This window comes from Lepidochelys kempii, chromosome 2, assembly GCF_965140265.1.
Source record: "Lepidochelys kempii isolate rLepKem1 chromosome 2, rLepKem1.hap2, whole genome shotgun sequence".
Taxonomy (NCBI): domain Eukaryota; kingdom Metazoa; phylum Chordata; order Testudines; family Cheloniidae; genus Lepidochelys; species Lepidochelys kempii.
This window is the reverse complement of record NC_133257.1, coordinates 195,685,363-195,829,541: the sequence shown is the minus strand read 5'-3', so window position 1 is coordinate 195,829,541 and position 144,179 is coordinate 195,685,363. Positions and strand designations below refer to the sequence as shown.

Genomic DNA, 144,179 nt, shown 5'->3' with positions numbered 1-144,179 from the left:
TTCAGGGGGTCTGCCAAGCAGGGCTGACATTAGACCTGCTGGGGCCCAGGGCAGAAAGCCAAAGCCCCACCACCTGGGGCTGAAGCCCGGGGCTCCAAGTCTCGCCACCTGGGGCTGAAGCCAAAGCCTGAGTAATTTAGTTTCTCAGGGCCCCCTGTGACATGGGGCACCAGGCAATTGCCCTGCTTGCTACCCCCTAACACCGGCCCTGGCTTTTATATGCAGAAAAACAGTTGTTGTCATGGCACAGGTGGGCCGTGGAGTTTGTATAGCACAGGGGTCGGCAACCTTTCAGAAGTGGCGTGCCGAGTCTTCATTTATTCACTCTAATTTAAGGTTTTGCGTGCCATAATACATTTTAACGTTTTTAGACGGTCTCTTTCTATAAGTCTATAATATGTAACTAAACTATTGTCGTATGTAAAGTAAATACGGTTTGTAAAATGTTTAAGAAGCTTCATTTAAAATTAAATTAAAATGCAGAGCCCCTCGGACCAGGACCCAGCAGTGTGAGTGCCACTGAAAACCAGCTCGCGTGCCGCCTTTGGCAGGCCTGCCATAGGTTGCCTCCCCGGTCTAGCATGTTGGGGAGGCCTCAGAAAGAAAAAGGTGGAGAGCCCCTATATTAGTGCAGCACCTACCCCAAGGGGCCCTGCTCCTGTCTGAGGTCTCTAGGAGGTGGCGTTTGTTTCCCCTCTGACCCCCTCCATGAGAAAAGTAGCCCCGTACCTTTAACTCTGCAATTCATGCGGATTGTGGAGAGATCAGCTGGTGGCTATCTGATTATCTGATATTTGGTGCTACCCAAAGGGTCAGGCAGTCTTGTACTTGGGTGACTAGCCTAAGCCACCATCTGTGCTGCAGCATCTACGCCGCCGTTTTGAACGTGCTAGGCTCAAGTGGTGCTCGCGCGAATCGATCTATCCTGGCTGGAAGCACTCTGCTGCAGTGTAGACCTACCCAGGAGAAATCTGAACACTTCTCTCAGACCAAGTTCTGATCCCTCCAGGCCAGACGAAGTAGGAGGGGCAGTGGTGGAAACGCTTGCAGAATTCTACCTATTCTGTGAGAAAGGACTTCCCTCTATAGCGCTGTCAATCCAGTGCTATTTGTGAGCACTACATTCATTTAAATTTGCTTAAAGGAAAGTAAAAGCACAGATTTCATACAGTGTATAAGTATAAACAGAAAGGGAATAAAGAACAAAGAGCTTTATGAAAATTATCTGAAGCAGGTATTTAGCATGTACCCATAACTTAGTATATGGAAGAAATAAAAAATATTCCTAATACAGGGTTCCCAGAGTCAAACCCTCCAACACTGTATCCAGTGGCTGTAACTATTAGATGCCTGCTAACATTTGTTGCAAATGTTTGGAGCTGTTAAAAAAATAACAATAAAAGTAAATGGAGAAGGAATTCTTAAGGAGAAGAAATACACTTTCTGAGATCTAAGTGACCCAATATATTCATGCAACCCCTCAGAAGGCTTTCATAAATGACCTCTCTACTACAGAAGCAAAGGGACAGATCAGTTTTCCGAGTGAATGAAGCTGGGCAAATCACATGATCTATGGTAAGCGTTGGAATACTTTGCAAATGAAGTCATCCAGACAGCATTAAAAAGAGTTATGTCTCCATAGCTGACTCTTGTTTATGGAAAAATGGGTTTTGGGTATTGGCTTTGCTTAAGCACAGAGTGTTCTTTGCTACCTAGTCACATAAGGCTTGCCTCAATAAAGTGGTCCTGTCCTGGACAGCAAATGTTCCTGATTTTGTGGCCTAGAGGTGGAGCACTGGGGAGCTGGCCTATCTGCTTCCCTGATTTCCCATGGGTTTGGTAACCCCCTCAATATATAGCAGTAGATGATTTTTTTTGTAATGCAGTCCTGAGCTCTCTTAGATCCCTGTGTCTTGTCCAAATGAAGAAGCCAAGAAATACATAAAGTGTATGTTGGCTGCGATTAGAAAATAGTGGTAAGAAATAATGTCTGTGTCTGAAGGCATAAATATTCATATTCATCTAAAATGCATAAATGTGCATGCAGCAGCTGCAAGGTTTTTCTTTTACTTCAGCTTATGAAAAGGTCCAGGAGATTGGAAATTTAAGAGCACAAGAATGGTATATTTTTGTACCTATTTCTTCTGTCATTTCCCTATCTCCATTCCAAGCCTTGTCAAAAGAACCAATTCCCTTGAGCCATTTTCCACATTGATTAGTATCTGCATTAAAAGACACGATCATTTTAAAGACTCTGGTATTGTATACATTATACATGATGTTAATATGCTGCCTGTCAGAATATAGTATATAGTGGAAGTGCGAAAGATATGAAACCTATAAACAAACAATGGATTAAATCTCATGTTTGCACAGGGGATATATATATATTTCAAAGAGTGAAGTGTGAGACTATTACAGAAGCATCAGATTGCTAACTGGTATCTTCTCTGAGAGGGAAGATCAATTGCAATGAATGAAATGGTGATTACTACCACTCCTTGTGTTGGTTGCTAAAAATAACTGAATTACCACTTTTTAATTAGTCAAAATAACTTAGAAAGTTTCAGCAAACTGGGCACTTAAGTACATGCTTAGCTTTAAACATGTGAATAGTCAAAGTGAAGTCAGTGAAACTAACTCACATGCTAAAATGTAAGCATGTGTTTAAATTCTTTGCTCTACCAGGGTCTTAATCCACCCCTCCCCCCAAATATTCTGTGTACCTGATGGCATTACCTCAAGCTTTTTAAGGATTGCATTCCATTGTTTGCTTAGTTCATTATTACAATGGTAAAAGAATTTGGGTCTGATCTCTGCTCCATTATTCCACAGATATCAGTAGAACTGCACCAGTGTAATACTGGCATAAGGGAGCAGAGAATCAAGCCACCCCACTGCTGCCATGCTGAGCAGATCATCATACAGTTGATATCAATGTCCTCTGATCGGCCCTAACTACCCTGAAGAGCTCTGCATTGTCTTTTTTTTTTTTTTCAGTACCACCTCCCTTATACATGTTCACCCTTATGTACAGCTGTACTGGAAGTAAATGCAGTCATGCACAAAGAAATTCAACACAATTTTATTGGTAAAGCCCCAGCAACCTGCTTCACATTTCCTAACAGCTGGACTTATTACAGACTGACTCTATCTGTAGCATTGAGGCTGTCAAACTAAGTGAGCTTTTGTGAATTGGGGTCTGGGGCTGATAGGAGTATGCCTGATTTTCAGGGGCTTTGATTTACAGGTTAGTCCCAAATGAAATGCTTGGGTATGAGGTCTGGCTGCTGTTTGGAGGAATTGACTTATGGCAGGTCTACACTACAAAGTTAACTTGACTTAATTTAAGTCAACATCTAGCCGCCACAGTAATTAAGTTGGTTGGGCACTCCACCACGCTCATTGTCTCGGTAGATGCAGTTTCCTCCCTCCCTCCCATACTTTTACCCAGAGCAGTCCCTAGGGAATGGCGAACCAAAAAAGATGGATCTGAATCATACACTGTCTCCTAAATTGTCTCACTAGCAGTGCACCACGAATAGCTATCCCACAGTGCAACTAGCCGCAGGGGTTTGGGGGAAGGGCTTGCAATGCCTCATGGGACCAAAACATTGTCACAGGGGATGTGGAAACATGGTTTAACCTCCCATGATGCTTTGGGAGGACCTGTGGCAGCCGCCCTGAATTGCCATATCTTAGGGATGGCTCTGTGTGCATGTCATGTGGGGGGCACTGGGCCAGCCAAGGGAGGATGGGATTAGGGTGCGGGGGGGTTAGGAGGGTGCCTGGTGCCGGCAGCAGGGGTCGGACCCACACTCAGCGGCAGGAAGCAGCAGCAGCGACTTCAGCCAGCCCCGCTCTACCCCGCTAGCTCCGAGCGTCACTTGGGGAGGGGCCGGATGCTGGAAAGGGGAAGAGCAGGGGCAGCAGCTTGGGGGAAGGGATGGAGTGGGGGTAGGGCCTGGGTTGTCCTGGGCCCTGCACCCTCCTAGGGATGGCCCTGCTTTTACCTGCCTTTTTTCAAAAGCTTGGTTTAGCCGTGCATACGCCATAGCCTGAGAAGCATGGACCCCACTCACCTGTGCACTCTTGTTGTGAGTATTACAAACACCTCACACCTTATTCTGCAGTATTTCCAGGCCTGAGACAAGAGCTGTCATGTGCAACTTCATGATGTCCTTCAAGCAGTCCTGCTGCAAGCCATAGAATGAAACAATTCCCAGTTGCTGCTGGCAGTCTCACAGCAACTGAACGTGGTAGTGTGCTGTTTCTGACCTCAGGGAAAAAAAACTGACTGGTGGGATCACATCATTATGCAGTTATGTGATGATGAGCAGCGGCTCATTTTGAATGTGGAAGGCCACTTTCCAGGAACTTTGTGCAGAGCTTTCCACAGCCCTGAAGCACAGTAACACTAAAATGAGACCTGCTCTGACAGGGGAGAAGCAACTGGCAATTGCTCTGTGGGAGCTTGCAATGCCATATTGGTACCAGTCAGTGTGGAATCAATTTGGAGTTGTTAACCCACCATGGAAGCTGTTGTCATCCAAGTTTGCAGGGCCATTAATTGACTTCCACTAAGAAGGGTAGTGACTCTGGGAAATGTGCAGGACATAGTGGATGGTTTGCCACAGTAGGGTTCCCTAACTGTGGTGGGACAATAGATGGCATACATATTCCTATCTTAGCACCAGACCACATTGCCAAAGAGTACAGAAACCAAAAGGGATACTTTTCAATGGTGTTGCAAGCGCTGGTGGATCACGTGGGGAGTTTCATCGACATAAGTGTGGGATGGTCAGAAAAGGTGGATGACGCACGCATCTTTAGGAGTACAGGCCTGTTCAGAAAGCTTCAATCAGTGACTTTCTTTCCAGATCACAAAATAACCATTGATGACGTAGAAGTGCCAATAGTGATTCTGGGAGACCCAGCCTACCCCTTCCTCCCATGGCTCATGAAGCCGTAGATTGGCCACCTGTACAGCAGTAAAGAGCTGTTCAACAACAGGCTGAGCAAGTGCAGACTGATGGTGGAATGTGCCTTTGGATGTTTAAAGGGTCGCTGGCGCAGTTTGCTTACTAGGTTAGACCTCAATGAAAGCAATATCCCTATTGTTATCACTGCCTGCTGTCTGCTCCATATTATCTGTGAGGCAAAGGGAGACAAAAGTTTATGCAGGGGTGGGATGGGGAAGTGGATAGCCTGGAAGCTAATTTTGAGCAGCCAGATACCAGGGCCATAAAATGAGCCCAACAAGGAGTTCTGTATCTCTAGGAGGCTTTGAAACCCCATTTCAATAGTGAGCCAAAAGTAAAATGCACCACTTATCTGTGACGTGCCTTCCCATACCATCCCCTCCATCACATCACTTTCTCTGTACCTCCTTTCTCCCCTCAACCCTCATGCTGGGAATAAATAAAGTGTTTCATTCTCTAAACATTGACTTTTTTAGACAAGCATAAAGAAACTGAAAGACCAGGAAAATAATTCAACCTTGGGCAATGGTGTGATACATCTGGGAAGGGAGAATCTAAGTCAGACTGTCTGTGTAAGCACAGAAATCTTGCCCATCAAAAGTCTTTGATTGGTAGCCTTTTGTTCCTAGTACCCTCCCCCAGTGCCTCCTGGGATACTGCACTTTCCCTCTCCCCTGCACTTCCTGGAATGTATGGGGGAAGGGGATTGGGAATACGGAAACATTTGCAAACCGTTCTGCAGGGGCTGCAGAGGGAGTCTAGCCTCAAACTCTTTTTCTTGAAGATCAACCAGATACCTCAACATGTCTGATTGGTCCTTCATAATCCACAGCATCTCATCCTGCACGGCATGCTCATGCTCCAGGGATGCTCTCCTGCTATCCATGTCTGTATCCAGTTTTTCAGACAATGAAATCCTCCAGGATCTTAGCTCCATGTCAGCTGACAAGAGGCGTTCATTATGTCATTGAATGTGTCATCACACATTCTCTTTTTCCGTCTTCTAATCTGCGAAAGCCTCTGCACTGGTGTGAAGGCTGTGCTGAAGGCCAAGCTTTCCACTGCAAAGCACAAACCTTTGTCTATGCATACCCTTGGTCTAGCTCCACGTCAGAAGCACAGGTGGGCAGGCAGACAATGCCCCCTTCCCTTGGTGACATGGATGGTGCTTGGAGACCAGGAACCAGAGTTAAGCCTCCCAAACTGTGGTCTTCATCCACAGTGGCTCTGTGGGGTGGGGTTTGTGGCCTCGAGAGAACACAAAATCACCACCCCCAATGCTGCTGGTTGGCCTGCAGATTCTGAGGTCAATGCCGATCCCTGTCACCCAACCCCCTGGCATGTTAGGGAAACCATAGTTGAGGGACCCATAAATTACCATGGGTGGGGGATCACATGCTGTATTGTTTGCAGTACGAACCCTTGTAATGAAAATGTCCACCATCTCCCCTAGGTGATCCTATGATATCAGTCTCCTGAGGGTAACAGAGCCAGCAAGAGAGCAGATGCTGCAAGCATCTGGGTATAGACCTGGTCCTTATGCTGCTATGCTGTGTACCACAATGATGCCAGCAGAGTTAATACTGGAGTGGCATGAGAAAGTGTCCTGCTATGGAGGAAGAAATAAGGCAGCCCTTTCCAGAAACCTTCTGCAAAGGATTGCAGAGTACCTCCATAAAAGTTTTCTGGAGTTTGCCAGGGAGGATTCCCAGGCCACCCCTGTGCACATAAACACTCTTTTCCAGGGGACACCCTCTGAATAGCTGGAATGGACACTGTGAATCAGATACCCACCGCACCTCACTTTTTCTTCATATTGAACATGAAATGTAGGCATTTATAACCCCTACAGTTTGATTGGAATTGCATACTCACCAGAGGTGCCTTCCCTGGCACCGCGCTCGGCCACAATGCTATCCTGAAACCAGCTGGATTGCTCCGGGGTTAAAAATAGCTCCTGGCTCTCAAGGAGAATGAATCCCCTGCTTTCCTGTCTCCCATTCTCCTCTTCCTCCTCTTCCTCATTCACAATGTCCTCCTCATTGTGGCTTGAGGTGGCCCTGCACTCAGACTCCTGGGAGGCAACCACCCTGTGTTTAGGGGTAGAGGTGGGGTCGCTGCCGAGAATCGCATGCAGCTCAGTGTAGATCTGTGATGCAGAACCAGAATGACTGTTTGCCTCCCTTGTTTTCTGGTACGCCTGCCATAGTTGTTTAATTTTCATGTGGCATTGCTGAGTGTCCCTGGTGTAGCCCTTCTCTACCTTGCCCTGCATGATCTTTTCGTAGATGTCAACATTTCTGTGGCTGGATCAGAGCTGTGCCTGCACAGACGCTTCTCCCCACAGCCCAATAAAATCCACCACCTCCTGTGTACTCCAGGCTGGAGCGCATTTGGGGCATTGAGTCTCCATGACTAGCTGGGCTGCTGAGCTCTCCACGCTGATCGAACAGGAAATGGAGATTCAAAAGTTCCTGGGGCTTTAAGAGGGGAGGGGCAGTTTCTTGTGTACCTAGCTGCCATGCAGCGGAGTTGAAAACACTCTCCAGAGTGGTCACAGTGGAGCACTGTGGGACACCTCCTGGAAGCCAACTCAGTCGACTTACACAACACTGTGTCTACACTGCCTCTCTGTCAACCCATCAGCATCAAATTAAGCACTATGCCTCTCATGGAGGTGGAGTAATTAAGTCAACGTAACAGGCAAGTTAGGTGGGTAAAAGGGACCTGGGAGTGTAGACACGTGCCTTATTAGGTTGACATAAGGCAGCTTCCGTCTACCTACGTTTCTAGTGTACTCCAGGCCTTAAAGTTCTGGTAGCTCGGCCTGGACCACTGCGGCAGAAGAGAAGATGAAGCAGAAAAAACTGGGTGGATTGTGATGCAACAGACAGACTGAAGTGATGGAGACAGACCAAGAATAGCCATGAATGAACTTTCACAATCTTAAAGCTGGCTTTGCTGTGAGGTTCTATCTGTATGATGACGTTTAGCATCTTATGGATCCCAACTTAATATTCCCTGAAGTTCCATTCAGAGAATTTCAGGGTATTAGATCTTAGATCTAAGTTTTCATAACTACTTCTGCAAAAAGGATTGTTCATGCATTTATTACAGTTCTTGTGCAATGTTGCTCATGATGGAAAAAATGGTTGTATTTTTAAAAGAATGAAATTGACATTGCAGGCATAAGTAAGTGGTTAAATGCACATGCAAAATTTAAAACCTATTTGAGTTCCTAACTGGCACAATTTGATTGACTAACTTCAGCAGCTAGAGCACGAAATACTGTATACAGAACTCAAGAGCATTTGTTCAGATAAAACTTGTTAGCCTGTTTCCCTGATGATTTGCATACATAAAAAATACTGATAATGCATTCTAGACAAACATCTCAAGTTGGTTTTAGAGATTGCTTTCCCAATAAAAAAAAATCATATTCTAATATCAAACATTTTAGACTCAAAGGGTAATGCAAAGACTTCCAAATGTCAAATACAGAACAGTTCACCACAAAAATTACCTCATGGTATTAAAATATACCTCCTACCTTAATTAATTTTATTATTGAATCTCCTATACAAAAATACAGAAAACAAGTTCTGGGCAAAAGAGTTCACAGTATCTAAACAAGATTTCCTCCCATGGAGTCAGAGTTCTGAACTTTACGGAATATCACAGCACTGCATATGTATTCTGTGCACTAAACCAACTATTTTAAAATACCATAGAGGCTTTTTAAAATATCTTGTTAAAGCAATAATTCTGCTAAAAATATTATTGTGCAACACAGTTATGTGATGGGTTTCTATGTTGTTCAAAAGAAGAAAGAAAATCGGATGAAGTAGAAGCCAAAACTCCAGAAAATTTATAGCAACTTTCTCTAGATGTCATGCAAAGAGAAATAAAGCACAGAGCAGGACAATACTAAGCTACACTGTGTAGGGCTATCATCACAAACAGAGAGAATCATGTACGTCATTTGAAAACAGAGAAGATCCATTTAAAACTGGATCACTTCCCACTAAACAGCACACAGAGGGTACACAGTGGAGGCTGAGCTGCCTTACAAGCACCACCTCTGTAACCTACAGAGGGCACTCTGAATTTGCACAACTAGAATGAGAGTAAGGAGTGCACATTTTTGCAATTTAAAATTCCAGTTGCTTGTACAAAGAGCTTCCCATGGCCTCCTTCCACACATTTTGGTATTCTTGTAGATGCAAAGCGCCCCCCCTCAATGTACAATGTATGAAAGATTGATGTAAATTAATGGCCACAATTAAGCAAATGCCAATAGACTGCTCTCATGTCACGCACAGTACTCCACAGAATTCATACTGTTGTCACATACATACTTTGTGTGTATAATGTCAGGAGCGGATTAATCTTTTGTGGGCCTGGCACCCAGACCATTGCCCTGCCCACTACTTCTCCCTGAGGTCCCTCCCCCACTTAGCCTCTTCCTCCTGAGGCCCTGCCCACCACTCACATGGAGGGAGGGGTTGGAGAGGAGCAAGTGGTGGGTGGGGCCTCAGGGGGAAGAGGCTGAGCAGGGCAGAGTCTCGGGGCAGAGTACAGGCGGAATGTGGGGTGGGGCCACAGTCTGAGAACCACGGCCCTTCTGCATGTGGGCCCAGAACCATGGCACCATTGTAAATCCGGTACTGTATAATGTATATACTTATATGCACATTTTTGGTGGATATTAGGCATATATTCTTGTGGGCAATCTTTTCACAATCAACCCTAAATACCAGCTCTGACTATTTTAAAAGAGTTTAAAAATGTTAAAGAAGACACTACCCTGTTGTTTTATAGCAGAAGAAGGTACGAGATGGATTATATAAAAATGTTAGATTAGTGCTGAGGCATGGAATTGCTGTGGCTCAATCTTGTGAGCCTTTTGCCTCATGATTAATGATTTGTGATTGATCCAATGCCCACTGAATTCCATGAGAGTCTTTCCACTAACTTGAGTAGAAGTTGGATGAAGCTGTAAGAGCCCAGCCTTGCTCCCATCGCAGTCAATGGGCAAAGCTCCATTGACTTTCTTTGGACAGAAAAAGGCCTATAGAGATATAAATATTTCAAGATGAAATTATAATCCACAGGATTTCTTTATAGCCGCACATAAAGCACAGTTGAGCCTAGTCCTGTGCCGTAGCTGGTAACAACAGATTTTTAAAGCTCATGAAATATCAAATTACACGTGGCAGATGGATTCACAACTACGGTGAGACAGAGTGAAATATTCATCAGAAAATTAAAAACACTTGAATTGTGCCCTGTTCTGAGCTGGTGGATGCTCCATGAAAACATGACATTGGCTCCATCTGTGTGTCAGCAAAAAGGCTAGTCCAGCTCTTCCTGGTGCCTTTTTGGTCTTGAAGCTGGATTTGTTGAGCGTCTTGGCATGATGGAAGTCTTAGTATTTCTTCTGGAGCTGATTAGCTGAGCCTATGCCCTATGTTTAAAATATGGTTTTTATTGACCCTCTTCTTTTTTTTCTCAGGTTCATGGGAGAGAATCAATGTGCACCAAAAGACAGAAGTGGAGGAATGAGCCTGCCATTACCAAAGACACTGGATGGGGACAGAGGACAATCACTACCTCCTTGTCCCAGAAATCAATCCCCGGTGACTGTTCGGAGCAAGGGTTTGTCTCAAGCCAGTTGTGAGGACAGTCTCACTTTTCTTGGTGAAAAGATATCAGAGTGATAGGCCTGTTATATGAACCGGAACAGAATAGAACACTGAAATCTTCAAAGTCAGGTTAAGTAGGATTTACAGTGTACGTAGACCTTGTAGTCACATTCTACACTGGGGTTTATGTCACCTCTGGTTTGTTCACATTATTCTCACTCCTTTACATAGCCCAGTACCTCATCTAACCACTATCCCACACTCCCTGCACTTACTTTAACATAACAAGGCCCATTCCTCATCCAAGGATCCCCAATTCTTGTACTCTTTGTCCTCACGTCCTCCATGACAGCTGCATTCAAAGCCTGCTTTCCACTCTCTTCCACTCTGTTCACTGCTTTTCCCCAGCCATCCCCTTCTCTGTCAAAAATGGTTTGTGTATGTTTATACAATATATGTGTGTGTGACAGGGTGTACTCACCTCACAATGGACAGGGAAGGGTTAACCCTGCACTGTGAGCTGAGGAAGCCATGCCCCTCCATCCCTGCTGGGCATGCTCCAACTGGGCACCAGTATAAAAGGGAGCAACTCAGCTCAGTCAGGGCTGGCTGCTGAGCAGGGAGGATGCACGTTGCTACCTCCAGCCCGGGAGCTGCTGAAGCCCCAGATTACAGAGGCCAGACCTGCCGAGACCCAGGCTGATACCCAGCTGCCTGAGAACGCCCGAGGGAGAGCAGAGCCGCAGAGAGCTGTACAGGCCGAGGAACCCAGAGACCTCAAAGATGCCCAGACTGCCACATCAAGAGCCAGGGTAGGAAGTAGCCCAAGGGAGACTATACATTGATCCGATTGTAGATGTGAGCGATAAGTCAGCGTGTTTTGGTAGGATCTCCGCTGACACAGTCATGAGTACACTTGCCGCTGACAGGGCCTTGGCCTGGGACCTCAGTGGAGTAGGGAGGGCCTGGGCCCCCCTATTCCAGCCCCCCCACCATGTGATGGCCCATCCTCCCTGCAGCCATTAAACCGCACCAATATTGACTCTGGCCATTAGGCCACACAGCCCTGAGGGAGAGGGCATCAATATTGACTCCAGCTGCTCGGCCACACAACCCTGTGAGAGAGGGCAACCATATTGAGTCTGGCCATTACGCTGCATAGCCCTGCAAGGGAGGGCAGCCAGATTGATTCAGAACACTAAGCCAGACTGCTCTGAGGCCAACGGTGGGCGGGTGGACTTAGTTGCAGGGCTGTAACACCCTCGCCCTGCCCCAAGAGGGTGACAGTGTACTTGCCCTGTGATAGTGAGTATTTTGTAAATAATGCTTTTTTCTCACCCTGCCTCTCCCTTCCACTCAAAGGACACATTGCACAGATGGCCACCATCCTATTTCTGTTTCTGCACAAAATGTTCTGAGAACAACAATGTCATATGAAAGTGGCCTTGCATGATTTTTTCCCCCTGAATCCATGTAAAAAGTATCTATTGTCCTGAAGAGCTGCTTGTTTAGGGGCATGAAATCTCATGCGATAGAGTGGAGACCGTGTGTGTGTGTGCACGCATGCACAAAGTATCATGGGGAAAAACAGTATCCTTCCCTCCCTCACACAGCTCCATCTGAACCATTATCATGTATATACGCCTGTCAAGAGTCCAACCACTGCATACTGCTACAAACTGCAATGTCTCTGTGTTAGACTGACATGCTTTGAGCAGCTCTGAAAATTATAAACAGGAGTTTGAGCACATTCTGTGCCTCATCCCTATGGCTCAATTCCTGTCATCCATCAAGAATGTTTTAAAATAGTACACGTTTTTTGGTACTGCAAAGTCAACAGTGCTGGAAAGTTGGCAGGTATGCTTGTTTAAATAACGTTCCCAAGTAGTCTGTTGGCAGGTGTTTCCAGAAGACTTTAAGCACAATTCTTTGGATAGGATATGTGCCAATGTACATAGCAACAGGAAAAAAGTGTTTTCCTTTACCATAGTTGGGACACTGCAGGGTTTTAGATGCTAAACTGTATATTCATTTCAAGGGCTTATTTTGGCTTAAAGTCTGTCACCCTACAATGGTAAAATACAACATCTTCCTGCCTATATACCACGGGTGAGTTTCAGAATATGAGTAGGTTATCTTTTTGACAATGAGCCAGCAGCATGTTCAAGTTCATATGTTGTCATCTGTGAGTTTTAATTCTTTCAAGAGTAGTTCTCCCTTACCTGGGGTGTAAAGTTTTCTGAACTTCATGATAAAATGCTGTTTTTATATCTGGCCCAAAGATAAAAAAGATAGGGGGAGGTGAGCTGGGAGGCCCTGACTTCCTGGCTTTGATTTCTGTTATTGTTGAACCCAGTTTGCCTTAATTGAAACCTGTCCTGCAGATTTAAAAAAACCACATGACCGGTTTTATAATCCTTCTGGCATTCTGTCCACTGCTTTTCATTGCTGGATATGTGTTCTAGCCTTAAGATTCTCTCTGCATTATCTGGTATGGTTGGATGCATTCAGGCTCGCTCTCTGACCCCAAAATAGAAACGGTACCTGGAACAATAAACAAAGATCAAAGACTGAAGAAAACTGTAACTGAACGATATTCTATTTTAGTATTTGAAAATTAAATGTTTTTCTGTAATGTAGGCTATTTTGAGACCATGGGAGCAGCACATTTGCTTGTTAAACAAGCACTTAATAAATGAATATCAGGGCATCAAGTAGTCTGCAATTCTACAGGCATGGAATTTGCCACAGACTATGCCCCTTGCCACAGAACTGTGCTCCAGAATCTAAGCTTTCATTTAAAAATAATGTTACTAAGCCATGGTTATGAAGAAAAACACTTGAATCAAGTGTAGACCAATGCAAATGTAATTACTGAGTTTGCAGACAGGCTGAAACAATAGCTCTAAGAGGAGTGAACTGCTCCAATCCCCTCAGTGAAATCCTTATCCTGATCATCTTCTCCTTAGCCCATCAACTGGGGTCAGGTCATTGTGCAAGCATCTGCTATCTTCGTCTGTCCCAGGCAGTACTAAGGCCCACCTGCTTCTAATCTTTTTTGATGAAATCCAGCTCGGAATCTCAGATGACTATTGAAATAGTTAATGGTGTTGACATTTAATTTTAACAGAAATCAAGTTACTGTGTGTGTTGCACAAGCCCAGACTATGTTCCTCACCTTCTTAGGCCTGGTCTACATTAGGAAGTTTTACCAGCATAATTAAGTTAGTTCAGGGCATGAAAAAAATCACATCCCCAACTGGCATAGCTATGCTCGAAAAAACCCTAGTGTAGACAGTTATACTGGCAAAAAAATCCCTTGTGGTATAGCTTCCGTTCTGGGAACTGGTTTAAGCTGTATTGGGTGTGTCCACCAAGGAGTTTGCTGGTATAGCTCTACTTGTGCATCTGTACTTTTCAACCAGAGCCTTTTCAAGGCTCTCAGTTGCCAAAAGCCCCACATGCCCCTTAACCAGCTTGCAAAACTTTCAGCTTTCCCACTGGCAACTTGGCCACTTCTATGTTGCATTGCCAGTACAAAAACCTGAAAATATGGCCTAGCATAAAAAAATAGAGTTTAATATCATCGTATGATTGTACAAATCCTTTTCATATTTCATTCATTGAAAACCTACCTTTTTTCATTGAAATTAGCTGCCACATAATTTCCAGTCTGCTGCACTGGGATGTCACAGAATCCAGGAGGCATGGCTGCAGAGGATCCAGGGCCATGAAAAGCACCGTTCTCCCTATAGCCTGCCTGTGTAACTGACATCTAATGCATTGTGCTTGCTTGCCATCCTGAGGGGAACATCTGATTAGCAAAGGGACAGGGCTTCGTCAGTGCATGGGCATCCCTGAGAGTCTGCGGGAGACACTGTGGCTGATTTTCAGAACTAATTTCAAAACTGTTTTGGTCATTTTCTACGTGGCTATTTCACTTCCTCTTCTGCGCAGATTTTGTTTGGCCGGAAGGGAGGGGGCATTAGTTATTTGTCTTACCACAGCACCTAGGAGCCCGACTCTTGAAACAGGACCCCATTATGTTAAGTGCGATACAGAAATGGGGGGGATTTGGTCCCTACCCCCCAAAACTTACAATCTAAGTATAAGACAAGAGACAACAAATTTGTACAGAAAGAGGGGGTGCGCAATAATGAGACAGTATTGATCAGGATGGTAGGCAGTGATCTCGCCAGAGGTGACATGGTGGGGGGGGCATGTAAGGTGAAGTGTCCCATTCCTGCCCCCCACAGCTGCCCAGGCGGGGAGCAGAAGGGGTGGGTCCAGAGCCTCTGCCGGCTAATCTAGGATGCTGCCCGGTGCACTGCAACAGCTACTTGGGGGAGCACCTGGCTGCAGTGGCAGCGGGCTGCCTCCTGCCCAGGCTCGGCTTCCAGGGACCACAGCCGAGTGAGCCAGAGGGCCCATGCCCTCCGGCATGCTCAGAGTTCGCCCCTGTCCCCAGAAGCCGAGCCTGGGCAGGGAGCAGGTTGCCGTTGCCACCCCTCTCCAGCCAGACACTCTCCCAGGCAGCTGGCTACGCTGCACGAAGCAGCGACCCCCCTGCCCCGGCCTGGCTGCCCTGGAGATCAGCCGAACATGCTGCGAGGGAGGCGGCACAGCGGGAGGACAGAGCGCCCCGCCCAGAGGTAATGGGCAGTGGGGAGAATGCGGGGAGCGGGGGTAGGGCAGGGAGGAGACATGTGGGGAGTTGTCTATGATCTCAGCACACCTGTGGCCTAACTCTTGCCAAGCTTTTTGGAGGCATTGTGGTAAAGGAAGATACAGAGGTAGCTTTGTGAATGTTCTTGGTGAGCTCTCCCACCCATGCAGGATTCTTCATAGTTGGGGCATTTGGCCGGTCTGACGATATTTAACTTATATATTTGGAATTTCTCCCAGTACCCTGCTTATAGATGTGTTCCTAATACATATTCACTGTTATTGAACAATGTAACTCCCAACATAGAGTTTAACTGAATCATTATTATCCCCACTTTAAAGAAGGGGAACTGAGGCACAAAGAGATTAAGGGACATGCCCAGGGTCACACAGGAAATCAGTGGCAGACTCAGGAGTAGCAATCAGGTCTCTTAAATCGCAGGCCAGTGCTTTAACTACCAGACCAACCTTCTCATCTAACTTTCATGCTTGTAAGAGTCAATCGTTCCAATACTCACAGAGGGTGAAATTCACTGTTGTGTTGGCTCTCTGCACAGGGATGAAACTCACCCAATAAGCAAGTAAAAAGTGGAAGCAAATTCATGTGTGAATATCTGTGGAAATGTTTGTAAATTTGCACAGTTTGGACCATTTAGATCAATAATAGGGTGAAAAATACTAGAACTGTTTTTTTAAAAACTTAATTCATAAGCGTTCTCCTAGTGTGACCCATTTCCAGGGGTTGCATGTGTTCTACAGTGCTATGCATGAAAACCCCTCCTCCTTCCCCATTTTATTTTAAATATCCAAATGAATGTGAAAGATACCTTGAAACTGGTTATTTGTTTTGCCTCAGAACAGGTGCATTCCCGTTCTCGCACTTTTGCTTTCCAGATCAGCCCCACAACAGTACTTCATTCCTGAACTAAAGGATTCTTTCTTGTTCTTCATGTTGATGAAATCTTTGCCTGCAGTTAATGGATTAAGACCACCACCAACATTCATTACTCATAGACCCAATTCCCTCCATTCAAGTCACTGAGTTTTGCCACTGACTTTATATGGGATCAATTCTGCTCACACTAAAGACTACCAATCTGCCATCAGGTGGTGGTGACATCTTTCCCTCACTACCAGCACAGGCCATATTTAAGCTCATGAACGGGTGCTGAAAAGCTCAGAACTACTTTATTAGTCCCCTGAGCCATCTGGTCCCCCTGAGAAAACGTGTCCCACACCACCTCCTCCAATCCTGAGGATTGGTCAGGCTGGGGCAGAGCTACTGTTCCCAGGAATGAGTGGCTTTTGTTTCCCTGAGAATTTGGGCCAGACACACAATCTCACCTTTCCTTCTAGAGTTGTATGCAATCCGCTTCTATTGAGGATGAGGGGGCAAAGTTGATTCTTCCTACTAGTAAGTGGTGGTGATTTTTTTCTTTGTACTTTTTTCATGCAAATTAAAAAGCAAGTCAATTTAAGAAACTTCATGTAGTTGCTTCATCTTGGTTGGGTGTAGGAAGTGGAGCTTTGGAGGGAGCTGAGGATCTTTTGAGAGAAGGAATTTCTTGGGATTTTGAATTCTTAATGGGACACTGATGTTTTCTTACAGATACTTTTCTAAAAGGAGAAGTATTCCTGGAAAGAGTTTCTCCCCCTAAGCATCTGGATTTTAAGAAACACTGACTGCAGGAGGCAAGGGTTGCACCAAAAACTTTCTGTAAATATGGTAAAACAATGTTTGTTCTGAAGAATCTGACAGGTAAAATGAGTATGAATACATTGAGCAATAGGGTGTATTGCTAAGCTCTCTGTCCTGTGATGGGCCATGCACCCACCACCAGCCATGATGGGATTGATGAAGGCCTGAGAGGACAATCAGGTTATCTGGTGTCACTCAGGAATGGGAAGGCCAAGGTTAGTTAAGAGTGAAGACCAGCTGGTGCAGCATTATAAAGCCAGGAGGCTGAAAGCAGAATGAGGCTGCAGGGGAAGGAAGCTTCAGGCATTCCTTGGGATGAGAGAGGTGATCAGGGACAAGGGGGAAGTCCAGGGAAAAAGTATACCTGAGATCCTGCCCTAGAGTAAGGAGTCTAACAAGAGGCTTGGAGGGGATAAAGTAGCCACAGGGAGTAGAGTGGACTCCTGTGATAAACTCAGAAACAGGCAAGGGAAGAGAAAGAGGCTGCGTAGAAAGGAACCCAGGAAATAGCAAAGGAAACGGGGACTGAGCAAACCTGGATTGCTGGTTATAGAATCCCTGGGCTCGTTCCCCTACCAGCCACTGGTATAAGGGCACAGAGCCTCGAGCTGGGGCTGGAGCTGAACACTATTTGCAGAAGGCATTTGGACTGTGGACTAAATGGGGTCTTCACCACAGGGCAAGTTTCCAGAAGAGAGACTATCGTAGAGAGCAGGCGGGCACCTGATGCTCTGAGAGCTACTTTCCCAGGACTAGACACATGGAGGCCCACTAGCAGCGAGGTGAGAACCATGTTACATGGCCCTTGTGCTCATCTGTGCACAGTCAGCTTGAGAAATTTGTGGGTATTTGTGAGCAGCAGCAGTATTGCTAAGTCACCAGTGGGAACGCAGTGTTAATGATCCTTTCGACTAGAAAGGAATTATTAAATCTTCTCGTCTATTAGGAGTTTTATGAAAAAAATGCAATACAGTGCAATAGCATCCTTCAGAAAAAAGATCACAAAAAGCTCTTGAGAGAAGAACGTGTCAGTCCTGGTTGAGTTCCCTTATGGATGGGACTCCTGTGCTGGACCCAGGCCTTTGGATCCCATGTGTTTTTAAGCCTAATAGGTCTGAGTAGCCTCCAGGACTATCTCCAAGTCCAGCCTCTGTCACACTCCTGGGGTAGAGATACAGTACCCTGTTCATTGGATGTGGGACCTTAGGGTCCTCTTGCCCAAGCTCCTAAGACCAGTGCTCACCCTCCAAGTCTTCCCAATATCTTAAGCACATTCTCCCTAGAGAGCCACCCTAGTCAGTATTCTGAATTGCTGCTTCACCCTTCAGGGACCTGTTAAAGCAAGGAACACACAGAACTTGAAAAATTTGTAAAACCAATCACCCTTTACACATAGACAGAGCACAGGAGATATACACATCTATGAAAAATAACTAACACCTGCATGCAAGACCCTCCCTCAGTATCCTCATCCCACTGGAGGGCCCTTTGGATCTTAGTCAATGTCCTTCCAGGGAGTCCATGATCCTCCTGTACTCCTTCTCCTCCTTCCCAGTCTTGTCTTCAGGTCCTGGTATCTACTTGCTAGAGAGAGTCTCCTTTTAACAGCAGTTTCTAACACCTTATGTCTTTCATTCTCCAGTCCTCTCTGGGGTGTGGCTTCCAACCCTCTGTTTTCCTTACAACAGATAAGTGTCATTAGCAAATTAATTGTCTTTGTCTGGTAGTCTCCATTGTCCTGCCTGAACAAGGTTATTCAATTGTTGATGGTCCTTCCCCATCCACGGACAAACACCTAGGTGCCAAACCCTTTCCCCTCCTCATAGCACAAGAAGGATGACATAATTCAACCTGACTGTTACATTAGATAGGGAAAGACATCACCAAGTGTATAATTGTACAGAGAGTCATACAATCAAACTGGAATTCATAGACATATAACAGAGAAATAAACTTTAACAGGTGCAATGACTCATACAAGTGAAAAGGGAAAATAATCTTTAGGGAAGGATCAGAAGACAGGAGGAATCTTAGACTACTAGGGCTCAACACACTGTAGTTCTTGGGAGTATCTTGTGGTATGCACTCATCTGAGCTTAGCAGTGGATCTCTGTTTACAGAAGATGATGAAATAGTCCTGCCAAAAGGTCCTTGACAACATGTCATTGTGAGGAATTTGCTTCCCCGTGCCCAAATCTGGAGCTCTGTTCAATCTTGTGCATGTGAGCAAGAATCTGGGTTATATGTCCAATCCCATGTACACTCTGAGATACCAATGGGAGCCAAGTCATTGTTCATATTTTTCCTGAAGAAAAATTGGACACTTTAGAGCAAAGAAGATGCAAATCTTGCAAGTGTTTTTGTAAAACTTGTTGTTAGGGCTGAGTGAATCTCTCTGCTCCCTCCCAAATTTTGAAGGCGCTTCTACTGTGTTTGTGCCCTGTTCAGATTTGCATTTCAGAATATCCTAACAAATAAATTTACTATCCAGAACGTTCTCAGAACTGGTGAATTTTAAGTGAATATTTGCAGAAAGCAAATTTTGAACTCATAAGCAGTCATTAGTAACCTGTGTTTTAGAATTGTACCTATCCTATTAGGGAACAGGAAAATAATACCACATGTCCAATATGAGTCCAGTCAAAGCCACCCCACACTTCTTGAATTATGAATATTGAATGTTCTCACCCAGCTGCCTGCAAATGATCTATAGACTGAGAGTTATTTGCTGAATTTAATCATTCAATAATTTTGAAAAGTGTATACACATTTGAGAAAATCACAATCTCTTCACAGACAATTCATGAACGGAAAGAAAAAAAGTACACTTAATTGATTGAATGATTTTCTGCAAAGGATATACCTAGCTCTACTCTTTACAGTGAGGCAGGAAAAGGATGCTCATCATAACAGCTAAATGGAAAAGTAAGAGGGGCTTAGAGTCAGCTGTAGATTAAAATGCAAAGGAAAATTACATACAAAGAACAGGATTCAAATGATGCGGCTAGGTACAGAGTATAATAGCTTTAGGTCACAGAGAAAGTTACAGCAAAGGGCTCATCATAAGGGCAGTACACATTTCAAATCCTTCTTGCTCTTCGTTGCAAAGCCTCCCCTGTTGGTGAAAGCAGAATGGTTGTACCATCATGGCAGTGTTCATCCTCTATGAATCACAGCTGCCTTCCTCCTGGCAGGATTTGAGTATAGCCACTGAAGAAACAATCGTCTCATTCCTGGATGGCGTGCAAAGGAAGAAAGGAAACAGTTTATCAGCAATAATGCATAATGGAGAACCACTTCCTATTAATTAAAAAAATAAAAATACAAAACTGTAACGTGAGCATTTCTGAGCTGGCTGATTTGCTAATGTGGAACACTGGCTGGAAAAAGGATGATAATGTGGAACACGAGGGCATGACTGCTGATCTAATAGAGAAAACATGCGGAAAATACCATGCAAAACACTGACCAAATGACTTCATGTGACTGGCAGGTTTCTTTTTCTGCAGCAGGCAGATTGTTCCCAAAAAACATTGGGCGTATACCTTTCTAATGGGTGAGGCAAATGTATAGGGTATCTTAGACCAAAAACACATAGTTTGTTTCCCATACTATAGCTGTCTCAGAGATACATAAGGCATAAATCCATTCTGGATGTGGAAGGGGACAAGGGTAACCAGGGCTTGATCCTGCAGTTGGATCCATGAAAGTGAACCCCGAATCTATGTGAAGCCCCACTGTAGGATTCCGTAGGTTTCTGCACGGGCACAGCACTTCACTTATGTGGGTTTGATTGCAAGATTGAGGCTTACCTGAGACATTTATTGTTCACACATTGCTTAAGGTGCTTGCAGGAGCTCTGTTTTACTCAAGTCCTGTTCCTTCCAACTGTCTGTGCACAGCAGTAAGAGCTGCACAGCACCCTACCCAGATTCTCTCTCTTAGAAGCTCAGCCCTTAAAGGCACAGGTCCCTCTATGTCACGCTACCCAATACTTAAAATCCATTTTTTTCTTTATTTTTCCATCTACCTACACACTGAGGGTAGATGCAGCTTGCTTACTCTATGCCTTGGTACTTGCACAGAACTCCTTGTAACCTATCATCACTTACATAGCTTGATCTTTACATCTAGTCCAACCCCCTTCACTTTTCATCTAGTCCAACCCCCTGCTCAAAGCAGGACCAACCCCAACTAAATCATCCCAGCCAGGGCTTTGTCAAGCCGGGCCTTAAAAAGCTCTATGGATGGAGATTGCACTACTGCCCTAGATAACCTATTCCAGTGCTTCACCCCCCTCCTAGTGAAATAGTTATTCCTAATATCCAACCTAGACCTCCCCTACTGCAACTTGAGACCATTGTTCCTTGTTCTGTCATCTGCCACCACTGAGAACAGCCAAGCTCCATCCTCTTTGGAATCCCCCTTCAGGCAGTTGAAAGCTGCTATCAAATCCCCCCCTCACTCTTCTCTTCTGCAGACTAAATAACCCCAGTTCCTTCAGCCTCTCCTCATAAGTCATGTGCCCCTGCTCCCTAATTGTGTTCGTTGCCCTCCACTGGACTCTCTCCAATTTGTCCACATCCTTTCTGTAGTGGGAGGCCCAAAACTGGACGCAGTACTCCAGATGTAGCCATAGAGGGGAATAATCACTTCCCTTGATCTGCTGGCAATGGTCCTACAAATGCAGCCCAATATGCTGTTAGCCTTCTTGGCAATAAGGGCACACTGCTGACACATATCCAGCTTCTCGCTCACTGTAATCCCCAGGTCCTTTTCTGCAGAACTGCCGCTTAGCCAGTCGGTCCCCAGCTTGTAGCAGTGCATGGGGACTGCTCACCCCCTTACTCATCTCTTTTCTAAACCAAACAGTCCCAGTCTTCTTAATCTCTTCTTGTTCCATACCTTTAATCATTTTTGCTGCCCTTCTCTGTACTTTTTCCAGTTGTAATATATCTTTTTTGTGATGGGGTGACCAGAACTGCACTCAGTCTTCAAGGTATGGGCATACCATGGATTTATATAGTGGTATTCTGAAGAAAATCCTGATTGAACCAATTTGTTTAACTGAAGTATAACAAGCATATATACACTAGTGGCCTGTGCTAGCTGCGGCAACAATATTATTAAGTTAACCACTGGGTTGACTCAGAAATGTCTTGTGGTTTTAAGAGTTGTAAGGTGTCTAGATGCTATGACAGTGGGCGCAATCCAAGTGGGGGGGAGAGGGAGAGAGCACATAGGCAGACCTACATACTAGTCTGGCATTGTGAAATGAGACCTTCGTCGTTTCCGTGTGTTTCACTGGAGTATATGCTGGCATGCATTTGGTCAGGCATATTTGCTCAGTCAGTCATTTTCTTAACATATTTTTTCACCAAGGCAGCATTTCTGTATAACTTCCAGCCTAGGGGGAAAAAATATTTGGCTTTAACGAAGATATTAAGTATCTGACTGGCTCATGCTGCTGGTCTAGTCCCTCCTGCTTTTATCTTCAGTGAACCACAGAAAAGACAACATAAGAGGTAAAGAGTAGGTTGGATGTCTGTCTCTTTCTATCCTGCACATAAGAAACATACAGTACATATTAAAAATTATTCTGAATAATAGTACCACCAGGAATATTGGAGCTACAATAATATACAGTTCTTGGCAAAATATCATGCTGGATCCACAGTCCAGCTATAATTATCTTGCATCGTAAATTTCATTTTCCCATTAGGCCCTGTTTTTTCACTCTTCCATGCTGGAAATATGCCATGTACCTTAATATAGGGTTGAAATCTTAATCCTAGTTTTATTAGGTCTATGAAACCCATATGTATTGTGCTATATGGGAATTAATCCCAGGTGACTGTTGGCAAACTGGTGTCTGTAGTTGTCAAGTATTAGTGTCCTTAAAGTAAGCATGTGATTTAGGTGGTTTTTTTGTTTGTTTGTTTTTGTTTATACTGCACACTCTCTGTTACATTTTTATGAGATAAAGACAAATGGAATGCTTGGCCTTAATCAGTTCAAATGCTAGTATTTCCTAACCCACATCACCAAGATAGTCTCACAGCTGCTCAGGCTTGTTCCAATAAGCTTTAAAATAATAATGGAAAGGTTTATAAATGAGAGAGACAATGTAGGTGAGGTAATAACTGCATTGGACCATCTTCTGTTAGTGACAAGTACAAGCTTTCAAGCTTCACAGAGTTCTTCTTCAAGTCTGTCAGTTCTGTGAATCTCTGTGTACTAGAAAATGGTCTAGTAAAAGATATTACTTCACCAACCTTGTCTCTCTCATATCCTGGGACCAACATGGCTACAACACTGCAAACAAGATATAAGAATAGTGGAAACCAACATGAGATTAGAGGCAACAGGCCCCAGTGTGTCCTAAACTAAACCTGTTGTAACTCTAGTCTCTTCATGGGGGTAACTCATGTCAGAATTTGGCCTATTAAACTGTTTTGGAGAAAATAATGCTAAAATGCGGAGGTGGGAGTGACTCTGTCTTTGTTTGCTCTTAAAGGACCCATGTCATTTTAATTTCGGTCTTCGGGAATAGGGTTGTGTGGTGCAGACAAAAAAAGTTCATGGCTTCTGAAATCTCAGACAACTTTTAAAAAGGAGGACGACATTACTGTGACCTGGGTACTTTTTCATTTACACAAGTAGTGTCCACAAGGGGGAGTTACAGAACAGCAGGCTAATGCATGCTGCGATTCACACCCTTGCAGTCACACCATATAGATCATCTATTTCGCTCAAACTCAGTTACAGTTAAACTCTGTCTACAAGGGCAAAAGCAAATCCTGCTGCCCTTCTGCAGCAAAGAGAGGGAGATTTTGGATGACTTCACAGGATGTGCAGAATCCAGAATAGCACAGGTTCACAGGGAATCCCTACCTGCTTGTGCAAAGATGAGTGAGGTACAGAGGGCAAAAGAAGATCCTTCTGCCTCATGAGGTGGTAGGGCTGTGGAGGCTGCTCCAGACATTGGGCTGGACTGGCCACCGTAGAGTGAGGCTGCTGTTGCTTCATGGCTTGTAGGGGAAGATTCCTTCCCCCAACACCATGGAGTTCTCCAGTGCCTGGCTGAGAAGCTGGGAGAGAGTATTGCCTCAGTGGAGAGAAAGTAGAGAATTCTTTCAGTGGACTTTCACTCCTCTTCTTCATTGATCATAGCTTCCCCCCCTTCCCCCCCAGAATATAGCAATAATGGTGGGGAAAGAGAAGAGAAATCGCCTCTGTCTTGGAAGAGGAAGATCAAGCAGCAACCCTTGCATTGTGATTTTTGCTGTAGATTATCCAGCAGGGAAGATAGAGGTGTCAGGCCAGTCTTGCTACTCCTGTTTCACCTTCAAAGTGAAAGTAGGGCCTCCCAGAGGCTGTACCAGAGCTGCCAACTCCCTCTGCCACTACACTGAAGATGTGCCACTTCTCCTGAGGTGCGGGACAGGGATCTTTTACTTCATAGGCCCTCTACTACTACAGTGATATTCTGCTTGCAGGGTGAAATTCAGCCCTGTGAAAAGGCCATCTGCAAGGCTTAGGCCTGAGGCCCAAAATGGTGCATCGGACTTGTTCTGGCTCTCTGCATTGTACCTCCAGTGACAATTTTCATGAGGAGGGGAGGGAAAAAGGCATAAGAAGATTCCATTGTATATCGGTCTCCTTCACTATAATTATTACTCACCCCTCCCCTTCTCCAGCCTACCCTAATGAGACAAAGATGAACAGAATTTAGGATTTCGAATCTGCCAGGTTTGAGAGAGTTCACACTTCCCCAGGCGGATTCCTACAATCTCTTTTTCATTATGCCTCTGTGGCTGTGTTGTGTTGGGGAGCAGGTGGGCAGCTACAGCTTGTTTTATTTCGCAGACTACCTGGCTTTATTTCCAGATTTGATTTTCTAGGAGATAAAGAACCTTTAATATTTTGCTAGAAAAGCTGATTGAGTGAGCTTAACAGAAGAATCAGGAGTGTTAATCAGAGGCTGCTCTACCTACAGGCAAGCTAGGCAGCTGTCTAAAGAGGCAGATTTGGCCCACAGACTGGGCTAAACCTGAGTGGCATTGTGATCCGCTGTGCCATGTCACAACATTACTCACTCAAGTTCGGCCTCGCTGTCCATCCATCACAACAGAGGGGAGGCTGGGCCAAACTGAAGTGTTATGGGAGGCGGCCTATGGAAGTGTTGCCTACAGCAGCAGATTGCCTTGAGTGGCCTCTGGTATTAACGAGAATAAATGGGGTTCTTTTTTAAAGCTCCAGTCATGCCTGTGTTGGCAACAAAGTGTGCCAAGAGGAGCTGCTTGTGAGGGATAATAAGGATATAGTGTACCAGTATTATCCTGTTATTCCTGTCACAGGATTACTGTACTGTGACTGTTCATTCACTGAATCCCATCACAATTTGTAATACAGTGTCATATAGTGGAATGTGAATCTCACTCAGATTAAATACCTCTAAAGGCCATGCCGTTCAGATTCTGAGTTTTAATGGAGTACTGGTATTTTTTGAAATGGAGAGTATGTCTGGAAATAATAGTTTCCCCCTTAAAATAACAGATGCTTGGTGACCTTTCCCTATGGGAAGTAAAAATCTGACACCAATAAGAATTCCTGTAAATGTGGTGAACTGTGCTGTTTAAAGAAAGTGACAATTAAAATGGAAAGGAATTTATTAAGCAATAGTTTCTCTTGCCAAGTTTCCTGCCTCTTGTCAACATTGTTTTACAGTCAGCCTGGGAAATTTGTGGGTGTTTACTAGCAGCCTCAGAATTGCCAAATTTCAAATGGGTATCTACCCATTTTAGCCTAACCTTTTACCTTGGCCAATATTTGATGCTGCAAATAAAAGCAAAATCCTTCAGAATGCATTTAGCCAAATGTACATGTGTTGTGTGTGAGAGAGAATTCCTTCCTGATCCTTGCATTGATCAACTTACACCCTGAAGCATATGATTTGATATCTTAGTGTGCATAACTAAAGTTATTTGGTAATACAATTATCCAGCTCTATTCAAAATCTAGCCACAGTATTTAATGCAAAGACCTCCTGTGGAAATGAATGAATTTAACAGGCTGACAACATGCCTCAGTAAAACAGCATTTCGTGTTATTTGTTTCATTGTTTGACCTCTTGTTGAGGTATTATGAGACATTAGAAAGCAAAAGCTCTTCAGTGGAGACATGAAGTCAAGCTTCTTTTTTTGGGAGGGGTTAGGGGTGGGAAACGGTTTATCACTCTATCAGATATTTTAAAGGCCAGTAACATATATTTGGTTCAAGCTAGGTGCCATGCTCCTTATTCCTTGATATATATTGTCTTCTAGTGAAAGGCAAATATGAGGAGGTTGAAAGAATTTTCTTTGAACTGACTATAACAAATCACCATGGATCAGACAAAGACTGCTGAGGCTAGAAAACAATATTCTGATGAAAACTAAGAAACAGACAACAGTGGAAAAAAATCTTATTGTTGCTTTGATTCCAATAGAAAATTTTTGAAACCATCTTCTGAACTCTCAAATTTCCTTTATGGGATAAACTATAAACCAGCTTTCTCTCTTTTTTAGAATAAGTATCCCACCCACCTCAGTTCCATTGACAATGGTTAAGAATCGACTCCATCTCTTTATCTGCACCCGCTAAAGAGCTGGGTAATATCATGCAGTAAAGAAATCTCTGTGCCATTGTTGTCCATTAATTGAAAATATTTTAAACGTCAGGTCACAAAGTGGTTTGCAGCATTTCGCACAGCTGGAGGAGTCATAAAACAGAAAGGGCAGCAGCTGTACAATTTCAAAGAATTACTGAGAAAGGAATTTTGGAAATGTAATGCAAGTATTTTCAGCTCTCCATCATCTGTCCTTTCTCTCTCTTGTGCCTACGCATGTTGAAACATTAAAAAATTACAGAGACTGTGTATCTATGTACATTTCCTGGCATTTAGAAAATTATGGGTTTTTTCATCTTTATATGGTGGATTTCCCAGCTCTGCTTTTGGTGCTAAATTGACCATTAAGAACCCAAAAGACTTCAGGGGCTTGATTCAAAAGAGAATTTAGGGGCCTAAATCCAACATTTAGGCACCACTTGTGGGGCCAGATCTGGTAGATGTGCTCTGAGCTCACCTAACCTGCACAAAAGGCTGCTGAAGAGAGAGTTTTCCCCCAACAGCCCAGTGGATAGAGTGCAGGTTCAAATCCAGGTTCAAATCTCTACTTTGCCTGATTTGGAACAGGACCTGGAACCAAGGTCTTTCATCTCCCATGTGAGCATCCTAACCACTAGGCTACAGGCTATTCTGTGGTTGGACCTTTCTCAGTCTGCCCTGTGGAAGTTGTTCCGCTTTGTATAAATAATTCAATATTTGTTGGGCCAAAGAGAATGAGAGTGACTGTGTTGTGAGATTGGGCTGACCTGGTTTAGGCACCTAACTCCAGGAGAGGGTTCACAACTGTGAATCCCGAGTGGAGGCAGGCACCTCCCTCAGGCCCATAGTTAGGCTCCTACCTTGCTTTGAGGAGTGTGACCTAACCCCTGCATGTCTCCTCAGCAATTCCTATTAGCTAGCCTAAGCGGCTCTCCACTCAGCATGCTGGCTTCTGTGAATCCCTGTTTTAGGCACCTACTCTCCTCATGCATTGCATGGGGAGCCTAGGTGCCTAACTCAAGGTTGTGGATTCCACTAGCAACAGGTGTCTAAATCCCCTTGTGAATCCAGCCCCAGATGCAAGGTGGGTATACCTGTTAAATCCTATAGTTCAGTCCACGCTGGGTAACCAAGGAAAGGCACAATCCTGTAAGCACTCCACCTACAGAACACCTATTGACTAGATCTTGTTACTTGAGCACCTGCTTATCTTAAGCATGCACTTAAGTTCATTGAAGGCAATGGGATTTAAGCGTATGCTTAAAGTTATGCACATGCTTAAATGCTTTATTGAATGAGGACCTTGAATGGGAGTTTCTTGAGTGAAGAACTCAGAGGCTATTGTGATTAATGCTACATAAATATGAACAAGGAATAGCTAAATAGAGGATAAAACAAAAGATGTGCAAAAGAAAATGGAATGGAAGTTAAGGAGTTTGGTAGCAACTAGAATAGTGATTTAGAAGCACATGCGAATCTGTCTTTGCTAAAATATGGACCTGTTTGGCTGAGACTTGGGAACGGGTCTGTTTTTTGCTCAATGAAATCCACATATCCTTGCACTTTTTTTTTTTCACAAAAGTGGGCCCATTTTCAAGCTCAGAATAAAGTTCAAAGACAAAACCAAAAAAAAATCTGGTTTATTTAGTACATTTGTATTTTGCAACATATATTTCCCACACATCTACCCATTGCTGATGCTGCACAGAGGAGAACCAGCAACGGTATTATTTTTAAACTCTGCTTTTATTCATTATTCTGTTTGACAATTCTGCTAGCACTGCCAAGTGCTTAACTTCTGATCGTTTACAGGTACAACGTCTTTTGCAGTCTGTAGCAAAACTATTGACTTCAGTGGCAGCAGCAATGGATGCCAAGTATAATCAATCTAAGAGTATCAAACAAGTAGATAGACAACCGGGTTACTGCATAGGTGGCTGTGTTAGATTCACTATTAGTTTAAATTAGTTAAGCCACATTGCTGGGCAAGAATACACTTTAAACATGAATCAATATCATGTCAATTGCATGGGTAATATACTGGTGCAGTGGATAAAGGGATACCTTATGTTCTCTGACTCCCTTGCAAAAGCTCACAGGACAGGCCACAATCTGTCCCTTAATGAGTATATTATAAAGAAACTTAGGGTCAAATTTTCAGAAGGGCTCAGCACTCCCAACCAGGACCAGATTCTCAGAGGAGCTCAGCTGCTGTTCAGGCACTTAAATTAGTGACCTGATTTTCAAAAAAGTTTGACCAGATTTTCAAAAGTGCTCTGCACCCAGAGGCTCCTGTTGTTTTCAGTAGAAGCCGCTAGATGCTGAGGGGTTTTTTGTGATTTGTTTTTAAATTCTGGCCACTTAATTTAGGTTCCTAAATTGGAGGTGAGAGCTCTTGCAAATCTGGCCACAATTGTAGGTGCTGAACACTTCTGAAAATCTGGCACTCTCGGGGGAGGGAGGGGTGATTTTGCAAGGTGCTGAGCACCTCCTGTGAGGTGCTAACTGCCTGGGGTGAGTTGCTGAGCCTGGGGCCTGAGTGTGTCCAGCATTTCTATAGAATTTTATTAGCTTGTTTGTAAAACATATAAAGTGAAATCCTAGCCCTACTGAAGTCAGTGGGTGTTTTACCATTGGTTTATCAAATTTGGTAGGTTTCAGAGTTTAGACTAGTGCCTAGAGAACCTAATCAATTTTCTACAATTTTCATCTCTATTAAATTCCATAGACCTTTTCTGGAAGGGCACGAGGGACCAAGAGGGGAAAATATATTTTAAAGCAAAATGAACATGTTAGGCTTTCAGGTCTTTGATTTCTAAGCCTTCCCTTCTGTTGTGTCTCTGTTCTCTTTCCAAACACCTCCCTCAAATACATTTCTTTTCATCACAAAACTAATTTTGTGTTGTGATTAAACAAAATCTTGGCAACATGCCCAACATTTTCTTTCTGCAAACTTCATAGGACCAAAACTTACAAAAACACTGGTGAAAAGTGAAGAAAAATGGTTGTCAAAACAGTTGAAGCAAAACTGTGCATAGTAGTATGGAAATAATCAATGCCGCCTTCAGTGAAGTACACCTACCAAGCTCCTTAAAAATATTCAACGGTTCACCCAATCCTCGAGGTGCCCACACTTGACCCTGAAGAGCTCTCAAATTATCATTCTGTCTCCAACCACCTGTTCCTGAGACAAATAACTGAGAAAGTAGTAACTTCCAAGCTCCAAAGACATGTGACATCAGCCAACATCCTGCATGCCTCACAATCAGGGTTCAGACTAGAGCACAGCACAGATGGCTCTAGCTCTACAGGATGACCTCCTCCTGGCCATGGACATGCTTACACTGCCAGGCCCCCTGTAGCCTTTGACACAGTGGACCAGAAGGTACTGCTAACCTGCCTATATCACATAGCAGGAGTAGCTGGCCCAGCACAACAGTGGCTTCAATCAATTCTCTCCAGCTGAACTCAGAGACTGGTAATGGGTATCTGTTCCTCTTCCCTGAAGGCCCTCACCTGCAAGGTCTCTTCGTGATCCATACTATCAACACTTCTTTTCAATCTCATTGGGAGAGATAGTGACATTCCATGGACTTCGCTGCCAACAATATGCTGATGACACAACTGTATATCTCATCCTCAACTGATGCTGCCACCACCACTACTAAAATGTCAGAATGCCAACAGGAAATTAGCTCTTAGATAAAGAGCAGCTGACTCAGGCTGAATCGAGGCAAGACCGAAGTGCTGGTCAAAAAGAGGAAATGCTTCAAAGAGCTGGCCAAGATGTTGTCCCCATCCCCATTCGCCAATGTGGTGGGAAGCCTGAGGGTCCTGGTTGACTCTTCACTGAACTTGGATGATCAGATACCATCTGTTTCCAGAAATTCCTTCGGTCATCTCCAGCAGGCTACGAAACTTCATTGCTTCCTCCAAGACAAGGACCTGGTCACAGTGATCCATCCATTTGTCACCTCCAGGCAGGATTACTGTCACTGAAGCTGGATGTGAGGATGATGCACAGGCAACATGGTACAAAATGTGGCTACCTGTCTTCTCCGTGGCTTAGGCTGTGCTCAAGTCCTGTGCTCAAGTCCCTCCACTGGCTCCCAGTCAGCTTCCAATCCCAGTTTAAGGCATGGGTCCTAATTTTCAAACTAGCACTGCCTGCCGCTCAGCAGCTCCCCTGCTGGCCACCTGCTACATCTCAGGAGAGGAAGGAATCACTCTGGCAAGTTCCCTTGCCTGCATCTCTGCCATGCGATGGGAACCTGAGGAGAGCAGGATAAGAGTACAGCTGGCTCTGTCCAAGCCTAAGGAAGTAGTTGATGTATTGATTGTGACTAGAGCTGGTTAGAGAATGAGAACATTTTTTGCAAAAACTTTCATGAAAAATGTGTCCCTTTTTTCCGTAGTAAACTTGAAATATGAGATTTTTTGACCAGTTCTTTTCTTAATCTTTTTGCAATAATGTGTTCAGCTCTGAAGAGGCTGGAGGCCACTGTTTTAGGGCTCAGACAACTTGATCAAATGTAATTACAGTGCCCATTCTCTCACAGCCAACCTTCCTCAGAGCTATTTTTTCCCCCACGTCTGCTACCCACTGTGACCCATGACACTTTAACAGTGAGCAACACTATTGATAATCCAGAGGTTCTAGTCTCCTATAAATAGCTACATAATGGGTAAGGGAAATTGTTAGGCCTTTGTGATTCTCTTTTTGTGGTTTGAGGTTTCAATTGTCTGCATTCATTTTTCAACTCTCTCCAGCCTGCCTTCAATTGTATATATCTCAATCTTAAAGGAGGTGATGGAACTTTTTAAGAATGTTGATTTTAAAATGAAGAGATTGTAGAAGTTCTTTCACTGATGCCTCTTTCAGTGAAGTGTCTTGATGACAACGCTGAAGTATGTTAATTTTCCTTTATGAATGCTGCTGTAATTGTAATCCTGGCAATGATTTTCATGACTGCTAATTCTCAGTCAGTGCAGGGAGCTACAGATTTTCTTCCTATGGCTATTTGTGCTGGATCTCAAACAATATTAAATTGCTTGAACACAAACTTATTTTTCCCCTTAAATTTGCAATTATTATGGCATCTGTTATGTTATATTTTGGATGTGACAGCAAAATTTTGTTTGAATTGGTCAGGGAAAGGTAACTATTTTGATTTGAAAATATTAAAAATGAAAACATTGAAAGGCATCATGGAAGAGGGAGGGAATCATAGAAATGAAGGGCTGGAAGGGACCTTGAAAAATCAAGTCCAGTCCCCTGTGTTTAGGCAGGACCAAGTAAACGTAGACCTTCCTTACAGGTGTGTGTCCAACCTATTCTTAAAAACCTCCAACTATGTGGAGTCCACATTCTCCCTTGGAAGCCTATTCCTATACCTTTATGTTAGAAAGTTTTTCCTAGTATGTAACCTACATCTCCCTTGCTGTAGATTAAGGCTGTTTCTTCTAGTCCTGCCTTCAGTGGCCATGGAAGGCAATTGATCACAGTCCTTTTTATAACAGTCCACCAGTCATGTTTTCTCAAGACTAAATGTGCCAAAATTTTAAAAAAACCTTTCCTCCTAGATCAGGTTTTTTAAACCCTTTATCTAAAACCTTTATCATTTTTTTTTCTCTTCTGTGGACTCTCTCCAGTTTATCCACATCTTTCTTAAAGTGTGGCATCCAGAATTGGACACAGTGCTCCAGCTGAGGCCTCACCAGTGCCGAGTAGAGCAAGAGAATTACCTCCCGTCTCTTACATACATCACTCCTGTTAATATACCCCAGAATATTAAGCTATTTTGCAATTGCGTCACACTGTTGACAATTTGTGATCCACTTTAACCCAAGATCCTTGTCAGCAGTACTACGACCTAGCCAGTTACTTCTCATTTTGTAGTTGCGCATTTAATTTTTCCTTCCCAAGTGTAGTGCTTTGCACTTGTGTTTATTGAATTTCATCTTATTGATTTCAGACCAATTCTCCAATTTGTCAACGTCATTTTGAATTCTAATTCTGTAATTCAAAGTGCCTGCAAACCCTCCCAGCTTGATGTCATCTGCAGATTTTATAAGCATATTTTTCACTCCATTATCCAACTCATTAATGAAAATATTGAATGGTACTGGACCCATGACTGATCCCTATAGGACCCCACTTGATATGTCATCCCAATTTGACAGAGAACCATTGATAACTACTCTTCTGAGTATGGTCTTTCAACCAGTTGTGCACCTACCTTATAGTAATTTCATCTAGATCCTAATTTCCCTAGTTTTCTTATAAGAATGCCATGTGGAACTGTGTCAAAAGCCTTACTAAAAACAAGACGGATCATATCTACTGCTTCCCCCTATCCACTAGACCAGCAACCTTATCAAAGAAGGAAATTAGGTTGGTTTGGCTTTGTTCTGGAAAAATCTACACTGGTTCTTATCTGTAATCCTACTATTCTCTAGGTGCCTAAAAATGTATTGTTTAATAACTTGTTCCAGTATCTTTGCAGATATGAAAGTTAGGCTGATTGGCCTATAATTCCCAGAGCCCTCTTTGTTCTCCTTTTTAACAATAGGTACTATGTTTGCTCTTTTCCAGTCTTCTGGGACCTCACATGTCCTCCATGACGTCTCAAAGATAATTCTAATGGTTCCAAGATTGCTTCAGCTAGTTCTGTAAGTAACCTAGGATGACTTTTATCAGGCACTTCCAACTGAATACAGCTAACTTATCTAAATATTCTTTAACCTCTTCTTCCCCTATTTTGGCTTGTGTTCCTTCTCCATTGATGTTAATATTAATTATGGTGCATCTGGTCACCATTAACGTTTTTATTCAAGACTGATACAAAATAGTCATTAATTATCTCAATCTACTTGATGTCATAGTTACTAGCTCGCCTTCCTTGCTAAGAAGAGGACCTACACTTTCCTTCTTCTTTCTCTTGCTTCTAATATATTTAAAGTACCATACCTTTATGTCCCTTACTAATTGTAATTCATTTTGTGCCTTAGCCTTTCTGATTTTGTCTCCACATGCTTGTGCTAGCCTTTTGTACTCATCCTTAGCAATATGTCCACATTTCCAATTTTTGTAGGATTCACTTTTGATTTTCAAATCATTAAAGGGCTCATGGTGGAGCCATATTGGCCTCCTACTTGTCTTCCTATCTTTCCTTCCTATTGGGATAGTTTACAGTTGTGCCTCGAATATTGTCTCTTTGAGAAATTATTTTCTGAATTCCTTTATCGCTTGATTTTTTTTCCTGTGGGACCTTACCTACCACTTCTCTGAGTTTGTTAAAGTCTGCTATTTTGAAGTCCATTGTCCTTATTCTAATTGTCTCACTCCTTGCTTTCCTTCCAGCTTGCATTTTAAAATGTTGAAAGCTTAATAGTTAGGGTTATTTTGACAAGTAACTAAATCCAAAGAAGCATAGGTCAAACCACTGTAAAAAGGGAAGTATTCAAATGGTAGCAAAGAATGTGTCTAAAAACCTCTGACATACAGGAATATACCATCAAACATGCACATTATTCTTTGGAAAAATATATTATAAAGTGTGTGCAGTAGAATCCAGGGAGGCCAATGGGAAATGAGGATACTCAGACTCTCACTGCATTGGGCCCTACATCTCTGTGTCCTGTAAGAAGTAACCCAAGGAAAGGGCAGTTTTCAGTTCAGCAATATGACCAGCTGTTCACAGAGGTTACAGATAGGGAGAATGGTCAGATTGGGTACTGGGGTTTAAGTCAATGTAAAGGTTCAGAAAATTGTATAACTACAAAATCCTTTATACCCACCAAACTGAAATGATAGTAAACTACTGGATCTACCCAGTCCCTGCACTTCCTGAGTAAGTATTATTATTATTTACTATTTGTATTACTGTAGCATCTAGGAGCCGTAGTCATGGTCCAGGACCCTATTGTGTTAGGTGCTGTATAAACTAGAACAACGAGACAGTCCCCACCCAAGGGAGCTTACAATCTCAGAACTACAAGGCTGTAATCCTGTCCATTTCTCTTTACTTCAGCTGGAGGGAGAGAGCAAAATTTGTGAAAATGAGAGAGACAAGGAAGCACAGTGAAGGGGGGGAAGCGCTAAAAAAAGAGGGGAAATAAGCCAGGAGGAATGGCCAAAGGAACCTCTCCTTTCCAGCATGCATGAGCTAATGAGGGAAGAGCATTCCACCGCAAAACATCCACTAGATGCTGGATAATACTTATCCAGCATCTAGCACAATGTGGCCCTGGCCCATGACTAGGGCTCCTAGGCATTACGGTCATACAAATGCGTAATAGTAATAATAATGAAAGAAATAGGAGAGCCTTACATTTCAGCCATTTTATGACCATAATTGTCAGTTTCACTCTGCTGCTCCTCTCACTCACTTTAACAGAGTCATAGAGTTTAAGGACAGAAGGTAATCTAGTCTGACCTCGTGTCTATTACAAGCCATGAATTTCACCCGGTTACCACTGTTCTGAGCCCAATAGTTTGTGTTTGACTAAAACATACTTTGTGTTTGGTTAAAGCATAGCATACAAAACAGCATCCAGTCTTGATCTGAAGAGATCAAGATGGAGAATCTCCCACTTCTGTTGGTAGTTTGTTCCAATGGTCAATTACCCTCCCTGTTAAAAATTTGTGCCTAATTTCTAATCTGAATTTTCCTGGCTTCAGATTCTGGCCGTTGGTTCTTGTTATGTCTTTCTCTGCTAGATGAAAGAGCCTTTTAGTACCTTGTATTTTCTCCCCATGGTGTGCTTACATGTTGTATTTACTTACACATTGTAATCAGTTCATCTCTCAATCTGCTTTCTTCTGAGTCACATTCCTGTGGTGACTTGTTAGTTGGGCTTAAGCTTGGCATTCGCCTATTTAAGAGTGCCCACATAGGGGTTTGGATTGGTTTGGCTAAATCCAGTGGTGAGCTGGAGCCGGTTCAAACCAGTTCACGCGAACCAGTTGTTAAATTTTGAAGCCGGTTTAGAACTGGTTGTTAAAGGGGTGGGCAAACTCCAGCAGCCTGCGGGACCATCCTGTCCGTCCCGCCTGAGCTCTCAGCTGGGGAGGCCTCCCTGTGAATTTTTACTCACCCGGCGGCAATCCGAGCCTTCAGCAGCACTTTGGCGGCGGGTCCTTCACTCGCTCCGGGCCTTTGGCGGCAGGTCCTTCAGTGCTGCCGAAGACCCAGAGCGACTGAAGGATGTGCCGCCGAAGGCGCAGAGAGACTGAAGGAACCAGTTCTTTAGCTTCTGGTAGCTCATCACTGGCTAAATCAATTATAAAAGTGATTTTAATTAAACAGATCCAAGTTTTGTATGTTTGTCTAGAACACATAGGCCCTGCTTCTTGATTGGGGACCTCTAGGTGCTACTGCAATACAAACAATAAATAACACCTGATGTGTGACCATGGGCGAGTCACTCCTCTCACCACCTCTGTTTCCCCCTCACCCTTTACCCTGTCTTTTAGCCTGTAATCTTTTCAGGACAGGAACTGTCTTTCTGTATGTGTCTGTACAGCACCTACCACAATGGGTCAGATCTCAGTTTGGCTGTGTATGTTCCACTGTAATACAAGTAATAATAATTGGTAAAAAGTCTACACTGTAAACAAAGAAGAACAGCTACTGTTTGGTCTCAAAACATAGATCTTAAATGGATCAAATTGCTAATGACAGTGGGAAATAGACACAGCACTGGAGCTGGGATATCTCCCCAAATCCAATCAGCTAACCATGCCTTTTAAAATTGAATACCATTACTTTAACTGGATCTGCACAACATCAACAAGAAAAAAATGAACAAAGCAATTAAGTTAACCTGGCAAGAGGGTCTGTTATTTGCAACTATATGTAGCCCCACTTTATTCTTTGATTTAGTCTCCAACTTTAATTTCTATCACAACTACTTCTAACTGACAAGTCTTTTGAACTTTGCCACATACAAAAAAGGCACCATAATTCTTAAAGTTCCACACATTGCAAGTGCTACTAAGGCCTGATCTACACTTAAAATTAAGATTAACATAGCTACAGCGCTCAGGGGTGTGAAAAATCCATAGCTATGCTAACGTCTGGTGTAGATACAGCTAGGTCAATGGAAGACCTACCTACCATCACATAAAATCATTGAACCATGGGGAGATTGTGTTCCTAAAGCAACGGGGAAAAAAACCTTCCATCACTGTAGGCTGCATCTACATAACAGGGTTATGCAAATGTAGCTATACTGCTGTAATCGCTGAAGAGTAGGCATGGCCTGAGACTTACTAAGCCAAATAATTTAATGAAAGACTATAAAATTGTATTTTTGTTGAAAAAAAATCTCATTTTGAACATTTTAATGAGAATTTCTTTTTTTCAATTTTTTTCCCCAGGGAAATTTTTGTTTTTCTGGTTTTCCCTCTTTCCTTTCCCTCCCCACTCTCTCCATTTTTAGTAGCAAAATGGCAAAAGAAAAAAGGTGGGCTGGAGGAAAAGAGGAAGGGAATCAAAAAGTGAAAAACTGGAAATTATCTAGACTGAAATTTTCAAAAGGAAATTTTTAATGAAAAATTTGAGTAAATGAGACATTGTTCCCTATCAAAACAAGCAAAATGGAAATGATTCTGAAATTGTTCACAAAATTTTTTTACCAGTTTTCAACCTGCTCTAATTTAATAGATTAGGAGACTCCCTCAAGGAATACAAGACTAAACTGGTTAGCACAATAGATCCTAGCACACACTTTCCATGAAAAAGCACAGTTCTGTTGAAAGTCCAGTTAGATATAGTGATTTTGAATTTGGAAAATGGAGGGTAATTATCTAGGAAGATATTCATGAAGCAGTTAAACTTCAGTAGGGCAGTGGAGAAACCTCACATAGGTGAGCTAGCCACTGTCGCAGACACCCAAGACATGAAGGAAGCAACCAGTTGAGACCCTTACTAGAGCCTCATGTTTTCTGATGTTGTGAGTTAATTAGCTGATGGCCAGTTTTTCAGTGTATGCCCAATCTAGATATAAGCAGAAAAAACTGGACAAAGAGTTCATTGCTAACCACATGTAATGCCCCTCAAGGGAAACGAAAAGTCTCCACTCACTGTTTGGGATTCATTCAACCCAAAAAATTCTTCAAAAGGAAGGATGAGACCAAAGCATGGTTTTGTGAATGGCATATTAGTGTTAGGAGCTACTATGACAGAACCTAAAGAACTACACACTGCACTCCAAACTCTAGAAAACAGAGGCCAAGTTAAATCCAGAGCATGCATCATCTGAGCTGCTGAAATATTTGGAACATTCCTTTACCAAAGGAGGTCAAACTCAGCCCTGCAAAAGTATCAGCAATTACTGAAATCAGTGATCTGGAAATCAGTGATCTGGAAGAAAACATAAAATCATCATTGATAAACTTTGCAGATGACACAAAAATATGTGGAGTGGTAAATAAGGAAGAGGACATTGATACAGAGCAATCTGGATTGCTTGTGCCCAGTTTACCAAGCAAACAATATGCATTTCAATATGGCTACCTGTAAATGTATATCTCTAGAAACAAAGAATGGAGGCTATATTTACAGGATGGGGACTCTATCCTGGGAAGCAGTGATTCTGAAAAAGATTTGGGGTCATGGTGGATAGTCAGCTGAACATGAGCTCCCAGTGTGAGGCTGTGGCCAAAAGAGCTAATGAGGTCCTTGGATGCATAAACAGGGGAATCTTGAGTAGGAGTAGAAAGGTTATTTTTCCTCTATATTTGTCACAGGTGCAACTGCTGCTGGAATACTGTGCCCAGTTCTGGTGTCCATAACTCAAGAAGTACGTTGAAAAATTGGAGAGGGTTCAGAGAAGACCCACAAGAATGATAAAAGGATTAGAAAATCTGCCTTACTGTGATAGACTCCAAGAGCACAATCTACTTTAACAAAGAGAAGGTTAAGGGGTGACTTGATTACAATTTGTAAGTATCTACATGGGGAGCAAATATTTAGTTATAGGCTGTTCAATCTAGCAGAGAAAGGTATAACACAATCCAGTGGCTGGAAGTTGAAGCTAGACAAATTCTGACTAGAAATAAAGTGTAAATATTTAACCATGAGAGAAATTAACCATTGGGACAACTTACCAGGGGTCATGATGGATTTTCCATCATGTGCCATTTTTATATCAAGGTTGGATTTTTTTTCCTAAAAGATAAGCTCTGGGTATTATTTTGAAGAAGTTCTATGGCCTGTGTTATACAGTAGGTCAGACTACATGGTTACCATGATCCCTTCTGGCCTTGGAATCGTTCTCTAGAGTCCCAGTCTGGAGCTCTAGCTACTTGGCCACATTCACTCCCATGAGGGCACCAGGCTATCATGGTGAAGTGGAAAAGATATTGGGGAATGGTGATTTATCTTGCCAAATTTCTACCACACCTTGCAGAAATGTCACCACCACTAAGGAATCTACAGGAAGACCAGCAAAATGCAGCCTTCACCAATTATGAAGTGCTCAGTTGCTGGTGCAGATACATTGGTACAGTAGGACAGAAATAAAGAAGTAGCAATTCAGATGGATGCATCCAAATGAGGACTTGAGGCTCCGTAACTGAAGAAAGGGCAGCCAGTTCGTCATGCACCCAGGAGTCGCACACCATAGCAACAATCTGTCTGTGGATCAAAAAAGAGATGTGTGCAGTTGGATTTGGCTGTGAGCACTTTCAATATGTATTTAGGTATGTGGAAGGTTACAGGAGAGTCTGACCGATAACTTTTGGAGACAATTGTGGAAAAAAAACCCACCCCTTGCAGCCGCACCGCCAGCTTTACAAAGAATGAAATTGTGCCTGCAGAAATACAGTGTGGCTTAGCACAGATCAGGGAAAGATATTGCAGTCGCTGTTCCCCGAGTAGATATTTTCTGGCTGGCGTGGCAATGTTTGTCACCTGTGTCAGACAAGAAAATGACAGAACTAATGGTTGCAGCTAAGCAAGATTCCTGGTGACCCACAGTGCTGGCAAATATCATTGCTGGTTGGCCAAAAGAAAAAGTCTGAAAATGTTGTTTAAGCCTGTGATTCTCAACCAGAGGTACACGTACCCCCCGGGAGGAGGGGGGGGCACACAGAGATCTTCCAGGGGATACTCAACTAATTTAGATCAGTGATTCTCAACCTGGGGTTTGCAGTCCCTGGGAGGTCACGGGACAGGTTGAGGGGGATCTCAAGTGCAGGGTCAGCATTAGGGGGTGGCAAGCAGGGCAACTGCTCATGGCCCCACGCCACAGCGGGCCCTCACAAAACTAAGTTATATGCTTGAGCCTCGCTGCCTGGGGCTCACGCTTCAGACCAGGCTCACAAGTGAAAAACAGCTTCAAGTGTCACACTGAAATGTAAGTACAATATTTATATCCCAATCAATTTATTTTATAATTATATGGTAAAAATGAGAAAGGAAACATTTTTTCAGTAATAGGGTGCACTGACACTTTTTTGTATTTTTATGTCTGATTTTGTAAGCAAGTAACTTTTAAGTGAGGTGAAACTTGGGATGTGCAAGACAAATCAGACTCCTGAAAGGGGTACAGTAGTCTGGGAAGGCTGAGAACTACTGCTTTAAGCTATGAGTGAGAGAATTCATGATATTCTGTGAAGATTTAACAGTTATGGATTATTTGATTTTTGTAAAGGTGAAAGACTTGCTGTTCCAAGGTGACTAAGATCAGAAATTACAAGATTGTTCAGAACACCTGAGAGTGGAGCTGCGCAAATAATGGATTTTTCAGTTTGCCAGCAATTCTGAAAAAAACTTGTCTTGGCTCAAACCAAACACCAATTTTTCTAAAAAAAAATTCAGCAAATCAAAATGTAGAAATAAAATAATTTTGGTTTGAACAAAAAGTTTCATGTTGACAAAATAGAAATATTTTGTTTTGATTTTTACTGGTTTTAAGCTTTTGATTGATTTTTTAAATAAAGTTAAAGGGAATTTTCAAATGAAGAGTTACTTTGAACCAAAAAATCAAAATGTTTCATTTCAGAAATGTCAAAATGAAATGTTTTGATTTTTTGGAATATTTTTAGGATTTTTTTCCGAACAGAAACAATTTGCTGAAACCGACACACATTCACAAAATGGTTCAATGTTGCCAACCCTATATTTTTTGCTGAAGATTTGGCTGAAAAATTTCACCCTGCAGTACATGGAGTAGAAAAGTGCAAGTACAGGGCAAGAGATTTGCTGTTATATCTTGGTATTAAAGACACAATGAAGAACAGGCTCACTGGTCCAAATATTAGAAAAGGAACACTACAGCCTTAACTCTTCTCCAGAAAGTAAAGACTGTCTGTGCCTAAAATCTTGATGGTAAACTGCAGCTTGGCACTGGCAAAGCCATATTCAACTCATAAAAACGGCCATACTGGGTCAGACCAAAAGTCCATCTAGCCCAGTATCTTGTCTTCCAACAGTGGCCAATGCCAGTGTCCCAGAGGAAACGAACAGAACAGATAATCATCAAGTGATCCATCCCCTGTCACTCATTCCCAGCTTCTGGCAAAAACTCAGAGTTCCAATTTGTTGCAGTCAGGGAGTGCAGGAAAGGACATAAGATACAGGGTTTAAATCACACAAAATTAATCCAGTTGGTCTTTATTGTCCCTCAAGAAGTTCCATTTCTGACCAGATACCAGTTTTGTTCAACGAAAAGGACTCAAATACTTTTGAACATATTATACATTTTTGGCAGAGTCCACAGAAAATCCAAGACACATAGTATTTTATCTCTGCTGATCACCTGAGCAGTTGAAATGCTAATTGCACTAAAATATTCATAAATGTAAACAACGCATTTCTGAAATTTTGCTTTGAGCAAATCTTGAGTTTATGGTTACAGTAAACTTGATACATTTTCTTCTTCAGTAAGAAGGGTGTGTCAAAATATTGAGACTTGCCAGATGATGCAATTACAGACTTGCTTACTAGTTCTGTTGATCGGAATGTATAAGCTGTTCATGCTTGAAGACATGCTTATTGTCAGCTGTGGGGCATTTCTTTTTCGTTTATCACCAGTAAAAATTGTTTTCCCTGCTTTAATCTCTCTAAGCAACATATTTAGGTGTATCTGCTGCTCATAGGTTTTGCCCCTGCAATTAAACAAAATATTATATGGCGCCAAAATATTATATGGCGCCAAAACATTACACTATGAAATCTTATATTTAACTCTATAAAAAAATCTTTGCATGATGAAAGATTATTTTTCCAGTTACTTTGGAGGTCTCTTCAGCAATCCCTTCACTTATGAAAACAATTCTATTGTGTATTATTTTCTCTCAGTCACATTTTCTCAAGTAAATAATATGTACCAAGAGTTTCAAAGAACATTTGGACAATGGAAAGAAAATAGGTTAAATGTGAAAAGCAATGAAGTGTGGTTGGTGAGAGGAACATGATCTCCAAATATCAGATGGTTCCCAAGGTCTCTCAAGGCTCACAAAACTTTTAAACTATAAATGCATTTTGTTTAAAGTTCTAGTGGTTGAAAGAATATTCTTCCATTAATTGCCTTCATTAATTGAAACCCAACAAGGGGAGTTGGTCTCAATGCCTAGCCCTAGCAGGAATGTCTATTTTTAGCCCCGTAGTATGAGCCTGAGTCAGGTGACCTGGGCTCTGAGACTCACTGCCGGGGTCAAAAAATGTTTGCAGTGTAGACATACCCTAAGTGAGTTGCTTATGGTTACACAGGAAGTCTGTGACAGAACTGAAAACAGAACTAAGGTTTCCTGAGTCACAATCCAATGCCTTAACCAAAAGATCATCCTCCCTCCATTTACAGACAAAGATAAATCCAGTGGAAACTTAATTTCACTGGTGGATTGTGCTGCCACATCCATAAATATCTCCTGTGCATGGGTTCAGATCTCAAAGGTCAACGTTTTGCCTTTATGACTTTTTCATAACTTATAAAACCAGAAGTCAGTGGATACAGTGTTTTAGGGCATAGAAATTAAATTACAGCTGTACAAAGTTTTACCTCTCACAGCATATTGTAGAACATCTTATTCACTGAACAGAAACCCCTGGCATGTCCCAGCTCCTGGGTGCACAATTAGAGCAGTCTTGCCCCAAGCCTGAGCACTGGTTTGTACACATGCTTTATACAATTTAATCCTATCCTCACTGGCCAGCTAAAGCTTGCTAGTATCGGAACCTCATTTGACAAGTGGTTTTTTAAACTTTGTTGTAAGGCCAATATAGATGGGACTTTACAGTACTAGCTCAACTGCAGACTTCCTTCACACACAAGTGTTAGACACATTTTTGTGGCACTCATCTAACACGTGAGAGTTTAGGAGACACCAAACAAGACAGATATTGGTAAATTTCACCTTAACAGATGTCAGAACACAAAAAAATCAGAGATCGTTGTAGACTTGGTGCCAGTTGTACACACAATTAGAATTTAGTGCAAACATACTTCTGCATGTACAAATTGAGCATTAATGTACTTTTGCATGTGTAATTTGTGTGTGCAGAAATTATACTGCACAAAATTAAACCCATTTGTGATTAGCACTCAACAAATGGAAACCAGGTTGACACACATCAGGTCAACATCCAACGTGTTTGGTGAGAGTTCCAGGGTCCCTAATTCTCTCTGTTCTCAGGACATTGAACAAGGAGGCGTTTGAGAGGAGTGAACAGAGATGTGAACATGGCCTCTTAGGGCTTCAGGTAAGTGATACTTTCTGAACATTTTGAAAATATCTGTCTTCTTACAAATAACCTTTATCACATTCCTTACAAACACAGGAAGTTGCCCAAAGGGTGTCTGGGCCGGAACAAGTTTGGAGCAGATTGGTGCTTCCATGCCACTCAGCAGGGACAGCCTGTTCAATTTAATTCAGTCCAAAAAAGGTAATTAATATGTTTTTTCTAAAAAAAATTCTCTTGAAGGAAGCGTATTTCCCGAACCCATTCCAAGATAGAGCTACATCCAAGAGCCATCCTAAAATCCACTATGTGAGAATGGGGAGTCTCTGCAAGAAACTCTGCCTGTCTAGGCCATTTCCTAGCTCTTCAGTCTCTGGAATTAATGATCCTGTGAGGTGTTGAGTGCCTTTTACAAGGTGCAGAACACCTTCAGACTACACCTGGTAAGATCAGGCTCTGGCTTTGCAAAGTAAGAAGAACATAAGAATTGTCATACTGGAATGGACTAATGATCCAGTCTGGTATCTAGTCTCTGACTGTGACCAGTGTTGAATCTATCAGAGGAAGGTGCAAAACCCCTAGCGGGCACTGCCTAATTGTGCAGCACCATACTAAATGGGGACTTCTTTCTGAAGTGTTTAGGAAAGTTAATAGTTAATAATTGTAAACCAACGGACAGATTTTTAAAGGTATTTAGGTGCCTAAAGGTGTAGGAGGGCACCTACTAGTATTTTCAGAAGTGTCTTAAGTGCCTAACTTCCCAATGAGACCTAACTTCCCAAATCCCAGGAGACCCTTATCTGTAGGCACCTAAATAGCTTAGAAAATGTTACCCTAAAAACCAAGTCCTGCTCTTTATGAAGTCAATGGCAAGAAAATAAGTCTCCCATTGACTTCAATGGGAGAAGACTCTGGCCTGGAATTTTAAAGGCACAGTACTTTTGAAAAAGACAAGAGATGAGCCAGAACTGAAACCTTGGTTCCAAATCCTAAAATTATGGAAAGGTTTTGATTGGAGGAGTAGATTTGCTGCTGGCATTTGATCCAAATGCCAAACCTTGGACACAAACTCCTCTGAACTTTGGGGAAAAATTGCATTTGGATCCAGAGCCAAACTTTACAGCTTGGGGGCCCTCTCTAAAAAGACGTAGACAACAGCCGGAAAATACTGATTGTAAAAGCAGATATGGTATTAATGAATTCCCCAAACAGCTCTATGTACCATGCAAGTCAGGCCAGCAGTGCAGAACTCCTCAGACAGTGCCTGCTTCATTAGAGTTTCTATTTTAAAATCTTATGCTTGTTAAACTTTATTTCTATCAAACACTTGGAGCCCAAGTGAGAATCGTCCTTATACTGTGGTGTTGTGCAGCAGAAATAGGCATTACAATGGAGCCCGTGACTAGGAAGTGTCTGTGGTAAGCTGCCTCTTTTGCAAAAGCAGAAGGCACGACACATTCTTTATGGTGCCATAGCAGAGTGATATTCTGCAGCTACTGCAAAACCACCTATAACTCCTGTCTAGGGCTGAAAATGCAGTATCACCTCCTGAGCAGCTTCTGCAAAGTTAATTTTCAAAGCTGTACTCTCAGACTGACTCCTGCTTATCTAGTGTTTGCTACACACGCCGTTGGCTCTTGCCAGTTCTTTTCTGTTATCAGTCCTTTCACGCCTGACAGATTAAATTGCCAGTCTATAATTGGCATCTGTTGGCATGGACTTTGACTCCATGGGTGATCTGGGGCTCAAGCACCCATGGAAAAAAAATAGGGGGTGCTCAGCACCCACCAACCACACTGGTTCCAGAGCATGCTGTACAAGGACTGGTTCCTTCAAAGTAACCAAGTCAATCCAAAAATGTATGATTTAATGTATAGCAAATGCAATGTAATGTATATAAAGGAGGAGGTTGTCTGTGTAACTTTGCATGTGTGGTATGCCCTATACCCACTCCCTACCCTTGATTCTGATCAACTCAGCATAGCTTTGCTGTATGCCAAATAAAGGAACGTGAGTAACAAAATCCAGATTTGAACTGACTGTGTTTTGGATCCCAGAGAACAGGATGAAGTGTTCTCCCAGAACTGGACAAGGTGTTCTGGATAAGCTGAGTGGAAAAGGTCTTGGAAAGAATCCCAACAATTATGGGTTGCAATGCAGAGGGGAGATCAGACTCCATGGAGCCTGATCTTTGCCATGCAGTGGGGACAGAGTGGGCAGACAGGGGCGAGGTTTGAGTGGAGCCTTGACTTTGCCCCCTAAATGTACCAGCCAAACCAGCATGGACTGGGAAGTCCTGGCACATTCCCCTTGTATCATGGATGGAATCAGGAACTGAATTTTGACTCTTGGGCAATACTCTCCTGGGATACTCTAAATAGCTCTGACACACATTGAGTTCTGCTACCCAGTATGTTTACAATCCAGAGTTTAAAGACACGTGCATGCACTGCATCTACTCATGATGATAATTTTCCCCATATCCCAAAACGAGAGCCTTTTTTACTTTAACAACATTGTCGTTTTATTATACCACTTTTCTTTTCTTTTCTTTGTTTAAAGAGGGATAAACCTCTGGCTTGAAAGACTTCCTCTTGCATAGCATGGGGAAAGGTAAGGAAAAAACCTAATGCATTGCTTTTGTTGTCATAATTTATCACTGTGCTGGCCTTTTGCTTGAATGAATGCCATCTCCCTTGAAAGCAGTCTGTATTTGCAACAAATGGATGAGGGCAGAAGTTTGAACTCAGGGCAGAGCACAATGGGTTGCAGCAGGTTAGTTACATACAATAGGCCTGATTAATGACTGAAGATGTATCTGCACTACAATAAAAAGCCAGTGGCATCAAGTCTCAGAGCCCAGGTGAGTTGGCTTGGGCTCATGGAGCTTGGGCTGTGCAGCGAAAAATTGCAGTGTAGACATTCGGGTTTAGCCTGGAGCGCACACGTCTGTACTGCAATTTTTAGCCCCGCAGTCCAAGCCCTGTGAGCCTGAGCCAGCTGCCCAGGACAGCCACAGCTGTGCCACAGGCCCTTTATTGCAGTGTAGACATACCCGAAAAGACTGCTCTGACTCAGCACAGAAGGACTGGCCCTCGCACACAGCATCAGCAGGATGAGCGCAGTGCAAAGGTGAGCTTCAAAACCACCTTTGTGTGGCCTCAAACTTATGCTTTGGGTGTGCGGTTTGGCAAATGATCTGGCCCAATATTATGAGTTCTGGATGGGACCATAGTGTAAATCTCTGTAGATTACTCTCAGTGGGCTAAATTCATTGCTGATGTAACTCCATTAGAGTGCATGGAGTTGTGTAAGGGATGAATTAGGCCCAGTCTTAATTTGCCTCATACAAAACGCCTTTTTTAAATTTCAATAGTGTTGTGCTTTTATTTTTAAGAGAACAGAGAGGAGGAAATTATCTCATCACCACTCTAGATGCCAGTTCTTTCCCTTCCCTCTGGCTAGGTGATAACTGATAGCATTAAACTCAAATAAATCAAATTTATTAGGAAGTATTAATATATATTATTGGTTACATTTTAATAGACACTTGAGCCTTTCACCAGAGATCAGAGCCCCATCATGTGAGGCATTGTATAAACGTAGGCCTTGAGCCCACAGACCACATGACAGCAGACCCTCATGTCCCATTAATTTCAGTGAGACTCCATGCAGGTGTGATGCCTACTCATGAACATCTGAATGCAGGACTTGGGTCATTAGTGCTCCCAAGTGAACTAAGTTCTCATAGATAAGGCTACGAGTTTGTCACGGAGATCACAGAAGTCATGGATTCCATGACTTTCCGGGACCTCTGCAGCGGCTGGTGCGCCTGGCCCGGGGGCTGCCTGAGCCCTGGCTGTTGCTGGGGCAGTCTTGGGCCACTGCATCCTCCTCCCCAAGCAGCAGCAGGAGTTTGGGTATGGGAGGGGGCTCAGGGCTGGGGGTTGGGGCACGGGAGAGGGGGACAGCTCTGGGAAGTGCTTACCTCAGGGGCTCCCCAGAAGTGGCGACATGTCCTTCCCTCAGCTCCAAGGCAGAAGCGCTGCCACACGGCTCCGCGCACTGCCTCCACCTTCAGACACTGCCACTGCAGCTCCCACTGGCAGTGGTTCCCAGCCAATGGAAGTTGCAGAGCTGGCGCTTGGGGCAGAGGCAGCTTGTGGAGCCATCTGGTCACACCTTCACACAGGAGCTGAGGGAGGGACATACTGCCACTTCCGGGAGCCACACAGAGCTGGGTAGGGCGTCTGCCAGCCTGCCAACTCTTCATCCTCCCAGCACCAGCAGCGATCCCAGATCTGTGCCACCGCCCACCTCCCCCACCCAGAACCAGCGGGGGTCCCAGGCCGTCCCCCACGAGTACTCACGGCCCCCCCGGGCCACCCCCCTGAGCAGCTGTGCCCCTGGGCCACCCCTCCCCCCAAGATTTAGTCAGGGGTACATAGTACAAGTCATGGACTGTGAATTGTCACTGTGTGTGTCACTAGGACTTTGGGGGGTATATCCCATTGTTCTTTGTGCTCCAGTGAGCTGAACAGTTGAATGATTCTTTCTCAGTGAATTATGGGAGAATGTAGCTGTCCTTGTGGGTACACACAGGCAATTGTGGGTGGACACTGAAGGACTGTCAGCACTTGAGTGATTTAGTCTGTCTTCTCACTGCCAAATGGGCAGGTTACCAGTCTGAATGAAAGTGGAACTCAGGCTCTAACCCAGACCCCTCACTGTGCCAGCTAGCCTGGGTTGAAAGCCCCACTAAATTTGGGTGAGAGGATTTTGTGGGGGGAACTGAAGGGGATTAGGGGCAACACTTAAATAAGAACCAAGGTTAACTCTGCAGCGAAGACTTGCCCTGTTGAAGTTGCATCCGTAACTCCCCTAGTCCCTCCCTGCACATCCCTCCCGCCGCGGTGTATCTGTTAAACTGGTGTAAAAAGTGGCTTTTCTTACATGTGGTTTTCTTAGCACTCCCATCCCTCTCTCACTTTTATAGCTCATCAAAAATATGTTGTGTAGATTGTACTTTATCACGTCTATTCTATCTCAGTGTCAGACCTCTCACCTGCCCCTCAGTCTCCTCACTTTTATGTTTGAAAATGATTGACATAAAATAACATGAAACATAGGTTACATAAAGAGTCACCCCAAAGGGATTAATCTTTGTCAGTTTGTTCGCGTATAAAAAATATTCCTGCATCGCTCATTTTAGGTCTCTCCCACTCATTGTGTCTCACTTTGGGACCTTGGCATGTTCACTGTGCCAGTACTAGTGTATATACTTATATAGTGCTGGATTATGACTGACTCATATGCAACCACTTAATAGAGGGTGAGGGAAGGTAAGGAGCCTTCCCCCTTTGAAAGGCCCATGTAAGGGCTAGCCATAATTGTAGTCCCTGGTTTTCAGTGGGTGGGGTTGTTTTTGCAAAGCATAGGATCTGCTGTCAAGATGCTACCTACTTCCCTGGAAGCAGTGCTCTTGAAAGGGGGCAGGAAGGGGCAAGATTTAAACGGAGCTGTGGCTATACCCATTACCCACCTTACGGAGCGGCTAGTAGGACTTGCTTGAGTGGAACTGTACTGAATGCCTTAAAGGAGTTTCACAGTGTGTGCTCTCTGCAGTGCAAACAGAGAGCTCTAGAAGCTATTGTGCCTACCATGGGTCAGTGTGGCTCCACAGAGCCCCTTACTCTGGGTGTGACTAAATGTATGCCACAATCTAAACCAGAATGGATTTACAATAAACAAACTGTTGTTGTTGCTGTGTCCAAGTTAACAATCTAAAATTTCTGAATGAATGATTCACATACAACCATTACAGTAGAAGCAGTTTGTTCATCTTTCTCGCAGTGTGAGATTTTAAGGCAGATCAGAAATCTTAAAAAGGTAAAGGAGGGTTTTTTAGAAAAGAAAAAGCTAGCATCACACAGGGAGTCTGCCTCACTGTGAAAGCTCAAGTTAAGGAATTATTCAAGTTTCTCCTTCACTATGACTTCAACAGGCTCACTTGACTCCCTCATGACCATCCCTCCCCCATTCCTGGACAACGCCCCTCTCTTCTCAAGCTTTCTTAGCCCTGGTCTACACTAGGACTTTAGGTCAAATTTAGCAGCGTTAAATCGATGTAAACCTGCACCCGTCCACACGATGAAGCCCTTTAGTTCGACTTAAAGGGGTCTTAAAATCGATTTCCGTACTCCACCCCTGACAAGTGGATTAGCGCTTAAATCGGCCTTGCCGGGTCGAATTTGGGGTACTGTGGACACAATTCGACGGTATTGGCCTCCGGGAGCTATCCCAGAGTGCTCCATTGTGACCGCTCTGGACAGCACTCTCAACTCAGATGCACTGGCCAGGTAGACAGGAAAAGAACTGCGAACTTTTGAATCTCATTTCAGCGTGGCAAGCTGCAGGTGACCATGCAGAGCTCATCAGCAGAGGTGACCATGATGGAGTCCCAGAATCGCAAAAGAGCTCCAGCATGGACTAAACAGGAGGTAAGGGATCTGATCGCTGTATGGGGAGAGGAATCCGTGCTATCAGAACTCCATTCCAGTTTTCGAAATGCCAAAACCTTTGTCAAAATCTCCCAGGGCATGAAGGACAGAGGCCATAACAGGGATCCGAAGCAGTGCCGCGTGAAACTTAAGGAGCTGAGGCAAGCCTACCAGAAAACCAGAGGGGCGAACGGCCGCTCCGGGTCAGAGCCCCAAACATGCTGCTTCTATGATGAGCTGCATGCCATTTTAGGGGGTTCAGCCACCACTACCCCAGCCGTGTTGTTTGACTCCTTCAATGGAGATGGAGGCAACACGGAAGCAGGTTTTGGGGACGAAGAAGAAGAAGAAGAAGATGATGATGATGATGATGAGGTTGTAGATAGCTCACAGCAAGCAAACGGAGAAACCGGTTTTCCCGACAGCCAGGAACTGTTTCTCACCCTGGACTTGGAGCCAGTACCCCCCGAACCCACCCAAGGCTGCCTCCTGGACCCGGCAGGCGGAGAAGGGACCTCCGTTGAGTGTACCTTTTAAAATACTATACATGGTTTAAAAGCAAGCATGTGAAAGGATTAATTTGCCCTGGCATTCGCAGATCTCCTGGATGTACTCCCAACGCCTTTGCAAAAGGTTTCTGGGGAGGACAGCCTTATTGCGTCCTTCATGGTAGGACACTTTACCACTCCAGGCCAGTAACACGTACTCGGGAATCATTGTACAACAAAGCATTGCAGTGTATGTTTGCTGGCATTCAAACAACATCTGTTCTTTATCTCTCTGTGTTATCCTCAGGAGAGTGAGATTTCATTCATGGTCTCCTGGTTGAAATAGGGTGCTTTTCTTCAGGGGACATTTAGAGGAGCCCGTTCCTGCTGAGCTGTTTGCCTGTGGCTGAACAGAAATGTTCCCCGCTGTTAGCCATGGGGAGGGGGGAGGGTTGAGGGGGTAGCTACGCGGTGGGGGGAGGCAAAATGCGGCCTTGTAACGAAAGCACATGTGCTATGTATGTAATGTTAACAGCAAGGTTTACCCTGAAAGACTGTAGCCACTGTTTTATAAAATGTGTCTTTTTAAATACCGCTGTCCCTTTTTTTTTCTCCACCAGCTGCATGTATTTCAATGATCACAGGATCTTCTCCTTCCCAGAGGCTAGTGAAGATTAGAAAGGAAAAAAAACGCACTCGTGATGAAATGTTCTCTGAGCTCATGCTGTCCTCCCACACTGACAGAGCACAGACGAATGCGTGGAGGCAAATAATGTCAGAGTGCAGGAAAGCACAAAATGACCGGGAGGAGAGGTGGCAGGCTGAAGAGAGTAAGTGGCGGGCTGAAGACAGGGCTGAAGCTCAAATGTGGCAGCAGCATGATGAGAGGAGGCAGGATTCAATGCTGAGGCTGCTGCAGGACCAAACCAGTATGCTCCAGTGTATGGTTGAGCTGCAGCAAAGGCAGCTGGAGCACAGATTGCCACTGCAGCCCCTCTGTAACCAACCGCCCTCCTCCCCAAGTTCCATAGCCTCCACACCCAGATGCCCGAGAACGCAGTGGGGGGGCCACCAGCCAACTAGCCACTCCACCACAGAGGATTGCCCAAAAAAAAGAAGGCTGGCATTCAATAAATTTTAAAATTGTAAACTTTTAAAGCGCTGTGTTGCATTTTCCTTCCCTCCTCCACCACCCCTCCTGGGCTACCTTGATAGTCATCCCCCTATTTGTGTGATGAATGAATAAAGAATGCATGAATGTGAAGCAACAGTGACTTTATTGCCTCTGCAAGCAATGATTAAAGGGAGGAGGGGAGGGTGGTTAGCTTGCAGGGAAGTAGAGTGAACCAAGGGGCAGGGGGTTTCATCAAGGAGAAACAAAGAGAACTTTCACACCGTAGCCTGGCCAGTCATGAAACTGGTTTTCAAAGCTTCTCTGATGCATACCGCGCCCTCCTGTGCCCTTCTAACAGCCCTGGTGTCTGGCTGCACGTAACCAGCAGCCAGACGATTTGCCTCAACCTCCCACCCCACCATAAACGTCTCCCCCGTACTCTCACAGATATTGTGGAGCACACAGCAAGCAGTAATAACAGTGGGAATATTGGTTTCGCTGAGGTCTAAGCGAGTCAGTAAACTGCGCCAGCGTGCCTTTAAACGTCCAAATGCACATTCTACCACCATTCTGCACTTGCTCAGCCTGTAGTTGAACAGCTCCTGACTACTGTCCAGGCTGCCTGTGTATGGTTTCATGGAGCCATGGCATTAAGGGGTAGGCTGGGTCCCTAAGGATACATATAGGCATTTCAACATCCCCAACAGTTATTTTCTGGTCTGGGAATAAAGTCCCTTCCTGCAGCTTTTGAAACAGACCAGAGTTCCTGAAGATGCGAGCGTCATGTTCCTTTCCCGGCCATCCCACGTTGATGTTGGTGAAACGTCCCTTGTGATCCACCAGAGCTTGCAGCACTATTGAAAAGTACACCTTGCGGTTTGTGTACTTGCTGGCTTGGTGCTCTGGTGCCAAGATAGGGATATGGGTTCCGTCTATGGCCCCACCACAGTTAGGGAATCCCATTGCAGCAAAGCCATCCACTATGACCTGCACATTTCCCAGGGTCACTACCCTTGATATCAGCAGATCTTTGATTGCGTGGGCTACTTGCATCACAGCAGCCCCAACAGTAGATTTGCCCACTCCAAATTGATTCCCAACTGACCGGTAGCTGTCTGGCGTTGCAAGCTTCCACAGGGCTATCGCCACTCGCTTCTCAACTGTGAGGGCTGCTCTCATCTTGGTATTCATGCGCTTCAGGGCAGGGGAAAGCAAGTCACAAAGTTCAATGAAAGTGCCCTTACGCATGCAAAAGTTTCGCAGCCACTGGGAATCGTCCCAGACCTGCAACACTATGCGGTCCCTCCATTCTGTGCTTGTTTCCCAAGCCCAGAATCGGCGTTCCACAGCATGAACCTGCCCCATTAGCTCCATGATGCATGCATTGGCAGGGCCCATGCTTTCAGAGAAATCTGTGTCCATGTCCTGATCATTCACGTGACCACGCTGACATCGCCTCCTCGCCCGGTATCGCTCTGCCAGGTTCTGGTGCTGCATATACTGCTGGATAATGCGTGTGGTGTTTAATGTGCTCCTAATTGCCAAAGTGAGCTGAGTGGCCTCCATGTTTGCCTTGGTATGGTGTCCGCACAGAAAAAAGGCGCGGAATGATTGTCTGCCATTGCTCTGATGGAGGGAGGGGCGACTGACGACATGGCTTACAGGGTTGGCTTCAGGGAGCTAAAATCAATAAAGTGGGTGGCTTTGCATCAAGGAGTATTTCAGGCAGGACTTCACAGAGGGTTCCAATAAGAAATGGTGCACCTAAGTTATTGTTCTTATTGGAACAAGGAGGTTAGTCTGGCCTCTGATTGATTCATGGCTAGATTTACCTTGCTGCACCTTCTCTGTGAGTGACTGTAGTGTGACCTAGAGGAATGAGTCCCCTAGACCGGGGGGGTGGGGGTGGGGGGGGTGGGGAAGCAAATGAATCTGGTTTATTTCTTGTTTTGATCCACTCCATCTATCTTTTACATCTTTGGCTGGCAGCAGACGGTGCAGAAGGACTGCATGCCATCCACATCTCATGGCTGCTCGGCAGAAGATGGTGCAATATGATTGTTATCCATCCTCATCTCTTGCCTGCCCGGCAGAAGATGGTACAGTACGACTGCTAGCAATCCGTATCGCTTGCCTGCTCACCATAAGACGGTTCAATAGGACTGACTGGTGGCCAGGAGCACCTCGGACATGACGATGACGGCTACCAGTCATACTGCACTGTCTGCTGCCAGAAGGCAATGGGTTGCTGCTACTGTGTAGCAATGCAGTACCGCGTCTGCCAGCACCCAGGAGACATAGGGTGACGGTTACCTGAGCGGGCTCCATGCTTGCCGTGATATGGCGTCTGCACAGGTAACTCAGGAAAAAAGGCGCGAAACGATTGTCTGACCTTGCTTTCACGGAGGGAGGCAGGGAACGGGGGCCTGACGATATGTACCTCGAACCACCTGCGACAATGTTTTAGCCCCATTAGGCATTGGGATCTCAACCCAGAATTCCAATGGGCAGCGGAGACTGTGGGAACTGTGGGATAACTACCCACAGTGCAACACTCCGGAAGTCGATGCTTGCCTCGGTACTGTGGAAGCACTCCGCCGAGTTAATGCACTTAATGCACTTAGAGCATTTTCTGTGGGGACACACACACTCGAACATATAAAACCGATTTCTGGAAAACCGACTTCTGTAAATTCGACCTTATTCCGTAGTGTAGACATACCCTTACCTACTAAGACATTGGGCTATCTCACTGGTGGCACTCAGACTCCACAAAGGTTATACAGTTTTGTGGCATCAGGTGTGGCACAATGCCTCCACTAGGCCCCAGAACCATGCACAGTTTGAAGAGATCAGATTGTATGGAGATGTAGGCCTTCTCTACACTTGAAAGAGGTTTGCCAATACACCAGTAGAGCTATCCCAGCAACCGACACAGGGGAAACCATTTTTGTCCGTGTAGCTGTGTCTACACTAGAGTTTTGCCAGCATAGCTATGTGGATCAAGGCTGGGGGGAAAAGATACACACTCCTGATCAACATACCTATGCCAACAAAACTTTTAAGTGTAGACTAGGTCATAGACCAGCGGGCTCTTGCAATTAGATTTCATAGGTAACAGATCCTGAAGGGGAGAATCACAAGGATAGGGCTGGAGCTGTTGAAGTTGCAGGGGATGCAACAAACATCCACTCAACCCTTCATCCAAACTGGTCTTTTGCAGCAACCTCAATCACATCCCTACTTGTACCAAACTAGATAATTCCCAGATCAGTTTAGCCATCCAGAGTCAATGGGGCAAAACCCAGGGTGAGATTTTGTACACCTGTATATGGAGCACTAAGTAGGAGATAGAGATAGTCATTGCTGAGAGAAGCGCAGGTCATTCGTTTCCTAGTCACATTCAATCCATGGACACAGAGGAAAACTGACCTTATGAAGTTACAGCCCAGAAATGCCTCTTAATAGCAGATTGATAGTGTTATTTCTCTATATTTAATTAAACCGATCGTGCCTTCTTAATTATTTACAAGGGACCTGATTGTCAATAACACTGAGGCCCATTATACCACTCTGGCATTGTAAAAAGACCATAAAAGGGGCATAAATTACATTCATCCCTACTTTAATGGCTCTTTAGATTGTCAGTGGTGTAAAGAGGCCTAAGATTCAGGCCCAGTGATAAAATGGATGAGGATATCAACAACAAGAAAAGACGATGGCAAAACATGACTCTCAGGACAATTATTTACAAGATACAACTTCATTCCTGGTTCAGACTCCAATTCCAGTCACAACTGCTTCCAACTCCTATGTGGTTTTAACTCCGTCACACAGAATGCTTCAGACCATCAAAGCTCATTGACCATGCATGCACAATCACCACAGATCTTGAAGTACTTATAGGACTTAGGAAGAAGTATGCACCTCCTTTTAGAGATGAACAGCTGTGCTATTGTAAATATGCCTTTAAAAGCCCTCTACCATGAGATGACATCAGTTTCTCCGAGATCCTGGTCAGATGAGTCAGTTTAACATCATTGCTGTGTGCTACATTCCTGAATGAACATTGGGCAAGATATAACTTCTCTCTCCACAATAGTCGTGGGGGTTGAGAGGCTAGTTTCTAAAGATCAGCGCTTCACAAAGTATTGAGACACTTTCAGATTAGATTTAGGGATATGCACTCTCAATCCCCATATCCTCACAGCTTCCATTCGTTTCAGTGGTGACAGAACAGGAAAATCATGGCATGTTTTGTTAGAATATACTTAGATCCTCTGATTGCTGTGGAGGGCTGCAGAGACTCTGCAATCAACATTCAACTTACTTCTAATTAGAAACCTACAATAACAGACAACTTGATGACAAATAATACAAATACAGTGTAGCTTGCCCTTGGAACCACCGGGCAACTCCAAATTTTGAGCATCCACCTTAAAATACTCCTAAATTTTCCAGAATAATTTGGTTCAATATTTTTTAATCACTTAAACTAGGCTAACTGTTTTGTTGGTCACTTGTACAAATGCAAAGCAGTAGACTGTAAAGAAGAAATATATAAACATTTTTAGCTAGTGCTGTTAAAAGATTCCCAAAAGATTCGGGATTTTACCCAAACTCAGATATCATGGTCATGGGTGCAATCCAAGAGCCTGAAGAGAATAGAAGAGAATTCTCCAAACTCTTTGTTGCTGCAAATTTGGATTGGATTCTTCACTGAATAGGCCTTATTGTAAGATTATTTGTACTTTCTGCTTCTGGTCCTGCCAGAAATATTGCAAAAGTAATCTCTGGTATTTCAACATTTCTGTTTTCCCTGTTAGGGATCCTAATATGAAAATATTTTAAAAGAAGAGAAAGAAACTCAATGAATCTCAATTAGGTTTGGCTTGAGTTTGGATGAAAGTCACATGGGGATTTTAGAAGCCTCAATGCTTAAAAGTGTCATGTTAATTTTAATAACATTTCAAAACTTTATTTAGCAAAGTGACTTTCAGGAGTTTTGTCTGTGTACAGAAAGTATCAGTAAGATAAATCTTGAAGATAATGTAATTGTTGTTTCTTCTGATTTATTCAGGGATTGATAACACACTGATTGCCTCCTTGTGATAGGTGATTACACACAGAAGATGTTTTAATTTGATTATATCTGGGAGATAAGCATAATGCTATGAGAAGTCCAAACACTTTGAATTAGTCCTTCATAAAACTTTGCAATTAGTGTAATCTTTTGTAAATGCCATTGCTTGAGGATGCACATTTTTACAGTGATGTATGAATTATTAGAAACAAGTCCACACTAGCAGAGATGATTACGCAAAGGAAAAAAGCTTGCATTTTAATAGGGGCTAAAACTCTGCACCCCCCTGATCACTTCAAAAAATGTAGCATGATTGTGATGATGTGGGATACAATCCAGACCAGTGAGGGAGCGTGTCACTGCCTGCTCTGTAAGCTTGGGTGCTTCACAATGCTTTGCTGCTGAAGCTCCCAACCTGGGACAATCACAGTCTGCCAGCATTTTGGTCACACCCTGAGTGTCTGTGTGCTAAACGGTCCTATTTCAGAAGCTCTGACCCCAGCAGCATGTCTACAGCCCCATGGTAGCATCCACAGCCTATGTTGATACTTAGAGTCACCCCAACACGCTCCCAGTCCCAAATTTTCCCAAAACTGTGTGCTTTGCAATGTCTGGCCTTCTCCTATTATTCAGAGAAATAATATGGTTAATTTGTTCCTCTAAACACAAACCCCAGAGTTCAATTACTTTGTTTCGAGAGGCAGGATGAAAAGTACAACCCAGACCAAGCTTCCCTCTCCTGCCCATGTGCGTTTCCCTAGCAGTAAGTGATGCAGCAGGCAGGCAGAGTTGTACGAAAGATCTTTAAGTGTGCTGAGTGGCCAGTGTTACATGCTCAGGCTTTAGATTCTGAAAGTTAGCAGGCTGGTATAAACCTGGATTCCGGATTAGAGCTGTGTGGAGGATGGATGTTCCATTTCACAAAGGGTTTTGAGATTTCAAAATTTGACTTTGTTTCAAGTTGGAATGAAAACTGAAAATTTAAAAATTATCTATGAAGGAGAATTCTGGAAAAAATATCATTAAGACCTTTTAAAATGTTGTAATTTAATATGTAGTACTAAATTAAAATTTTTCAACATGAGAAGTTGGTTCAAAACGAAAAATCAAAACGTTTCGTTCTGACAATGTCAAAACAGGACCTTTTGACATTGTCAGGATTTTTTACCCAGTGTTCTTCTGAAATGAAATTCTGGAAAAATCAACTATTTTGACTGAACGACATATTGAGGTTTCTCCAACCAGTTCTATGCCTGAGCCCCTGGGTCACACCAACTATGATCATGCTTGTTCTATTGATCTTTTTGATATTTATCAGTCAAGAAAATGTCATATATCTTAGATTGTACAACACACACAGATTTTAGAACGTTTCATCTTTGATGCTACCGCCAACACTACCTCGGCACAAACAATGTCTTGTGTAGGTGCAGTTGTACAAACATCTGGTTAACTTATTGTAACAGGATTCCTATCAAAAAGCTAATGAAAATACTGGCTTAGCTGGGTAATTTAGCAGCTCATCGGTGTGGGTGGGATGAGTTTGGGCTAAAAGTCTCACAGCACTATAAATACAGTTGTAACATTGATGTGGTGTCTTGTTGAAACTTGAGGAATGGGGATGCTAGAAAAACATTTCTTAAAGCCCTGGTCTACACTGGGGTGGGTCGATCTAAGTTAAGCAACTTCAGCTACGTTAATAACGTAGCTGAAGTCCATGTACTTAGATCGACTTACCGTGCTGTCTTCACCGTGGTGAGTCGACTGCTGCCGCTCCCCCGTCAACTCTGCCTGCGCCTCTCGTGATGGTGGAGTACAGGAGTCGACGGGAGAGCGCTCGGGGGTCGATTTATCGAATCTAGACTAGATGAGATAAATTGATCCCTGCTGGATTGATTGCTGCCTGCCGATCCAGCAGGTAGAGTAGACATACCCTGAGTGAGATTTGTGTAGTAGTTTGGTTGGCATGTGATAAGAATAAAATGGTATAAGAGGGTTGGGCTAGGAGAGAAAAACCCTTTTCCTGGGTAGTTTTTACTTGGATTCTTAAAATTATATAAAGTTTTAGCCTACACTGCAGTCAGAGATTATCCTGGAGTACTAGTCATTGTTTGTTTTGTTTTAATAGAAGAACCTGAGTGATGTGAGGCATTAAGTTTATTTGTATTTTGGGTGCCTATCTGGATTAAGGCTAAGGAAGAAATTGGTCTCAAATATCTGGGTTCAACGTTTATTTATTATTATTTACTTATTTGAATTACCATCGTGCCTAGTCTTAAATCAGGACCCCAGGGAGCTAGGCACTGTACAAACACTGAAAAAAAAAAAGACAGTCCCTACCCCAAAGAGTTTACAATCTACAAAAAGCAAGACAATACATAACAACAAACTTACAGGGAAATAAAAGGAAACAATGAGACAATATTGGTCAGCATGGTAGGCAGTGACCTCACGTGGTCACCCCTGATCTTGTGTGGTCCTGACACTACTAGAGAGTAAAAGAGAAACTATAATATTTTAGGTTTCAGAGTGGTAGCCCCGTTAGTCTGTATCAGCAAAAACAATGAGGAGTCCTTGTGGCACCTTACAGACTAACACGTTTATTTGGGCATAAGCTTTTGTGGGCTAAAACCCACTTCATCAGATGCATGGAGTGAAAAATACAGTAAGCGGTATATATATATATATATATATACACACACACACAGCACATGAAAAGATGGGAGTTGCCTTACCGGGGGAGGGTGCGGGGGCAGGGTCAGTGCTAACAAGGCCAATTCAATTAAAGGTGGAAGTGGCCTGTTCTCAACAGTTGACAAGAAGGGGTGAATATTGAGAGGGAAAATTACTTTTGTAGTGCTAATGAGGCCAATGCAATCAAGGTGGACGTCGGCCATTTCCAACAATTGACAAGAAGGTGAGAATATCAACAGAGGGAAAATTACTTTTTGTGGTGAACCATGCACTCTCAGTCTTTATTCAAGCCTAATTTGATGGTGTCCAGTTTGCAAATTAATTCCAGTTCTGCAGTTTTTCATTGAAGTCTGTTTTTGAAGTTTTTTTGTTGAAGAATTGCCACTTTTAAGTCTGTTACTGAGTGTCCAGGAAGATTGAAGTGCTCGCCTACTGGTTTTTTAATTTTACAATTCTTGATGTCTGATTTGTGTCCATTTATTCTTTTGCGTAGAGACTGTCCGGTTTGGCCAATGTACATGGCAGAGGGACATTGCTGGCACATGATGGCATATATCACATTGGTAGATGTGCAGGTGAATGAGCCCCTGATGGTGTGGCTGATGTGGTTAGGCCCTATGATGGTGTCCCTTGAATAGATATGCAGACAGAGTTGGCAACGGGGTTTGTTGCAGGGATTGGTTCCTGGGATAGTATTTTTGTTGTGCGGTGTGTAGTTGCTGGTGAGTATTTGCTTCAGGGTGGGGGGCTGCCTGTAAGCACGGACTGGCCTGTCTCCCAAGGTCTGTGAAAGTGAGGGATTGTCCTTCAGGATAGGTTGTAGATCCTTGATGACGCACTGGAGAGGTTTTAGTTGGGGGCTGTAGGTGACAGCTAGTGGCGTTCTGTTACTTTCTTTGTTGGACCTGTACTGTGGTAGGTGACTTCTGGGTACCCCCTTCTTGCTCTGTCAATCTGTTTCGTTCACTTCACCAGGTGGGTATTGTAGTTTTAAGAATGCTTGATAGAGATCTTGTAGGTGTTTGTTTCTGACTGAGGGATTGGTTGTATCTTAGAGCTTGGCTGTAGACAATGGATCATGTAATGTGGTCTGGATGAAAGCTGGAGGCATATAGATAAGTATAGTGGTCAGTAGGTTTTCGGTATAGGGTGGTGTTTATGTGACCATTGCTTATTTGCACTGTAGTGTCCAGGAAGTGGATCTCTTGTGTGGACTGGTCCAGGCTGAGGTTGATGGTGGGGTGGAAATTGTTGAAATCCTGGTGGCATTCCTCAAGGGTCTCCTTCCGATGGGTCCAGATGATGAAGATGTCATCAATGTAATGCAAGTAGAATAGGGGCGCTAGGGGATGAGAGCTGAGGAAGCGTTGTTCTAAGTCAGCCATAAAAATGTTGGCATACTGTGGGGCCATGTGGGTACCCATGGCAGTGCCGCTGACTTGAAGGTATACATTGTCCCCAAATCTGAAATAGTTGTGGGTGAGGACAAAGTCACAAAGTTCAGCCACCAGGTTTGCTCTGTCATTATCGGGGATACTGTTCCTGATGGCTTGTAGTCCATCTTTATGTGGAATGTTGGTGTAGAGAGCTTCTACATCCACAGTGGCTAGGATGGCACCATCAAATTAGGCCTGAATAAAGACTGGAAGTGGATGGGTCACTACAAAAAGCAATTTTCCCTCTCCTGATATTCACCCCTTCTTGTCAACTGTTGAGAATCGGCCACTTCCACATTAACTGAATTGGCCTAGTTAGCAGTGATCCTCCTCTTCGTAAGGCAACTCCCATCTTTTCATGTTCTCTCTCTCTCTCTATATATACACACACACACACACACACACACACAGAGCGTACTGTATTTTTCACTCCATGCATCTGATGAAGTGGGTTTTAGTCCACGAAAGCTTATACCCAAATAAATGTGTTAGTCTCTAAGGTGCCACAAGGACTCCTTGTTGTTTTTATAATGTTTTAGCAACTCATCAGCCCACAAGCCATATTTCCCCTTCCAGTGACAGATCCTGTCACAGCAAACTGTACAGATTTCATAATATACTGTACTTATTCTTAATTAGTACATACTGATGTTGCTATCTAAGGTATCAAAGAGTCACTGTAGTTTTCCTTTAAGAGGAGTTCAGACTTCATTACATATTATAACCTACTTCCCCCAAAACAACATACAAATATATTAATTTATAAGGTACAACATTTAAAAAAATATTCAGTTATGGCATTTTGTTCCTGTGCCATATAGCACCGTATATACAACAGTTGCAGAAAACAACAGCTGTGACCATTGAACAGAGATAATTATGAAAACTTCTTAAGCTTCTCTTCTGACTTCATCTGAGGTTTGCATTATTTGTTCTCCCTCACCTATATCCAACTGAAGTTAATTATTCACCATTTTGGGTTAGAAATAAATAGGCAACTTCAGTCTGTGAATAAGGAAATGGAAACTGTTCATAAGGAACTGGAACAAAGTAACCAGCTTTAGCATTGTTTTATATATTTTCAGTTGTCCAGGAAATCCTGACTAAACTGAGTTTGGGCCCAAGCATGGGAGCTTCGGGTGCTCAAGAAATGCAGAAACAGAGCCTTTGTGTGTAAGTATAACACAACTCAGGTACATCTTTGTGAAAGTACAACTGTGAATTGCACTTGTTTTTTGCTTCACCTCCTATGAAAGCTGGATCAGTTTTAGTCCAATTAGTTACTTTTCCTTTAGAGAGATCCAAGCAAGAATTCATTATGTTATGACAGGGATCCACAAGCTTTATCAAAGAGTTGCCCCCATCTTTTAAAAAAAAAAAAAAAAAAAGTCTCACGGATCACCTGACCTACAACCATTCTTCCCCTCCCCTATTCATAACCATGCAACATTCCTTTGGCAACTATAGCAATTGCTTACATGGAAAAGTAACATTAGGAATGTATTTAATGAATTTATAGCTTCTTGTAATAATGCAAGTTGCACAAGGAAATAGACAAGAGCCTATGCCATGTGACTAACCAACTTTCCAGTCCACCAGCAAATGCTCTGTGATCCACAGTTAGAGTACTGCATTGCTATAATATAGATAATAAAAGGTATTAAATAATGTGTACTAAGTGACTAAAAATATGGCCAGTTTGCAGCACAGTGATGTTATGCTATTAATTGATAAAAATACCCCATATCTATACTCAAGTGTTACTGAGGCAAATTTCCCCCCAACTTCAAGAGGGCAGTTGTGTCTGAGGGAATCTTGAGTAAACAAAGCAAAATGAAGAAATGAAAAACCTCTTAGAAAAGTCTGAGAATTCACAACATAAACTGTGACGGCACTGTGCAAATATGTTTTTAAAACCAAAGTTACAAACAAACATGAGATTTTTGAAGCCAAAGATATTCACCAATTAAATATATTGTGTAAACCCTTCAAAGTCTATAAATAATTGATATGTGCATTTTGCGTGAGCGCGCACTCTCTCTCTCCCCCCATTTTTGAAATACCTGGTTCTGCATCCATATCAAGTGCTGTAATCAAGACTCAGCTGAATCACCAAAATCACAACAAAGATCCTCAAATTATCTCCATGTGCAGCTGTTTATTTTCCAGTCCATACACAGCCGTATATGTGAGAGGAGAGTACAGCAGAACCTCAGAGTTATGAACACCAGAGTTACAAACTCACCACTGAACCACACACCTCATTTGGAACGGGAAGTAACAATCAGGCAGCAGCAGAAACCAAAATAAATTAAATAAATAAATAAAATTAAAGCCAGTACAGTACCGTGTTAAACGTAAGCTACTAAAAAATAAAGGGAAAACAGCATTTTTCTTCTGCATAGTAAAGTTTCAAAACTGTATTAAGTCAATGTTCAGTTGTAAACTTTTGAAACAACCATAATGTTTTGTTCAGAGTTACGAACATTTCAGAGTTACGAATACCTCCATTCCCGAGGTATTGGTAACTCTGAGGTTCTACTGTAATGTCAACAGCCCATGTACTAAAACTGAATATACTAAAAAAAGTTACTTCATATCTCATGGCAGTATTTTTAGTGACCTGCAGTGCCTATTCAGTGCAAACTTCCAGTAGATCTCATGGTTTGCAGTTGCTATATAGGCAGTGCAGAATCATTCCATTGCATTGATTCCATCCCTAGAATGTTATTTTCTGCTCACGCTGGTTCCTGCAAAAAAGCCTGGTTACTTGAGCTTGGTGAGGGAAGGAAGCTGATGAGTTTTACCCACCTTCTATATCCACAATGCATGTAAAACATCTCAAAGTCATGCCCCCTTACTGATGACGTAGTAGGTTCCTGAGACTGTTAAAGAAAAGTATGTGTGCAAGTGCACACATCAACACATCTTAAAGCTACCCACGCAACACATACGTCGCAGCTGGCAATCACTGCTTCATTGATCTTATTTAGAGAGTGTGTGTTCTAGGGTAGTGCCACATTTTGAAAAATTGTTCATGAACATATTTGTGAAAATGTTCACAATTTTCTTTCAGATGATTTTGCACCTGTGCATGTAGATTTTTGCATCAAAAAGACACAACAATGTGAATTTCTCCCTATTTTCATTGCTTCAAAAATTGCTTTAATTTCACGAGCAATTTGACCCCTTTTGCAGGCAAATTTTCATTCATTTCCTTTTGACAATTTTCTGCAACACATGCAGCCTCTTTTCAATTCTGGAACAAAATACCTGAGAGGCAGGTGACAAACTGTTATGACTGTGATTGCTGCTACCCACTAGCTTACTTCTAAAAATTGAGCACAAGCTAGTCTGTACTAACATTTCCTGTTATTACTGTCACTTCAACTTCCCTGCCCCATTATGTCACCTGCCTGCTATGTCTTCTCTTTCAGGCCCTGACTCAGCAATGTGAAACACACACCTGGAATGCCACCAGGGGAGACCTAGTGGAATCAACAAGCAGGCCTGTGTGCAGGGGAGCAGTCTGCCCACCTGAAACACATTGCAGGATCTGGATCCTAGCTTTTAAGTTCTTCAGGGCTGGGCCCATTTACTGTTTGTACAGCGCCCAGCACAAGGGAGCCCAATCTAGCTGCTGGCTATAGGCGCACCCAATAAACCAATAACAGGCTGCAAATGCAAGCCTTGATCATATGGCTGGGGGGAAACTCTCCCCTCTTTGCTTCCTAGGCAAGGCAACTACTTCTCTGCACGCAGCCATGCGGACAAGGCGCTGTGGCTGGCTGGAGGGTGTTTGCGGTGGCTCAGAGACCTGCGAGGGGCTGGCCCAGGGCAGCTGAGTGACAGGCGGCTGAGGAAGGGGGCGGGGAGCGAAGGGGGCGAAGGAACTCGTGTCGGAGCTAGCAAGTCCTGCCCAGCTGTTTGCGAAGTTTTAAGATTTCCTGTTTCCCTCGCGGCGCTGAAGCGAAGCGGAGTGAGTCAGCCCAGCCCAGCCGCGCGGCGTCCCGGAGCAGCCAGCCCAGCCACAGCTGCCGCCGCGGCGGCCTCGCCTCTCTCCCCGGCCGGCCCGGGGTGCAGCCCTCGCCCCCCCCCCAGCAGAGGAGCCCCACTTCTTGCCTCGGCTTCCTATGCGGAGCGGGCTAGACCATGAGCCGGGATCTCCTCCGGAGCCTGTGGCTGCTGCTCGCTTGCTCGTGCTGGGCGCTCGTCGGCAGCACCGTCCCCCCTCAGGCGCGGGGCTCAGGTAAGTCGCAGTCCCGTCCCCCCTTCCCCTTCTTTGTCCGGGGCGGCGGCGACCCTCCAGGCGGCTGTGCAGCGGGCGATGCCGTTCGCTTGACAGCTGCAGGCGGCAGGGGAGCGGCGCTGGCGAGCCCCGGCTGGGGCTGCGGAGTTCGGGTGTTCGCCGAAAGGGGTTCGCCGGAGAGGCTGGGCGGGTCGGGGCTCGACCGAGGAGCCCTGGCCCGGGCGCTGGCAGGAAGCGCGCGGGGGGTTGCTCTGAGGCGAGCCTCGCCCGGGCCAAGCGTAGTTCGGAAGTTGGCTACTGCCTGTCCCGGGGTTATCGGGCGGCGCGCAGCGGCAGCAGCAGCAGCAGCCTCCGCACCTGGCCCCAGGGTGAGCTCTGGGTGCTGGTGCCCCTCCGCAAAGGGGGCCGGGGGCCCTCCTCGCAGGAGCAAAGCGGACTCCCGCCCGCTGTCGTGCTTCTCGGGCTGTGTGTGGCAGTTGGATTAGGATTAACCCGCTCACCTGTGTGCTGCCCTCTGGGGCTGAAAAGCGCTTCTCTGAGCCCAGGCGGCACTGTTGTTCTAGGAACCTGACACCTGGGATGCAGGTAAAGGGCATTCAGAAAGTGGCGCTCAAACTGAGTTAATCTTAGATCCTATTAAAGCCCCCAGAGTATTATTAGGCTCCAGCACACACACACAGGCAGTGTGTATCCCTGATTTGCTGCCTGGGCCTTGCCATGGGTCTAGCTCTGTGTAAAGTGATCTTGCAAAGCATGCAGCAGTGTCTTAAAAGTTATTGAATTTTTTTTTTTTTTTGTAGTCACTGCATGCAATTGAGAATTAAGCACTGGTTGTGAGTAGTTGCACTGAGAACTCTCAATTAATTTCCTGCCATTGCAGAGGCCTTGGGCATTGGTGGCACCTTGGTCTCTCCTGTATTCTGCCTATGGCACATACAGTTTAGTCTCCTGAGGACTGAAGTGCTTTGGTCTTTGGGCTTAATATAGGGGTATCTTAGTGAAATTTAATGGTCTGTGATATACAAGAGATCAGGCCAGATGAACTGATGGACCCTTTTGGCCTTAAACTCTATGAAACTTCAGGCATTCCTTCAGTATTCAAAGCATTCCTAAAAGTTAATGCCTGGTTTGTGTGTTTTTTCATTACACTTCACATCCCTGTGTTGGAAATTTTTAATTGCACTGTACATCTCTGGATATTTTTAAGGCCATGGCTCATATTACTGTTATTAATATATTTATTTATGTTGTGCAAAGAGAGAGCAAAGTGCCTTACAGACTTATGTGAAAACAAGGTTTGCTGGTCTGAAAACTTGCAAACTGGGGATCTAATCCCACAAACACTTATCCTGGTGAGATCTCAGCAGGACTACTCACATGTGTAAAGTTATCTGTAAGTGTCCAGAGGATTAGGCTCTAGAACATGTTATTGAAACTGGTGTTGCCTGTTAATTGTGAGGGGTCCATTAATAAAGGGATAAAAGACTTCAGATTGCTGCAGAACTGAATTCTAAATGTTTAGCTTCTAACTATTGATTTATCCTCCAAGGTACATATTAGCACTAAACATCTATTCTTAGGTCTTTAAGATGTAATCACTGCACAGACTGTTTAGTGTTTCTGAGTCCTCAGATTCCTTCATTTGGTCTGTAGAGACCAGCAAAAACTTGAGAATTGTTCCATATTGATAAAATACACTACAAAGAGAACTACCATGTAAAGTCTCAATCCTACACATACTTTGGCACTTGAGTAACTTTGTGCATGTAAGTAATCCTGTTGAAGTCCCAAATATGTGTGACATTACTTGTGTATATAACTGTTTGTAGGTTTAAGGCATAAATATACAAAAATAGTTTAAACTTTGTGTCCTGAAGAAGTTCATTATCTGAGGGCTGACCATAATGTAAGAGCTTTAAATGTGATATGTTTAGCTTTGTTTGAATTTTGTTTACAATTATGTCATTTTTGACTAATAAGTGGCAAAACCCAATAAATGATGATTGTGGTAACTTTCATTTAATCATCAGAATAAAAGTTGCTCTGGGTAGGTTCTTGTGACACAAAGCCTCAGTGAAAAAGCAATGCATCATTTTTCATCTTCTTTATTGTTTCTTTTTTAGTATATTTTTCTGAAAACCAATTTAGACAGATTTAGTTTAGAAAACAGATAAAAACTGGAGATAATTTAAGAACATTTTTCTGTTCTCTGCTCACTCAAAAGAAACTTTTACTAAAAACGATATTCAGAACACAGTTAATATACTTTTTAAAATTTAGACTATTACAGTATCTGAAATATTATCATTTCATATTCTGTTACTCCTTAGGCATCACAAAGTTTGTTGAAAATACCCTTTTTTGTAATGAACTTGGCATTTCATAAGAATTTTAATAATATTTGTAGCAGGTGGACTTCCAAGCTAAAAATGTATCTGCTTTAAAAAAGATGCTCTATTATTATCTATAGACTAAAAGGCCTTTGCTCAACACCGCTAGTTATAATATCTTCACCAAATGGAAGAATAAAGAAATATTTTTGAAATTATTATGAATGCCACAATACAAGTTTAACTGATGAGGGACAGTGGGGCCAGGTATGTGTAATAAATCTGCACCTATGTACAAGAATGGAGTGTGACTTTTCTATTTTGGGTTCTACTTGAAGAACCTGAATTTATGTTTGGGGGTCTTGTCACACATCAGCCTTCAGTTCTGTAGAATGAAGGCTCAGCCCCTCAATCCAGTTAAACTTTATATTTTTGTCTTAGTTTTAAAAAACATCTGAGTACGTTTCCAATCATTATTTATGTATTTGTTCTAATGCCATCTCATAGTCTCTCAAATGAGAATAGTCTACATAACACAATCCCCCTGCACCTTTTTTTTTCCTTTGGTATTGTAGGGAAACCTGTGTATAGTACACTCAAATATTATAAAAACAATCCCACTTCTATTAAAGCCAATGGCAAAATTCTATTTATTTCAGTAGGAATAGGAGCTAGGTCATAGTGTGATTCCAGTTAGTTTTAATTGTGTTGCATCTTTGATTTTTGCATTTCCTGGACCATGAGAATAGGCTAGCAAATTTTACTTGACCTTCTAGTGAAATTCTATTTCAAGTTCTCCTGTATTATTGCAATTCTGCAATCTTTGGTTGGCAAATGCTGTTTAACAATGATTAAATAGATCCTTAGCTATTGCAAGTTGATGTAGCTTCATTGACATCGATGGATTTACACTCATTTACACAAGCTGGGGATCTGGATACTGTTACAAATGGAATGTTTAAAAAGTTAATGGAACTGTTTATGTTGGTTTTTAGGTTTTATTTTGTTTTGCACTTAGGTTTTGTAAAAACTTCTTACTATACATCTAAATTAAATCTGACGGTGGTCCTTCAAAACCATGTCCCTTTTTTCATGTGAAGAAAATTATTCATGTTTATTTGCACGATTGATCCTTTAGGGAGGATTTCCATCTATGTACTGTAAACATTTGTCATATAGCAGCTATTCTTCTTTCTGTCAGGGAAAAAAAAAAAAGCTCAGTATCATTGATGAGGTTTCCCAGATTTCCTCTGCAGGATGCTTTTAAGTGGATATTTTTAGATTCATGGTATGAGCACTTTTTCCTCGTAGTGCTGTATCACAGCTGCAACGCCATGTGCTGTATTCTCTTTGCAGTTACACCTGTTTTACACCACTATGATTCCATTGGCAGCTGTGGAGCTATGACCAACGGACACTGGTGTAAATGAGCAGAACTAATTCCTGCCTGATTCTTCACTGCCTTGCACCTAGTGGAGCTATTTGCGTCCGTGCAAAGTGAGCGTAAAATGGGCTTGATTCTGATCTGTAGCCGAGGCTCACTCAATTCAGCTGAGTCTGTGGAGTCAAAAGCTTTCAGATGCCTTTGAAACACTTGGGCCCATATGGAGCTCTTCGTGGCATCTAGCATAATTTAGGGTATTCTCAAGGCTACTCGTAAGTTCTCCTCATTTTTGGGGCCATTGTTGCAGTTTCAGATCACTGGAATGGAAACGTATGTTGAGAATATTATCTTTTTCCAGGAACAACCCCTACGAAAAGGCAACATAGCCAGCTGTGTGTTAGCTCTACACCATCCAGCGGTTCCTCCACACTAGGGGAATTCTCAACTGAGCAGATCCCTTGGGTGTCAGCAGCTTTGCACCTCCATAGCAGTGCAGATCAGGTGGGAGACAGCTGAGTATCTGGCTCAGTTTGTACTGCTGTAAGTGACAACATGGCACTTTTAATGCAAAGCAGTGGAGAATCAGTTCCTCTGTGGTGAAATAGTAAATCTGTTTAAGCCCTGCCTTGAAAGAGTCAGTCCCTTGGCTTTCATCTAGGTTGCTTACTAGGTTTTAGGCCTCAAATCTGGTCAGGGGTATATTGTTTTCTACTAGACAGTAGCAGTAGAATTTACAAGTTCTTGTAAGCAAGAATAAAAATTAAAAGTGGATGATCTTTACTTGAACAAGCCTAATCCTAGAGGACGAAAATAGCCCAAAATATATTAGAAAGAATGTTTATCTATAGGTTATTCAGCTAGTCCCTTTTGACTTTCAGCTCCAGGTCGATGGGATAAGAATTACTTTAAGAAATTAAGGACCCAATCCTGCAAACAACTTACTTCTGAGCATTTTGTTTGTTATGTGAATAGTCCGATTGAAGTTCCTGCTTACGTGAGTGTAAGAACTGAGATGGGTGTTGCAGCTATGTCAGAGTGCAAAGGGACTATTCGGTGTTGTGAACGAGACACTCCATGCTAAATGTTTGCATGAGCGGGCTCTAAGTGATGAAAACACAATTTTCAGTTAGTATTTTTCTTGGGTGTATTTTCCAGTACATAGACAGGACAGCAGAACTGATATCAGTTAAATGTAGCACCCACTTATCACCCACTGTCTGAAATGGTGCAACTGTAAGTAATACACAAAGTTTAGGTCTGACAAAAAGCTATATACAGAAAAATGGACTATTTCAAACATAATAGAACAATCAAACAGTTTTTCTAATTAGGGGCCATTGTGTGTGCGCTTAATTCCATCTCTGTTTGTGATAGGATTTAAGCACATGGTTAAAAACTATTAACTTCAGTAGGATTTAGCAATCCTTAAAGTTAAGAATGAGTTTAAAGTGAAGTCTCAGTTCAGATGCTTTCCTGAATCAGTCCTAATATTACTTTGGTTACAGTATAACAAAGTTTAGCAACAGTCCAAAATTGTAAGAAACGGTGGCATTGGAAGGAAAAAAACTAATTCCTAGTTCTGTTTTTTTTTACTTCTGTCTGTGTGTGTTTTAAATATCCCAGTTCCTTCATCTTTGTCTTCTTGTAATTGCAGTTTGTTATACCTTTATCTAAGTTTTCTGTTACATCCCATCTCCTCCCTTTATATTGATATTAGAGCCAGTTTCGCCCCTGGAATGATTGTTGAGGAAAATTCTTTTGCTGAAACAGCTGGCAGTTAGCAAGCTTTTCCTGCTGGCATCCATCCCTAAGTTACCCTGATTAGAATGGTCTTCTTTCATTTGTTCCTCTTGTCTTTTTTGGATGAGTGGCACCATTAAGAATGAATGGAGTTTCTAGTCTGTTTCATATCATAATAAAAACAAATTGTTATATTGTATATAATAAACCATAGTTATTTAGAACTGGTCCAATAGTCCAGTGTTCATGGGTCCAGTTCTTCACACACTTGCCTGAGAGTAGGTCAAGAGCAACTCCATTGAAGTAATGGAGTCATTCTAAAGTGATACTGATGTGAGTGAGAGGAGAATTGGGCTCAGTCCTCCACAGCTGCAGCCAGATGGGTTGAGTGTAAGGGTAGATGCACCTCTGTAACTCACAGGAGCATCTGGTTTCTGATATTGAAAGCATTTTTTATTTTAAACCTACATCCATACCAAGGGTTAATGTTTTGCATTTAACTCAAGCTAACTTGAAACTATAGCTATTCGAAAGCTATCTCCCCCCCCCCCCCCGCCTCATTCCGCTTGTATCAAAGGACTCTCTCTTTCGGTCTTCACAGAAGCACCACATCCTTGAGACAACGCACCCAGCGGCTCTCATCTACCTTTACTGCACTGTGTGTTACATTATGAGCATGACTGAGAGTAGAATGTTCACTTTTCACAGGTGCAAATGACTACATAAGATACCAGCTGGTGGTGAATCAGGCCCATCATGTTTGTGAAGTCACGTAAACACTTATATTAGCTGGGATGGGGTGAGGGGGGTGGGGTATCTGCACACATTTTTTGTTAGGACTTAGGTGATAATATCTGGAGTCCAATTGATTTTAATATGGATATTGTATGTGATCATAATGGCTCCAAGATTATTATTTTTTATTGTTACTCTTTGTGTTACAGCAACAGCTTGAGACCCCAACTGAGAGCAGGGCCCCATTATTCTAGGCATTGTACAACCACCTAGTAAGGGACAGTCCCTGCCCCCAAACAGATGTACATTGACCTCAAATAATACAATGTAACAGTCCTTTCAGAGCCTTTGCATTGTGTGACCTAATATACTATTACAGTTTATTATTTGTATTGCTGTACTGAAGAGAAATATTCTAAAGTAGGAGAGCACTACGTTCTATTAATATATGCTTTGCACTTATAGAATGCTTTTCCTCTGTACATTTCAAAATGTTTTTATAAAAGTGGTTAAGCACTAATAGCCTGATTTTTAAAGAGGGGGAAACTGAGACATTGAGAAGTTAAAGTGTGATCCTAATTTGAAAAGTAACTGTAAACATGACATTGTAGTATAACTGTTTTATTGACTCTCGGCAAATTCCAGATCAAATTTTGTGCTTTTTGTGTGTATAATAAATAAGCGTATCTAACTACCACAAGTTCAACCTGTGATTTGTAAGTCAAGCTGTGCTTTTTCTAGCTTATGCATTGTCACCAGTGATAGAGGTTCTGAAAGATAATTTCTGCCCTATTACACCTGTGTAACCCCACTGAGGCATTGTACTGTTGTAACTGAGGGCATAATTTGGCTCTGCAATTGAACTGAATTCAAAATTCTGTTGATGCAGGTGCCAAAATAAAATCCATCTCACTCTCCCATGACTGTATTGCCTCTTCCAAGGAGTAAAAAGGAAGAGAAATTTATTTTTGTTTGAAAAGTGAGTGAATTTGACAAAATATACCCAGAGACCAGGTCTGTTAAGTAGGAAGGTGTCATTTTTTCAAAGCAACTTGCCAAGTAAAGACACAGTATGGCTCTTACATGCACAGGGCACATTAATGGATGCCTTGGAAAACTAGCCTTTGTGCAAGCGAAGTACATCTAGGGCCAGGTCCTCATCTGGCATAAATCAGCATAACTCTACTGAAGGCAATGAAGCTACACCGATTTATATCAACTGAGGATCTGCCCCACAGAATTAATAACTGGCAACTGTGAGTTATGAGGCTCTAATTCCCTTGAGCAGACCTTTGTGATATCGTATCTTACAAGAGCCAAAATGATACAGTTCTCTTTCCCAGAACAAGAAAGTAATTTGGCTGCAGCATTTGGGACTCCCTGGAGCCTAGAGAGTAGAGATTTCAGGAGGCCACAGGAAGAGGGAATTTCCAGAATTCCAGAATGCTGGGACATGATCAAAGGTATGATTAAGGCTTTTAACTTGGGCAGAACCAAGGGGAGAATGAATTATGGCAATGTTGCAGATAGGGGAATAGGCAGACTCAGAAAAGGGAGCTGTGAGAAGCAAAATACTTTAATAGTATTTTACATTAATATAATGCCTTTCATTCCAAAGAACTCAGCATTTCAAAAATTATATAAGCATAAAAGGCACCTCACCCTTGAGAGGTAGGCATTAGCAAGGTGGAGTGAAGGAGAAAGACTTTTCAAACATAAACGGGTAAATGTTTATCCAAACTGTGCCAGAGGATTTTTGGTAGGTCTCATCCAAAAGAGAGACAATTCACAAAAAACATGGTACTAATTTTGTTTACTTTGGAAGAAAGAAGGGCTGAGTCAGCTCTGCCAGAAATTAACCTGTGATTCCATTGAGTCTAGGTATTTCAGACCTGAGAGGTAGATAAGCCATTATCAATTTTCCTGCTGTCAGTATTCCAGCACTAAAAGTGTATGAGTCCGCATACCTGTTTTCAGACTTTTGGGGTGTCTGCAATTTCTGGATGACAAGAGGTTGAGGGTAGGAATTTTCTTAGCTCATTTCACTAACTATAGTAAGTGCATTTTTAATGCAATTTTTAGTATTACAGATCGTACAAGAAAGTGAAGTTTGGAACAGTCCACAGATAGAAACCATAACCCACTAGTAATTCAGCCATTTTCAGGGGCAAAAATAGAAACTCTTGACGAAGGTTCTTCAAAGTGACTAAGGATTTTGGGTGCCTCCACATTTTAACACCTTGTGTGGTTTTGAGATACTTGAAATGAGCTTAATTTTCAGACGATGGATGGCTCAGTACTTTCTGAAAATCATACCCTTCAAAGTTTCTCACATCAGGCACCCAAAGCCACTAGTGACTTTTGACATTGTTGGCGATAAAAGTTGCTCATTAATCTAGAAAACCCCTTAGGACCTGTCTATACTGCAGCTTGGGAGTGAGCTTCCCAGCTCAGGTAGATAGACTTGTGCTAGTGGGGCTTGCGCTAGCATGCTAAATATTAGCTGTGTAGATGTTGCCACACTGGGAGAGGCACAGGCTCGCCGCTTGAGCTCAGAGCCATGGGGTAGCATGAACTTGAGCTCAGGCGGCGAACTTGAGTCTCAGCTGATGCGGCAATGTCCACACTGCTATTTTTAGTGCACTAGCTGCAAATATATGTACCAGGGTGAGAGGTTTGCTCCCAGCTGCTATGTAGTCATACTCATGGACTTAGGTGGGAGCTGAAATCACTTAATACCCAGCAGGACTGGTCCTTATATTTATATATTTTTTTATGCCCATGAAAGAGACATCTCTATCTCCCAACTTCACAGAACTTGTTTGCGAGTTTTGGGTTTGGAGTATATCTGAAGCCATCATAATAATAATACTTAGCACTTTCCCCCTTAGATCTTGAAGTGCTTGTCGGTATGTCTAAGTATTTTATTTGCGTTTTTTAAAAAAATAGATGTATGGAGAGGGAATTATGATGTGGTGTAATTAGTACTTTTTCACTTAGTTTTTTCTCAAATTGCCTAGTCTTTTAAAATATTCCTTGGGTGGACAGAAATTGCTCCAAGTTTGCAATTTTGAGGCTGATCTTGATAGGTGCAAAGTACAGTAATTTTGCTTCCATTCATTCTGGAACTAGTAATTAGCCCAGAGTAGCACTTCTCTGTTGTTTTGAGTAAGGCATTACATGACTACAAGGTGACTTGTGTTTTCCTTTGGCCCAAAATGTGAAGCAATATAAAAATATAAAAAACTTCTTCTTTATGTTTTCAGTGATTACATTGTAATTGCGCCCCCCGCCCCTTTTCCTCTGGGAACATATTATAAGAGCCCTTATTCCCAACTTGACTCCATGGAAATCTTGCAGCATGGCTGTGGGTGTCTTGATGCCAGACACCGCCTTCCCCCCGCCCCCACACACATACAGTGCCTGCTGAAGACCGCATAGGATAGGTCCATGATCAGAGAAGGAAATCTTTGAGATTTATCTTGTGGATTTTTCTTGAACCATCCTCTTTATGGGAGGGATATGGTGGGCTGTGGATTTTGGAGGCCACAGCTTCATCAACCCTATTGATCATGATTAGGAATGCTGTAATATATGAGGATGCAGAAGAGCTGTCATGTAGAGGTGACTGCTGCTCCACTGTCTCATTTACCTCTCATTGATTGGTTCGCAGCTCAAGCCAACATAATTTCCTTCCTCTTCATATTTCCACAAGGAAATACCACACTCTGGAGGGGGACTGTGTTTTGGAGCACAGCGCCTGCCCTGCAGCAACCCCTTCCTCCTCCACCCCTTCAACCCTATGGAGCTCCATCAGTGTGGATCTCTGATGGGCGGCATCCCTGTTGGCCAAGGGAGGGAAGGATGGTGCCATGGTGGTGGCACAGTAATTCCTCAACAGAATTTCTGGATGAAAGCTCCAAGGCCATCAGGAAGCCCAGTCAGTCTTGCATTGTTTCTCCTCTCCTATACTGTGCCAAGTTAAACAAGACACAGGACTAATCTGTTTCCCCATTTCTCCCCACTTAAGAGCTTCGATGTGTTATGAGTCATCAAGGAGCAGTGCTGGTGCAAGGTGGCCCTGCCTTGTGTTACTTGACCATTTTATGGCTCTTTTCTATCATGGCTCTTTTGATGGATATTGTATTGTGCAGCTGAGTTGTACTTCCTCGAACTTTGCTATTTTTGCAGGTGTTAAGTGCAGTGTGTTTTGTCACATGTGCTTACCAGTGGTGTCAAATTGGAAACACTGGTCTCTGTCCTGGTTGGTGAAGGTTGGGGGTGAATGCTATAAGCAGACCATTGTTCATTTGCAATCATTATAAAGTATCTTAACCTTCAAAGCTAATGTTGATACATCTCTGCTACTACCACTCACCACATGCATCAAAGTAGAAGAAACTGGCATCTACATTTCCCCCCCCCCCCCCCCCAGCTGTAGTCTGGCATGGACCATACCCACCAAGATAACTGTCTTCCTTCCCATAAAATGTGAACTTTATTTTAAAAAATCATGCATTTTGTGCTCATTAAATGGAGGAACAGATAACTTGGACGAGTGCATACCCCCAGTGGCGCTGGAACCCTTTTAATAATGGAGGTGCTGAAAGCCAGCCCCCTTATCCCGTCCATACCTCTCCCCCCAGCTGGGGCTGGGAGCAGTGTTGTGTCTCCAGGGGGGAACCCAGACAGAGGTAAGGGGGCAAAGGCTAGGGGTGGGCACGGGGCCAGTAGCAGAGTATCATTGGACTGACGCTCAGTATGGATTGTGTAGAGAATCGCTGAAGTGGACAAGCATCCGTTCCAATGATTGGAAGCTGAAGCTAGACAAATTCAGAATACAAATGTGCAATTTTTTTTTTTAACAGTGAAGGTAATTAACCATTAGAACAACTTATCTAGAGACTGGATAGATTTTTTTTTCCATCATTTGAAATCTTTAAATCAAGACTGGCTATCTTCTTAAAAGGTAAACAATGGCTCAAACAGAAGTTGTGGGCTTGATGCAGAAACTGCTGGTTTTTGCTCCTATCCTGAGTTATGCAGGAGGGTCCGACGAGATGAAAGGTCCTTTCGGGCCTTAAACCCTGAGAATCATCAGGTATTTGTTTAGCACCAAAAGGTGGTTTTACTTGTGTCCTAAGTCAGAATTTGGATTAGTATCTCCAGAAGCAACAAAGAGTTAAGCCACTCTGCTGACTAACCCCTATAAAGGACATTTCAAATATGTATGGGCTATAAAATTTTGCATCCACAGAATTTTAAAAATGTATCCTTTCCCATGGAGAGTTTCTTTTTGTTTAAATTACCATGTTGTTGAATTTGGAAAGCTTAAGCATTTTTTGTGTTTTAAGGACCGTTCTGTTAAATGGATGTTCTCAGTTAATGCAGTGTTTGTGAAAAGTGCCTGACTGACAGCTCCAGAGAGTCAGCTCCTGTTGTTAGTGAACGCATACAGTAGCAGCAGAGTACGTTTCCCCACACTGCGATTTGCCCAACATTGAACAGGTTTTTCAGCTTCCATGTTCATTTAATGCTGAGCCTCCCTCCCCTCTGGGTATCAGTTGAAATGGTGTTTCTGTGATCTTATCATTAGTCCACTATGAACTTTATGGAGACCATCAAGTCATTTCATGTAGGCCACCAAAAGCTTAGAAAAAGTTTCCAGTTTCTCATAGACTTTAAGGCCAGAAGGGACCATCATAGAATCATAGAATATCAGGGTTGGAAGGGACCCCAGAAGGTCATCTAGTCCAACCCCCTGCTCGAAGCAGGACCAATTCCCAGTTAAATCATCCCAGCCAGGGCTTTGTCAAGCCTGACCTTAAAAACCTCTAAGGAAGGAGATTCTACCACCTCCCTAGGTAACGCATTCCAGTGTTTCACCACCCTCTTAGTGAAAAAGTTTTTCCTAATATCCAATCTAAACCTCCCCCACTGCAACTTGAGACCATTACTCCTCGTTCTGTCATCTGCTACCATTGAGAACAGTCTAGAGCCATCCTCTTTGGAACCCCCTTTCAGGTAGTTGAAAGCAGCTATCAAATCCCCCCTCATTCTTCTCTTCTGCAGGCTAAACAATCCCAGCTCCCTCAGCCTCTCCTCATAACTCATGTGTTCCAGTCCCCTAATCATTTTTGTTGCCCTTCGCTGGACTCTCTCCAATTTATCCACATCCTTCTTGTAGTGTGGGGCCCAAAACTGGACACAGTACTCCAGATGAGGCCTCACCAATGTCGAATAGAGGGGAACGATCACATCCCTCGATATGCTCGCTATGCCCCTACTTATACATCCCAAAATGCCATTGGCCTTCTTGGCAACAAGGGCACACTGCTGACTCATGTCCAGCTTCTCGTCCACTGTCACCCCTAAGTCCTTTTCCGCAGAACTGCTGCCTAGCCATTCGGTCCCTAGTCTGTAGCGGTGCATTGGATTCTTCCATCCTAAGTGCAGGACCCTGCACTTATCCTTATTGAACCTCATCAGATTTCCTTTGGCCCAATCCTCCAATTTGTCTAGGTCCTTCTGTATCCTATCCCTCCCCTCCAGCGTATCTACCACTCCTCCCAGTTTAGTATCATCCGCAAATTTGCTGAGAGTGCAATCCACACCATCCTCCAGATCATTTATGAAGATATTGAACAAAACTGGCCCCAGGACCGACCCTTGGGGCACTCCACTTGATACCGGCTGCCAACTAGACATGGAGCCATTGATCACTACCCGTTGAGCCCGACAATCTAGCCAGCTTTCTACCCACCTTATAGTGCATTCATCCAGCCCATACTTCCTTAACTTGCTGACAAGAATACTGTGGGAGACAGTGTCAAAAGCTTTGCTAAAGTCAAGAAACAATACATCCACTGCTTTCCCTTCATCCACAGAACCAGTAATCTCATCATAAAAGGCGATTAGATTAGTCAGGCATGACCTTCCCTTGGTGAATCCATGCTGGCTGTTCCTGATCACTTTCCTCTCATGCATGATCATCTGATCTGACCTCCCGCACATTGTAGGCCACAGAACCTCACTCAGCCTCTCCTGTAATAGAACTATAATCTCTGGCTGAGTTACTGAAGTCCTGAAATCATGATTTAAAGACTTCAAGTTATAGAGAATCCACCATTTACACTAGTTTAAACCGGCAAGTGACCCAAGCCCCATGTTGAAGAGGAAGGGGATCCTACCCCCGCCCTCCCTCCCCTGGGTCTCTGCCAATCTGACCCAGGAAGAAATTCCTTCCTAACTCCACATACGGTGATCAGCTAGATCCTGAGCATGTTGGCAAGACCCACCAGCCAGACACCTGGGAAAAGATTCTCTATAGTAACTCGGAGCCCTCCCCATCTAGTGTCCCATCACTGGCCATTGGAGATTGGCTACATGCCATTGTGGGCAGCCTGTCATCCCATCCCTTCCATAAACTTATCAAGCTCAGTCTTGAAGCCAGTTAGGTTTTTTTCCCCACTGGTCCCCTTGGAAGGCTGTTCCACAACTTCTCTTCTCTGATGGTTAGAAAACTTTATCGAATTTCAAGCCTAAACTTAACGATGGCCAGTTTATATCCATTCATTCTTGTCCACATTGGCACTTAACTTAAATAACCCTTCTCTCTCCCTGGTATTTATCCCTCTGATGTATTTGTATAGAGGAATCATATCTTCCATCAGCCTTCATTTTTTGGTTAGGCTAAACAAGCCCAGCTTTTTGAGTCTCCTCTCATAAGGTAGGTTTTCCATTCCTTGGATCATCCTAGTAGCCACTCTCTGCACCTGATCCAGTTTGAATTCATCTCTCTTAAACATGGGAGACCAGAATTGCATGCAGTATTCCAGATGAGTTCTCACCGGTGCCTTGTATAATGGTGCTAACACTTTTCTCTCTCTCTACTGGAAATAGCTCGCCTGATGCATCCTAGGACTTCACTTTTTCATGGCTGCATCACATTGGCAGCTCATAGTTCTTGTTTACCCCTAAGTGCATGACTTTGCACTTTGCACTATTAAATTTTGTCCAGTTTCTGTTACTCCAGTTTAAGGTTGTCCAGATCTTCTTATGTGATATTCTGTTCCTCCTCAGTATTGACAATACCTTCCAACTTTGTGTCATCCACAAATTTTATTAGCACACTCAACTTTTTTTTGCCTAGATCATTAATAAAAATGTTAAATAAAATTGGTCCCAAGACCGATCCCTGAGGAACTCTACTAGTAACCTCCCTCCAGCCTGATAATTCACCTGTCAGTATCACCTGCTCTCCGTTAACCCATTCCTTATCCACTTTAAATTCTCATATTAATCAACATCTTCTCCAATTTAACTAATAATTTCCCATGCCTCAAATGCCTTACTGAAATCCAGGTCAATTAGATCTACTGCATTTCTTTTGTCTAAAAAATCAGTTCTCTTCTCAAAGAAGGAGATCAGGTTGGTCTGGCATGATCTACCTTTTGTAAAACCATGTTGTATTTTATCCCAATTACTGTTTACCTCTATGCCCTTAACTACTTTCTCTTTCAAAATTTGTTCTAAGACCTTGCATACAATTGAGGTCAAACAGGCCTGTAGTTTCCCAGCTCACTTTTTTTCCTTTCTTAAAAATAGGAACTATATTAGCGATTCTCCAGTCATAGAGTATGACCCCCCAAGTTTATGGATTCATTAAAAATCCTTGCTGTTGGACTTGCAATTTCATGTGCCAGTTCCTTTAATATTCTTGGATGGGGATTATCCAGGCCCCCCAATTTAGTCCCATTAAGCTGTTTGAGTTCCACCTTGGACGTGGTAATTTCTACTCCTATATCCTTGTTCTCATTAGCCACTCTGCCACTACCTATAAACTCTTCATTAGCCGTATTAAAACCTGAGGCAAAGTATTTGTTTAGGTGTTGGGCAATGCCCAGATTATCTTTAATCTCCACCCCATCCTCAGTGTTTAGCGGTCCCACTTCTTCTTTCCTTGTTTTCTTTTTATTTATATGTATATAAATAAAAATATATAAATATATATTTATATTCTTTTACTGTTGGTTTTAATTTCCTTTGGCAAGGTCTAACTTTGCTTGGCTTTTGGCAGTTCTCACTTTTCCCCTGCACTTTCTGACCTACAAGAGGTAGCTTTCCTTGCTAATCCATCCCATCTTCCATTCCTTGTAGGATTTCTGCTTTTTCTTAATCACCTGTTTGAGATGGTTGCAGATCAAGCTGGATGAGCATCCCTTCCCCACAATATTTTTCCTCTTGCTTGGGATTCAGGATTCAGATAGTTTCTGCAACTTTGACTTAAAGATCTGAATGTGGAGGAGGCTTGGCATTACATAGCGTTTTTCAGCCCAGTCCACTTCCCTAGCTAATTCCCCCCCCCTCCCTTTTTTTAATCGTTTGCCCTTTTGGAATCAAGGACCCTAGTTGCAAACTTTTTTTTTTATCCTTTCATTTAGTTTAAACTGAATTAGCTCATGGTCGCTCAAACCAAGCTTGTCCCCTACAACCAATTCTTATGTGAAGTCCTTACTACTCACCAATACCAAATCTAAAATGGCATCACCTTTTGTTGGTTTGGCAACTATTTGGTGAAGAATTGTGTCAGCTATGATCTCCAGGAAAATCTGGGCCCTACTATTAGTAGCACTTATCCTCCAATCTGTTTCTAAGAATTTAGTCTCTCATAATCACACAATTCCCAGTAGCATTTATTTAATTAAAAACATTAAAGAGGTCTCAATCCATGTCCAAATTGATCCTGGGGGAAGCACTATCCTAGGGGAACCTCTAGAAGTTTTCTCCTGCAACGTGCTTTTTGGCCCAAACAGGCTCTGTCTTATCCATTCCATCACTTCTAATTTCTTTACAGTCTACCTTATCATTAATATACAAGGTTACTCCACCACCAGTTGCTACTTTACCACAGCTGGATTTGAATCTGTGACCTACAAATGAAGGATTAATATGTGCCACGGCCAGCCTCTGGAACAATCCAGTTACCCTCAAATAGATGTATTGGTCCAGATCCTGAACTAGTATAACTTGGTGTAGCACCATGGGAGTCAGTGGAGCTACACTGATTCATACCAGCTGAAGATCTAGTCCCATTAATCCTTTATAAGATACCACAGAAAGTAGGTACCTTCCATATGGTACCATACTATATCATGTCTCTAGCTGAACTATACCATGTAAAAACTCATGAAGCGTAGCCACATTTTGTTTTTAAAATTTTTTAATTGTTACAAGGAAAAGACAGTTGAACAAAAATTATGAGTCGGAGGGAATGTGTGTCTGATTTTGAGTTCTTCCAAGAAAGGTTTTCCTGATTCATCTGAGCAAGTGGTGTGTTTCTCAGTCTTACACCCATCCTCCTTTCTCCACACAACACCTCCTTTTACAGAAGTAATTGTTTTGCAGACTTTTGGTTGGTTTTCCCTTGCACTTCTAATTGGAATTTTTCTTTTTAAAAAGACATCTGAAGAATGCACATGCTGACTTTAAGAACTGTTGGGCTATTGAGAAAGAACTGGAGTACTTGTGGCACCTTAGAGATTAACCAATGTATTTGAGCATAAGCTTTCGTGAGCTACAGCTCACTTCAATCGGATGCATACTGTGGAAAGTGTAGAAGATCTTTTTATACACACAAAGCATGAAAAAATACCTCCCCCCACCCCACTCTTCTGCTGGTAATAGCTTATCTAAAGTGATCATTCTCCTTACAATGTGTATGATAATCAAGGTGGGCCATTTCCAGCACAAATCCTGGGAGAGTGGTCACTTTAGATAAGCTATTACCAGCAGGAGAGTGGGTTTGTGGGGGGGAGGGGGGGGTGAGAACCTGGATTTGTGCTGGAAATGGCCCAACTACAGTGTTTTTCTGCCTAAATATCCAGTATTATACTTCATAACCAACCTAGAACAGACTGCTTTCTCTCTCACACCTTCAGACAGGTAGACTAAATATTTTAGCCAGGCAAGTTCCTTCACACTGAGCTCTCTTTTTTTGAGAATATCCTTGCGTCATGCTGTAATGCCAGGCCTTTTGGTGCAGACAACTGAACCACATTGTACAGTGACTAAAAGAATCCACTGCAGGCAGTAAGAAGTGTTTTTTCTTGTATGCACGTATGCATATTTGTTAGTGTCAGAGTGATGCTAGCCTTTAAATGTGAGTGTCATGTATGCCGGATTCCACAGGCATCTACATGAGAATGTACCCTAGAAGAAAGCAGTTTTACAACATGGTGTACAAATGTAACTTCCTTGTGTTCGTGTTCTAGAGTCAATGGTAGTGACAGGGCCCTTTGGCCCATTGGGCCCTTTAAAGGGTTTGGTTATGGAGTGAAATCCACATCCCACTGAAGTTATGGTAAAATACCCACTTACTTCAATAGGGGCTGGATTTCACCCACAAATTTTATTTTACTTTAAACCTGGTAACACCTCCTGCAGTGAAGAGAAATTTGTGAACAGCCTCATTTGCCCCCTTCCCCACATCTCTTGGATATCATTCAAAAACTTGTTTTTATGAGCTATGTCCTCTTCTCAATGCATTGTTTATAATTTCCATTAATGGTGGGAATTAGATGCATCCAACCTGACAGAAACAAATATAGCCCTCCATGCTGCTGAATTTGAGAAGGTTGTGTATTTTCCCCCCCAAATCCATTCAAAGTGATTTTGCTCCCAAAGGATTAAGTTTCAGTCTAACTTTACTTTGAGGAGAGCAATTTACTATTTTAACTGAGCTGATGGATTATGAAAGTGAATAATTTCTTTCTCATGCTATTCCCATCGAATCTGTCATTCAAACATTGCTGTGTATCAATGAAACTGTTTGCAAAAAGATTTTTCACAGTTTTCGAAGTTTTTCTTTACAGTCAACAAGCTCTGAACAGAGCTGCCACAAAAGCTTGTTGGCCCATCAGAGATTGACAGAGAATTTCCTTTTTGGTAAAATAAGTCTTTATTCCAATACAATTAATTTTCCAAGTTAGATTAACTAGGGTGGATCAGGAAAAGAGGTACATACAGCCTTCAGAAAATAAACTGTATAGAATTCTATAATATTAGAACAATTCATTTTATTGCAAACTAATGTTTTAGACCAATGCTGTAGCCCCTTTATAACAGGGGCCGGCAACCTATGGCGTGCGAGCCGATTTTTAATGGCATGCTGCTGCCTGCCGGGTCCCAGCCGCTGGCCCCACTCAGCCCGCTGCCGGTCTGGGGTTCTGGCTGCCAGCCCCTTGCTAGCCAGGGTCCCGGCAACAGGCCCCGCTCAGCCTGCTGCTGGCCTAGGTGAACGGAATCCCAGGGCTGGCAGCGGGCTGAGCGGGCCAGCGGCGTAAGGTCAGCATTTTAATTTAATTTTAAATGAAGCTTCTTAAACATTTTGAAAACCTTGTTTACTTTACATACGACAATAGTTTAGTTATATGATATATAGACTTATAGAGAGAGACCTTCTAAAAAACGTTAAAATGTATTACTGGCACGCGAAACCTTACATTAAAGTGAATAAATGAAGACTCGGCACACCACTTCTGAAAGGTTGCCGACCCCTGCCTTATAAGAATGTTTTTAGCGATGTGCCCAAAATATAATTCTAGATCTCACCTCCCCCACTTCTGCTGAAATTTGGAGAAGTTCAAAATCTAAGCAAAGGACCAAATTTTGCAAATGTCCCTATGTTTATACTGAGCTGAAACAAGCACCCCTGAATTTTAGTGCTTGAACTCTGGATCCAAATTTTGTAGTGGGAGCCCACTTTTTTTAAAATAAGGGAGGATCAGATTTTTAAACATGGTAACAGTGCACCCACAAAAATACAAATGCACTCATTGCATATGGAAAGTAAGTATTTGTACATGTGTATAAATCAGTGCATATGCATGTGTGCATAACTGCTGCCAGGTTAGAAGCACAATTGCCTGGTTAATGCATTTAAATACTCATTTTTCTAGGGCACCTGTGGGTCTTTACAACAGTGATTTGTGTAACTGATAAATATGAGTCCCATGGATATGCTGGATGTTTATGGAAAGTTTTATAAAAGTTTCAGGCGGGTTAGTCAACGCTATGCATGTGTGTATACATATGTCTCGTATGGGAATAGTGGAGATTCTCAACATGTGAATCACATCCCTCCCTTATTCCTTTCGCTGAAGTAAATTTATTCGGTCATTTCCAATCATAGATGGCTAGATTGATGACATCAGACAAAGAATAAAGTCCTCAGATTCATGAAGCACCCCATAAATCAAGGGAGGTACAAGAGTCAGTACCTAGAAGTGCTGCAAAAACTGGCACCATGGATTCTGGGGTGCATTGGTGAAGGAGCTCAATGAGGAATCATGGTTGAAAAAAATCTAGAAACAGTAGTATGCACTCTTCTATCAGAGTTAAAAAAAAATGTTAAACAGCAGCACTATAATTTTCTTACTCTAAACCGCATAATCTGAGCCAAAATCTTTTTAGGTCTTACATATGCCATTTATGTGTCTGGTGCATCATAATTATGAAGTATTATCAGTGCAGGAATGCGACACTTTAAGTTTTATGGGAACAGATGTAGCCCACTCAGGGTTATATTTTAGGAGTCCTTTTGATTTTCTTTTTTAAAAATCTAACATCCAGTCTTTTGGGCCTGATTCTGATCTCATTTAAATCAGTGAACTTACTCCCAAAGTATTAGGGTGGAAGTGAAATCAGAATCAGGCCCATTAATTTCACCGACCTAGAACTGTGAAAAATATTCATAACAAAAACTGAAACTCAGGCAACGTTTATCAAAGTTCACCAACTGTTTGGCCAGGCAAGTTTCAAGCAAATCTTCATCGGGCATTGGGTGAAAACTTCAGAGCCATCAAGTTTCACAAGGTTTTTCCCATAAAGCAAGGCAGAACTGGTGGTTTGGTTGAAAATTACTTCGTGTTTATATGTTGGTTGTAGTTTTGTTGATCCCAGGATATTAGAGGAATAACTCACCCACCTTATCTCTTTTGTGTTGACATCACATGTGTACCCCAAACTCATGGGGTGCACCTCACCCAAACCAAAATTAGGGTTACCAACTGTGACTGAAGCTATTCTGGGAGATTTTTTCCCCAGCATGACATAATTTAATTTTCTTAATATATCCTATTAAAATCTCCCACGTTGCTTTCAGTTGTCATCGGGAGATCAGTGATGCTTCCAGGAGATTGTAGGCCAATCCTGGAGGGTTGGAAACCCTAACCAAAACACTTGGAAGAGAGAAATAGATCCACTTAATAACACAGTACTTTTCTATTAGCCCTGGTCTACACTGTGAATAACGTAGCTGAAGTCGACGTACTTAGATCGACTTACTGTGGTGTGTCTGCCACGGTGAGTTGACTGCTGCCGCTCCCCTGTCGACTCTGCCTGTGCCTCTCGCGGCGCTGGAGTACAGGAGTTGACAGGAGAGTGCTCGGGGGTCTATTTATTGCGTCTAGACTAGACGCCGATAAATCGATCCCTGCTGGATGGATCGCTGCCCGCCGATCCGGCACGTAGTGAAGACATACCCTTGGATTATACCTTCTCATCAAGAAAATATAGTATATTTTTACCAACATTGGTGCATGAGCCTCTCTCCAAATCCCTGTGCGGTAGGGAAATCTATTATTCCCACTTACAGTCGAGGAAACTGTGACACAAAGACATTCAGGTCAGAATTTTCAAATGCATCCAGTAATTTTGGTTGACCAACTTGAGACACTTTGGGTCTGATTTTTTCCAGAGTGCTTAGCAGTTGCAGCTGCTGTGCAAGTAAATAAGATCATCCGCTTCCTGCCGTCTCTGAAAATCTAAGGCCCGGATCCTCAAAAGTATTTAGGGATCTCTTGAGGATCTGGATGTAGGTGCCTCAAGATAGTTATCCCAAAATTGTTGCACCCAAAATTAGTTAAAGTGTGTTAAAAATGCTAGCTTGAGTGATTTGCTCCAGGTCACACAGGAAGTCCGTGGTAGAGATGAGAACAGAACCCCAAACACCAGACTCTCCCAGTCCTGTGCCTCAACTACAAGAACACCATTCCTCTCCTCTATGCTGGGTGAACTCTTTCTGGAATATCAGAAAAATGAGCCAATGAGCACTTCCTAAGAAGGATGCTTGGGAAGTGTTTAATTATTCTCACAATATGCAATTTCCTAGGATCAAAAAGGAATATTTTTTTTATAATTAGGTATCATTATAAATAAGTGTGTGTGTGTGTGTTTCTGTAATGCGCACCACAAAGGTACGAATGCTCTCAGTGCATGGAAAACTGTACCGAGTACAGTCTTCAAAAACTGTAATGTACCCACAGAATGAGTACAACTGCAGGACAGTCTTCAGACTGAAACCACTGTGTATCATGTAGCTTGATGTGTGACATACACCAGTGAGATCTGCATGGACATATTTCTTCCAAAGGCTGCAGAGAAACTTTGCTTCAATAACATTATACATATATGACTCAAAACAAAAAAACCAGGAAATTCGAATATAAGAATGATGCTTTCACTTTCATTCACAAAGCAACCCAGCCCTATTGAGGATGGGGTGTCAGCCATAGCTTTGAATTTCCTGTCTTCTGTTGTGCTTTATCACAGCCTTAATGTGGAATATAGGAGTTCTTGCTTCATTTCCTATGCTTAACTTTTAAGAAAGGTCATAAAATGCATATTGTTTGTTTGTGAGACCAGAGGGGGTCTCTTTTAACTTTTAAATAAGCGGTATTTAATCCTATGTAGACATAATCTGGGCTAGATTAACCATTTGTAAAATACTCTGTCAAGCATTTGTGAAAGGCATATTGCTCGTCCAGCTAAATATATATTTTAGTCCTCTTAAGGTACATGTACACTGCAGTAAAAGACTTGCAGCATAGCTGCAGCTGGTCCAGGTCATCTGACTCAGGATTGCAGGGCTAAAAATAGCAGTGTAGACTTTTGGGTTTGGGATGAAACCCCACAAGGGGGTGGGTCTCAGAACCTGGGTTCCAGACCGAGCCCAAATGTCTACATGGTTATTTTTAGCCCCACAGCCCTGTGAGCCCAAGTGAATTGACCCAGGCTCTGAGACTCGGTTATGTGGGTTGTTTATTGCAGTGTAGATGTACCCTTAGTCTGCACACTTTCCTTTGGGAGCCGTTATAGCCCAGTTCTTTCCCTCCCACTCACTCCTGTCATACTTAGTTCTGCTTCTAAGTATCTGTGCTTGTAGTAATCCCTAACTAAAATTTAACCACTTCTGTATGCTGTTAAAATAGAGAGATTCTTCCATTGCATGCAATAGTTAACTGAAATTTCTGACTCCTTGTTCCATACTCTTTTTTCTATTTTCCTTCTGCATGTATTATCATTGTTCCACACCTTTGGAAATAGCCGCTTTCCTCACTTTACAGTGCTATTTAACATGCTTGTCGCTGTTCATGGCACCTGCACTTGTATTTCCCCTCTCTCTGGTACAGCAAGGGCACTCACTCTCAGGTGTCCAACTCCCCTCGCCATCCCCTCTCTTAGGTGGAGAAACATCTCTCGCTCCCTTCTGACCGGGTATCTCCAGGTTAAATTAGTCCCTGTCTTCACTGAATTATTCCCAGCTGAGACAGGCTGCCCAAGCACACTGGCTTTGTTTCCTTTCCGTCACCATTAACTGTGTGACTGTCCACAATTATATGGTACCATGCAGTACTCCCTATGCAACCCTATTTTATTCTTAAAGTAAGAGCCCTACAGAGAAAACAATAAAAGAATCTACCCACACGTTATTAAGCTTACAAGAGACCACCCCGACCCTAACGTGGGCTCTGCAGGAGCAGCCCTTCAACACCCAAAGGGTTTCCTTGTGGTTTTGAGTTCATTATAGCTTTAGTTCCAAACAAGTACTTAGTTTTATGGGGCCTCCATCAGCCTAGTCAGTCCTACCAACCTTTCCTAAGGACTGGGGCCTTCCATGGACCAGGACTCTTGTCTGTTTGCTGGATCATGAAGGAGGCCCTGATCCAGTTTGAAACCAGGCTATTATCCAAAAACTCTCTCTTTGTCTGTTGGTCCCTGGAGAATCTAGTCTGAACTAGTATCTGCGCACCTCTCCAGGGGTAGCTTCAAAGGGTTGCTAATGGAGCAAGTACATTAGCGTCCCCCTCTTACTAGAAGAGTTACACACACTAACACATACACAATTGCATTTTTAACACAATGGACCCCAAAGATTTTAAACCTAATTCCATAAGGTTTAACTTAATTCAGTAAAGTTTATCTTAATTCCATAAGGTTGGCCCAGGATATTGTTAGTCTCTCACAATGCTGCTGAGTGCCTTCCCATTTTGAAGATATCATTCTGCTTGTAGCATTGATCCTTGTGCAGTGTGGTTCAGGATGTGCAATGTTGTGCTCCAGCAGGAGAATGAGCAGGTTACACATAGGTGCAAGTTTTTAAAAATTATCTCTGGAGGATAAGCACTAAATGTGACACACAGCGCTGATTTGCAGCATGAATGTTTTGAGCTCTGAGAGGTAACCATTTTATGAGCATGGTATATGACCTGGTTGTTGAAGTGAAGTTATTGTACGCTGAGGTTCTAAGACTCTCCTGTATGAATGTATTTGTCTAGCTTAAGAGCAGTGGTGGGAAGAATAAATAGGAAGGCAGTGGTCCTAGATAAGCAGCCTCTCTGCCAACACCAGGGGCAATTACAAGATAGTGGCATGCTTCCAGGCTTTAGGCTGAAGGGAGACAGCTGTTCTTTGAGGCCTGGAGATCACTGTTCCCTCTAAGCTGTGCGCGTGTGCGTGCGCACACAGATCCTAAATCCCGTGCACACGACGAAACACTGCACGCACAAAAAATTGCACAGAAGAAATTTTTTGCGCACACAGCCCGTCAAAAATTAGAGGGAACATCGCTGGAGATCAAAAGAACCCTGAACAGTTAAAAAGCCGTCCGAGGAAAAGAAGAGGATGGGGTTGCCAGGGCTGTCTAGGGAGTTGTCAGCTCTGACAGGGAGACAAACTGACACAGAGAGAGACTCTGTTGAAGAGCTCTATAAGGAGTTGGTTCAACCGTGGTAAGCTAGTAGTATGTAGTCAGTTTTATTGTTTTTAAGAAGTTTTCTCTTAAATGCTGATGTTCTAACACTAAATGATACTTTGCTTTAAGGAGGCTATTTGGTCACTGCATTAACCACTCTCATGGCTGCTGAAGGCAACAGAACTTGCCTAGGTTAGTCCTGCTAAAGTAAACCATGGTTGATACATGGGAGACTGCAACCCAGGGCCTGGTCTGAGAATGGGAGAATTGTGTGATTCCACCTTAAGATACCGGAGATGGCTAAGAGTCCTTGACCTGACAGGGTGTGCTTGGGGAGACTAGGAAGTGTTGTTAGCCCTGTAACTGTGAGGCTAAGCACAGTCTTCCTCATTGAGTGAAAGTCCATTTTGTGTCCTGCTCGCACGCACTCAAAAGTAGTGGAAGAAAAGGAATGGTTGTGTCTGAGGAGACATAGTGTTAGACGTTATTCTCAGGGTACAAATGAGACACTTAACTACATGCTCCCTTCCTTGACTTTTCTTCTACTATTAGCAAGAGTAGCTTGGCTGCACAGCAGTGCTCTAATTAAGATGTTGCTCTTGCAAGGTCTTGAGCCTTCTGGCTATGCTTCTGCAAAACATTTAAACACTGTGTTCAGTGCTGGTTCTCCTTCCCTCCCCCTCCTGCTCATCAACACAAAGTTAGAAGTCTCATTAACTTCATTGGTGCAGAATCAAACTGTGCGTATATACACAGCATTCTACACCTGCGCTTTGCTGGATCAAGCCCCTTGCATATATCAAACCACAGATTCACAACTCTGGAGTACATGAATATCTAGATATTACAGCTGAAACCTTTCAAAAACCCACTGATACCTTATGGGAAATATTGAAGACTGTTTTGTTATAACAGCTCTACTTATGTCATAAATTCCTGGGGGAAGGGAGCTGTTTCCTTTTTATTGCACAACTAGAAATAGTTTCTGAATTAGATTCTCTTTTCATGCGTTTATCTACTCCTGCTGCCTACTTCCCACCTGAAGTCGTCATGCTCTCTTTATGACCTCAAAAGCAGCCAATTGTGATGTCACGCATAGGGGGCTAACCCTGAGGATAGCTGCACCATTTTGCTGACTCCTGCATTTTGAAATCTCAAAATTTAAGGAGCACTTCTCATGATGAGTAAACTGAATTATTTTTAAAAGACATTTTTAATCCCAATTGGCATTTCTGAGTCTACTGCTGAATGAAGTTTGGTGTCAAATGTGACACAAATCTGTAGCAGACTGTATAGGAGCTAAATAGAGAAGAATATAAACAGATTCCTAATGAACAGGAGTAAACTTTAAATGTTTACTATTTAAGATATAAATATTTTGTTTAAATAGTGATTTTCAGTCCATTGGGCTCCCACGGCCTTGGTCACAATGATATCACATTGTGACTCAGTGCTAGGTCTAGCATCAAGCATTGGTGCAGTGTTGCCAACTCTCATGATTTTATCAGAAGTCTTACAATATTTGGTGTTTTTCTTAAGGCCCCAGCTCCTGGAGTCCTATGATTGCATGGGAATTTGTTTTCATTGATTAAAAACACTAAGTTTCTAACTCAGGATTGTAGAGAAAAGCTTGAAAAAGTGATTCAAGTGCACCCTAAAGGCCCCAAAACCAGGAAGCAAATAAAAAGAACCCAACATTTTTTTGAAATAGCTTATCCTGTTTTCACTGTTCAGAATAAATGCTGGAATAATCTCTTCCCTCACCCAGGGATCCTCAGTGCTTGGAAGGCCTGCCTAGAAAGGAAGGAGTATTACCTCCCTGACACCATGCTCCCTTCACTTGCACAATGTGGATGCTGTAGCATTCAGCCCAAGTGGAGCTCTGCTGTGGGGAAGGGTAGGGTGGTGTAGAGGAGAGGGCAGAGCAGGAGCACTGCAGCACTCTCTGCAGCACTGTCTCCGGCAAAGCCTGGAGATTTCGATGCCCACATCCAGGCATGAAGCAAAAGAGCTTGATCTCCTCTATAGCGGCTGGTGTGTGGCTGCAAAGGGGCCCAACCAGAGACAGCAGGTCCTTCTGGAACTGTGCTGCCAGGAAGAAGAGGGACATGCACTTCTCTCTACATAATATCTCCTGTCTCTTTGATAAACGTGTCTTTCTTCCTGCAAATTCCCAAGGTCTGTGCGGCTGGGAGAGGCTGGGGTCCCAAATCCATGCTTCTCACAGCAGACAGGATAGTTCCACAAGAATTAAACCTCAGTTTTGCTGGCTTCCCCTTCACTCTCCCAGCAGGCTTTTCTAAAGCGGGGCAGTCCAGCTCACAGCTACTATTTTGTGTCTAAATCCTAAGTAATAAAGAATGAGAGAAGAGAAATGGCAGCAATTATACTTCATGAGTTATGAGCAGGATGAGTTTGCCAATGCTTTAAAAGTCTTCCCTGAGGCCCGAGTGAGGTTTTCAATGTAGATATTCCACAAAAAAAAAGCATGTTAGTTTTAGTTTTGTTTACATTTTGTGCGCTTTTCACAATCCTACTATTAGCTCACAATACTCAACAAATAAAAGGAACATAAACTATAGCTTGAGGTCTCAGTGAAAGTTAGACGCTCACACATGAGAGACACAATGCAAACAATGTGAAAACAGCCAATAGACTTTGGGTGAGGTGTACTGCATGTGTGTGCCTGGAAAGCCGCAGCTGGGAAGTGAGCCAAGGGGTAAAATTGTTATTCCACGATTCTTGCTCCCCAAAACACACAGCACTGATATTTCTAAGGCCTTTCATGTCTTGAGCTGTGAAGGGATTGTCCCAGGTCAGACCTAGGGATCGATAGGTATGGTCCATGTATTTTAATCTGAATTTCCGTCTCTACCTATAGCCACGTGTTTATGTCATGAGTGATCGGTGCTGTATTGGGTCTGTTGAAAGAACCAGGGACAATTAGAATACAGGAGGCCAAGTAAACGCTACCCCTTGTTTTGGACCTATTTGGAGGGCAAAAATACAAGGGAGAGACAAAATCTGGTCCTTTAAATCTGTGAGTCTAAATAAGAGAAACATTACAGGATCATATGAGATTATACTTGCCTTGAAAACAACTTTTAGAATGGCTTCAGCATAGTCTCTAATTTTTTGTGCGCAAATACTAGTTTACATGTGTGCAAATACTAGTTACATGGGCAGTTTCATTCATGCAAAATTAGAGGCCGTTTCTGCTTTAAAAAGGCCAAATGACTGTGTTTGCTCAACTGAATACAAGAAACCCTTAGGATGTTGACTGTAACAGCGTGAACAGGGGAATGGTGCAGTCGAGTAAGTCGAGTGATGTACAGCACGGAGAGAGTGACCAATGCATTCCCATCGAGGAGATCCCTACCAATGTTTCATCCTACAACCAGTGTGCAAACTTGTTGGAGACAGCCCTGAGCTACATAGCTTGGAAGCAGATCTGAACTTTTCTGGAGTTTTGGGTGTGTTCACATCCAGGGGTTTGGTATGGCCGGTTAAGAGGAGAGAGGGAGGCATGCTAGAGGCCAAGTTTGCATCTGGATACAGATTTTGGTTCATGTCCTTTGCACAGTTTAAAAGTCACCAATTTGATTTCAACATATCAATAAATGCTCGATTGGGGAAAGTCAAACTTCAGTCTGAGCCTTCAGGGTAGCCAAAGCAGAACTAAAGCAATGAATGGCACGTAGACACCTGCTAGAGCTGCATAACAATATCAAGAAAAACATAGTCCGTCTTTAAGGGCCAACACTTCAAACCAGCCTCTACTTGAATAGGAATATGTCTGCCCCTTGCCCCATCTGTTCCCATTGCATCTGTCTGGGTGGAATGGTATGGGGAATAGTGACTGAGGTACTGAACTCCTAGATTCTATCACCATCCTTTTCAAGGAAAATTCAAAGTGAAGTCAGACTGGATGTCCTAACTCCCCCCCCCCCTTTTTTTTTTTTTTGGCTCCTGAATTGAGCTAACATTGACTATCCAGAATTCTTCCTTTGATTTCTCACTAACAACTGAATCATAGCCTAGGACTCTCTCTTGTTTTAGATTTGTGCCCTTGCTATGTACTGTACTTTAAAATGGGCTGCTTCCCCCAAACTGATTGTTCTAAATCAAGTGGCTTAGAATGGAGATTCCCTTCTTGGGGTGAATCCAGAGACATTGTCATTGGTTTGTTACAGGGGGTGAATCTTAGCAGAAGCTTGGCTGTCATCAAACACTGTGTATTTGAAACAGCTTATCTAAAGGCTTGTCTTCACTGCAGTGTTAGCTCTGTCTACAATCCAAGTTAGCCTAGCTAAAGTGAGAGAACAACACTCATGCAGCACACAGTGTGTGTAATAGGAGCACAGGGTAGCTGCGTCAGCACTGCATTCCTAGCTCCAGCATCAGAAACACTCAAGATTTTAACCCACGCTCCCTGATGGACCAGCTGGCTCAAGTTTAATGCACCACTTAACTCAAGCTAGAGCTTTTGTATGTGAACAGAAGTCAGGTTAGAGGCAATGCTGAAGTTATATCTCAAAAAACAAACAAACAAAAAAAAAAACAGTACCATGAGACATGCCCTAAAATGCGAGCTCTGAAGTTGGAGCATTTTTGTATCATGTGTGAGGAAGGATGGCCTTGCAGTGAAGGCTTGGACTTGACAGAGAGTCCAGTTCTTGTTTCTGCCACAGTCTTCCTGTAAGACTTCAGGCAAGTCATTTTAGGGCCAGATTTTTAAAGGTATTTAGGCACCTAACTCCCATTGAAATACCTTTAAAAATCTGTGCCTAAGCTCTCTGTGCTTGAGTTCCTCATCTGTAAAATGGAGATAGTAATACTTCCTTTCTCCCTCCTTTTTGGTCTTGCCTATTTCCTATTTAAATCATAGGCTTTTAGAGTCATTGAGTAACTTTTAGTGTGTGTATGTACAGCCCCAAGTAGAAGGGAGCTCTAATCTTAGTTGGAACATCTAGGAGCTACTCTAAATCCAGCTAATAAATAGTGCCAATAAGGTACAGTGCATGTTTAAGTGAGATGCACTGTCACACACAGAGATGAGCAAAAAATTTGTAATGACTAATTTTAATAGATTTGATGTATTATACTAGATTAGATTGTGAGCTGCTGAAGACTGTTCCTTTGTGTTTGTATAGCACTCAATGGGGCTTTGATCCTAATTGCAAGCTTTAGGAGTTATTGCAATACAAGTAATTAATAAGATGAATGTTTATCTAAGACCTAAATTCTAGCTAGTTTGTAACATATTGCCAGCATGCTCTCCCCTAATGAAAACTCCCAGTCAGCTTATGCCTTCCTTTCCTCTGCACATAGGGCTTTCTCCTGCACTATTAAAAATCAGTGGGAGTTTTGCCATTGATCTTAATGGCAGTAGGACCAGAGCCATAGGGTCAAATCCACAGCGTGTTTAGAAAGGAGGCATTGCTTGGCTGAGGGAGGGAAGAGTGTGGGACCCCTTACTCTGACCCCCTTACAGTGGTGCAAAGATCTGCTGAAAATTTTAGCATCGGTGCTTTTTTATTCTGGCATCCAGCCACGTATATTTAATTCTTATTGAAAAGTGTTTCTAAACGTGGTAAATATTCCCAAATTCTGGGAGGCAATATTGATTGTAGTGCTTGTGGAGGAGTGGGAATTTTATGAATCTCCAATCTCCTCTTGTATGTTGACTAACACCATTTGGACATATAGCATCAAATTACTATAGTTTTCATCTACAGGTGGCTACAATGAAAGCATTGTAATCAGTAAAACCTGATATCTGTTTAAATTGGCTCTACATACTTTTATGGGTGAATTGTATTGAAACTATTATAGTCAGTCTTCTCCATCTCAGATAGTTGCGTATTATTTTAAGTAAATATGTCTCTACCTAGGCATTTTCTGTTCCTTGCAGTCATGTTGGGATCTCAAAATAGTATTTGAACTAAAAATATGCTTCCTGAAAATCATACTTGGGGCCTCAATGGGATGAATTGTCTCATCTTCCTTTACTGCTACCCATCCCAACAGTGACTGTGTCAAGGAGCAGTAGCCAGAAATTCAGCCTATGCGTCAACTGGAATTTAGAGTTTTACAGCATGTTTTCACTGCAGAGTTCGCTCAAGATGATTGGATTAGCAGCACAAAGTAGATGAGTCCTCCCTGCATTACTAGCACAAGTATCATCAGTACTCATGCTTCAACCTATGCCCCCAAAGGGCCAGCTGGCTCAAGTTGAACGCACCACTTAACTCGAGCTAGGGATTTTTGTATGTGGACAGGAATCAGAGTAGGGACAACACTCAAGTTATACCTCAAGGTAACAGTGCAATGAAGACAAGCCCACAGTGTCCACCCTGGGTTAGAGTTATGATGGTGTCTCCCAAGTACACTCCTTTCCCAGTATGCTGTGCTTATATCATCCTCTGTTGCCAAGCTGCTCAGAACAAAGTTGCAACATATGCTTGTTGGCTCACCCCTGTATTAAAAATAAGGGTAGATGCAACTTTCTTCTTTTATGCAAATGAAACTCAAACTGGGCTCAGTCTTTCCTGGCACAGAGCACCTTCACTTCCATTGAAGTCAACAGGAGCTGAGGAAAACCAGGACTTGAGAGAGCACCAATGGTTCCTGGCATGTTGCTGGAGTGATCTTCCAGTTGGGCAAATTTGAGATATCCCTGACTTACTGGGGGGGGGGGGGGGGGGGGTTGTGACTGATAGTAAAACTGTCCATTGTGATGAACTCTAATGCAGTCTGATATGCTGATGTTACGACGGTGTTTTATTTCTCTCTCTCCTCCAGCTGATGGTATCTTGCCTGTGGAACAAATGAAGGAAAATAGATACAAAATGCATGCTCTGTGTAAATTCTGTGATGTGGAGGTGACAACCTGCACACAGCAAGGTCACTGCAATAGCAACTGCAACCGCACTTCCATCTGTGAGAAGGAGAATGAAGTCTGTGTAGCAGTATGGTAAGTTCATTCTTTTTTATGGGTTAGGAGAAGAAGGTCTACTTCTGTCATTTAGAAGTTGCTCTTACTGCCAAGACATTCAAAACGTTCTTCTGGAACATTCAGTCTAAGTGCAGCCTCCATGACAGACTGTATTCTCTTGCCCCTGACTCTTCTCTGTGCTAGAATTGCTTGAGGTTAACAAAAATTCGGATATGAAATGTGTAAGGTTGGTGTTTGTTTTGTTTTTGTTTTTTAGACCAGTTTTGTTCCAGCTTATGCTGCTGTTGAAAAAGAGTTATGTTTTTCCTCAGCCCATTAAACTGCATCCACCCACAGCACACTGAAAGTAGAAACAGATTTGAGACTCTTAAGAGTAGATCATGGTTGTGTTATCTGTTGTGAATGGAGGAAAGCAACGTTTCAAGTTAAACCATTAAACAACAAACTGATGCTATCATTTAGATTATATGTGCCTATCACAGGAGCTTTATGTACAGTGTGTGGGTGGAAGTGCTTTACGTGTATAGTAGTGTATACATAAAGGAATCCTTTTTTCTATCTCCTGTTTAAATATAGTGACTCTTGGAGATTATTTAACTATACCTGAGACAAAAGAAACCATGGGCATGTAAAATTCAATGACGTGTGATGCGTTCCTGAGGTGTTTGATGAATCTAAGCTTTCAGTTCATATTTAGAATTAAATGGTTCTTGCCCTTCTAGTCATGAAGCCAGCATTGACAATGAAAACCAAAACATTCTTGTCTTTTTTTTCAGTTCACAACCAGGCAGAAGCAACAGCATAGAAAACTTGCAAACCTTCCGTATATGTCACTGAATGTTAATGCTGAAGCCTAATTAGGAACATCTAGGTGAAAAAATGATCAATCATTAGAAATATCCTGTGAGGCCCATGGCTTTGTTACATCCGTTCACTTGAAAAGGTGCCCAGCATGAATGAACATGGACACATCAAATGTAGAAATAGTGCAATGTTCTATTCTGTGTCTGATGAGTAAAATAAATGTTCTGTGTGCTACAAAGTGGCTGCAGTGCAGTTTGAGGTTCTCTGGATTGTTAATGCAACTGTATTTAGAAACAGCAAAGGCAAGCCAGTTTAATGAATCAATAAATACAACTGAGTTGTCCTTCTAGTCCCATCTCTTATGTTGCATTATGAAATGTTAGAGGTGGACCAAAAAAGCATCAAAAGTATGGGCCAGATTCACAGCTGGTGTAAATTGGTGTCACTTCTGTTGAAGTCAGTGGAGCTAACTGGTTTGTAACAGCCCTATAGTTTCAGCAGTGCGTATGTATTTTAAAAATATCTTAGGGGGGAAAACACCCTGAAATTCCACAGATTTTGCAGAGATCATTCTTTTTTTTAATTAAAATTTTCCAAAGGTTTTTGGCATCTTTGCTGATAACCACAGAAACAATGTTGTGGGGGGGTGGATTTTTTTAAAGGGATCTCTTCACCACGAGACTGCAATGAGGATCCAGTGCTTAGCACATTTTACTTGATAACTGTGGAAGTTCAAGAAACAGGAACTAGACAAAAACAAGACACAGCACTGAACCAATTCAGATGAAAGGATGATTTACCTTTGCCTCAAATTTGAACCAAGTCTGTTTTGGGTTTCCAAGCAGTTCAGTTTAACTTTAGTTTGAATTGTTAGGGTGTTGTTTTTTCAAAAGCATTCAGTGCTGGCCTAACTGTGCTCCAGTTGAAGTCCCCTGGTTATATACCGAGAGAGCTGCTGCAGTGCACAAATCCGCAGTGTAGACAAGCCCACAGAAGGTAAAATTCATCCCTGTGCAATGAGGCTACAGTAAGACTATATAAGCTTAACTTTCACAACAGGGTGAATTTTGCCCAGAAAGAGTCGTAACTATTCTCTTGATAGGATTGTCTCCTTTTGGTTTTGGTTTTTAACTCTCCTTTTCATTTTTAGGAGACAGAATGATGCAAACACAACTTTAGAAACAATATGTCATGATCCTGCTCTGCCAGTCTCTGAACATAAATTGGAGGACCCTGGCTCAAAAACCTGTGTTATGAAAGAGAAGAAGGCAGCTGGTGGACTGCTGTTCATGTGCTCCTGTAAAGAGGAAGAATGTAATGATGAGATCATCTTTTCAGAAGGTCAGTTTAATTTCTCTTCTCCCGTCCCTCCTGCTGCCAGGCAACATGGGTTGTTTTCTAAGACTTTCCTGTGGTCTAGAACCTCCTCTTGGGGCAAATCCTGCCTCCTCAGCCACTGAGGAGAATCCAAAGAAGCAATGTAGTTCCATAAATTTCATTAAATTGAATTTGTGGCTCCCCGATGGTTGCACCCAATGCCTGAGCCAGAGTGCTTTCAGGTTCAATCCTACCGCATCCAGTGGGAAATCTTACATTGTGGAGTACCCATAACTTCATTCCTTAAAGTCGCTCTCTGTTAAGTTTGCATTCCATTTCATGCATGGAGATAATCAAATAATCCATAATCAGTAATATTTGCAGCTAATTTTACCTTTTTGTCTATTTGTGCAATGTCTGAAGAGCTTGTAATTTTCCTCTCATTTATTTGCTATTCAAAGTTGTTCCAAATTTTTTTTTGGGGGGGAGAGGGGGAAAGACACGGGGGACAGATGGAATTTTTGCATACTTGGTATTTAAAATCCCAAATTTCAGTGTTATGCCATGCCATATAGTGAGAAATCTGGAGCCAGATCCTTGGGTCTGGATGAGTTCTGCTTTTGTTTTGCAGGCAGAGGCAGAGTTGGAGATGGACAAAGTTGGCTGTATGTAGTTCTTAGGCAGGGACTGAGGGGAGAGCTCACAAGGAGTCACTCTTGCATGCCTGCCCCATCCTAGGGATAACTTCTATAACCACGAGCAATTAAAGCTCCTGCATTCTGGGAGCACAAAGGTTTCTCCCTATGTACAACCCCAAGCGGGGATATTTCCAAAGGAGGAAGGGGGCCATGGCTCCACTGCATCAAGCCCCTTGCAGTGCGGACTAGCCACACCACAGGATCCAGGGTACACCATCTTAAAGGCACTATCCCTCCCCAAGTTCCCCAGGGTACTGCAGCTCTCCTAGTGTAAGCACAGCTCTTCTTCGAGTGCTTACTCATGTCAATTCCATTCTAGGTGTGTGTGCCCACGTGTACATTTGTCAGAGATTTTTGCCTTAGAGGTCTCTGTTGGACCGGCTATGGCGCCATTTGGAGTGCCACGCTCATGTGGCAGTATATAAGGCGCCTCCAGCCCTATGTCCTCTTAGTTCCTCCTTACCGACTGTGAAGGTTGGTTGGAGCGTCTGGTCTTGCTTAGCAAGAGCATTAGTGGTGTTTAGATTGTTCTCCTTTATGGTTTAGTACAGTGATTAGTTAGGACTTGACTACACTTGCGAGTTAGAGTGTATTAAAGCAGCCCCGGGCACCCTAACTCAGAACGCGTCCACACTGGCAAGGCACGTAGAGTGCTTGGGCTCCGCAGCTGGAGCGCTCCTGGTAATTCACCTCCACGAGAAGCGTAACACTTGCTGCACCCCGGCTGGAGCACCACAGCACCAGTGTGGATGCCCTGGACTACTAATGCACTCTGATTGGCCTTCAGAAGTGTCCCACAATGTCTGTTCTAGCCACTCTGGTCATCACTTTGAACTCTGTCAGACCCACCCTTTAAATTCTCTGGGAATTTTGAAAATCCCCTTCCTGTTTGCTCAGCCAGGCGTGGAGTTCTCTCAGCGAATCTTTCCAGATCACCATGGCTCCACGCGCCAGGCAGTCCCCAGTATGGAGCAGTGGCGAGGTGCTGGACCTCATCAGTGTTTGCGGGGAGGACACTGTCCAGTCCCAGCTGCGCTCCAGCCGTAGGAATTACGATCCCTTCGGGCAGATATCAAGGGACATGATAGAAAGGGGCCATGACCGGGATGCACTGCAGTGCAGGGTTAAAGTGAAGGAGCTGCGGAATGGGTACCGCAAAGCGTGCCAGGCAAACCGCTGCTCCGGTGCTGCCCCTGCAACCTGCCATTTCTACAAAGAGCTGGATGCAATACTTGGGGGCGACCCCACCTCCACTCCAAAGACCAACATAGACACTTCAGAGCCCAGTTCAACAAGGCAAGAGGAGGAGGAAAGCGGGAGCCAGGGTGCTGAGGAGGAGTGGGACAGCTTGGCATCCCTAGATGCATGCAGCCAGGAGCTGTTTTCAAGCCAGGAGGAAGATAGTCAGTTGCAGCGGACGGTGCTTGCAGAAGAACAAACAGCAGAGGAGGTGCTCAGTAAGTGGCTTTTATTCAGGGAAGGAAGTTGTTCCGTGCGGACTCTTGGGGCAAGGGGGGTTAGGGTTGCACGCATGCCTAGATGCGAAATAGGGCGTTGATGTGCTCTCACATCACGGTAATCAGCCTCAGTGATCTCTTCAAAGGTCTCATGCAGAAGCTGGGCAATCCGCTTGCACAGGTTCCTTGGCAGAGCTACTGTGCTCCTTGTCCCAGTAAGGCTAACAAGTCCGTGACGCTGTGTCATGACGGGCTGGGGGTCCATTGCTGCACATAGGCAAGCTGCATATGGGCCAGGGCCGAAGCCGCATTGTAGTAGAAGACCCTCCCTTGCTTCCCAGGTAACCCTCAGCGGCGAGATACCTTCTAGGATGAACTCATCCTGTGGAAAATGTGGGGACAGTGTTCAGTATAGGGGCCCCCTGCAGCTGTTGGCTGTCCCCAGGGTACAGAACCCCAGAGGACAGTACGGGCGTGAAATAATCAGTCCCCCTTGCCCGTGTGCTTGTTCACCATTTTGGGGCTCCTGTGGGTTATGTGCGCTCACTTTGGGACGGGCAATTTCTGTTATTGTATACACTGTGCTTGACATTAAGTACAGCCGAATCATTGCTCTGTCTGGTGTGAACAATGCCGCCTCTGTTAAGTGTTGCATTTTGGCTTTACAGCTGCAACCTTGAGATCCCAGCCGTCTTTGTTATCACCGGCCGAAAGACTCCAAAGAATCAGGAAGCAGCCGCGTTGAAGCAAAGAGACCATGCTGCATGAAGTAATGCAGCAGTCCCTTAATGAAAATCAAAAAGTGCAGGAGTGGCGGGAGAGTGAAAGAAGGGTACACTAGCAGAATGTGGATCGCTGGCACCAAAGCACGGAGTTGCTGCTAAGCATCATGGAGTTCCAAGCGGACTTGATACGTTGCTCATAGCAATGCAGGCGGAGCACTTCCATGCCCACCACCACCTGCAGCCCTTGTCCCAAAACTCTTTCCCTGTGCCCCCATGTCACTGCCAACCCACTTTCCACAACATCCAGTTGCCTCCAACACCTGTAGCTTCACCACCCAGCCCTGCAAACTACGACCCTTACCCACGGCACTCAACCCACATCACCATGCATTTTAGCCAGCAGAAGTGCAGCACTCATTGCACAGCACTCCAGACAGGAAGTCTGAGTATGATAACAGGACATACACAAATCTGTGATTGGCTCGTTCCCATCCCACCCCTTTTCCTCATCCCAAACAGCACAGATGTGTCATGCCCTTTCTGTTTCCAAAGCAGTTGTGTTTTTTTTCAATAAATGAATTTTTTGGCTTTGAAAACATTCTTTATTATTGCATTAAGTAAAAGATACCGTAGCCCATGAAAGCAACAGGCACTGCAAGTCAGTGTATCATACGTAGCAACCACAGATTCCTACTATCACTGGAACCACTGCACTTCACTCCTGTGCGGGGCACCAAACATTACTGGTGGCTTTCAGCCTCAAATTGCTCCCTCAAGGCATCCCTAATCCTTACAGCACCGCGCTGGGCCCCTCTAATAGCCCTGCTCTCTGGCTGTTCAAATTCAGCCTCCAGGTGTTGAACCTCCGAGTTCCATGCCTGAGTGAATCGTTCACCCTTCCCTTCACAAATGTTATGGAGGGTACAGCACGTGGATATAACCGTGGGGATGTTGTCATCGGCCAGGTCCAGCTTCCCATACAGAGAGCAGCAGCGGCCCTTTAAACAGCCAAAAGCACACGCCACAGTCATTCTGCACTGACTCAACCTGTTGTTAAACTGCTCCTTGCTGCTGTCAAGGCTCCCTGTGTAGGGTTTCATGAGCCACGGCATTAAAGGGTAAGCGGGGTCTCCAAGGATCACAGTGGGCATTTCGACTTCCCCTACGGTGATCTTCTGGTCTGGGAAGAAAGTCTCGGCTTTCAGCTTTCTGAACAGGCCAGTGTTCCAAAAGATGCATATGTCATGCACCTTTCCGTACCAGCTTGTGTTAATGTCAATGAAATGCCCATGGTGATCCACAGGCAACTGGAGAACCATAGAGAAGTACCCCTTCCGATTTATGTACTCGGAGGCTAGGTGGGCTGGTGCCAGAATTGGAATATGCGTCCCATCTATCGCCCCTCCGCAGTTAGGGAAACCCATTTCTGCAAAGCCAGCCATAAAGTCATGCATGTTACACAGAGTCACAGTTTTTCTGAGCAGGATGCAGTTAATGGCCCTGCAAACCTGCATCAACACAATTCCAACAGTCGACTTTCCCACTCCAAACTGGTTAGCGACTGATCGGTAGCTGTCTAGAGTTGCCAGCTTCCAGATTGCAATAGCCACCCGCTTCTCCCATGCCAGGGCAGCTCTCAATCTCGTGTTCTTGCACCGCAGGGTGGGGGCAAGCTCAGCACACAGTCCCATGAAAGTGGCTTTTCTCATCCAAAAGTTCTGCAGCCACATCCCAGACTTGCATGACTGTGATCCCACCACTCAGTGCTTGTTTCCCGAGCCCAAAAGCGGCGTTCCACGGTGGTGAGCATGTCCATGTATGCCACAAGCAATCTCGTGTCATATGTGTTATGTGAGTCGACATCATTGTCGGACTCCTCACTGTTAGTTTGTAGCTTAAGGAGTAACTCGACTGCAATTCGTGACATGCTGGTGAGACCCATCAGCATATTCCTCAGCAGTTCAGGATCCATTCCCGCAGACCAAAAGGGAAGACAGAGCGCCCAGTACAAAAAATGTTGAAAGATGGCACCAAATGTGGACAGAAGCACAGGGACTGCTGGGATGCGAAGCGATAAATCACAGGGCGTTGGGACAGGACCCAGAATGCCCCGCACTCCTACCCCCCAAGCCACAGCGCCAGAATAGGAAGATGTGCTCTGTGGGATAGCTGCCTATAATGCACCGCTCCCAATCCCGCTGCAAATGTGGCCACGCCAGTGCGCTTGGAGCTGACAGTGTGAACACGCTGCGGCGCTTTCCCTGCTGCAGTCTCCGAAGGCTGGTTTAACTCACAGCGCTCTACATCTGTAAGTGTAGGCATGCCCTTAACTGTTAAGTGTAGACACATTTATATTAGTGTACAGGTGCTTTATACCGGTATAGCTATTTGTATATGGGAAAAGGAGTAACAGTACCAGTCTAAATTCCCTTTATAGTTGTATAACCATGTCTGCACTAAGTGTTGTACTGGTGTAACTATTTTGGTTAAAAAAAAACACATACCCCCAGCTGACATAGTTATACCAATACAAAATCTCTGTGTAGACCAGGCCTTTGTTAAACTGGTGCAAAGGGCTATTTAGACGCGCTTATTTTGGCTTAAATCAGGCATATTTTCATAGACTACGTCTACACTACAGAGTCTGCTGGCATAACCCCTGAGGGTAGACTCATCATATGCCAATAAAAGGTGTTTTAACACCACCTCCTTGAATGGTGTTAGCTACATTGACAGAAACACTCCTGTATAGGTATACCTGCATCTATGTGAGGGTCGGGGGAAGGGGAGAAGGTTTTTGGCACAGTGATGTCTCTAGGAAGTGTGGTTTTTTTCCACGCTCCTGACCGACAATACAAGTTTTAAGTGTAGACCAAGCCATAGATTCTATGGCCACTGTGAACATCTAGTCTGATTTCCTGTGTAACACAGGCCATAGAACCTCTCCAAAATAATTCCTATTTGAATTAGAGAGCATATCGTTTAGAAAAACATCCCATCTTGATTTTTAAATAGCCAATAGTGGAAAATCTGTGGTAAATTGTTTTAATGGTTAATTACCCTCACTGTTAAAAATGTACATCGTATTTCCAGTCTGAATTTGGGTAGGTACATACATAGACCCAGATTTTTAAAGCTATTTAGAAACCTTGAGGCGTTTTCAAAAACAAATAGGCACCTTAAACTCATTGATTTCAATTCGGGTTAGGCAACAGATGCATTTGAAAAGCCCACCAGGCACCTAAATATCTTTAAAAATCTGGCCCTTTATATACTGTGATCAAATCACCCCCTTGAATTGTGGACACCTGAAGTGGACATAGTATTCAAGTAGTGGCTGCACCAGAGCTAAATACAGAGGTAATATAACCTTTCTACTCCTACTCATCGTTCCCTTGTTTATGCATATTTTGGTTTAGCTGAAGTCAAGTAGGAACAGATTTAAACTGAACCAAAAGCAAGCACTCTTAAACCAAAATAAGTGTGTCCACACAGGTTTTGTACCAGTTGAACCAAACCAATTGAACTAAACCAGTTTAATTAAATTGGTGCAAGTTTGTGAGTAGACAAGGCCTCAAACTGCATGGCAACAAAGTTTTCATCATGGATGGCAGCAGTTGATGCTACAGGTACTGTACCAGTTCCTGAAAACATACACACACACACACACCCCTATTTAATTTCTCCCACAGCAAATGATCAGACCCCATGATGATTTCACTTACTGTCAAGCCTCAAACACAATTTGGAGTCTTACAGGTGCACATGAGGCTTGCTTTGTGCATCCATTTTCCATGTGAATACTGCATGCTGTGCACGTACACGTGTTGCTCAAATATATGCATTAAAGAAGGTCCTTGTATTTCTGAAATGTCCTACATGTAGCCAATAAGGATTCACTCCTTCTATGCTTTATTAGGTGAGTAATCCTTACTCTCACAATATAGTAATTGAAGTAAATGATACCACTCGCGTGAACAGAGAATGCAGAATCAGACCCCAATACTAATCAGCGTCTTGATTTTATTTAGATGAGAAGCGAATGTGTTCCTAGTGAAAAGGTAACAACCATCTTACCATCCATCAGTTGTCTAGGATTTCTATACACCCCTATGGCTTTTAGCTAACTTGTTATAAATTAGTCATGTTAGAACGGTTTCTCCTGGGGTTATATAATTAAATGCAATTTGGGTATCAAACATGTATTCTCTGTTAATGGTTATAATGATAACCGTTCCATAAATCCAGCGTTGAATGCCTTATTCTCATTTACACTACAGCCCCTTTACATTGCCAGAGTCGTGTAAAAGGGCCTTAGTGCAAATGAGGATCTGGACTTATTACTCTAATTCCTTTCATTCTTAGAAGTAGATTCAGCACTTTCCCTGTGGGTAGGGTCCCATTGTAAGTACATAACCGGGAAAGCTATATGCTGCAATTGCCTGTCGTCTGAGAGTAGTTCAGATGAAAAATAAAATAATACAAAATTTCAATTTGTAACATTTCCAGTCCTTTCACAAACACAAACAACTCCAAGGGGAAAAAATTGAGGCTTTGTCATTCCTTTTTTATTCTTGTGGGTTAGTGTTTCTTTTAAATGAAAACAGCCCAGCTGGATTGATTGCCTGGTTAGCCATGGAAGGAAGACAAACGATTTTTACAGCATCAGACATGCGGTTTCCTGTCTGTGTTTAACTTTGAGTAGAACATCACAGCCAGCTAGTCCACTGCCCCTCCAGACAACTAGATAATAGCCTATAATAATTTTGCCTTTGGAATGACTGTCATCCAGCTCCATTCTGTACATTGCTCTTGTCTTTTGAATACCACTTTTTCTTGTATAGTAGGCTGTGTATTTTGCTATTCCTTTGCATATTTTTTTCTTTTTTGTGAGAGAATGGGGCAGGGTCTCCTTCTATGGCCTGATCTAAAGGCTGATTGAATTGACTTCAGTGAGCTTTGGCTCAGACCTCCAGAGCACTCTCTTTATGTATTAACAACAATAAAATTTAGATAATAAAAAAAATCATAATCATACAGCTGATAATCAACGTCTGTGCTGTGTACCTACTGCTGTAAGAGATCAGCTCCCAATCTCTTCTTCCTGCTTGGTACACATGCAAGATTGAAAAGGCAAACCAGATTCAGTTCCTTGTCTACTAAAAATATGTGCATGAGGTAGGAGACAGAAAACTGTGGCTGTAGCAGCAGGCTCTAATTTCCATAAAGAGGTTAGTTACTAGGCTCCAACGAATCACAGCTAAGCAGCTCGATCTTGTAGCCAAGTCAGTTTATGGAATTGTTGTCCTTTATCAGTCTCTCGTGGTGAATGGCTAGCCTCCCAGCCCCAACCTCTGAATAATGCATCATATTAAGACACGAAAATCAAAAAAGTGAGGATAGTGGTAGGTATTGTGACTCACTCAGTCATGGCTTTGCAAATATTTGGAATGGGTAAAACCAAATCAAATGCCTGTTTCTTCTGTGGATTTTAATTTTAAATTGCCAAGTTGTAGAATAAACACACACACTGAAACCAGATATGCGTCTAACTACACAGATGTAATTTTACTGCTGTGTGGTGCTTTTTGCTATTACCATTTCAATTAATATTTGAGGAATCAGTCTGAAGAATAACATTTTTATGCACGCGATCATATAAAACAATATCCTATAGCTCGGTGGGGAAAAAAAAGATCAAAGGAACAAGTTAACCACTATGAAACTCTTTGGTTTATTCTGCTTGCATTCTTTTTTGCCAAACAAAATTGTGGCTGACTGGCAAACAATCCACACCAATTAGAATTTTGAACCAGAGGTTTGTGGTGGAAAATTGCTCCTGAAAGCAAAACTCAATGCCAGGCTATTTTAATTATTATTTATTTAAATGTCTAATTTCAATGTTACCAGAAGCAATCCTCAGGAGCAAAAACATTGGGAAAGACTTGCCCCAAAACAGTCGGCTCGGAAAAAGGTTTGCCAGATGTTCAGTGCTGTTGTCATGGAAGAGAATGGGCGTTTTACAGTTGAGTTCAGTGGGAGCAAGATTGGGGTGGTGGGGTTTTGCCCTGGTGAGATCTAGCTACGTAGCCCCACACATCACAATAGTTCATTCCAGAATTATTCATGAAAATGTCTGCACTTCCCCTCCCACAACTTAAATCATTCTGAAGAAATGAAACTACCACTAAGAATTTGGACAAATACAGGTTTCTTTCATTATTTTGCCAATTTCTTTTCTACGTTTTCCCTACTCTCCCTTCACTATGCCACTTCCCAGTCTCCATAACCCTGTCAAGTAATTTACGAGTGGGAGCGTTCTACCTCGCTGAAGAAGATGTAATGCCAGAGCCCTAAGCTAGATTGGCTGGCTGAAGTTCAATCTTAAAAGTTCCTTGAACCTTACCTTTTGCACAGATTCCTCATTGGTTGCCCAGTGTGGGAACATAATGTGCATTGTGCACTCCTCCCTCCAGCCTCAGGCCTAACCTGTCCTCCCTGTGCAGGTGATGCAGAGGTGGCTGGTTTCTCTCACTTCTGCAAAGGAAGTGGGAGATCAGCATGCAGTCCACGGGGAGGACAATCTCCCCTTTCCTGACCTGCAGCCTCATTGGCATGGATGCCTGTAATGGTACTCAGAATATTAGAGATTGCATCTGAAAACTTAGAGCCTTTAAGTAGCATCCTGTTGCATGTTACTATCTTAATAAATGCAGGTATAACCATGGGCCTCAAATTTGAACTGGAGTAAAAATGCAGAGGCTTCGTAACAGATCACTAATTTGTACCACATCACTAGCTCAGTTTCTTCTGTGTATTTAGTTTGGTGTGAACATTTCTCTTTCTTCACCATTCTGAAAACATCACCTACCCTATCTGAACATTTGTGAGGTTCACCATCTTACAGCGTTCAGGCTTCAGTAGGAGTATTGGGTATTGTACCTTTACTGTGAACAACTGGAATTTTTTCCCTGGTATGCTGCAAGATTAGATCATTGTTTTGGACATTCCATACATGTGTCTTCATAAGGTGGAAGAAAGCTTTAGTGCCAACCGTAATTATATTTAGCTTTTTTACATTTTAGACTGACTCATCAGAACAGTTACTTTGAAATGGAGTTCAAAACTTCAGTGTCAGAGCTGTGTGAACTATTTGTAAAGAACAATTTTTTAGATTAATGTAGATTAATAAATTAATTAATTCATTTTCTTTTGCCAACTATTACAAATTAATAATTTCCCCATATTTGTTCATTAATCATAGCTCTTTGTATCATTTGAGCAAATTACAACCTATGGATTATCTTGAGTATTAAGTGCTATGATTACTCATTGTTTACAATTGGTCACCTAGGTGACATGGTATTGTTTGTTTCCTGATTGGATGACCTAAACTATATAAACAGAAGGCTGTTCTGTCTTTTGCAGAGAGCACAGGAAAAGACTGAAAATGTTCCAATGTTTTCTAAGCCTGGTATCTCTCTCTGATCTCTAAAGTGCTTCCCTCTTCCCTGCCCAATTCCCCCTCTCCTCTCCTCTCCTCTCTTCAACACCTAAGTGGTTATATCTGGCTTCATAGATGGACCCCAGATTGAGAATTAGTCACAACAACATATTTTTTGTGTACAAAGTGATCATGCAAGTATGCTTATGCAATACATGAAGAACACCTGTGTGCGAACAGATAGCAGGCACTCCACAAACATTTATGTACAAAGAACAAAAAAAAAAAAGACATCATTACAGTTGAATTGCATCCCTCCAGAGGAATTTAGCAAACATGAATCTATTTTCCCATTCAACTAACTCATTCAGAAAGTAATTGTGTTCAAGCTCTGCCATAAAAGAGGTCAATTGCAGTGCATAACATTGCATAGAACCTCTCACCACTCATGTATTGGCATTGTTCTCCATGTTTTCTCTTCAGCATTTGCAGCAACAGTGACCTAAGCAGGGACTGCAGCTGTATGTAATCAAAGAAAAGTGTCTGAATCACTTAGAAGGATAAGAAGGAAACTGGAATGGGAAGAAGAAACAGAAATAAAGAGGAGGTCTGTTTTATTAAAACCATTATCTGCTCATTAGAAAAATAACCTTGCCGAGCTCAGTTATTTATTTTTGTAAAGTCAGAATAGGCAGGTATGATGGTCCTGGTTGGCATATTTGTTACGATTTGTATCACGTAAAAGCTGAATAGTGTAGGAATGTGGCCCACCTTTTATCAGGTTGTCATGGAAGAGATTTTAATAATTACAGACAGAAATACACTGTAACACTGGCAAGACCAATATTTTGATAGTTGGGCAATGTGAAACTAGGGCTTAAAATAAAAAAAGTATTTTATGTGTGGCATCTGCTGGAACATATTGAAGCGACGGAGGTTGATACGTTCAATAAAATCACTAGCAAACAGCAACAGACACTGAGTTGTGTAATTGAAGCATTCATAACATAAATCAGGATAAACCATGTAAGTGGGAGAGTATTATTTTTCATAACAGTGTAAGAAAGCTCTGCTGTGAACATTGATGTCAGAGAGAGATGTGTGCATGCACACATAATGAGAGCAAGAGTTGGAAATGGAGGGGATAAATAGGAAGCAAGATCGGATGTAAGATTTTTCTAAAAGATGGTTTGCTATGTCAGAGTATATAGAAATGACACTTTACTGCCAGGAATAATACTTTTATTAATTATTATTATTATTTTATTAACATGGGAACAATTTGTTCTTTGATGTTGAGTTTTTTAAGCCTCCTGAGCCCTAATAGAATACTTGGCACTCAATTTAAAAGGAGAAATTCTGCTTACAATTGATAATACTTCAATACTCAGAACAAATAATTAAGCAATCAATTTCAGCATGGATTTGTCAAGAACAAATCATGTCAAACCAACCTAGTAACTTTCTTTGACAGGGTAACAGGCCTTGTGGATAGGGAGGAAGCAGTGAGTGTGGTGGTATATGTTGACTTTAGTAAGGCTTTTGATGCTGTCTCTCATGACCTTCTCATAAACAAACTGGGGAAATACAGCCTAGATGGAGCTCCTATAACATGGGTGCATAATTGGCTGGAAAACTGTTTCCAGAGAGTAGTTATCAGTGGTTCACAGTCAAGCTGGAAGGGCCTCTTGAGTTAGATCCTGCAGGGATTAGTTCTGGGTCCGGTTCTGTTCAATATCTTCATCAGTGATTTAGATAATGGCATAGAGAGGACACTCATAAAGTTTATGGATGATACCAACCCGGGATGGGTTGCAAGTGCTTTGGAGGACAGGATTAAAATTCAAAATGATCTGGACAAACTGGAGAAATGGTCTGAAGTAAATAGGATGAAGTTCAATAAGGACAAACATAGGCAACTGGTAACTGCTGATAGTGGGGGGCACAATTTAGAGATTATGGTGGTTTGCAGCAAGGTTCAAGGCAGGTACTCAAGAGACAAAGGAGTTTTGGTTTCCAGTGCTACTTTTGCTGTCATGTTTTATGACATGTAATAGCAGATGGAGCAGTTCTAAAACAGAATTACAGATGAAGAAAACTGTTGTATGATTCATATGTGCATTAAAAATCTTTAAAAAAGTTGTCCTAGTATATGGTTAAGCGTTAAGACCAATTCATACGTGAATCAAGAGTCTTTAAAAAAAAAAAAAAGAGCGCTCACAAAAATTCTTATGCATTCTGTCATTTGCTTCTTTGGTGTGCCCACTCCTAACTTAGAATAAAGTGAAAAATATAATCCCACCACAACTGCATACAGCTTTATTATTACAAGCAAACCAAGGTTTGATTGAAAAATAATCCATATTTATTTTAATAAAAACACTGTTTGGATCGAAGTAACAGTGTTTGCATAATTGCATTTCTTTCCCATACTAAAAAAAATTTTTTTTTAAAATACGTGTTTTGTGTAGAGGTTGGCATAGGTACCCGTTAGGTTTTAAGTACCCAAATCTCTTGGGTATAAATTATTAGATAAATGACTTCAGATAAAATATAAAAATGCAGTTGTTACTGCACATCGCTGGCAAGTGTAATTTAGATGTTGTTGAAACAGGTTTATTAATATTGTAGTTTATTAACATAGCAGGCTTTTGCAAAAAAACACACCACGACGACTGCACCACAGTATTATTGAGACGACTAACTGGTGTTCTTAATCTGAAAGAAAACAGAGTAACTTCCTGTTTCAGGGTTGTCAGGTGCTAACTTTCCATTCATAATAAATATATGCCACCTTACTACTTCCAATACGGAATGCTTTAACAAAAATATGCCCTAATCCTAATATATCTTTATTCTTGTGAGTGGTGTACTCAAAAAAGGACTGAAATGTAAATCATAAACAATGTGCTTTTAAAATTATTACTGTTAGCAAATCCAGCTATTTTTCACAGTGGGTACTGTTCTGATTTTCTCTCCATGCATGATCATACTCTTGTGACAACTAACCATTAAGCAATACCAAATGTAAATACTTTAAAAATAAAGACCGTATCTTGTCAAAAGAATTGTAAGCAAGGGTCCTTTCTGCTTGCGAACCTTGTAATAACGTCCTTTATGTTAACAGCTTGTCCTCTTTGATCTGTAATATTGCCAAGTTAGAAACACAAGCATTGTAGTCCTCAGGTAAGTTTTCAGTTGCTGCAAGGAAGAAAAGCTTCTCTCAGCTGATTCTGTAGTCACTGAGATAGTTAAGTAAAGAATGTAGAGTTTCAGCAGATTTGGGAGGGTGTCTCACAGTGCCATTTCACAAAAGAATTGTCTTTTTTTTGAGCTGAGTAGGCTCCTCTTTCTCATTACTCTTGTCTGTGTTGCCATCTTTGAGCATCCGGGAAAAAAATTTGATTCCAGAGTTCAGATCATTTTGATCAATACTGTAAGTGGTGGAAATAGCACCTACACTTTCATTTGATGGGCTCTCGGAAGAGAGAATGTCTGCAAGGAACTTAAATGAACAGGTCATTCTCAGAAAAGCGGCCTTCTACCTCCTTAATAAGGATATCCAGAGTTCGGTACAATATTTCACTCCTAATAATAGTCCTGGGGTTTCCCAAAAGAGAACTTTTCAGCACCTCCCAGTTTTGTGGGAATAACCCCTTTGTGAGGCACACAAGGGCCAGGGTAACATTTTTTTCTGGCACAGTTCATTAATGTGATTAAAGGTTAGAGATGCAGAATCATTTCTTTAAATCCACAGTGTCTGAATTCAGCCATCACTATAGCTGTGTATGTAAAGTCTTTTGAGTGAGGAAGTTTAGATAGGTGGTTTGTATTAGCAAACTGTCTGCATAAAAAACATGAAGTACAGAAAATTGAAGTATTGCACATTTCTGAGAAATGTAGAAGCTTCAAGTTCAGCTTTCAAACCCCCGTGTGCAATTTCATTCAGAGCTTGAACTATTTCTTCGATATTTTCCAAAACATCTCCGGTAGCCTCAACTCGACAGCTCTAAAGAGTGTCACCAGTGATGAGCTGCCAAAATCTTAACAACGGGTTCCCCCCTCGCCCCACGAGGGGGTCGTTGCCCACCCCCGCCCCCCGGGACTCCTGCCCCATCCACCCCCCTCCCCTGACTGCCCCCAGAACTGGGCAGGAGGGTCTCATGGGCCAGCATAGTGGGTGCCCACCCCACCCTTAAGAGCCAGAGGCACCTGCCGGGGGTTGAGGTGGGGAGTCCCAGCGGTGCTTACCTGGGGCAGCTCCCAGGAAGCATCCGGCAGGTCCCTCTGGCTCCTAGGGTCGGAGTAGCGAAGCTGTGGGGGGAGCAGGGGGAGCGGCCGCTCCCCCACTGATCACATCAAAAGTGGCACCTTAGGCGCCGACTCCCTGGGTTCTCCACGGCTGGAGCACCACAGGGAAAATTGGTGGGTGCTTGGCAGCTCCCCACCCTGCGCCCGGCCCCAGCTCACCACTCCGCTCCGTCTCCTCCCCCGAATGCGCAGCCCCGCTCTGCTTCTCTGCGCCCCGGCTTCCCGTAAATCAGCTGTTCGGTGGGAAGCCAGAGAGGACTGAGAAGTAGGCCGCGGCTTCCCGCTCAGGCCGAGGGTGGCGGAGGTGAGCTGGGGCGGGGAGCGGTTCCCCTGCACGCCTCCCCCCATCCTCCCCCCCACCCCCGGCCGGGTTACCTGCTGCGGCGCAGGCGGCCCTCCTCGCGCCCCGTCCCGCCCTAGCTCACCTCCGCTCTGCTTCCCTGGGCCTGAGCGGGAAGCCGCCTTTGCTTCTCAGCCCACCCCGGCTTCCCGCGCGAACAGTTGATTCGCGGGAAGCCTGGGGGGGGCGGAGAAGCAGAGCAGCGCGGCACGTTCAGGGGAGGAGGTGGAGCAGAGGTGAGGTGAGCTGGGGGTGGGGGTGGGGCGGAGAGCTGCTGGTGGGTGCTCTGCACCCACCAAATTTTCCCCTTGGGTGCTCCAGGAGTGGAGCACCCGTGGAATTGGCGCCACTTTTCGCCGGTTCAATTTAGAAGCCCTTTTAAAACCGGTTCTCCCTTGCGGAACAACTGGTTCTAAAAGGGCTTCTAAATTTAACAACAGGTTCTAGCGAACCGGTGCGAACCAGCTCCAGTTCACCACTGAGTGTCACTGACTGATTTTAAGAGTTGTTGCCCCCCTGCCTGTAAAAAAATATTTTCTGAAATCATTTTTGCAGTTACTTCAATGCAAGTTTGTAGAGCCTGGAGAATTCTGAAAGCATTTCGGACAACTGGAATTCAGGAAACTATGTCCATTACACACAGATTTAATATATGAGCATAGCAGTGAACATAGCGAAAATCCTCTAGCTTACTAAATATCCATGTGGCCACACCTTTATAGGATCCTCTCATCCTGACGGTTCCATCATATCATTGGTCTGTTAGCTACAGGACTTGATATTTCAGCTCTGATAAGGTACTCTTGATCAACGTGGCAAGTGAAGCACCATCCGTCTGCAGGCTTGTAGAAGCCAATCAACTGCTCTTGTATTTCAAATGTCTGGTTGATGTAACATGCTATGAGCACAACTTGTTCATGTTTTGACCGATCCATTGTTCCATCTGCAATGATGGAAAACACTCCAACTTCTTTGACTTCCGTTATGATTATGGCTTCACAAGTGCTAGATTCAATCTCCATTATTTCATTCTGATGCGCGCTCTGTAGATAGAAGTATTTCTGTTGGTTAACCATAAATCGTTGAATCAGTTCATTGTCTGTACTATACGGATACATCAGTTTCCGCAAATTGCCTTGATTTGTGGAATCCATTCCCTCATCCCGTCCCTTCAAAGGTAGATGCTGGTGAGCACAAAATAAAGTACTCTCTATTACAGTTTCTAAATATGTTCGGTTGTCCTCCACTACTTCTGTTTTTTTGATTGTCAGGCTGGGATGCAACACTCCCTGTTTTGCAGGACTGCAACCTATCCTTTCTTTTAGCAACAGCTTCTAGATGGGATTCATACTTCAAATGTTTGCAAAAATTTTCATTTGTTTTTTTTCCATGTTTTAAAACCAGTAATGCACAAAGCTGGTTCACTATCTGGCCCATTGCCAAATGTTCAACAAGAAAAGCAGAAAGCTTTGTCATCACGGACACTGTATTCATGCCTTTTATAGTCATTGTACCACACTTTTCTGAATTTTCTGGTTTTGTTCCTACAGGCACTGGCTGGAAAATCAATTACAGGCTGATATGGGCCTTCTTCAATATATTCTAAAGCTGCATCTGTTCCAAAGCAAGGGTCTCTTTATGGAAAGCTGCACTAGTCTCTGTATGAATATTTGGTTTGGAATCCAGAGTCTCACTGTAATGCTCGTTGCCGCTGTAAACATAATTCTGAACTCCAGAAGAGTCAGGTTCAGTTCTTGATATACTTGGTGGTGGTGATTTTAGCTTTCTTCATGTAAAAAAATTCCAGACTTAATTGTCTTTTTGCCATTGTGCAAAGCTAATACTGGGAACATTAGTAAATTAAATCAGTTTAAATGTAAATTGTCCTCAAACCACTTTTCAGAAAAACTAGGAAAAAAGCATAAGAAAATTCCCAGGCCTAATGAACACATTTGCAAATGCCACACTGCCTATAAAAGTTAGTCATGTGAGAACAGTTATTAAGGGGAAGGGGTCCCCCTCTATTCCCATCCATTCCCCCGGCCCCCGCTGCCTCCTCCCACTCTCCATGGCTGCCTCCCCAGCATCCCATCCATCCACCCCTTCCCCCTGACACCCACTGCCTCCCAACATATCCCTTCCATCCCCCAGACACCCTCCTCTGGCCACCCACATAATCCTCCCCCCCATCCCCCATTGGTCCTGCTGCTTCCCCCAGATGCCCACATAACCGCCCTGGCCTCCCCACCCATCCCTATGGCTTCTGGCCCCTGCTGCCTCCCCCAGACCCTTGCTGCCTCCCCTAGTCTCTCATCCCATCCCCAGTGCCCTCAGGACCCCCTTCCCATTGCTCCGACTCCCCAAGCTCCCTTTGCTCACCCCAGGCAGTGGCACTCAGGCAGGCTAGCCCAGACATGTACCTGAGCAGGTAATTGTGGCTGCGGGACAGAAGGCACAGAACTGCTTCCCCACATCCCCTCTGGCAGAGAGCTGGGCCGACAGCCTAGTCTCACTTCCCTGCTCTAGGTGCCAGTTAGTAGGGATAAGCGGGATTGCTAGCTGCTGGTGCCTTTCCCAGGCATGTCTCTGCAGCTGCGTTCCTGACTTCCCCCTGGCAGAAATCTGGGGGTCATAGTGGATCATAAACTAAATATGAGTCAGTAGTGTAACACTATTGCAAAAAAAGCAAATATCTTCTAGGATGTATTAGCAGAAGTGTTATAAGCAGGACACGCAGTAATTCTTCTCCTCTAGTCCATGCCGATTAGGCCTCAGCTGGAGTATTGTGTCCAGTTCTGGGTGCTACATTTCAGGAAATATGTGGACAAATTGGAGAAAGTCCTGAAAAGAGCAACAAAAATGATTAAAGGTCTACAAAACATGACCTGTGAGGGAAGATTTAAAAAATTGGGTTTGTTGAGTCTGGAGAAGAGAAGACTGAAAGGGGCATGATAACAAGTTTTCAAGTACATAAAAGGTTGTTACAAGGAGGAGGGAGGAAAAATTGGTCTCCTTAACCTTTGAAGATGGGACAAGAAGCAATGGGCTTAAATTGTAGCAAGCAAGGTTTAGGTTGGACATTAGGAAAAACATCTTAACTGTCAGGGTGGGTAAGCACTGGAGTAAATTGCTTCGGAGGTTGTGGAATCTCCATCAGTGGAGATTTCTAAGAGCAGGTTAGACAAACACCTGTCAGGGATGTTCTAGATAATACTTAGTCCTGTCATGAGCGCAGAGGACTGGACTAAATGACCTCTCCAGGTCCTTGCAAGTCCTCTTGTTCTATTATTCTACAGCTTATCAGTTATATAATGAAATTTTGGACAGACAAGCATGTAGGCTAGCAAATAAACAAAAGGTTGAGAACGAGTTTCCTCACACTTGGACAAGCCTAATAAGGGCCCAGATTCTAAGGTGCAATGCTTGGCAGTTTATGAGGTAGGCTGCAAAAGTGGATTTAAGTAATCATTTTGCCCCTCCTTCCAGTCCTGGGGCCATCTGACTACCAGTTAGTCACATTAACTGTAGATTATTGGTCTCAACAGCTTTCACTTAAGTAGTAGGGAAGAATAATTCTCTCAATTGCAGGAATTATTGAGTGAAATCCTATGGACTTCTTCATAGTGGAAGTCAGACTACATGATCATAATAGTCCCTCTGGCCTTAAATATCTCTGAATCTATGCCCCATGCCAATAGATGGCGAGGAGCATCCGAGTGAGGGAATGTTATAGGAGCCACTACAATAGCTCCAGAGCACCTGAGGATTCCCCTGTGCATATGGAATCCTCGAGGGACCAGTTAAAATGGATTAATGCTGCTTTGTGTTGCTGGAGCAGTGCAAGACAGCTAGAGTAGGGCCAAGGACTTGGTGTATATTTTGCAAATAGCCTCTTTTTGGAGGACATGCCTTTGAGAAATGGGCAAGTTCCATTTTCCAGCAATAGTCAGTGGTCTGTAGATTGATTATTCTTGAGGTGTGACAATCCGGAGTATTCCCTTGTCCCATTGCATGGATTGGCATCACCATCAGAAAATAGGTGATCAGCTTCATAAATATCGGGAGCAGCTATCAGCGTTGAGCCAGTGCTGTCCCTACTACTGTGAATCTCTTCTCTTGTGTACATTAAAGCAGAGATCCTAATGTTGTGGTATTACTTTGTCCCTTAGTAGTTAAGTGCTGATGGTGCACTGTAAAAGACACAACATTTGCCCCAATCATTTGCCCCAATCAAAAAAATTAGGGTTTTTGAAGATTCTTGACTATTAACACAGGCTGCTGCAATTTTTCCATTTTCCCTGGCACCACAATGACATTTGCAACAGCCAGTATCAAGAGCTGTGGTGATGCCTGCATATCTATGGCTCCATGGAAATCATAGCATTATTACTTAGGTGGCTCATCTCACAGCTCAAATAGCAGAGTCCAAATAGTGAATACTCACTATAAACAGTCGGGGGGAAAAAATGTAAGCCCAAATCTGTTCATCAAAACTATTTGATAATTACAAATAACAAAGTATTTGTAAAATCGTGGTCTGTTTGTGGCCAAATCCAAGGAATAAATCATTCCAATGAATAGTTCAGTTCTCCCTGCTGGGTGATTTCCCTAAATCTTTACATGGTAGGTTTTCTAAGAGCACAGAACACACAAGGGAATGGGCAACATGGAACTTCTGTTTACTGACAGTGGGATGGTATTGTCTAAATGTACTTCTTCAATAAATTCCATAACAAATTCCAGTTTTCTCTGCAGTGTGTTGCGAAGCAGAAGAACGCAATGTGCAATGAACTTCTCAGTATAGACACATACTGATAATATTTTTTGTTGAGGGAATGAATTCCATAGTATTTGGTTCTGTTGTCCCTGTGTTTGTTTTTCTTTATTCTTTCTTGGACCTGCTCATGGGCTAGAAGAACCCATTGCAAATACGAAAGGAGATTCTTGTCTTTTGATAAATGTACATGTTGTAATAATGCATTAATGACTTTTGATGGGTGAGAATGTCAATATTAGACAGAAATAAGCTTCCTCTTACTTGAAACCCTATCAGACAATCCAGGATTGAGTTACTCAGTTTACACATGATTGATAAACTTTTCAAACAGAGCCATGCCTAATATTCAGGTCTTCCAATACAGGAGAATTTGCTCTTCTTCTTAAAAGTCTTCTCATATTTCTGTCACTCGCTGCCTTGTGAACAGCTGAGGATTCCTGTCTGCTTTATTACGAAATCTATATCCATGATATAGGATGGAATTTTGGTCAGATTTTGGGGTTGCATGTTCCACTCATTCTAACTGTACACTGCTCCTTTTTTGCACATTGCTGGATGTCATTTTGAGAGGCTTTTCTATCCATCACACAGTATGGAGAAAGTGGAGGAAAAGTAGCTAACTCTTGCATAGTTAGTGGCATCTTTTTCTCAGAGCCTATGTCGGTTTCCTTTGTCATACTGATTTATTTACCGTGGTATACAAAACCTGAGGTAGTTGCACTGCCAATGCAAGCCATTCATGGGTTGTCTTCATCCACTTGTATTGGATTCCCAGGGACTCTTGTAATCAGTGAGTGAGATAACATCGTTCATATGAGCTCTATCAAAGTCAGAAATGAGGTTAGAGAAGACATTTCTATGCACCAAACCAGGCATAGAAATCCAATGGCGTGCAATAAAACGAAGGCTGCCTTCCTTCCCTAAAGTTTTTTCAACAGTGCTTTGCATGCTCGTGAAAGGTGTGAGACTGACATGGTTCTCAGTATATTCATAACAGGCGGTTTGATTGTGCAAGCTTCCCTTCTTACCAGAGTGCTCAGTTCTAGGGGGCAGAGGACAAGGTGGATTGATTAATATCAAGACTATTTAAATCACCAAGTGGAAAGCCCAAGTTTTCCACTTGTACTTAATTTATTTTCTAAAGAAAAACGCAGTCTCACTGGTTGATATAACCATTAAAATATGTTGATTTCAACTAAATGGAGCCTTTATACTAGTTTTGGTATATCTTTTTGCTGCCTAAGAGGGTACACTATAACTATATACATTTGTTTAAACAATTAGATAGCTTAATATTTTGATTCTTATTGTACATTTCAGTATGTTAGAAAATAGCAAATAATATATTGCTTATTTACTAGATAATTAACTTTTTTCCTCTTGATTCGTGTCAAGCTGCATGAGGATGGTAACTGGACTTTAAACACACACACAAAACAATATATAAAATTTATTTTTAATAAACAAAACCTTAAATGTTTTGGAAACATAAACTTCTCTAGTCACAACATGTTTCAGTTTACAAACTAAATGATAAGAAGTTTAGGGTCTTAACGTATTTAGTATTAAATTCAGATTGCATTGTAAACAGGTTTAATTTTAAAAAGAAAAACATTATAATTTAAATAAAATAGAAATCCAATTTAAATAAAAAAAAATCAACTATTTGGGTAGCTCATTCTTGTCACATCTGCTGAGGCTGCTAAAAAGCTAATCACTTAGCACCAGTTGTGTGATGTGATGTGGACTAGGTCAGCTGAGGAATTTGGACTGAGTCCCCCGCCACTCATTCTCATGATAATGACATTTAGAAATACATTTTCAATCCCAACCTCCATATGTGTGCCCAGAAATTCATACACTATTACTACGCAGCAACCAATACCTGAATGTGTATGTAAAAAAAAAAAAAAAAAAAATTGAACACCTATGTATGTGCAAGCGTTAGAATTCACTCCTGCAACACAACCTTTGTCCTAACAGGGTTTGTGGGTGCATGCGTGTATGTGTTGGTGTTAGACATTTTCAAGTGTGTGCACTGGTGTTTGCATCTGCAAGTGGGGGGTGTCCATGCATGTGCAATTTTGTGCCTATGCAAGAGGAAGCCTGGCTGAAAAACCTATTCCATGTAGTCACTACCAACAGTTAGGGCCCTACCAAATTTCTGGCCATGAAAAACGCGTCACGGACCATGAAATCTGGTCTCCCCCCATGAAATCTGGTCTCTTGTACGCTTTTATCCTATACTATACAGATTTCACAGGGGAGACCAGTGGTTCTCAAACTGGGAGTCCTGACCCAACAGGGAGTTGCAAGCAGGGGGGCCCCAAGGTTATTTTTAGGGGGGTTGTGGTATTGCCACCTTTACTTCTGTGCTGATTTCAGAGCTGAGCGGTTGGAGAGTGGTGGCTGTTGGCCAGGCGCCCAGCTCTGAAGGCAGCATACGCCAGCAACAGCACAGAAGTAAGGGTGGCAATACCATGCCATCCAGTGTTCCCTCTAATTTTTTACATTCATGTGAGGAATGAATTTTGGTATGTGCACCAATATGGAGGTGATGTGTGATGGGGGTGGGGCCGAGGGGATCGGGGTGCAGGAGGGGGCTCGGGGCTAGGGCAGAGGATTGGGGTGTGGGGGATGAGAGCTCTGGCTGGGGATGCAGGCTCTGGGGTGGGGCTGGGGATGAGTGGTTTTGGGTATGGGAGGGAGCTCAGGGCTAGGGCAGAGGGTTGGGTGCAGCGGGTGAGGGCTCCGGCTAGGGGTGAAGGCTCTGGGGCGGAGCCTGGGATGAGGGGTTAGGGGTGTGGGAGGGGGCTCAGGGCTGGGGCAGAGGGTTGGAGTGTGAGGGGGGGGTACCGGTTCTGGGGTGGGGCCTGGAATGAGGGATCTGGGGTGCAGGCTGCCCCCGGAGCTGCGGCAGGGAGAGAGAGAACTCCCCCCAGCCCTCTCTCGCCTCAGCAGCTCGGGGCTGGGTGAGAGGCATCTCTCCCCAGCCACAGCAACCCTGTGCGGCCCTTGATAGCTTGCGGCGTGGCCACATGGCTGTGCAGCTTGCAGGGAACTTAGCACGCCACCCTTCCGCACTGCTGCCTGCAGAGCTGGGCAGCCGGAGAGTGGCGGCGGCTGCTGATGGAGGGCCCAGCTCTGCAGGCAGCAGTGTGGAAGTAAGAGTGGCGTGGTGTGGTATCACCACCCTTTACTTCTGCGCTGCTGCTGGCGGGACACTGCTTTCAGAGCTGGGCTCTCGGCCAACAGCCACCGCTCTCCAGTAGCCCAGCTCCAAAGGGAGTGCTGCTGCCAGACGTATGGGTAGCAGAACCGCACCCCCCATACAATAACATTGTGACACCCCCCCGCAACTCCTCTTTGGGTCCACTACCATTACAATACCGTTAAATTTCAGATTTCAGTAGTTGAAATCATGACGTTTACAATTTTTTAAATCCCATGACCGTGAAATTGACCAAAATGGACCATGAATTTGGTAGGGCCCTACCAATAGCTATTGGATGTGAACTGGCAACCTTTCGGAGACAGGTGCTGAAATCGGTCATTGATCGAACCTGTCCACTTCTAAATAGAGAAAAGAAATATTTTAAAGTCATTACTTGCTAAATGGATAGATTTATTAAGAATAAGCTTCCAGTGTGCTAGATGGTGCCAAAAGGTAAAGGGTGAGATTCTGCCTCGTCGACCTCAATGTGAGTTTTACCATTTACTTCAACAGGGCCAGGATTCATCCAAAATGCATAAGAAAAATGACCTCTTAAAAAACATGTATGTTAATGACTATATTTTCTTTGTGCCAGTCCAAAACACGGTGGTTCGTAAAACAAATGAGCCCTGTTTACAAATAAATATTGTGGTGTAACAACATAGTAAATTAACGTTATTTGCTATTTATTTACACGGTGCAGGAGGTTATGCATCATACTCTGTAGACAAATAAAATGGTAGGTCCCTCATAAACTTGCCCCAGAAACCATAATGATTGTTTATTTTAACTGGAGCTGGTTGATAGTTCTTGATGTTTGGAATTTCAACTAAACTTTGAATTTGGAAATTTTAAATTTAAAAATGGGGGAAATTGATGGAACTTTGTGAAATTCCTCACACCCTGTCCTCTTTTAAAAACAAAAACAAAAAAACCCACATTTCTAATTTTAGTATGTTTAAACTGCACTTTACCAGGTGCCATACCTATTATCTCCTAGTATGTAAATCTGAACCAGGATTTTCTTTTCCTTCCAGCAGATTCCCCAGACACAGATGACACTGTTACAGTGATGCTTAAAAGTCTCATTCCATTACTCGTGATCACCATTGCTGTGAACATTATCTTTTATGGCTACCGTATTCATAGGAGAAGGAAGCTCAACAAGGCATGGGAGAAGAATGTAAAGCCCAGGAAACATAAGGACTGCAGTGATGCTTGTGCCATTATGATAGATGACGACCGCTCAGACATCAGCTCCACCTGTGCCAACAACATCAACCACAACACTGAACTGCTGCCCATCGAGCTAGACACCCTCGTGGGCAAAGGCAGATTTGCTGAAGTGTACAAGGCCAAGCTGAAGCAAAACACATCTGAGCAATTTGAAACCGTGGCTGTCAAGATCTTCCCCTATGAAGAGTATGCCTCCTGGAAGACGGAGAAAGACATTTTTTCAGATATAAACCTCAAGCACGAGAACATCCTCCAGTTCCTGACAGCAGAAGAGCGTAAGACAGAGCTAGGGAAACAATACTGGTTGATCACCGCCTTCCATGCTAGAGGGAACTTGCAGGAATATCTCACACGACACATCATCAGCTGGGAAGACCTATGGAAGCTAGGTGGGTCTTTGGCCCGAGGGATTGCCCACCTGCATAGTGACCACACGCCTTGTGGTCGACCCAAAACGCCCATTGTGCACAGAGACCTAAAGAGCTCCAATATCCTAGTGAAAAATGATCTAACCTGCTGCCTCTGTGACTTTGGGTTATCTCTGAGGCTTGATCCTACTCTGTCTGTGGACGATCTGGCTAACAGTGGGCAGGTAAGTTAAAATGTTAAAGAGTAGCTTATATTGTGTATGTTGGTGTGTCAGTCTGAGTCACTTCCTGGGACAGGAGGAAAAATGACTGCTATGATAGCTATTAAATAATTATTAGAAATAAATGACAGCACTCATAAATAAAGAGGCTCAAATATGGACATAAAGGAAGTAGTGTGAGTAATGCCATATGGCAGTTTTGTTATGATCAAGTATTCTATGCACATACAGTACAATCATCCTATGTGAACTTACCCTGAAGTGCATATGGGTTACTTGGCTACTGTTTGGGCTGCTGCAAAAAATATTAGGAAGGTGTGTTTTAAATTCTTGAAATCTTGTGCCACAATTCCTGATTCTGATCTTAAAATAGTTTTATGTGATGAAACTCCATAAACTTCAGTGAAGTTACTTATGATTTACACCAGTGTAAATAAGATCAGAACCTGTCCCAGAGATCAATCGATAGCTATAACTTTAAAACACCATTGAGAAACCTTTTTAGGATTATGGTAATTTCTCCAAATGCAGGCAAATCTGAAATTGCCCAAGTGCTATAATTCCACAGTTATTTATGACTGTGTAATATGGATAATACTTATTTACTTCACATGGGTTGGAGGATTACTTAATGGTTTGTAGAGTATTTTGAAGGTGAGGTTATATAAGTGCTTTTGTAAATATCCGTTGTTATTGTGAATTTTCCTTCATTGTAAATGGACTCTGTGTATCAAATAGATTAGGTCCTAATGTAGGTCCTACATATAATTATGTCTTTCAACAGTTTATGCTCCACAGGTTGTATGCTTGGGCAAAGGAAAAGTGTACTCATTCACACTATAATTTTACTTTGTATGGGACCATTTTCTTTCTTGGCTAGAGAGTATTCAGAGTCAATCAGCATAGCTCCATATGAGTTAAGGGAGTTTGGCTGCTTTACACCAGCTGAGGATCTGTCCCTTAAAGTCAATATATAACAGTCCTGATCCTATTTATATCAATGGGCATTTAAGCATTTTCTTCAGTAGGATTGGGGTTATTATTCAAAGCTGGGAGGAGTGATCTCAAAACAAAAAAATCTACACATAGAATCAAATTCCACTCCTTTTTATACTAGAGCAAAACTAGAGTAAGCCTACTGAATTCAGTGGTGTTGTATCATCTTTACACTGGCATAATTGACAGCAGAATTTACCCAATAGGGCCACATTCGGAAGTGATGTGTAATGTGGTGTAACTCAGAGCCCCTTACGCTTTGTGTCCCTTAGACCTACTTAACCTCCACTCTGCTTATGTGTAAAGGACTCTGAGTTGGTGTCATTCACACACTGAGAAGAGATAAGAAGAGAAGGTATAAGATACTATAAAGTAGATCCACCCTACTTCTTCCTGCTTCTTGACATAGACTCCCTTACACTGCAACAAAGTGGATATTAAAGTGGTTTACTGACAACACTTGATTCTGAGCCTTCCTCTGGTGTTAATGTCAGCACCACCTTAGAAGTTCTGCATAGGAAAGAATTGAAAAGCAAACCAGTTTTCACAAAAGGAAGTTGTATTCATTATATGTCAATGTATGGGAAGTGTAAGGGAATCTCAGTGAAAGTAAGATAATGTGTATGTTTGTAAGGACACTACACCACTGGACACATCACCTCTGAATTTCGTCCATAGACTCAGACCTTTCCTACCAGAAAGTCCAATTTTTAAAGGTTTGTGATAGAGTTGGCCAAAATTTTCCATTCAAGAAAAGTTTTTTGTTTCGTTCTAAACTTCTTGTGGAAAATATTTCCCATTTTCTGACCAGCTCTAGGATGTAATGTTTGAGGCGAAGTGTACTTTGCAAAGTCATTGTAAGTGTGGTGAACCTACAGCAGATTTAATTCTCATCTAACCAGCCACCAGCTCTATAGCATGGATTTAACTATTATTGAATATATATAATACCAATGACCTTAGAAACCATCTTTCTCCTCTATAGTCTTTATATTCCATTTTCAGTCCACCTATTACCTGTAGGCAATATTTGGAGACAAAAGAGGTTTACTGACAACACTTGATTCTGAGCCTTCCTCTGGTGTTAATGTCAGCACCATCTTCGAAGTTCTGTATAGGAAAGAATTGAAAAGAAAAGCAGTTTTCACAAAATAAAGGTATATTCATTATATGTAAGGCTAAGATTTTGTCATGGATATTTTTAGTAAAAGTCACGGACAGGTCACGGGCAGTAAACAAAAATTCACAGAAGCCGTGACCTGTCTGTGACTTTTGCCGCTGCAGCTCCATGGTTTCCCTTGCCACCGCAGTGGCTTGGAGCTGTGGGGTTCCCCCTCTGCCCAGGGCAGCTGGAAGCTACAGAGTGACCATATTTCCCAAAGACAAAATGGGATACCCCCGGCTGCTCACCCGAGGTGTCCCCCTGCCATGCATCGCTGGAACCCCGAGGAGGGTCCCCTCAGAAGTCTGTCACTTGTCGCTGGAACCTTGCAAGGGCCCCTGTCACTGCTGTCACCTGTCACTGGAACCCTGCCAGGGCCCCGGTAGCTGCCAGCTCCAGAGTCCCACAGCCCCTGGGGCTGAGGCAGAGAATGTCGTGGAGATCTCTTTAAGTCAGGGATTCCGTAATTTCCATGACCTCCATGACATAAACTAGCCTTAATTATATGTCAGCGTGTGGGCAGGCATACTCCCGCTCAAAGGAGGGAGAGTTTTAGTGAGCAGATTGGTTAACAACCATTGCCTTCACTTCTGCTTTCTCTGCCAACATGCCTTCCTTGTGTTCTTTAACAAACATTACTGACATATAGGATTTTTGAAATAATTAGATTGAGTTTATTATTTGTATTCCAGTAGCTCTCACGGTGCACTAGGTGCTGCACAGACATAGAAAGACAGTCCCTGACTCAGATTGTTTAGAACTGAAATTTAGACAAAGGACAGTAAACAGTGGGGTTGGGGAGTGGGGGATAAATGTTAAACAGTAAGGAAATGTGGTTGGTTTTATGTGAATTGAAGTTTTTTATTTCATCTACATGTTAGGTGGTACAGTTAAGTTATAGGGCCTGATTCTCCACTGCCATGCACCCTTGTGTAGTCATCTGCACTGGTGACAAGTGGGTCTGAAGTGCTGCCAGATCAGAATGGCACAGAGCAGTGGTATAAATGGCTACATACATTGAAGGGCAACAGAGAATTAAGTCTGCAGTGTGCAGGGTAATGCCCTCCAATATTACAGTCTAATTTTATATTAAATCACTGTTTGAAATAACGTTGAGCAGCCCCACTGCACAGGTTTCAAGATTGGTTGTGTCATGTAAAACTGTCACCACCTCTGAACAGTACAGCTGTATGTCAGTCTTCAAATAGCTAATTTAGGTCCCAATCCTGCATACTTACCCACATGCTTAAGCATGTGAGTAGTCCCACTGGAGATTGTCTTTACAAGATCAGGCCCTTAATATGTTTAGGGCTTTTCAGGGTAGATTTTAGATATCTAATCAATGGAGAATTTGTAATTTGCAAGTAACTCTTGAGATATCTAAGAATTACCTCCAAAGTCCTCCCCTCTGATAAAAGCTATAATCAATATTTTGCCATCTGCATACCATGGTCACAATCCAAGCAATGCCAAAGCTGAAGAAAACTGAAAATTGTTAGACACGTATAAAATTTATGATATGGGGTTTTCAAACAAAGCCTCAGGTTCTGTTTTTGATTCAGATACCTGATTCTACATTAAATATTTGCATATCTTTTATACTTTGCTTTTTAAACCGTGCCATCATCAGCAAAGGGAACAGCTAGCGTCATAACATCCAGTGAGAATGAACGTAATATATTTCATATTCATTTGAAACCCACAGAAAGGCACTGGATGTATGGAAAAAATTTTAACTCTTGAGTAATCGGGCTTACCTCTTTAAACATTCAAAGAACAAAAAGGAAAAGTCATTGGTGAAATCCCACAATGAAAAGCCACTATTGGATTTTTTTAGAACCTTAGATTACTCCTTCACAGGGATGCAAGAAGATTGGTGGTCTGTATAATGCCAAATTCTCTGAGCAACAAAGAACTTGGTCCGTATTCCTTATTAAAAATCAAATAATGTAGCTGTGGTTGAAATGGAAACAAAACTACAATAGAATGGAAAATGTGAACTACAGTTTCCATGCTTGAGCTGTTCCTTTTATACATGGCTACAGGTTGGCACAGCGAGATACATGGCCCCTGAAGTTCTGGAATCCAGGATGAATTTGGACAACATCGAATCCTTCAAGCAAACGGATGTGTATTCTATGGCTTTGGTCCTGTGGGAAATGACTTCTCGTTGTAATGGTGTTGGAGGTACGTGCGATGGGGTTTTATTATTAAAGGAATGTTTTGGCTCGATATGCTTGAATGACTGTGACCATTTTTATCTCTTTAATTGTTGTAGGAATTATCCTGCAGCCCCTGGGCATTGTATGCCTCTTTAATAGTTTTTCTTCTGAGCTTATTCTATATACAATACAGTCTGAAGCAATAGGTCTGTAAACTGCCCCCCCACCTCCCTGGAGTGTTAACTCTGAAACCTATTTATGACTGATCATTTTAGCAGAAACTTCCCTGGGTAAATCCCTAAGTCCTAATCTTTCTCCCGTACCTTAGATGGGTGCCAAAAGCTCAACTGCACTCCTGACAACTTCTATAATACAGTAACACATTGTAAGTATAAAAAACAAAGGGATATTGAAGATGTAGGGACAGAGTAAAATAAACTGAATGTAACATCAAAATAAATATCACAAAGAATGTCTACTGTGTTATTCATTTTCAGATGTAGTTCATTAAAACTAAATCTCCATTTCTGATATACCTAAAGCTGCCCCCAAATTTTCAGTATGAAGCTATGTATGGCATAGAAACCAGGAGCCTGGCCACAGAATTTATATTCAATGTGCTATGACGTACACAGGGCCTTGGCTTTGTCTCCCCTCTGGTCTAAGTTACAAGTAAAATGTGCTGGTGTCATCATCATACATAGCATTATGGAACATTTGTGTCCATCCTAAAGCTTCTGCCCAGTTTGGTACATTGACACTTGCACAGAAGGACTGAGTAACAGAGGTGTTGCAGATAACTTTGACAGATATCATGGCAAATATGCATTAGGAAGCAAATTTTGTCACTTCTTCCAAAACTATGGGGTCTCCTTGTCCAGCAGAACCAGAGCAGTAGTATTTCAAGGGACTGCACAGAGAGGGGACAACCTAGCAAGGTGCAGAGTTTCACAATGTGGGGATTCCTGCTCGGCAATGTGCAGATGAATGAATGGGAGGGAGACACGATCAGGCTGCAGATCTGCTGCTTCATGGGTCCTCTTGTCCGTGAAGACTTCTCTACTATTGAGCTGGAACGGTCTCTTCACAGCTGCATCATGGTTGGAGGCAGGGGTGAAAGTAAGTCGAGTGACTTACCGGTACTCTGGGGCCAGCTCTGGCCCCTGGAAGAGGCGGGGCCTAGGGCAGAAGGGGCGGGGTTGCAGGGGTCAGAGGGAGCCACAGACCACCCTGTAAGGTTGCCCCCCCACGGGGGTAGCAGCAGTAGCCCGAGGCTCCCCTCTTCTACCGCCCTGGCCCTTTAAATAGCCGCCGGAGCCCTGGGGAAGCGGTGGGGCTCCAGTGGCTATTTAAAGGACCGGGGCAGCAGAGGCAGCTGGAGCCCTGGCCCTTTAAATAGCCCCTGGAGCCCACGCTACCCCCACCACCGCTACTCCAGGGCTCCGGGGGCTATTTAAAGGGCCCGCAGCTCCCCTGCTTCTACCGCCCAGGTCCTTTAAATAGCCGCCGGAGCCCTGGAGTAGCGGCGGTGGGGCTCCAGTGGCTATTTAAAGGGCCCGGGTGGTAGAAGCAGGGGAGCCCCAGGCCCTTTAAATAGCTGCTGGAGCCGTGCAGCCGCTACCCCAGGGCTCCAGCAGTGGGGCTCTGGAGGCAATTTAAAGGGCCTGGGGCTCCAGCAGCTGGGAGCCCCAGGCCCTTTAAATTGCCCCCTGGGGAAGCTGGGCTGCCCCCTGAGGAAGCTGGACTGCCCCAGTACAGTGCACCGGCTCTTGCCGGTACGCCGTACTGGGACGTACTGGCTTACTTTCACCTCTGGTTGGAGGTCGGAGGAGCATTCCTCCACTCTAGCCTCTCTATGTATCTGCTGAGCAGGCAGTTCTGCAATGTGGCCTGGGCTCTGGGTAATGGATTCGCCCCTGGAACAACTATGTGAGGAAACCTGCAAAGCAAATATGCAATGGCTCAAAGCATTAAAAAAAAAAAATCCAAAAACTATTCCAATACTTCAAGGAAGTATCGCTTGACAAACATTTTGTGGTTCCATAATTTAACCTCAAGCTTGCATCTTTAAAGACAAGCCCATCCTAATTTAACTCTTATGGTGCTGTGCATATATAAATACAGGCCATTTATTGATGCCACTCGCCCTTTTTAATTTGTATTTCATAAACAACAATGATGAATTTTAAAAGCAGAAATACAGGATCTTTGCTCTGTCTCTTGAACACTCTCTGTTTCTTTCATTTAGCAACTCACTGTTGTTTATATATATGGGAGCTGTTTGTTCAGGAATCTTTCATCCTTTTGCTGATGCCTGAGGTCCTTTCCTGTTGATATTTGCTGAGTACAGTGGAGTGGTGTTTGTGGTGAAAGCAAGCCTCACTGAAGCTCTGCTCACAAGGCAGCTGCTTAAAAGAGGATATGAGTATAGTTTCATAAGGAAGAAAAATGATCAGCTTGTCAGCTAGAAGAGAGTGACCCATTATAACCTTTAGAATAAGCACATAAGCTTTTCCTTTTCCTAACATTTCTTATCTGGCCCAACATCCCTGCTCTTTCTTGATGGATCTTAACCCCACTTCCTGGTTTTCTTTTTTTCATCCTACCCCTCAATCACTGCTTGTCTCCAAAAACAGACTTCTTGAACTTGTTTATTTCCTGATTTCAGTCATTTTCCCAGGAAGTGTAATTCTACAACATGATGGTGTGACATAAAGATTTTACTGTTCTCGATCTGGAGTGACCTTTTAGTCACAAGGGATAGAGCCAAGCCTTAAGCTTCTGTCCTAATAATTGAAGTATAACTCCCAGAACTTGGGCCCAAGGGATTCAAACACTGGGACACTGAGTGTTGCAAGCCCTTTCAGGCAACTAGAAAACTGGCACCACACTGCGATCCACAAAGCCTGAGTTAGGTGCCTAGGGTCCCTATCCACCACATGAGGAGAGAGAGGTGCCTAAGAATGGGATCCACAACAACCAGTGCACGCTAGGTGGGGAGACACCTAAGCTAGCCAGTAGGAGATGCCAAAGAGATGGGGAATAGCTCTCTTGGAGTCAGATGGCTTAGGCACCTCAATTGTTTCTTGTAACAAGGAGTTAGGAGCCTGCCGCATGCCACAGGTGGCAGCAGCAGCTGCTGGTGGTGCCGCCAACCTTATTACTTCTAATCAAGTGGCTAGAGTGTTTGCCTAGGATGTGGGAGACCCAGGTTCAATTCCCTGCTCCGCCTAAAGGGGAGAAAGCATTTGAACAGAGCAGGGTTTCCTGCCTCTCGGGAGAATGCTCTAACAACTAGGCTATGGCATAGCCTGCAGAGGACCTCCCTCAGTCTCTACTGTTGAAGCTGTTCCACTGTGGATAAAGAATGAAAGACTCATTGGAGCAGGGGGACTGGACCTAGGATCTCCCACTTCCTAGGCCCAGGACCTAACCACTGAACTGTAGAGTCATTCTTGCTTTTCCTCTCTGGCCCAATGACTTTAATGACCAGCCACCATGGGTCCCAGCAAAGACATCTGGCCCCAGGGAGGGACAGAAGCACAAACGCCAGTTGCTGAGATGGAGTGAGGGGACTGGACAGGTCACCTGCACCTAGGCAGGAGGTTGTCCGCACACACTGCACCAGCCGCCAAGGGGGCTGGGACATGGGGCACTGGACACCAGCCACTGAGGAACTGCCCTAGGACTGGCAGTAGAACCTATGTGGATACCCCTTCCCAGCCTGGAGCTGGCTCCCCCCCCCCACTCGCTCCCCCTCCTATCCCTCTGCGCCCCGGGTCCCTCTTCACAGAGAGCAGTAGCATAGTCAGTGGGTTTTCTCATGTGTCTCTAAAAGATCATCTCTTGCCTCAGACACCCTGGCACCCAACTGGCAGATTACCTGACAGCGTTCATGATTATCTTTCCCCCATCTCTCTCGCTGATACCTTCTGCCACCATCACAAGTAGTTCCTTTCCTACCAGCACAACTTCTTTGGTGCATGAGGAATACATTCTTTCTCATATATGGGATACACAATCCAACAAGAGAGGAAGTACCCCTAATTTTGACCTTGGTAGGTTGATGTGACTGATGCTGGTGAATATAGTTGGGATGTCCAGGGGAGCCCTTGGAATTTAGAGACCCAAAATAGTTCTCTCTCTCCCTCTCTCTCCGGCAAAGACATGATTACAGTTTCAGTATTCCTGTCCCTATGGAAAGTGTATGAGAGGTTCAAAAGCAGGAGGAATCAGTGTAAGGTCCCGACAGTTATGCTAACGACTTTCTGGGGAAGCAGGTGGGCCTAATAGTTATTGTACCTTGACCCAGTTGAATGGCAGTTGCTTTATCAAAGGGAACTCTGTATTTCTCTGGAGAATGTTTTTGTGGGTGTGGAGGATTGCGTAGTGTGGGAGGTGCTGTATGGCAGGGCCTTTCACTGCAGAAGTTTTGTCACACACAGTCTCTTTAGGATGTGAATCCTTTCTAGGAAGCCTTTGTTTGTTTTTTAAAAACCCAGCAGTTGCATCTGTACTGGGAAGCTGCAGCAGCATCTCACTGTAAAGAGTGGTGCAGGTGGGTCTCAGCTTTGTGCAAAGGCCCTGCTGTTCAGTGTTGTTGTTTTGTTGTGCTAAATCTGGAGAAGCACAAGGGGGAGAGGGGGAAGGCAGAGATGTGGATAACGTTTGTCTGATTTTTCACTGGCATATAACTTAGAGGGCATATTTAGAAACCCAGCAACACTGCTTTTGGAAGAACCAACTACCCCACTCCACCGATATGGTATTTGGTATTTCAGTCAGCCCAACAGCTGGGCACCAGATGCTGCATGTTGCAAAAAATATAATTTTCCTCCCAAAGTCTTGCCTTTGGCGCGAGAACAGCAAGTGCAGTTTCTCTGCCAGCCTTCTAGAAAGAAATTGAAAGCATCTGTGTTTAGGAATGGAGCTGCCACTGGTCGGGGCCCGGGGAGGGCTCAGGTGCAACTCTTCTCAAATACAATATGAGGAAGTGGGGAGGAGAGAGAGACACTCCGGCGCATGGCTGACATTACTTGGGGTACTCAAGAAATATTACATTGCCTGGGGAGGAGGTTGGCTCCGGAGCAGCACCACAACTTTGGTTGAAACAGAGGGATTTTGGGACCGAGGGATTTGGAATGTGGGAGAAGGCTGCAGGTTGGGGTTGGGGTGTGGCAGGGGGTACGGGCTCTAGGCTGGAGGTGCAGGCTCTGGACTGGGGCCAGGGATTAGGGGTTTGGGGTGCAGGAGGTGGGTCCTGGCTGGGGGGTTTGGGCTGAGGGATTTGGCGTGCAGGAGGGGGCGGCGGGTTGAGGCAGGGTGTTGGGGTGCAGGAGGGGGTGAGGGCTTTGGGGTGAGGCTGGCGAGGAGGGGTTTGGAGTGCAGGAGGGAGCTCTGGCTTTGGGGGTGTTGGTTCAGGGCTGGGGTAGAGGGTTGGGGTGTGGGCTTACCACGGGTGGCTCATGGTCAGCGATGCAGCAGGGCTAAGATATAAATGTATACATCTGGGAACAAAGCATGCAGGCCATGCTTACAGGATGGGCACTCTATTCTGAGAAGCAGTGATTCTGAAAAAGATCTGCAGGTCAGATTGGATTATCATGAGCTCCCAGTGTTGTGGCCAAAAGTGCTAATGCAATCCTCTTGTATTTGGCACTGGTATGATCACTGCTGGAATATTGTGTCCAGTTCTGGTGCCTACAATTCTAGATGGATGTTGATAAATTGGAGAGGGCTCAGAGAAGAGTCACAAGACTTTTAGATTTCAGAGTAACAGCCGTGTTAGTCTGTATTCGCAAAAAGAAAAGGAGGACTTGTGGCACCTTAGAGACTAACCAATTTATTAGAGCATAAGCTTTCGTGAGCTACAGCTCACTTCTTCAGATGCATATCGTGCCTTATAGGGATAGACTCAAGGAGCTCAAGCTGTTTAGCTTAACAAAGAGAAGCATGTTCTTATAATGTTGGTTATGAGAACAGGCATCTTACCTAAATTTCCCCTTTAAAAAAAAAAGTCTATTCAACCTTTTGGTTTGGGTAAACTAGAGAAGTAATATCAGTCTGGGGAAATATTAGAAGAATGTAGATCAGCTTTTTCCTTCACCAGGCTAGCCAGCATTTGTGAGAAGGCAGTGTTGTCTAGTGGATAGAGCACTGAAATCTGACTCAGAAGATCTGGGTTCTATTCCCAGCTCTACCTGGCCAGCTGGATGACTCTGACTCGCTGTGCCTCGGTTTCCACAGCTGGAAAATGGGGGTAATGATGCTTACCTCCTTTCTAAAGTGCTTTGAGATCGACTGATGAAGAGTGTTTTGTAAGAGCTGGGCATTTTTATTTAAGTGTTAAAGAAAAAACGCAGTGATTAATAGCAGAACACTGGAATGACAGTTAAATAAACAGGGCCCATTTATCCCACTGTGCAGGGGGGAGGGTCACCACACCCAATCTCACCCTGTATTCCCAGTGGGCCTCATCCCAAACCCACTGAGACCAATGGGAGTCTTTCATTAACGCCAATGGACTTTCTGATAGGGCGAAGTGGGAGGGAATCCACCTCCTCCACTGCATCATCTTCCATGCCCCAGACTCCTGAGATCTGCACAGAGGGGCAGACAACGAGCAGGGTGATGGACATATACATATTCAAACAAGCTTTTAGGAATACCTGACACTGTTTCACTATGAGAGAGACAAGGTGGGAGACGTAATATCTTTTATTGGACCAACTTCTGTTGGTAGAAGGGACAAGCTTTTACAGATTCATAGAGTGGAAGGCCAGAAGGGACCATTGTGATCATGTAGTCTGACGACCTCTAAAACACAGGGCATAGAACTTCCCCAAAATAATGCCTAGAGCAGATCTTTTAGAAAAACATCCTGTCTTGATTTAAACATGGAGAATCCACCACGACCACTGATTATTATTATTCCAAAGGTTCATTATTATAGGTTTTCATCTTATTTCTAGTCTGAATTTGTCTAGCTTCAATTTCCAGCCATTCAACTGAATTATATCTTTCTCTCCTAGATTGAAGAGCCCATTATTAAATTTTTGTACCCCATGTTGTTACTTGCGGGGAGGGATAGCTCAGTGGTTTGAGCGTGGGCCTGCTAAACCCAGGGTTGTGAGTTCAATCCTTGAGGGGGCCATTTAGGGATCTGGGACAAAAATGGGAGAGTGGTCCTGCTTTGAGCAGGACTAGATGACCTCCTGAGATCCCTTCCAACCCTGATGTTCGATGATTCTATACGTATAGACTGAAATCAAGTCACCTCTTAACCTCTTTGTTAAACTCAATAGATAGACTCTATCGCTATACGGCATGTTTTCTAATTCTTTAATCATTCTCGTGGCTCTTCTCTGAACCTTCTCCAATTTATCAACATCCTTCTAGAATTGTGAGCACCAGAACTGGACACAATATTCCAGCAATAGTCATACCAGTTCCAAACATATAACCTCTCTGCTCCTATTTGAGATTCCCCTGTTAGCTCTTTTGATCACAGACTTACATGGGGAGCTCATGGTCAGCTGATGATTCGCCATGCCCCCCAAATCTTTTTAAGAGTCACTGTTTTCTGGGATAGAGTCCCCCATTCTGTACGTATGGCCTACATTCTTTGTGACCTGTCCCCTTCATTATTTACCATTCCCCAATTTGCGTCACCTGCAAACTTTATCAGAGACAATATTATGTTTTCTTCCAGATCATTGATAAAAATGTTAAATAGCATAGGGCCAAGAACCAGTCCCTGCAAGACCCCACTGGAACACACCCACTCAATGACAATTCCCCATTTTGAGACCTATCAGTTGGACATTTTGTAATCCATTTAATGTCTGCCATGTTAATTTTATATTGCTCTAGTTTTTAATCAAAATGTCATGCGGAAGCAAGTCAAACACTGTACAGAAGTCTAGGTATATTACGTTATCCAAACTTATTATCGCATCAAAAAAGATACCAAGTTAGTCTGACAGTATGTATTTTCCATAAACCCAGGCTGATTTGCATTACTCTCCTTTAATTCTTTATTATAGTTCCTTTGCTTAATAAATAAGTTAGCTTTAAATGCAAAACATATTTTGATAGTCTATGAGAAACGTTTTTCTTGTGTATCCAGCACATTTAAGGTAGTTTTATTTTAACAAAGTTAAAATGTTTTTGTATATTTAATTGAATTTGAATTTCCATTCACATAGAGCTTGACTTGAATCATAAGTAAAAGATTCTTGATCACCTCCTGAGAAATGCACCATTCGCTATCTTCTAACATAATAAAAATTAAGAGTATCCAGCATTGAACCATGAGCCTCCACGTCTGTGTAGCTCAAAAGCTTGTCCCTTCCACCAACAGAAGTTGGTCCAATAAAAGATATTATCTCACCCACCTTGTTTCTCTTATATCTTGGGACCAACATGGCTACAGCAACACTGCAAACAACTGTCTCACTATATCCCCCATAACAGTGGATGGTGCTGGTGTCTCTTAATGAGGCTGCCTTTTTATTGATACTTTCCAGCAGGAAATGGTTTCATCCTCCTACTCTCCCTCCCTCCCCCGCCGGCCTTCGTCTGTTCTATCCTCCTATCATGTCCTGACTGACTAGGACTGTAAGCGCCTTGGGAAAGGGACCGTCTTCTGTGTTGTTTGTACATATTGCAATAGGGCCGTGATCCTTTGACCAGGGTGCATAGGCACTGCCATTGTCAAATGATAAATAGTAGTAACATATAGATCAGCAGTCAGGGAACACCAATCCTATTAGAATTCATGACAAAACAGAACACTTTCCAAGGTATTGCATGGTTCTGATATTGATTTTAATTAGATTTGCTCATTAATTTTGGAAATTGAATGTCTCTGCTTTTTCATTGTGCAGGCATTGCATTGTACTCATGGGCATCAGACTGTCAAGATGGCAGTTTCCATTTGGTTTTAAGGGCTACACTCTGCTAGCCCTACTCCTGTTGAGCCGTCTTACTCTGCTGGTGGTACTATCTGTGGAACAAGGTACTAATCAGCAGGAGCAAGACTGGAAGACTCTGGCCCTTAATTGAGTGCTTATTTAATTATATTCAAGACTTAAAGACAGTGACAAACTCCTAAGAATTTAGGAACTGCCATGCTGGATCAGACGTATGGGCCAGTTGATCTAGTATTCAAACAGTGGACAGTACCAGACACTTCAGAGAAAGGTGTAAGAACCCCACCCCACCATTAGCATATGTGGGATAACCTGCCCCCACATTAGATCTCATCTTGATCTCCAGTATTTAGAGATTGGCTTAAGCTCGGAAGCATGAGCTTTAATATTCCTTCCATAAATTGTCATTATCAGTAAGCGTTGTAACCCTGGATATTTTTGGTATTCATATAAATATCAAATTCCTCTTTGAATCTTGCTAAATTCCTGGCCTCCACAACAGCCTGTAATAATGAGTTCCACAGACTACTTATGTATTGTATAAAAAAGTATTTCCTTTATCCGGTGAATTTGCCACCCTTCAGCTTCATTGAATGTCTCCTTATTCTTCTGTTCTCCCTGTCTCAGAACACAAGTTCATGTTCTACCTTCTCTATTGTACCATTCATTATATGAAGCACTTTTTATCATGTCCCCTCTTATTCGTCTCCTTTCTAACGTAAATGTTTCCAATGGTGCAATCTCTCTTCATACAAGAATTTCCCCAGGCCCTGGATCATTCTTGTCGTCTTTCTCTGAACAATTTTAAATTTTGAAATAGCCTGCAAGATGTGCTGCACGGTATTCCGGCTGAGGCAGTACCATTGATTTATCCTACAGCATTATTATAATGCCCTTATTCTTCATCCCATTCCTTCTTGTGCATCTTCTAGGTATCTAAATGCAGTCACTAGAATATCTTGTCAATTACATTTCAGTTTTTCTAATATAGGTCACATTTTGAAAGTGCCCTCAATTAACTCCTGGAATGAAACAATAGGCAATAGAACAGGCCAACCTCATAAATCTTTATCCAGTACCAGTATGTCATTAGGCATGTCCCTGGGAGTAAATTCTCCATCTGTTTCTAAAGAATCCACAGCGTTTTTCAGATTGTGTCAGCATTTACTGTAATATTGCCACTCCCAGAGATTTCTTGAATTTTCTCCAAAGGTCCCGTAGGGCTTAGTCCTTCACACACACACATACACAAAAATATGGAACACACAAACAAAAACTAGAGTGGAAAGACTCTGACCAACTACATAGTTCCAATAGAGCAGAATCTATCTCCCCCGCTCCCTTTTTAAATTAATATTTTGGAGAGGGGAAAAAAAGTACACTACTTTCTCCCAGTGATCATTTCTCTGTAGTGACCAGGAAAGCCTGTACTCCACCTATCAGCACTGCTTCTTGCCTTAATAAGCTGCACCTCTGAATTTCTCAAGCAACTGTTATCCTTTAGAGACCAGTCACATTCATAGGTAAACCCTAGACAGATTTCAGTTGGATGTCCACCCTCAAAGTGTTTTCCCTAGATTTGCAAACTAGGTCAGCCCAAAGGGGCCAGTCCTGCAGTTTCTCCTCAGGCAAAGCTCTTCCCTGAATGTGGACTCCTGGATCAGACTCCCAAATTGTTGAGAGTCACTATGATGTGGTGATTGCTGTTAAAGTGAGTAATTATTGGGGCATAATGCAAATGAGGATAGAATGAGCCTGCCAGGAAAAAGAAAAAAAATAGACTTACATTTTAGAAAAAGCCACAGGTGTGGCTTTATTTGAAGCTGGTCAGCTGGTACACCATGGGCTGTGGCAGTTAAACAGTTGATCCTACTTCTGTAAAGGGCTCTTGACACCAATATAACAGGCAAACCCATCTGAGTCTCTTTGTGTTTACTTATTCCCTTGGCAGAAGTGAAAGACTACGAGCCCCCATTTGGTTCTAAAGTACGAGAGCACCCTTGTGTAGAAAGCATGAAGGACAATGTCTTGCGAGATAGAGGGCGTCCAGAGATCCCTAGCTCCTGGCTCAACCATCAGGTAAGAACATGCCATGCAAGAGACTGTGGCATTCAGCCACTGCCCTGAGTAGGGATGATTCAGTCCAGACACAGTCCCTCATCCAGTGCCCTGGTGTCCAGAGGGCTGAACAGGCTGCACCAGCTGTTAAGAAAAGGGTGAGAGTTTCTTAAGTGGCTGGCGGTGCTGGTGCCGCTGCCCTTGCCCATCCACATCACACACCCCATTGCTCAGCACTGGCTTTCCTCTTCCAACCCCACCCCATTAGTGAAGGGCAGTGAAGTTCTACTGCACCCGTGGCCTCAGGAGACACAGTCTTTACCCTAAATGATCCACATTAACTAGAAACCACACCCAAATCAATCGGCCAAATCTCAGTGGAATATATTGCCCCATAAAGCACTCCCAGTTCAGGCTCCGATGGGTCAAAGGGGAGAAAATTCCATATGAGGCTCCCTTCAGCTGAGAAATAACTGCTGTCAGACTCCGAATTGTTCTCTAGGGACCATCAGCAAGAGCACGCCAGCTGATCTGATGGGTTAAGGCAACAGAGGAAGGACAGTCTCTCAGCTCGTTCAGGGCTTTGCAATGGAAGCATTAACAATCCTCTTCAGTTGTGAGCTCTGAACCTCTCTGTTGGCCTTAACCGGTCCTGAAGAACCTGGTTGGTCTCACATATGGTTAGTCACAGCCCTCTCATCTCAGTCAAAACCTCAGTAGGGACTTGCCACAGTCTGGACTACAGGGGTGTGAATTGTGGAGCGCTCTGACTGCCTTGTATAGACCCTGCTGGCTCAGACTCAGAAGTGCCTAGTGTGTGTTAACATGGGCCTGTTCGAAACCAGACTATGTCAATGCAAACTAGGTACCCTGTAGTTTGAGCCAGTGGAATCTACACGTGCAGTAAAAGAGTGCGTTGTATAGTTCACACCCTGGGAGACGGGACTGTGGCACTGTACAGACAAGTCCGGAGTGAAACTGTCTGAAAACCAGGCAAGGCTGTATATTTCTCAATGCCTGCTCTGGCTGGTACCACAGAAGCAGACAACCCAGTCCTGAGCCTGTCGATCACATCAGTGAAATAAACTGACAGCTGCTCACAGAAGAACACAGTCACCAGTCACTAACGAAGTAGGGCCAAATAAATGAGGGCAGGAACCAGCCTGATTGTCTCAGAGAAACAGGAGCAGGGAAACACTCCAGTTCTGCTGCCAGCACTAGAGCTGCAGATGCCCCATGAGCCTTAGAGCAATTGCTAGAGAACCCTCAGGACACTTTGCCCCTTGTCCAGCAACAGGCGAGTGCTTCTCACTAGTTGCTGCCCTGTGGAATCAGGGGGCAGGATAGTTGCTGCTCCCTCACGACACCATTATGAAGAGATTGCGGCCCGCCGGTGCTTATCCAACAGGCCCCCTACAACCGCAGACGGGGAAGAGCATGGTCTCTGTACTTGCAGGGGCTCTGCACAATCTGGCCATAAGTGAGGTTTAATCAAAAGGATAATTTAGGGAAATTGACAGCACTGGATTTGATCTCACTGGTAAGGAGCTTTACTAAAAGGAGTTTTGGTTCCCACCCTATAAATCCTCTCAACATTTCATGCGGTGCCACCTAAAATTCAGCAGGGCATTGACTTGAGTGGAGCTATCACAGTTTATCCAGGTGGGGATCTACCCCCAGAATTCTTTAATACTAATTTTGAAATCAGTAGAAGCTGCTCTTACTGTAATGGCTCCTTCATACTCATTTTCTTCATCTGCAGTTGTGTTTTGGTAATGAACCCATTATTCATAGTGATAACATTCTGGAATAGATTTACATATTGCAATGTTTTCCCCCTTAATGGGACTCGTTGCACTATTGATTCCAAGTTAATGTTTAATATTTAATTTAATTTACTGATTGTGATTTCAATGCCAGCAGAAAATGAATGTTATTTGTATACAGACAGTAACGTTCTGCTAGTAACATTGACATCAGGCAACATCACCAATTAGGGAAATTATATAATTAATGTGGTATTGTGAAGTGTTATTTTTTCAATAAAAATGTTAATATAAATCCTGCTTAATGATCTTCAGTGTCAGAAAGCAAAGCACACAATTTCCTGGCAAATATCTCGTTTATACAGATATTGCTAAGACACAGCTGGTTTTATTTCCAGTAAACATGTGCAGCAGCGTTGCAGTTACACCCAAATACCTGTGAGTAATGTGTGTCTGCAAGATCAGGGCTTTTGTTTCTACATAGAGCCAAGAAACCACAAGGACCTGAACTGGGGTCTGATACTTAAGTTTTGCTCCAGATTTCCCACTACCCTCTTCATGATCAGCTGACCAGTAATAGTGAGGTTATCATGTACCATAGCACACTTCTGAAACACACTGCTGGACTCTGCAGTAGTGGTCCACTGTATTTTATTCTACAGTAATGGTCCAAAACCTGTAGTAACTCTGCTGTAAACAGTGCTGTATTTTTATATAGAGTTCTCCCTACACTTCACATCCGATGATTATGAGACCAATTCTGTAAACACTTACGTACGCCAGTAACTTTGCTCACCTAAGAAGTTGCACAAAATTACTCACACACAAGTGTCTGTATTGCCTGAGACCTAACTGTCCTGTAAAGGAATTCATTGCTGGTGTTTCTGTGCCCGTTGCAGGGTATCCAGATGGTGTGTGAGACTCTTATTGAGTGTTGGGATCACGACCCTGAAGCCCGACTCACTGCGCAGTGCGTGGCTGAGCGTTTCAATGAGCTTGAGCACCAGGACAGACTCTCAGGAAGAAGTTGTTCAGAGGAGAAAATCCCAGAAGACTGCTCTGTGACCACCACCAAGTAGCAACAGCTCAGGCTTGTGTAAAGGAGGGAGGGTGCTCCTGAACTCATGCAGCTTGGAAAAAGAAGAGGTCCTGATCAATGCCTGGACTTGCTTCTTGTAGTACTGAGGATCTTGCCACTCCTTTTAAGTGGGGTCTCCAGAGAGGGACAAGAATTTGTGGGAACCAAAAATAGGGAGTTGGTGTCATACCGTGGCTGCCTTAGATCTTGTCATGGCTAAGCTGTGTTAGCACTTCCTCAGGAAACAAGATTTGACAATAGCCAATAATATTTGCACTTTATTAATGCCTGTATATAACTACAGAAGAGCTATTCTTATATATACAGCCATACTCTGGAGAGAGTAAAATGTGCTTCCAGGAAACTACTAGTACCTACGAGAACCCTGCCCATTAGGGAAACAAAGGGAGAGGTCTCTCATGATACCAGCAACAACGTGCTAGGCACCTCACCAAATGCATAGGAACAATAGGCAATAGAAAGGAGGCTTTCAAATCACATACTTATACATATCTTGCTGCTCTGTATTTTAGAGAGCTTGTTCACAGCAGATAGATTTGGGCCTCAGAATCTGTTTCAGTTATGCAGTAACTATGCAATCATTTCTGCAGCTGGTTTCAAAAGGTTTTGTATGTATTGTTCAGTGGGTCACCAGTGCACTCAGATGCTTAACTATGTCCCTCAAAATATTCCAAAAAATAGGGGTTGTGTTTTTGACTCTTAACATGTGTCTCCATACAAAGGTCATTCTCCCTTACACTTCATGCTAGCAGGCTGCAAAATATCAGAGGAACACATTTCCTTCCCCCTACCCTATGAAATCAGGCAAGGCTGATAATACTCCAGATGTTTTGCATTTGCTGTACATTCTGATGAAAGGCAGGACTTTGTTTTTATAGCAATACATGAAGAGTAAAAAAAACTTTTTATACACAGCATGTCTAATTTCTTGACACACAAGAAAAGCTATAGGGAGGTCAGACCATCTAGCCCAGTATCCTGTCTTCCTGCAGTGGCCAATGCCAGTGCCCCAGAAGGAATGAACAGAACAGGTAATCATCAAGTGATCCATCCCCTCTTGCCTATTCCCAGCTTCTGGCAACCAGAGGCTTAGGACAACATCACTGTCCATCCTGGTTAATAGCCATTGATGGACTTATCCTCCATGACCTTACCCAGTTCTTTTTTCAGTTTTTCTTCGTTCAGACTCTGTTTCATGCCTTATTTGCAAAAGCTAGGAAAGAATGTCGGTGTCCTCCGTTTCTGAATTCCCATGCAGATCGAACACTCTAACATAAGATTGTCATGTACTGCACCTACCCCGTAGTTAGAGCTGCTCCCAGCTATTCAGTATGACTAGCAAAATGTGCATTCCAAAATTCACCCATCAGACATTGCTTACATTCTTTTAGCCTTCCAATAGGGTTAGATTTGAAGTTGGCCTCATATTGGACTTTAAAGTAAAGCTTTCAGTATTTCCTAAGGGTTCTGTCTTCTGTGATCTGTGCTCTTCTCACAGAGGAATAAAATGTGCCATTGAAATTAACAAAACAATTCTCCATTAATAAATATATAGAGAAAGAGGTGTGTCCTGTGCAATTATAAAAGCCTTTGTCAGACCGACATTGATATTTTTCTAGGAGACTGCGCTATAAATCAATAGGAAACATGTTTATTCACATAGAAGTTAAGATTTATGGTGAAAATATTTTATTTAAAATGTTTTTGTATCTGCTTTTATAATAAACTACATAGAGATATTTAAAGAGTGGTGCAGAAAGTCAACAACTAAAACTGAATTCAGAAAATACTATGCCGGATTTTATAGGGGGACTATTTTAGCTGAATGGTGGCGCTACGGCCCAAAGGAATACAGCTTAGCTGCTTTGTGCTGCAAACATCAATACCGTTGTTACTATAAATGCCGTGTGGTCCATTGATGTGTCCTCTAGGCAGAGCTATGGCCCATTGACCTCTAGTGGTGGCTGTGGAGAATGCATTCCCGTAACTGCCTGGAGAGGAAAAGCAAACCATTTTCACAAACTGGATAGTAGCATAAGATTGTAGCATGGCCTGTTTTTCCTCACTCCAGGGTAGAGGCCAAGGAACAGCATCCAGTAGTCCCTGACACTACTGACATTTTTACTACTACATGTAAAGGGAAATTTTTATTTTGCTAAGGAGTATGTCACCTGTCCATCATGTGTGAAATAGGAACGTGGATATATACTCTGCCTTAGCAAATGTTTCATGCACCTATTTTCATTTTATGCCGTGTTTGTTTTGTATAAATCAAATGTTTATTAGAGTAAATAAAACAACTAGAGACTTTTTTTCCATTGGGATTTTCTTATCCAGACAAATTTTCCAGAATGAGGAAGGGACCTTGCTAGGGAAACGTGTTTCCTTAGAGAAAGCAAGCCTCATGCTGCTGCTATCATTCATAGTCCTCCCCTTCGCTCCAGGTGCCTGCGGGTGAAGTTTAGAGCACAGCTGCTCTGCTGGCCGCATGGCTACTCCCAGCCTATCCAGGCCACAATCATAGCCTCCTGCAGGGGGAATAGCCTATGGAAATTTAAACCTGCCCCCGAACTGCTAACCTCCGCCCACATCAATAGCATAGCCACACCTGCTGCCAGCGTGGGTGGGATTAGCCCAGTTTCAAACTGATGGCTGAATCCCAGGCAAGGCCTTACTTAGAACAGCCACATTTTGGTCTGATAGTGCAGTAACCCAGCAAGACACTTGCCTGAGCACCAGGTTAGAGGAAGGCCAGATTAGTTGGGCTGTGCCCGTGCAGCTTCTGGTCAGGCCTCTGAGCCTGCCAGTCCCAGTTGGGAATGATGCCCCTTCGGTAGAAGACAGGCCTGAGCCTGGAAAAAAATGGTACTGAGTGCCACAGTTTCTCTTTGAGCTGCAGAGTTATTAAAAGTACCTGGGCAGGGGGGTGGGGGGTGTGTGTGTGTGTGTGTGGAAGGGAAATAGGTTCCAGCCCCTGTGTGGCACTTCAGTGGTTTGACGTCAGGGTCAACAGGG

The 144,179-nt window shown here is 43.2% G+C and overlaps 1 protein-coding gene across 3 annotated transcripts; it reads left to right on the top strand.

Moving 5' to 3' along the window:
* The first annotated feature begins 64,534 nt into the window (after window positions 1-64,534).
* TGFBR2 (transforming growth factor beta receptor 2) lies at window positions 64,535-143,476 on the top strand. 3 transcript variants are annotated; one of them, XM_073333374.1, is made up of 8 exons: window positions 64,535-64,895; window positions 72,428-72,547; window positions 95,923-96,094; window positions 98,031-98,221; window positions 122,204-122,991; window positions 127,192-127,333; window positions 138,193-138,320; window positions 140,965-143,476. In XM_073333374.1, exons 1-8 carry the CDS (start codon window positions 64,799-64,801, stop codon window positions 141,142-141,144), a joined length of 1,818 nt encoding a protein of 605 aa, XP_073189475.1. In that variant the 5' UTR covers window positions 64,535-64,798; the 3' UTR covers window positions 141,145-143,476. The 3 variants fall into 3 exon arrangements, with proteins under 3 accessions (XP_073189475.1, XP_073189474.1, XP_073189476.1); XM_073333373.1 differs by having other exon boundaries at window positions 122,201-122,991; XM_073333375.1 differs by lacking the exon at window positions 72,428-72,547 and having other exon boundaries at window positions 64,537-64,895; window positions 122,201-122,991.
* The last annotated feature ends 703 nt before the right edge of the window (window positions 143,477-144,179 follow it).

Coding starts and splice junctions, on each gene's coding strand:
- TGFBR2 (XM_073333373.1), top strand. CDS start 64,799: ATGAGCCGGGATCTCCTCCGGAGCCTGTGGCTGCTGCTCGCTTGCTCG. Junction 122,992..127,191: donor ATCTGGCTAACAGTGGGCAG/GTAAGTTAAAAT, acceptor ACATGGCTACAG/GTTGGCACAGCGAGATACAT. Junction 127,334..138,192: donor TCGTTGTAATGGTGTTGGAG/GTACGTGCGATG, acceptor TTCCCTTGGCAG/AAGTGAAAGACTACGAGCCC.